This window comes from Eumetopias jubatus, unplaced genomic scaffold, assembly GCF_037043125.1.
Source record: "Eumetopias jubatus isolate StellerSeaLion01/CBP00866 unplaced genomic scaffold, mEumJub1_p1.0 scaffold_22, whole genome shotgun sequence".
NCBI classification, from domain to species: Eukaryota; Metazoa; Chordata; class Mammalia; order Carnivora; family Otariidae; genus Eumetopias; species Eumetopias jubatus.
Genome location: NW_028274828.1, coordinates 2220497 through 2364675, shown reverse-complemented (window position 1 = coordinate 2364675; position 144179 = coordinate 2220497).

Sequence of the window (144179 nt, the reverse complement as noted above, 5' to 3'; positions counted from 1 at the left end):
ATCCAAATGGCCAACAGGCACATGAAAAAGTGCTCAACACGGCTCGGCATCAGGGAAATCCAAATCAAATCCTCAATGAGACACCACCTCACACCCGTCAGAAGGGCTAAAATTAACATGTCAGGGAACGACAGATGTTGGCGGGGATGTGGAGAAAGGGGAACCCTCCTACAGTGTTCGTGGGAATGCAAGCTGGCGCAACCCCTCTGGAAAACAGTATGGAGGTTCCTCAAACAGTTGAAATTAGAGCTACCATTCGATCCAGCAATGGCAATCCTGGGTATTTACCCGAAAGATACAAAGGTAGGGACCCGAAGCGGTACGTGCACCCCATTGTTTATAGCAGCAATGTCCACAATAGCCAAACTGTGGAAAGAGCCAAGATGTCCATCGACAGAGGAATGGATAAAGAAGAGGTGGTATACAGATACACAATGGAATATTATGCAGCCATCCAAAGGAATGAGATCTTGCCATGTGCAACGACGTGGATGGAACAGGAGGGTCCGATGATTAGTGAAATACGTCAATCAGAGAAAGACATGTATCATATGACCTCACTGACATGAGGAATTCTTAATGTCAGGAACAAACTGAGGGTTGCTGGAGTGGTCGGGGGTGGGAGGGATGGGGTGGCTGGGTGATAGACATTGGGGAGGGTATGAGCTACGGTGAGCGCTGTGAATTGTGTAAGACTGTTGAATCACAGATCTGTACTTCTGAAACAAATAACGCAACATATTTTAAGAATAAAGAAAAAGGAGAAGATAGCAGGAGAGGAAGAATGAAGGGGAGTTAGTCAGAGGGGGAGACGAACCAGGAGAGATGATGGACTCTGAAAAACAAACTGAGGTTTCAAGACGGGAGGTGGGTAGGGGGATGGGTTAGCCTGGTGATGGGTATTAAAGAGGGCACATTCCGCATGGAGCACTGTGTGTTAGGAACAAACAATGAATCAAGGAACACTACACCAAAACAAATGATGTAGTACATGGTGATTAACAAAGCAATAAAAAACAAAGACTGTAATAGGAGATGAAGAAGGACACTATGTCCTACTTAAAGGGTCTTTCCAACAAGAAGATCTAACAATTGTAAATATCTATGCCCCGAACATGGGAGCATCCAATTATATAAGGCAATTATGAAAAAAAGGAAAGAAACACATTGACAACAATACAATAATAGTGGGGCACTTTAACACCCCCCTGACTGAAATGGCCAGATCATCTAAGGAAAAGATCAACAAGGAAATAAAGACTTGCAATGACACACTGGAGCAAATGGACTTCACAGACATATGCAGAACGTTCCATCCCAAAGCAACGGAATACACTTTCTTCTCTAGTGCCCATGGAACATTCTCCAGAATGGATCACATCCTAGGTCCCAAATCAGGTCTCAACCGGTACCAAAAGATTGGGATCATTCCCTGCACATTTTCAGACCACAATGCTTTAAAACTAGAACTCAATCACAAGAGGAAAGTCGGAAAGACCTCAAATACATGGAGGCTAAAGAGCCTCCTACTAAGGAATGAATGGGTCAACCAGAAAATTAAAGAAGATTTTAAAAAACTCATGGAAACCAATGAAAATGAAAACACAACTGCCCAAAATCGTTGGGATACACCCACGGCAGTCCTGCGAGGAAAGTAGATAGCAATACAAGCCTTTGTCAAGAAACAAGAAAGGTCTCAAATACACAACCTAACCCTACACCTAAAGGAGCTGGAGAAAGAACGGTAAAGAAAGCCTAAACCCAGCAGGAGAAGAGAAATCATGAAGATCAGAGCAGAAATCAATGAACTAGAACCCAAAAGAACAGGAGAACAGATCAACGGAACTAGGAGCTGGTTCTTTGAAAGAATTCACAAGGTTGATAAACCCCTGGCCAGGCTGATCAAAAAGAAAAGAGAAATGACCCAAATCAACAAAATCAGGAATAAAAGAGGAGAGATCACAACCAACACCAAAGAAATACAAACAATGATAAGAACATAATATGAGCAACCCTATGGCAGCAAATTAGATAACCTGGAAGAAATGGGTGCCTTCCTAGAGATGTGTCAACTACCAAAACTGACCCAGGAAGAAATAGAAAACCTAAAGTGTCCTATAACCACGAAGGCAATTGAAGCAGTCATCAAAAATCTCCCAAGAAACCAAAGCCCAGGGCCAGGTGGCTTCCCAGGGGAATTCTATCAGACATTTAAAGAAGAAATAATACCTAGTCTCCTGAAACGGTTCCCAAAGGTAGAAAGGCAAGGAAAACTTCCAAACTCATTTTACGAGGCCACCGTTACCTTGATCCCCAAACCAGACAAAGATCCCATCAAAAAGGAGAATTACAGACCCATATTCTTGATGAACATCGATGCAAAAATCCTCACCAAAATACTAGCCAAGTGGATCCAACAGTACATTAAAATGACTATTCACGACGACCAAATGGGATTTATCCCTGGGCCGCAAGGCTGGTTCAACATCCGCAAATCAATCAACGTGATAAAATACATTCACAAAAGAAAGAACAAGAATCATAGGATCCTCTCAATAGATGCAGAAAAAGCATTTGACAAAGTACAGCACCCTTTCTTGATCAAAACTCTTCAGAGTATAGGGACAGAGGGTACATACCTCAATAACATAAAAGCCATCTACGAAAAACCTACAGCGAATATCATTCTCAATGGGGAAAAGCTGAGAGCTTTTCCCCTAAGGTCAGGAACGCGGCAGGGAGAGCCACTCTCACCACTGCTACTCAACATAGAATTCGAAGTCCTAGCCACAGCAATCAGACAACAAAAAGAAATCAAAGGCATCCCAATCGGCAGAGAGGAAGTCAAACTCTCACTCTTTGCAGATGATATGATACATTATGTGGAAAACCCCAAAGACTCCACCCCAAAACTGCTAGAACTCACACAGGAATTCAGTCAAGGAGCAGGCTATAAAATCAATGCACAGAAATCAGTGGCATTCCTCTACACCAACAACAAGACAGAAGAGAGACAAATCAAGGAGTCGATCCCATTCACAATTGCACCCAAAACCATAAGATACCTAGGAATAAATTGAACCAAAGAGGCAAAGGATCTGTACTCAGAAATCTACAGAATAGTCAGGAATGAAATTGAAGAAGACACAAAGAAATGGAAAAACGTTCCATGCTCATGGATTGGGAGAACCAACATTGTGAAGAGGTCAATGCTCCCTAGAGCAATCTACACATTCAATGCAATCCCCATCAAAATACCATCCACTTTTTTCAAAGGAATGGAACAAATAATCCTAAATTTTGAATGGAACCAGAAGAGACCCCGAATAGCCAGAGGAATATTGAAAAAGAAGAGCAAAGCGGGCGGCATCAGAATTCTGGACTTCGAGCGCTATGACAAAGCTGTCCTCGTCAAGACAGTATGGTACTGGCACAAAAACAGACACATAGATCCATGGAACAGAACCGAGAGCCCAGAAATGGACCCTCAACTCTATGGTCAACTTACCTTTGACAAAGCAGGAAAGAATGTCCAATGGCAAAAAGACAGCCTCTTCAACAACGGGTGTTGGGAAAATTGGACAGCCACATGCAGAAGAATGACACTGGACCATTTCCATACACCACACACAAAAATAGACTCCAAATGCGTGAAAGACCTCACTGTGAGACAGGAGTCCATCAAAATCCTAAAGGAGAACACAGGTAGCAAGCTCTTCGACGTCAGCCGCAGCAACTTCTTCCTAGAAACATCACCAAAGGCACGGGAAGCCAGGGCCAAAATGAACAATTGGGATTTCATCAAGATAAAAAGCTTTGGCACAGCAAAAGAAACAGTCCACAAAACCAAAAGACACCCGACACAATGGGAGAAAATATTTGCAAATGACATATCAGATAAAGGGCTACTATCCAAAATCTATAAAGAACTTATCGAACTCAACAGCCAAATAACAAATAACCCAATCAACAAATGGGCAGAAGCCATGAACAGACATTTTTCCAAAGAAGACATCCAAATGGCCAACAGGCACATGAAAAAGTGCTCAACACGGCTCGGCATCAGGGAATTCCAAATCAAATCCTCAATGAGATATCACCTCACACCCGTCAGAAGGGCTAAAATTAACAAGTCAGGGAACGACAGATGTTGGCGGGGATGTGGAGAAAGGGGAACCCTCCTACAGTGTTGGTGGGAATGCAAGCTGGCGCAACCCCTCTGGAAAACAGTATGGAGGTTCCTCAAACAGTTGAAATTAGAGCTACCATTCGATCCAGCAATGGCACTCCTGGGTATTTACCCGAAAGATACAAAGGTAGGGACCCGAAGCGGTACGTGCACCCCATTGTTTATAGCAGCAATGTCCACAGTAGCCAAACTGTGGAAAGAGCCAAGATGTCCATCGACAGAGGAATGGATAAAGAAGAGGTGGTATACATATACACAATGGAATATTATGCAGCCATCCAAAGGAATGAGATCTTGCCATGTGCAACGACGTGGATGGAACAGGAGGGTCCGATGATTAGTGAAATACGTCAATCAGAGAAAGACATGTATCATATGACCTCACTGACATGAGGAATTCTTAATGTCAGGAACAAACTGAGGGTTGCTGGAGTGGTCGGGGGTGGGAGGGATGGGGTGGCTGGGTGATAGACATTGGGGAGGGTATGAGCTACGGTGAGCGCTGTGAATTGTGTAAGACTGTTGAATCACAGATCTGTACTTCTGAAACAAATAACGCAACATATTTTAAGAATAAAGAAAAAGGAGAAGATAGCAGGAGAGGAAGAATGAAGGGGAGTTAGTCAGAGGGGGAGACGAACCAGGAGAGATGATGGACTCTGAAAAACAAACTGAGGTTTCAAGACGGGAGGTGGGTAGGGGGATGGGTTAGCCTGGTGATGGGTATTAAAGAGGGCACATTCCGCATGGAGCACCGTGTGTTAGGAACAAACAATGAATCATGGAACACTACACCAAAACAAATGATGTAGTACATGGTGATTAACAAAGCAATAAAAAACAAAGACTGTAATAAGAGATGAAGAAGGACACTATGTCCTACTTAAAGGGTCTATCCAACAAGAAGATCTAACAATTGTAAATATCTATGCCCCGAACATGGGAGCATCCAATTATATAAGGCAATTAATAAGAAAAGCAAAGAAACACATTGACAACCATACAATAATAGTGGGGCACTTTTACACCCCCCTGACTGAAATGGCCAGATCATCTAAGCAAAAGATCAACAAGGAAATAAAGACTTGCAATGACACACTGGAGCAAATGGACTTCACAGACATATGCAGAACGTTCCATCCCAAAGCAACGGAATACACTTTCTTCTCTAGTGCCCATGGAACATTCTCCAGAATGGATCACATCCTAGGTCCCAAATCAGGTCTCAACCGGTACCAAAAGATTGGCATCATTCCCTGCACATTTTCAGACCACAATGCTTTGAAACTAGAACTCAATCACAAGAGGAAAGTCGGAAAGACCTCAAATACATGGAGGCTAAAGAGCCTCCTACTAAAGAATGAATGGGTCAACCAGGAAATTAAAGAAGATTTTAAAAAACTCATGGAAACCAATGAAAATGAAAACACAACTGCCCAAAATCGTTGGGATACACCCACGGCAGTCCTGCGAGGAAAGTACATATCAATACAAGGCTTTGTCAAGAAACAAGAAAGGTCTCAAATACACAACCTAACCCTACACCTAAAGGAGCTGGAGAAAGAACGGCAAAGAAAGCCTAAACCCAGCAGGAGAAGAGAAATCATGAAGATCAGAGCAGAAATCAATGAACTAGAACCCAAAAGAACAGGAGAAGAGATCAACGGAACTAGGAGCTGGTTCTTTGAAAGAATTCACAAGGTTGATAAACCCCTGGCCAGGCTGATCAAAAAGAAAAGAGAAATGACCCAAATCAACAAAATCAGGAATGAAAGAGGAGAGATCACAACCAACACCAAAGAAATACAAACAATGATAAGAACATAATATGAGCAACCCTATGGCAGCAAATTAGATTACCTGGAAGAAATGGGTGCCTTCCTAGAGATGTGTCAACTACCAAAACTGACCCAGGAAGAAATAGAAAACCTAAAGTGTCCTATAACCACGAAGGCAATTGAAGCAGTCATCAAAAATCTCCCAAGAAACCAAAGCCCAGGGCCAGGTGGCTTCCCAGGGGAATTCTATCAGACATTTAAAGAAGAAATAATACCTAGTCTCCTGAAACGGTTCCCAAAGGTAGAAAGGCAAGGAAAACTTCCAAACTCATTTTACGAGGCCACCGTTACCTTGATCCCCAAACCAGACAAAGATCCCATCAAAAAGGAGAATTACAGACCCATATCCTTGAAGAACATCGATGCAAAAATCCTCACCAAAATACTAGCCAAGAGGATCCAACAGTACATTAAAAGGACTATTCACCACGACCAAGTGGGATTTATCCCTGGGCCGCAAGGCTGGTTCAACATCCGCAAATCAATCAACGTGATAAAATACATTCACAAAAGAAAGAACAAGAATCATAAGATCCTCTCAATAGATGCAGAAAAAGCATTTGACAAAGTACAGCACCCTTTCTTGATCAAAACTCTTCAGAGTATAGGGACAGAGGGTACATACCTCAATATCATAAAAGCCATCTACGAAAAACCTACAGCGAATACCATTCTCAATGGGGAAAAGCTGAGAGCTTTTCCCCTAAGGTCAGGAACGCGGCAGGGAGAGCCACTCTCACCACTGCTACTCAACATAGTATTCGAAGTCCTAGCCACAGCAATCAGACAACAAAAAGAAATCAAAGGCATCCCAATCGGCAGAGAGGAAGTCAAACTCTCACTCTTTGCAGATGATATGATACTTTATGTGGAAAACCCAAAAGACTCCACCCCAAAACTGCTAGAACTCACACAGGAATTCAGTCAAAGAGCAGGCTATAAAATCAATGCACAGAAATCAGTGGCATTCCTCTACACCAACAACAAGACAGAAGAGAGACAAATCAAGGAGTCGATCCCATTCACAATTGCACCCAAAACCAGAAGATACCTAGGAATAAATTGAACCAAAGAGGCAAAGGATCTGTACTCAGAAATCTACAGAATACTCAGGGATGAAATTGAAGAAGACACAAAGAAATGGAAAAACGTTCCATGCTCATGGATTGGGAGAACCAACATTGTGAAGAGGTCAATGCTCCCTAGAACAATCTACACATTCAATGCAATCCCCATCAAAATACCATCCACTTTTTTCAAAGGAATGGAACAAATAATCCTAAATTTTGAATGGAACCAGAAGAGACCCCGAATAGCCAGAGGAGTATTGAAAAAGAAGAGCAAAGCGGGCGGCATCACAATTCTGGACTTCGAGCGCTATTACAAAGCTGTCCTCATCAAGACAGTATGGTACTGGCACAAAAACAGACACATAGATCCATGGAACAGAATCGAGAGCCCAGAAATGGACCCTCAACTCTATGGTCAACTTACCTTTGACAAAGCGGGAAAGAATGTCCAATGGCAAAAAGACAGCCTCTTCAACAACGGGTGTTGGGAAAATTGGACAGCCACATGCAGAAGAATGACACTGGACCATTTCCATACACCACACACAAAAATAGACTCCAAATGCGTGAAAGACCTCACTGTGAGACAGGATTCCATCAAAATCCTAAAGGAGAACACAGGTAGCAAGCTCTTCGACGTCAGCCGCAGCAACTTCTTCCTAGAAACATCACCAAAGGCACGGGAAGCCAGGGCCAAAATGAACTATTGGGATTTCATCAAGATAAAAAGCTTTGGCACAGCAAAAGAAACAGTCCACAAAACCAAAAGACACCCGACACAATGGGAGGAAATATTTGCAAATGACATATCAGATAAAGGGCTACTATCCAAAATCTATAAAGAACTAATCGAACTCAACAGCCAAAGAACAAATAATCCAATCAAGAAATGGGCAGAAGCCATGAACAGACATTTTTCCAAAGAAGACATCCAAATGGCCAACAGGCACATGAAAAAGTGCTCAACACGGCTCGGCATCAGGGAAATCCAAATCAAAACCTCAATGAGACACCACCTCACACCCGTCAGAAGGGCTAAAATTAACAAGTCAGGCAACGACAGATGTTGGCGGGGATGTGGAGAAAGGGGAACCCTCCTACAGTGTTGGTGGGAATGCAAGCTGGCGCAACCCCTCTGGAAAACAGCATGGAGGTTCCTCAAACAGTTGAAATTAGAGCTACCATTCGATCCAGCAATGGCACTCCTGGGTATTTACCCCAAAGATACAAAGGTAGGGACCCGAAGCGGTACGTGCACCCCATTGTTTATAGCAGCAATGTCCACAATAGCCAAACTGTGGAAAGAGCCAAGATGTCCATCGACAGAGGAATGGATAAAGAAGAGGTGGTATACATATACACAATGGAATATTATGCAGCCATCCAAAGGAATGAGATCTTGCCATGTGCAACGACGTGGATGGAACAGGAGGGTCCGATGATTAGTGAAATACGTCAATCAGAGAAAGACATGTATCATATGACCTCACTGATATGAGGAATTCTTAATGTCAGGAACAAACTGAGGGTTGCTGGAGGGGTCGGGGGTGGGAGGGATGGGGTGGCTGGGTGATAGACATTGGGGAGGGTATGAGCTACGGTGAGCGCTGTGAATTGTGTAAGACTGTTGAATCACAGATCTGTACTTCTGAAACAAATAACGCAACATATTTTAAGAATAAAGAAAAAGGAGAACATAGCAGGAGAGGAAGAATGAAGGGGAGATAGTCAGACGGGGAGACGAACCAGGAGAGATGATGGACTCTGAAAAACAAACTGAGGTTTCAAGACGGGAGGTGGGTAGGGGGATGGGTTAGCCTGGTGATGGGTATTAAAGAGGGCACATTCCGCATGGAGCACCGTGTGTTAGGAACAAACAATGAATCATGGAACACTACACCAAAACAAATGATGTAGTACATGGTGATTAACAAAGCAATAAAAAACAAAGACTGTAATAAGAGATGAAGAAGGACACTATGTCCTACTTAAAGGGTCTATCCAACAAGAAGATCTAACAATTGTAAATATCTATGCCCCGAACATGGGAGCATCCAATTATATAAGGCAATTAATAAGAAAAGCAAAGAAACACATTGACAACAATACAATAATAGTGGGGCACTTTAACACCCCCCTGACTGAAATGGCCAGATCATCTAAGCAAAAGATCAACAAGGAAATAAAGACTTGAAATGACACACTGGAGCAAATGGACTTCACAGACATATGCAGAACGTTCCATCCCAAAGCAACGGAATACACTTTCTTCTCTAGTGCCCATGGAACATTCTCCAGAATGGATCACATCCTAGGTCCCAAATCAGGTCTCAACCGGTACCAAAAGATTGGGATCATTCCCTGCACATTTTCAGACCACAATGCTTTGAAACTAGAACTCAATCACAAGAGGAAAGTCGGAAAGAACTCAAATACATGGAGGCTAAAGAGCCTCCTACTAAAGAATGAATGGGTCAACCAGGAAATTAAAGAAGATTTTAAAAAACTCATGGAAACCAATGAAAATGAAAACACAACTGCCCAAAATCGTTGGGATACACCCACGGCAGTCCTCCGAGGAAAGTAGATAGCAATACAAGCCTTTGTCAAGAAACAAGAAAGGTCTCAAATACACAACCTAACCCTACAGCTAAAGGAGCTGGAGAAAGAACGGCAAAGAAAGCCTAAACCCAGCAGGAGAAGAGAAATCATGAAGATCAGAGCAGAAATCAATGAACTAGAACCCAAAAGAACAGGAGAACAGATCAACGGAACTAGGAGCTGGTTCTTTGAAAGAATTCACAAGGTTGATAAACCCCTGGCCAGGCTGATCAAAAAGAAAAGAGAAATGACCCAAATCAACAAAATCAGGAATGAAAGAGGAGAGATCACAACCAACACCAAAGAAACACAAACAATGATAAGAACATAATATGAGCAACGCTATGGCAGCAAATTAGATAACCTGGAAGAAATGGGGGCCTTCCTAGAGATGTGTCAACTACCAAAACTGACCCAGGAAGAAATAGAAAACCTAAAGAGTCCTATAACCACGAAGGCAATTGAAGCAGTCATCAACGATCTCCCAAGAAACCAAAGCCCAGGGCCAGGTGGTTTCCCAGGGGAATTCTATCAGACATTTAAAGAAGAAATAATACCTAGTCTCCTGAAACGGTTCCCAAAGTTAGAAAGGCAAGGAAAACTTCCAAACTCATTTTAGGAGGCCACCGTTACCTTGATCCGCAAACCAGACAGAGATCCCATCAAAAAGGAGAATTACAGACCCATATCCTTGATGAACATCGATGCAAAAATCCTCACCAAAATACTAGACAAGAGGATCCAACAGTACATTAAAAGGACTATTCACCACGACCAAGTGGGATTTATCCCTGGGCCGCAAGGCTGGTTCAACATCCGCAAATCAATCAACGTGATAAAATACATTCACAAAAGAAAGAACAAGAATCATAGGATCCTCTCAATAGATGCAGAAAAAGCATTTGACAAAGTACAGCACCCTTTCTTGATCAAAACTCTTCAGAGTATAGGGACAGAGGGTACATACCTCAATATCATAAAAGCCATCTACGAAAAACCTACAGCGAATATCATTCTCAATGGGGAAAAGCTGAGAGCTTTTCCCCTAAGGTCAGGAACGCGGCAGGGAGAGCCACTCTCACCACTGCTACTCAACATAGTATTCGAAGTCCTAGCCACAGCAATCAGACAACAAAAAGAAATCAAAGGCATCCCAATCGGCAGAGAGGAAGTCAAACTCTCACTCTTTGCAGATGATATGATACTTTATGTGGAAAACTCCAAAGACTCCACCCCAAAACTGCTAGAACTCACACAGGAATTCAGTCAAGGAGCAGGCTATAAAATCAATGCACAGAAATCAGTGGCATTCCTCTACACCAACAACAAGACAGAAGAGAGACAAATCAAGGAGTCGATCCCATTCCCAATTGCACCCAAAACCATAAGATACCTAGGAATAAATTGAACCAAAGAGGCAAAGGATCTGTACTCAGAATTCTACAGAATACTCAGGAATGAAATTGAAGAAGACACAAAGAAATGGAAAAACGTTCCATGCTCATGGATTGGGAGAACCAACATTGTGAAGAGGTCAATGCTCCCTAGAGCAATCTACACATTCAATGCAATCCCCATCAAAATACCATCCACTTTTTTCAAAGGAATGGAACAAATAATCCTAAATTTTGAATGGAACCAGAAGAGACCCCGAATAGCCAGAGGAATATTGAAAAAGAAGAGCAAAGCGGGCGGCATCAGAATTCTGGACTTCGAGCGCTATGACAAAGCTGTCCTCGTCAAGACAGTATGGTACTGGCACAAAAACAGACACATAGATCCATGGAACAGAACCGAGAGCCCAGAAATGGACCCTCAACTCTATGGTCAACTTACCTTTGACAAAGCAGGAAAGAATGTCCAATGGCAAAAAGACAGCCTCTTCAACAACGGGTGTTGGGAAAATTGGACAGCCACATGCAGAAGAATGACACTGGACCATTTCCATACACCACACACAAAAATAGACTCCAAATGCGTGAAAGACCTCACTGTGAGACAGGAGTCCATCAAAATCCTAAAGGAGAACACAGGTAGCAAGCTCTTCGACGTCAGCCGCAGCAACTTCTTCCTAGAAACATCACCAAAGGCACGGGAAGCCAGGGCCAAAAGGAACTATTGGGATTTCATCAAGATAAAAAGCTTTGGCACAGCAAAAGAAACAGTCCACAAAACCAAAAGACACCCGACACAATGGGAGAAAATATTTGCAAATGACATATCAGATAAAGGGCTACTATCCAAAATCTATAAAGAACTTATCGAACTCAACAGCCAAATAACAAATAACCCAATCAACAAATGGGCAGAAGCCATGAACAGACATTTTTCCAAAGAAGACATCCAAATGGCCAACAGGCACATGAAAAAGTGCTCAACACGGCTCGGCATCAGGGAATTCCAAATCAAATCCTCAATGAGATACCACCTCACACCCGTCAGAAGGGCTAAAATTAACAAGTCAGGGAACGACAGATGTTGGCGGAGACGTGGAGAAAGGGGAACCCTCCTACAGTTTTGGTGGGAATGCAAGCTGGCGCAACCCCTCTGGAAAACAGTATGGAGGTTCCTCAAACAGTTGAAATTAGAGCTACCATTCGATCCAGCAATGGCACTACTGGGTATTTACCCCAAAGATACAAAGGTAGGGACCCGAACCGGTACGTGCACCCCATTGTTTATAGCAGCAATGTCCACAGTAGCAAAACTGTGGAAAGAGCCAAGATGTCCATCGACAGAGGAATGGATAAAGAAGAGGTGGTATACATATACACAATGGAATATTATGCAGCCATCCAAAGGAATGAGATCTTGCCATGTGCAACGACGTGGATGGAACAGGAGGGTCCGATGATTAGTGAAATACGTCAATCAGAGAAAGACATGTATCATATGACCTCACTGACATGAGGAATTCTTCATGTCAGGAACAAACAGAGGGTTGCTGGAGTGGTCGGGGGTGGGAGGGATGGGGTGGCTGGGTGATAGACATTGGGGAGGGTATGAGCTACGGTGAGCGCTGTGAATTGTGTAAGACTGTTGAATCACAGATCTGTACTTCTGAAACAAATAACGCAACATATTTTAAGAATAAAGAAAAAGGAGAACATAGCAGGAGAGGAAGAATGAAGGGGAGATAGTCAGACGGGGAGACGAACCAGGAGAGATGATGGACTCTGAAAAACAAACTGAGGTTTCAAGACGGGAGGTGGGTAGGGGGATGGGTTAGCCTGGTGATGGGTATTAAAGAGGGCACATTCCGCATGGAGCACCGTGTGTTAGGAACAAACAATGAATCATGGAACACTACACCAAAACAAATGATGTAGTACATGGTGATTAACAAAGCAATAAAAAACAAAGACTGTAATAAGAGATGAAGAAGGACACTATGTCCTACTTAAAGGGTCTATCCAACAAGAAGATCTAACAATTGTAAATATCTATGCCCCGAACATGGGAGCATCCAATTATATAAGGCAATTAATAAGAAAAGCAAAGAAACACATTGACAACAATACAATAATAGTGGGGCACTTTAACACCCCCCTGACTGAAATGGCCAGATCATCTAAGCAAAAGATCAACAAGGAAATAAAGACTTGAAATGACACACTGGAGCAAATGGACTTCACAGACATATGCAGAACGTTCCATCCCAAAGCAACGGAATACACTTTCTTCTCTAGTGCCCATGGAACATTCTCCAGAATGGATCACATCCTAGGTCCCAAATCAGGTCTCAACCGGTACCAAAAGATTGGGATCATTCCCTGCACATTTTCAGACCACAATGCTTTGAAACTAGAACTCAATCACAAGAGGAAAGTCGGAAAGAACTCAAATACATGGAGGCTAAAGAGCCTCCTACTAAAGAATGAATGGGTCAACCAGGAAATTAAAGAAGATTTTAAAAAACTCATGGAAACCAATGAAAATGAAAACACAACTGCCCAAAATCGTTGGGATACACCCACGGCAGTCCTCCGAGGAAAGTAGATAGCAATACAAGCCTTTGTCAAGAAACAAGAAAGGTCTCAAATACACAACCTAACCCTACAGCTAAAGGAGCTGGAGAAAGAACGGCAAAGAAAGCCTAAACCCAGCAGGAGAAGAGAAATCATGAAGATCAGAGCAGAAATCAATGAACTAGAACCCAAAAGAACAGGAGAACAGATCAACGGAACTAGGAGCTGGTTCTTTGAAAGAATTCACAAGGTTGATAAACCCCTGGCCAGGCTGATCAAAAAGAAAAGAGAAATGACCCAAATCAACAAAATCAGGAATGAAAGAGGAGAGATCACAACCAACACCAAAGAAACACAAACAATGATAAGAACATAATATGAGCAACGCTATGGCAGCAAATTAGATAACCTGGAAGAAATGGGGGCCTTCCTAGAGATGTGTCAACTACCAAAACTGACCCAGGAAGAAATAGAAAACCTAAAGAGTCCTATAACCACGAAGGCAATTGAAGCAGTCATCAACGATCTCCCAAGAAACCAAAGCCCAGGGCCAGGTGGTTTCCCAGGGGAATTCTATCAGACATTTAAAGAAGAAATAATACCTAGTCTCCTGAAACGGTTCCCAAAGTTAGAAAGGCAAGGAAAACTTCCAAACTCATTTTAGGAGGCCACCGTTACCTTGATCCGCAAACCAGACAGAGATCCCATCAAAAAGGAGAATTACAGACCCATATCCTTGATGAACATCGATGCAAAAATCCTCACCAAAATACTAGACAAGAGGATCCAACAGTACATTAAAAGGACTATTCACCACGACCAAGTGGGATTTATCCCTGGGCCGCAAGGCTGGTTCAACATCCGCAAATCAATCAACGTGATAAAATACATTCACAAAAGAAAGAACAAGAATCATAGGATCCTCTCAATAGATGCAGAAAAAGCATTTGACAAAGTACAGCACCCTTTCTTGATCAAAACTCTTCAGAGTATAGGGACAGAGGGTACATACCTCAATATCATAAAAGCCATCTACGAAAAACCTACAGCGAATATCATTCTCAATGGGGAAAAGCTGAGAGCTTTTCCCCTAAGGTCAGGAACGCGGCAGGGAGAGCCACTCTCACCACTGCTACTCAACATAGTATTCGAAGTCCTAGCCACAGCAATCAGACAACAAAAAGAAATCAAAGGCATCCCAATCGGCAGAGAGGAAGTCAAACTCTCACTCTTTGCAGATGATATGATACTTTATGTGGAAAACTCCAAAGACTCCACCCCAAAACTGCTAGAACTCACACAGGAATTCAGTCAAGGAGCAGGCTATAAAATCAATGCACAGAAATCAGTGGCATTCCTCTACACCAACAACAAGACAGAAGAGAGACAAATCAAGGAGTCGATCCCATTCCCAATTGCACCCAAAACCATAAGATACCTAGGAATAAATTGAACCAAAGAGGCAAAGGATCTGTACTCAGAATTCTACAGAATACTCAGGAATGAAATTGAAGAAGACACAAAGAAATGGAAAAACGTTCCATGCTCATGGATTGGGAGAACCAACATTGTGAAGAGGTCAATGCTCCCTAGAGCAATCTACACATTCAATGCAATCCCCATCAAAATACCATCCACTTTTTTCAAAGGAATGGAACAAATAATCCTAAATTTTGAATGGAACCAGAAGAGACCCCGAATAGCCAGAGGAATATTGAAAAAGAAGAGCAAAGCGGGCGGCATCAGAATTCTGGACTTCGAGCGCTATGACAAAGCTGTCCTCGTCAAGACAGTATGGTACTGGCACAAAAACAGACACATAGATCCATGGAACAGAACCGAGAGCCCAGAAATGGACCCTCAACTCTATGGTCAACTTACCTTTGACAAAGCAGGAAAGAATGTCCAATGGCAAAAAGACAGCCTCTTCAACAACGGGTGTTGGGAAAATTGGACAGCCACATGCAGAAGAATGACACTGGACCATTTCCATACACCACACACAAAAATAGACTCCAAATGCGTGAAAGACCTCACTGTGAGACAGGAGTCCATCAAAATCCTAAAGGAGAACACAGGTAGCAAGCTCTTCGACGTCAGCCGCAGCAACTTCTTCCTAGAAACATCACCAAAGGCACGGGAAGCCAGGGCCAAAATGAACTATTGGGATTTCATCAAGATAAAAAGCTTTGGCACAGCAAAAGAAACAGTCCACAAAACCAAAAGACACCCGACACAATGGGAGAAAATATTTGCAAATGACATATCAGATAAAGGGCTACTATCCAAAATCTATAAAGAACTTATCGAACTCAACAGCCAAATAACAAATAACCCAATCAACAAATGGGCAGAAGCCATGAACAGACATTTTTCCAAAGAAGACATCCAAATGGCCAACAGGCACATGAAAAAGTGCTCAACACGGCTCGGCATCAGGGAATTCCAAATCAAATCCTCAATGAGATACCACCTCACACCCGTCAGAAGGGCTAAAATTAACAAGTCAGGGAACGACAGATGTTGGCGGAGACGTGGAGAAAGGGGAACCCTCCTACAGTTTTGGTGGGAATGCAAGCTGGCGCAACCCCTCTGGAAAACAGTATGGAGGTTCCTCAAACAGTTGAAATTAGAGCTACCATTCGATCCAGCAATGGCACTACTGGGTATTTACCCCAAAGATACAAAGGTAGGGACCCGAACCGGTACGTGCACCCCATTGTTTATAGCAGCAATGTCCACAGTAGCAAAACTGTGGAAAGAGCCAAGATGTCCATCGACAGAGGAATGGATAAAGAAGAGGTGGTATACATATACACAATGGAATATTATGCAGCCATCCAAAGGAATGAGATCTTGCCATGTGCAACGACGTGGATGGAACAGGAGGGTCCGATGATTAGTGAAATACGTCAATCAGAGAAAGACATGTATCATATGACCTCACTGACATGAGGAATTCTTCATGTCAGGAACAAACAGAGGGTTGCTGGAGTGGTCGGGGGTGGGAGGGATGGGGTGGCTGGGTGATAGACATTGGGGAGGGTATGAGCTACGGTGAGCGCTGTGAATTGTGTAAGACTGTTGAATCACAGATCTGTACTTCTGAAACAAATAACGCAACATATTTTAAGAATAAAGAAAAAGGAGAAGATAGCAGGAGAGGAAGAATGAAGGGGAGTTAGTCAGAGGGGGAGACGAACCAGGAGAGATGATGGACTCTGAAAAACAAACTGAGGTTTCAAGACGGGAGGTGGGTAGGGGGATGGGTTAGCCTGGTGATGGGTATTAAAGAGGGCACATTCCGCATGGAGCACTGTGTGTTAGGAACAAACAATGAATCATGGAACACTACACCAAAACAAATGATGTAGTACATGGTGATTAACAAAGCAATAAAAATCAAAGTCTGTAATAAGAGATGAAGAAGGACACTATGTCCTACTTAAAGGGTCTATCCAACAAGAAGATCTAACAATTGTAAATATCTATGCCCCGAACATGGGAGCATCCAATTATATAAGGCAATTAATAAGAAAAGCAAAGAAACACATTGACAACAATACAATAATAGTGGGGCACTTTAACACCCCCCTGACTGAAATGGCCAGATCATCTAAGCAAAAGATCAACAAGGAAATAAAGACTTGCAATGACACACTGGAGCAAATGGACCTCACAGACATATGCAGAACGTTCCATCCCAAAGCAACGGAATACACTTTCTTCTCTAGTGCCCATGGAACATTCTCCAGAATGGATCACATCCTAGGTCCCAAATCAGGTCTCAACCGGTACCAAAAGATTGGGATCATTCCCTGCACATTTTCAGACCACAATGCTTTGAAACTAGAACTCAATCACAAGAGGAAGGTCGGAAAGACCTCAAATACATGGAGGCTAAAGAGCCTCCTACTAAAGAATGAATGGGTCAACCAGGAAATTAAAGAAGATTTTAAAAAACTCATGGAAACCAATGAAAATGAAAACACAACTGGCAAAATCGTTGGGATACACCCACGGCAGTCCTGCGAGGAAAGTACATATCAATACAAGCCTTTGTCAAGAAACAAGAAAGGTCTCAAATACACAACCTAACCCTACACCTAAAGGAGCTGGAGAAAGAACGGTAAAGAAAGCCTAAACCCAGCAGGAGAAGAGAAATCATGAAGATCAGAGCAGAAATCAATGAACTAGAACCCAAAAGAACAGGAGAACAGATCAACGGAACTAGGAGCTGGTTCTTTGAAAGAATTCACAAGGTTGATAAACCCCTGGCCAGGCTGATCAAAAAGAAAAGAGAAATGACCCAAATCAACAAAATCAGGAATAAAAGAGGAGAGATCACAACCAACACCAAAGAAATACAAACAATGATAAGAACATAATATGAGCAACCCTATGGCAGCAAATTAGATAACCTGGAAGAAATGGGTGCCTTCCTAGAGATGTGTCAACTACCAAAACTGACCCAGGAAGAAATAGAAAACCTAAAGTGTCCTATAACCACGAAGGCAATTGAAGCAGTCATCAAAAATCTCCCAAGAAACCAAAGCCCAGGGCCAGGTGGCTTCCCAGGGGAATTCTATCAGACATTTAAAGAAGAAATAATACCTAGTCTCCTGAAACGGTTCCCAAAGGTAGAAAGGCAAGGAAAACTTCCAAACTCATTTTATGAGGCCACCGTTACCTTGATCCCCAAACCAGACAAAGATCCCATCAAAAAGGAGAATTACAGACCCATATCCTTGAAGAACATCGATGCAAAAATCCTCACCAAAATACTAGGCAAGAGGATCCAACAGTACATTAAAAGGACTATTCACCACGACCAAGTGGGATTTATCCCTGGGCCGCAAGGCTGGTTCAACATCCGCAAATCAATCAACGTGATAAAATACATTCACAAAAGAAAGAACAAGAATCATAGGATCCTCTCAATAGATGCAGAAAAAGCATTTGACAAAGTACAGCACCCTTTCTTGATCAAAACTCTTCAGAGTATAGGGACAGAGGGTACATACCTCAATATCATAAAAGCCATCTACGAAAAACCTACAGCGAATACCATTCTGAATGGGGAAAAGCTGAGAGCTTTTCCCCTAAGGTCAGGAACGCGGCAGGGAGAGCCACTCTCACCACTGCTACTCAACATAGTATTCGAAGTCCTAGCCACAGCAATCAGACAACAAAAAGAAATCAAAGGCATCCCAATCGGCAGAGAGGAAGTCAAACTCTCACTCTTTGCAGATGATATGATAATTTATGTGGAAAACCCAAAAGACTCCACCCCAAAACTTCTAGAACTCACACAGGTATTCAGTCAAAGAGCAGGCTATAAAATCAATGCACAGAAATCAGTGGCATTCCTCTACACCAACAACAAGACAGAAGAGAGACAAATCAAGGAGTCGATCCCATTCACAATTGCACCCAAAACCAGAAGATACCTAGGAATAAATTGAACCAAAGAGGCAAAGGATCTGTACTCAGAAATCTACAGAATACTCAGGAATGAAATTGAAGAAGACACAAAGAAATGGAAAAACGTTCCATGCTCATGGATTGGGAGAACCAACATTGTGAAGAGGTCAATGCTCCCTAGAGCAATCTACACATTCAATGCAATCCCCATCAAAATACCATCCACTTTTTTCAAAGGAATGGAACAAATAATCCTAAATTTTGAATGGAACCAGAAGAGACCCCGAATACCCAGAGGAGTATTGAAAAAGAAGAGCAAAGCGGGCGGCATCACAATTCTGGACTTCGAGCGCTATGACAAAGCTGTCCTCATCAAGACTGTATGGTACTGGCACAAAAACAGACACATAGATCCATGGAACAGAATCGAGAGCCCAGAAATGGACCCTCAACTCTATGGTCAACTTACCTTTGACAAAGCAGGAAAGAATGTCCAATGGCAAAAAGACAGCCTCTTCAACAACGGGTGTTGGGAAAATTGGACAGCCACATGCAGAAGAATGACACTGGACCATTTCCATACACCACACACAAAAATAGACTCCAAATGCGTGAAAGACCTCACTGTGAGACAGGAGTCCATCAAAATCCTAAAGGAGAACACAGGTAGCAAGCTCTTCGACGTCAGCCGCAGCAACTTCTTCCTAGAAACATCACCAAAGGCACGGGAAGCCAGGGCCAAAATGAACTATTGGGATTTCATCAAGATAAATAGCTTTGGCACAGCAAAAGAAACAGTCCACAAAACCAAAAGACACCCGACACAATGGGAGAAAATATTTGCAAATGACATATCAGATAAAGGGCTACTATCCAAAATCTATAAAGAACTAATCGAACTCAACAGCCAAACAACAAATAATCCAATCAAGAAATGGGCAGAAGCCATGAACAGACATTTTTCCAAAGAAGACATCCAAATGGCCAACAGGCACATGAAAAAGTGCTCAACACGGCTCGGCATCAGGGAAATCCAAATCAAAACCTCAATGAGACACCACCTCACACCCGTCAGAATGGCTAAAATTAACAAGTCAGGCAACGACAGATGTTGGCGGGGATGTGGAGAAAGGGGAACCCTCCTACAGTGTTCGTGGGAATGCAAGCTGGCGCAACCCCTCTGGAAAACAGTATGGAGGTTCCTCAAACAGTTGAAATTAGAGCTACCATTCGATCCAGCAATGGCACTCCTGGGTATTTACCCCAAAGATACAAAGGTAGGGACCCGAAGCGGTACGTGCACCCCATTGTTTATAGCAGCAATGTCCACAATAGCCAAACTGTGGAAAGAGCCAAGATGTCCATCGACAGAGGAATGGATAAAGAAGAGGTGGTATACATATACACAATGGAATATTATGCAGCCATCCAAAGGAATGAGATCTTGCCATGTGCAACGACGTGGATGGAACAGGAGGGTCCGATGATTAGTGAAATACGTCAATCAGAGAAAGACATGTATCATATGACCTCACTGATATGAGGAATTCTTAATGTCAGGAACAAACTGAGGGTTGCTGGAGTGGTCGGGGGTGGGAGGGATGGGGTGTCTGGGTGATAGACTTTGGGGAGGGTATGAGCTACGGTGAGCGCTGTGAATTGTGTAAGACTGTTGAATCACAGATCTGTACTTCTGAAACAAATAACGCAACATATTTTAAGAATAAAGAAAAAGGAGAAGATAGCAGGAGAGGAAGAATGAAGGGGAGATAGTCAGACGGGGAGACGAACCAGGAGAGATGATGGACTCTGAAAAACAAACTGAGGTTTCAAGACGGGAGGTGGGTAGGGGGATGGGTTAGCCTGGTGATGGGTATTAAAGAGGGCGCATTCCGCATGGAGCACCGTGTGTTAGGAACAAACAATGAATCATGGAACACTACACCAAAACAAATGATGTAGTACATGGTGATTAACAAAGCAATAAAAAACAAAGACTGTAATAAGAGATGAAGAAGGACACTATGTCCTACTTAAAGGGTCTATCCAACAAGAAGATCTAACAATTGTAAATATCTATGCCCCGAACATGGGAGCATCCAATTATATAAGGCAATTAATAAGAAAAGCAAAGAAACACATTGACAACAATACAATAATAGTGGGGCACTTTAACACCCCCCTGACTGAAATGGCCAGATCATCTAAGCAAAAGATCAACAAGGAAATAAAGACTTGAAATGACACACTGGAGCAAATGGACTTCACAGACATATGCAGAACGTTCCATCCCAAAGCAACGGAATACACTTTCTTCTTTAGTGCCCATGGAACATTCTCCAGAATGGATCACATCCTAGGTCCCAAATCAGGTCTCAACCGGTACCAAAAGATTGGGATCATTCCCTGCACATTTTCAGACCACAATGCTTTGAAACTAGAACTCAATCACAAGAGGAAAGTCGGAAAGAACTCAAATACATGGAGGCTAAAGAGCCTCCTACTAAAGAATGAATGGGTCAACCAGGAAATTAAAGAAGATTTTAAAAAACTCATGGAAACCAATGAAAATGAAAACACAACTGCCCAAAATCGTTGGGATACACCCACGGCAGTCCTCCGAGGAAAGTAGATAGCAATACAAGCCTTTGTCAAGAAACAAGAAAGGTCTCAAATACACAACCTAACCCTACAGCTAAAGGAGCTGGAGAAAGAACGGCAAAGAAAGCCTAAACCCAGCAGGAGAAGAGAAATCATGAAGATCAGAGCAGAAATCAATGAACTAGAACCCAAAAGAACAGGAGAACAGATCAACGGAACTAGGAGCTGGTTCTTTGAAAGAATTCACAAGGTTGATAAACCCCTGGCCAGGCTGATCAAAAAGAAAAGAGAAATGACCCAAATCAACAAAATCAGGAATGAAAGAGGAGAGATCACAACCAACACCAAAGAAACACAAACAATGATAAGAACATAATATGAGCAACCCTATGGCAGCAAATTAGATAACCTGGAAGAAATGGGGGCCTTCCTAGAGATGTGTCAACTACCAAAACTGACCCAGGAAGAAATAGAAAACCTAAAGAGTCCTATAACCACGAAGGCAATTGAAGCAGTCATCAACGATCTCCCAAGAAACCAAAGCCCAGGGCCAGGGGGCTTCCCAGGGGAATTCTATCAGACATTTAAAGAAGAAATAATACCTAGTCTCCTGAAACGGTTCCCAAAGGTAGAAAGGCAAGGAAAACTTCCAAACTCATTTTAGGAGGCCACCGTTACCTTGATCCCCAAACCAGACAAAGATCCCATCAAAAAGGAGAATTACAGACCCATATCCTTGATGAACATCGATGCAAAAATCCTCACCAAAATACTAGCCAAGAGGATCCAACAGTACATTAAAAGGACTATTCACCACGACCAAGTGGGATTTATCCCTGGGCCGCAAGGCTGGTTCAACATCCGCAAATCAATCAACGTGATAAAATACATTCACAAAAGAAAGAACAAGAATCATAGGATCCTCTCAATAGATGCAGAAAAAGCATTTGACAAAGTACAGCACCCTTTCTTGATCAAAACTCTTCAGAGTATAGGGACAGAGGGTACATACCTCAATATCATAAAAGCCATCTACGAAAAACCTACAGCGAATATCATTCTCAATGGGGAAAAGCTGAGAGCTTTTCCCCTAAGGTCAGGAACGCGGCAGGGAGAGCCACTCTCACCACTGCTACTCAACATAGTATTCGAAGTCCTAGCCACAGCAATCAGACAACAAAAAGAAATCAAAGGCATCCCAATCGGCAGAGAGGAAGTCAAACTCTCACTCTTTGCAGATGATATGATACTTTATGTGGAAAACCCCAAAGACTCCACCCCAAAACTGCTAGAACTCACACAGGAATTCAGTCAAGGAGCAGGCTATAAAATCAATGCACAGAAATCAGTGGCATTCCTCTACACCAACAACAAGACAGAAGAGAGACAAATCAAGGAGTCGATCCCATTCACAATTGCACCCAAAACCAGAAGATACCTAGGAATAAATTGAACCAAAGAGGCAAAGGATCAGTACTCAGAAATCTACAGAATACTCAGGAATGAAATTGAAGAAGACACAAAGAAATGGAAAAACGTTCCATGCTCATGGATTGGGAGAACCAACATTGTGAAGAGGTCAATGCTCCCTAGAGCAATCTACACATTCAATGCAATCCCCATCAAAACACCATCCACTTTTTTCAAAGGAATGGAACAAATAATCCTAAATTTTGAATGGAACCAGAAGAGACCCCGAAGAGCCAGAGGAATATTGAAAAAGAAGAGCAAAGCGGGCGGCATCACAATTCTGGACTTCGAGCGCTATGACAAAGCTGTCCTCATCAAGACAGTATGGTACTGGCACAAAAACAGACACATAGATCCATGGAACAGAATCGAGAGCCCAGAAATGGACCCTCAACTCTATGGTCAACTTACCTTTGACAAAGCAGGAAAGAATGTCCAATGGCAAAAACACAGCCTCTTCAACAACGGGTGTTGGGAAAATTGGACAGCCACATGCAGAAGAATGACACTGGACCACTTCCATACACCACACACAAAAATAGGCTCCAAATGCGTGAAAGACCTCACTGTGAGACAGGAGTCCATCAAAATCCTAAAGGAGAACACAGGTAGCAAGCTCTTCGACGTCAGCCGCAGCAACTTCTTCCTAGACACATCACCAAAGGCACGGGAAGCCAGGGCCAAAATGAACTATTGGGATTTCATCAAGATAAAAAGCTTTGGCACAGCAAAAGAAACAGTCCACAAAACCAAAAGACACCCGACACAATGGGAGAAAATATTTGCAAATGACATATCAGATAAAGGGCTACTATCCAAAATCTATAAAGAACTTATCGAACTCAACAGCCAAAGAACAAATAACCCAATCAACAAATGGGCAGAAGCCATGAACAGACATTTTTCCAAAGAAGACATCCAAATGGCCAACAGGCACATGAAAAAGTGCTCAACACGGCTCGGCATCAGGGAAATCCAAAACAAATCCTCAATGAGACACCACCTCACACCCGTCAGAAGGGCTAAAATTAACATGTCAGGGAACGACAGATGTTGGCGGGGATGTGGAGAAAGGGGAACCCTCCTACAGTGTTGGTGGGAATGCAAGCTGGCGCAACCCCTCTGGAAAACAGTATGGAGGTTCCTCAAACAGTTGAAATTAGAGCTACCATTCGATCCAGCAATGGCACTCCTGGGTATTTACCCCAAAGATACAAAGGTAGGGACCCGAAGCGGTACGTGCACCCCATTGTTTATAGCAGCAATGTCCACAATAGCCAAACTGTGGAAAGAGCCAAGATGTCCATCGACAGAGGAATGGATAAAGAAGAGGTGGTATACAGATACACAATGGAATATTATGCAGCCATCAAAAGGAATGAGATCTTGCCATGTGCAACGACGTGGATGGAACAGGAGGGTCCGATGATTAGTGAAATACGTCAATCAGAGAAAGACATGTATCATATGACCTCACTGACATGAGGAATTCTTCATGTCAGGAACAAACTGAGGGTTGCTGGAGTGGTCGGGGGTGGGAGGGATGGGGTGGCTGGGTGATAGACATTGGGGAGGGTATGAGCTACGGTGAGCGCTGTGAATTGTGTAAGACTGTTGAATCACAGATCTGTACTTCTGAAACAAATAACGCAACATATTTTAAGAATAAAGAAAAAGGAGAAGATAGCAGGAGAGGAAGAATGAAGGGGAGTTAGTCAGAGGGGGAGACGAACCAGGAGAGATGATGGACTCTGAAAAACAAACTGAGGTTTCAAGACGGGAGGTGGGTAGGGGGATGGGTTAGCCTGGTGATGGGTATTAAAGAGGGCACATTCCGCATGGAGCACTGTGTGTTAGGAACAAACAATGAATCAAGGAACACTACACCAAAACAAATGATGTAGTACATGGTGATTAACAAAGCAATAAAAAACAAAGACTGTAATAGGAGATGAAGAAGGACACTATGTCCTACTTAAAGGGTCTATCCAACAAGAAGATCTAACAATTGTAAATATCTATGCCCCGAACATGGGAGCATCCAATTATATAAGGCAATTAATAAGAAAAGGAAAGAAACACATTGACAACAATACAATAATAGTGGGGCACTTTAACACCCCCCTGACTGAAATGGCCAGATCATCTAAGCAAAAGATCAACAAGGAAATAAAGACTTGCAATGACACACTGGAGCAAATGGACTTCACAGACATATGCAGAACGTTCCATCCCAAAACAACGGAATACACTTTCTTCTCTAGTGCCCATGGAACATTCTCCAGAATGGATCACATCCTAGGTCCCAAATCAGGTCTCAACCGGTACCAAAAGATTGGGATCATTCCCTGCACATTTTCAGACCACAATGCTTTGAAACTAGAACTCAATCACAAGAGGAAAGTCGCAAAGAACTCAAATACATGGAGGCTAAAGAGCCTCCTACTAAAGAATGAATGGGTCAACCAGGAAATTAAAGAAGATTTTAAAAAACTCATGGAAACCAATGAAAATGAAAACACAACTGCCCAAAATCGTTGGGATACACCCAAGGCAGTCCTCCGAGGAAAGTAGATAGCAATACAAGCCTTTGTCAAGAAACAAGAAAGGTCTCAAATACACAACCTAACCCTACAGCTAAAGGAGCTGGAGAAAGAACGGCAAAGAAAGCCTAAACCCAGCAGGAGAAGAGAAATCATGAAGATCAGAGCAGAAATCAATGAACCAGAACCCAAAAGAACAGGAGAACAGATCAACGGAACTAGGAGCTGGTTCTTTGAAAGAATTCACAAGGTTGATAAACCCCTGGCCAGGCTGATCAAAAAGAAAAGAGAAATGACCCAAATCAACAAAATCAGGAATGAAAGAGGAGAGATCACAACCAACACCAAAGAAACACAAACAATGATAAGAACATAATATGAGCAACCCTATGGCAGCAAATTAGATAACCTGGAAGAAATGGGGGCCTTCCTAGAGATGTGTCAACTACCAAAACTGACCCAGGAAGAAATAGAAAACCTAAAGAGTCCTATAACCACGAAGGCAATTGAAGCAGTCATCAACGATCTCCCAAGAAACCAAAGCCCAGGGCCAGGGGGCTTCCCAGGGGAATTCTATCAGACATTTAAAGAAGAAATAATACCTAGTCTCCTGAAATGGTTCCCAAAGGTAGAAAGGCAAGGAAAACTTCCAAACTCATTTTAGGAGGCCACCGTTACCTTGATCCCCAAACCAGACAAAGATCCCATCAAAAAGGAGAATTACAGACCCATATCCTTGATGAACATCGATGCAAAAATCCTCACCAAAATACTAGCCAAGAGGATCCAACAATACATTAAAAGGACTATTCACCACGACCAAGTGGGATTTATCCCTGGGCCGCAAGGCTGGTTCAACATCCGCAAATCAATCAACGTGATAAAATACATTCACAAAAGAAAGAACAAGAATCATAGGATCCTCTCAATAGATGCAGAAAAAGCTTTTGACAAAGTACAGCACCCTTTCTTGATCAAAACTCTTCAGAGTATAGGGACAGAGGGTACATACCTCAATATCATAAAAGCCATCTACGAAAAACCTACAGCGAATATCATTCTCAATGGGGAAAAGCTGAGAGCTTTTCCCCTAAGGTCAGGAACGCGGCAGGGAGAGCCACTCTCACCACTGCTACTCAACATAGTATTCGAAGTCCTAGCCACAGCAATCAGACAACAAAAAGAAATCAAAGGCATCCCAATCGGCAGAGAGGAAGTCAAACTCTCACTCTTTGCAGATGATATGATACTTTATGTGGAAAACCCCAAAGACTCCACCCCAAAACTGCTAGAACTCACACAGGAATTCAGTCAAGGAGCAGGCTATAAAATCAATGCACAGAAATCAGTGGCATTCCTCTACACCAACAACAAGACAGAAGAGAGACAAATCAAGGAGTCGATCCCATTCACAATTGCACCCAAAACCAAAAGATACCTAGGAATAAATTGAACCAAAGAGGCAAAGGATCAGTACTCAGAAATCTACAGAATACTCAGGAATGAAATTGAAGAAGACACAAAGAAATGGAAAAACGTTCCATGCTCATGGATTGGGAGAACCAACATTGTGAAGAGGTCAATGCTCCCTAGAGCAATCTACACATTCAATGCAATCCCCATCAAAACACCATCCACTTTTTTCAAAGGAATGGAACAAATAATCCTAAATTTTGAATGGAACCAGAAGAGACCCCGAAGAGCCAGAGGAATATTGAAAAAGAAGAGCAAAGCGGGCGGCATCACAATTCTGGACTTCGAGCGCTATGACAAAGCTGTCCTCATCAAGACAGTATGGTACTGGCACAAAAACAGACACATAGATCCATGGAACAGAATCGAGAGCCCAGAAATGGACCCTCAACTCTATGGTCAACTTACCTTTGACAAAGCAGGAAAGAATGTCCAATGGCAAAAAGACAGCCTCTTCAACAACGGGTGTTGGGAAAATTGGACAGCCACATGCAGAAGAATGACACTGGACCATTTCCATACACCACACACAAAAATAGGCTCCAAATGCGTGAAAGACCTCACTGTGAGACAGGAGTCCATCAAAATCCTAAAGGAGAACACAGGTAGCAAGCTCTTCGACGTCAGCCGCAGCAACTTCTTCCTAGACACATCACCAAAGGCACGGGAAGCCAGGGCCAAAATGAACTATTGGGATTTCATCAAGATAAAAAGCTTTGGCACAGCAAAAGAAACAGTCCACAAAACCAAAAGACACCCGACACAATGGGAGAAAATATTTGCAAATGACATATCAGATAAAGGGCTACTATCCAAAATCTATAAAGAACTTATCGAACTCAACAGCCAAAGAACAAATAACCCAATCAACAAATGGGCAGAAGCCATGAACAGACATTTTTCCAAAGAAGACATCCAAATGGCCAACAGGCACATGAAAAAGTGCTCAACACGGCTCGGCATCAGGGAAATCCAAATCAAATCCTCAATGAGACACCACCTCACACCCGTCAGAAGGGCTAAAATTAACATGTCAGGGAACGACAGATGTTGGCGGGGATGTGGAGAAAGGGGAACCCTCCTACAGTGTTCGTGGGAATGCAAGCTGGCGCAACCCCTCTGGAAAACAGTATGGAGGTTCCTCAAACAGTTGAAATTAGAGCTACCATTCGATCCAGCAATGGCACTCCTGGGTATTTACCCCAAAGATACAAAGGTAGGGACCCGAAGCGGTACGTGCACCCCATTGTTTATAGCAGCAATGTCCACAATAGCCAAACTGTGGAAAGAGCCAAGATGTCCATCGACAGAGGAATGGATAAAGAAGAGGTGGTATACAGATACACAATGGAATATTATGCAGCCATCAAAAGGAATGAGATCTTGCCATGTGCAACGACGTGGATGGAACAGGAGGGTCCGATGATTAGTGAAATACGTCAATCAGAGAAAGACATGTATCATATGACCTCACTGACATGAGGAATTCTTCATGTCAGGAACAAACTGAGGGTTGCTGGAGTGGTCGGGGGTGGGAGGGATGGGGTGGCTGGGTGATAGACATTGGGGAGGGTATGAGCTACGGTGAGCGCTGTGAATTGTGTAAGAGTGTTGAATCACAGATCTGTACTTCTGAAACAAATAACGCAACATATTTTAAGAATAAAGAAAAAGGAGAAGATAGCAGGAGAGGAAGAATGAAGGGGAGTTAGTCAGAGGGGGAGACGAACCAGGAGAGATGATGGACTCTGAAAAACAAACTGAGGTTTCAAGACGGGAGGTGGGTAGGGGGATGGGTTAGCCTGGTGATGGGTATTAAAGAGGGCACATTCCGCATGGAGCACTGTGTGTTAGGAACAAACAATGAATCAAGGAACACTACACCAAAACAAATGATGTAGTACATGGTGATTAACAAAGCAATAAAAAACAAAGACTGTAATAGGAGATGAAGAAGGACACTATGTCCTACTTAAAGGGTCTATCCAACAAGAAGATCTAACAATTGTAAATATCTATGCCCCGAACATGGGAGCATCCAATTATATAAGGCAATTAATAAGAAAAGGAAAGAAACACATTGACAACAATACAATAATAGTGGGGCACTTTAACACCCCCCTGACTGAAATGGCCAGATCATCTAAGCAAAAGATCAACAAGGAAATAAAGACTTGCAATGACACACTGGAGCAAATGGACTTCACAGACATATGCAGAACGTTCCATCCCAAAGCAACGGAATACACTTTCTTCTCTAGTGCCCATGGAACATTCTCCAGAATGGATCACATCCTAGGTCCCAAATCAGGTCTCAACCGGTACCAAAAGATTGGGATCATTCCCTGCACATTTTCTGACCACAATGCTTTGAAACTAGAACTCAATCACAAGAGGAAAGTCGGAAAGACCTCAAATACATGGAGGCTAAAGAGCCTCCTACTAAGGAATGAATGGGTCAACCAGGAAATTAAAGAAGATTATAAAAAACTCATGGAAACCAATGAAAATGAAAACACAACTGCCCAAAATCGTTGGGATACACCCACGGCAGTCCTGCGAGGAAAGTAGATAGCAATACAAGCCTTTGTCAAGAAACAAGAAAGGTCTCAAATACACAACCTAACCCTACAACTAAAGGAGCTGGAGAAAGAACGGTAAAGAAAGCCTAAACCCAGCAGGAGAAGAGAAATCATGAAGATCAGAGCAGAAATCAATGAACTAGAACCCAAAAGAACAGGAGAACAGATCAACGGAACTAGGAGCTGGTTCTTTGAAAGAATTCACAAGGTTGATAAACCCCTGGCCAGGCTGATCAAAAAGAAAAGAGAAATGACCCAAATCAACAAAATCAGGAATGAAAGAGGAGAGATCACAACCAACACCAAAGAAATACAAACAATGATAAGAACATAATATGAGCAACCCTATGGCAGCAAATTAGATAACCTGGAAGAAATGGGTGCCTTCCTAGAGATGTGTCAACTACCAAAACTGACCCAGGAAGAAATAGAAAACCTAAAGTGTCCTATAACCACGAAGGCAATTGAAGCAGTCATCAAAAATCTCCCAAGAAACCAAAGCCCAGGGCCAGGTGGCTTCCCAGGGGAATTCTATCAGACATTTAAAGAAGAAATAATACCTAGTCTCCTGAAACGGTTCCCAAAGGTAGAAAGGCAAGGAAAACTTCCAAACTCATTTTAGGAGGCCACCGTTACCTTGATCCCCAAACCAGACAAAGATCCCATCAAAAAGGAAAATTACAGACCCATATCCTTGATGAACATCGATGCAAAAATCCTCACCAAAATACTAGCCAAGAGGATCCAACAGTACATTAAAAGGACTATTCACCACGACCAAGTGGGATTTATCCCTGGGCCGCAAGGCTGGTTCAACATCCGCACATCAATCAACGTGATAAAATACATTCACAAAAGAAAGAACAAGAATCATAGGATCCTCTCAATAGATGCAGAAAAAGCATTTGACAAAGTACAGCACCCTTTCTTGATCAAAACTCTTCAGAGTATAGGGACAGAGGGTACATACCTCAATATCATAAAAGCCATCTACGAAAAACCTACAGCGAATATCATTCTCAATGGGGAAAAGCTGAGAGCTTTTCCCCTAAGGTCAGGAACGCGGCAGGGAGAGCCACTCTCACCACTGCTACTCAACATAGTATTCGAAGTCCTAGCCACAGCAATCAGACAACAAAAAGAAATCAAAGGCATCCCAATCGGCAGAGAGGAAGTCAAACTCTCACTCTTTGCAGATGATATGATACTTTATGTGGAAAACCCCAAAGACTCCACCCCAAAACTGCTAGAACTCACACAGGAATTCAGTCAAGGAGCAGGCTATAAAATCAATGCACAGAAATCAGTGGCATTCCTCTACACCAACAACAAGACAGAAGAGAGACAAATCAAGGAGTCGATCCCATTCACAATTGCACCCAAAACCAGAAGATACCTAGGAATAAATTGAACCAAAGAGGCAAAGGATCTGTACTCAGAAATCTACAGAATACTCAGGAATGAAATTGAAGAAGACACAAAGAAATGGAAAAACGTTCCATGCTCATGGATTGGGAGAACCAACATTGTGAAGAGGTCAATGCTCCCTAGAGCAATCTACACATTCAATGCAATCCCCATCAAAATACCATCCACTTTTTTCAAAGGAATGGAACAAATAATCCTAAATTTTGAATGGAACCAGAAGAGACCCCGAATAGCCAGAGGAGTATTGAAAAAGAAGAGCAAAGCGGGCGGCATCACAATTCTGGACTTCGAGCGCTATGACAAAGCTGTCCTCGTCAAGACAGTATGGTACTGGCACAAAAACAGACACATAGATCCATGGAACAGAACCGAGAGCCCAGAAATGGACCCTCAACTCTATGGTCAACTTACCTTTGACACAGCAGGAAAGAATGTCCAATGGCAAAAAGACAGCCTCTTCAACAACGGGTGTTGGGAAAATTGGACAGCCACATGCAGAAGAATGACACTGGACCATTTCCATACACCACACACAAAAATAGACTCCAAATGCGTGAAAGACCTCACTGTGAGACAGGAGTCCATCAAAATCCTAAAGGAGAACACAGGTAGCAAGCTCTTCGACGTCAGCCGCAGCAACTTCTTCCTAGAAACATCACCAAAGGCACGGGAAGCCAGGGCCAAAATGAACTATTGGGATTTCATCAAGATAAAAAGCTTTGGCACAGCAAAAGAAACAGTCCACAAAACCAAAAGACACCCGACACAATGGGAGAAAATATTTGCAAATGACATATCAGATAAAGGGCTACTATCCAAAATCTATAAAGAACTAATCGAACTCAACAGCCAAACAACAAATAATCCAATCAAGAAATGGGCAGAAGCCATGAACAGACATTTTTCCAAAGAAGACATCCAAATGGCCAACAGGCACATGAAAAAGTGCTCAACACGGCTCGGCATCAGGGAAATCCAAATCAAAACCTCAATGAGACACCACCTCACACCCGTCAGAATGGCTAAAATTAACAAGTCAGGCAACGACAGATGTTGGCGGGGATGTGGAGAAAGGGGAACCCTCCTACAGTGTTGGTGGGAATGCAAGCTGGCGCAACCACTCTGGAAAACAGTATGGAGGTTCCTCAAACAGTTGAAATTAGAGCTACCATTCGATCCAGCAATGGCACTCCTGGGTATTTACCCCAAAGATACAAAGCTAGGGACCCGAAGCGGTACGTGCACCCCATTGTTTATAGCAGCATTGTCCACAATAGCCAAACTGTGGAAAGAGCCAAGATGTCCATCGACAGAGGAATGGATAAAGAAGAGGTGGTATACATATACACAATGGAATATTATGCAGCCATCCAAAGGAATGAGATCTTGCCATGTGCAACGACGTGGATGGAACAGGAGGGTCCGATGATTAGTGAAATACGTCAATCAGAGAAAGACATGTATCATATGACCTCACTGATATGAGGAATTCTTAATGTCAGGAACAAACTGAGGGTTGCTGGAGTGGTCGGGGGTGGGAGGGATGGGGTGGCTGGGTGATAGACATTGGGGAGGGTATGAGCTACGGTGAGCGCTGTGAATTGTGTAAGACTGTTGAATCACAGATCTGTACTTCTGAAACAAATAACGCAACATATTTTAAGAATAAAGAAAAAGGAGAAGATAGCAGGAGAGGAAGAATGAAGGGGAGTTAGAGGGGGAGACGAACCAGGAGAGATGATGGACTCTGAAAAACAAACTGAGGTTTCAAGACGGGAGGTGGGTAGGGGGTGGGTTAGCCTGGTGATGGGTATTAAAGAGGGCACATTCCGCATGGAGCACTGTGTGTTAGGAACAAACAATGAATCATGGAACACTACACCAAAACAAATGATGTAGTACATGGTGATTAACAAAGCAATAAAAATCAAAGACTGTAATAAGAGATGAAGAAGGACACTATGTCCTACTTAAAGGGTCTATCCAACAAGAAGATCTAACAATTGTAAATATCTATGCCCCGAACATGGGAGCATCCAATTATATAAGGCAATGAATAAGAAAAGCAAAGAAACACATTGACAACCATACAATAATAGTGGGGCACTTTAACACCCCCCTGACTGAAATGGCCAGATCATCTAAGCAAAAGATCAACAAGGAAATAAAGACTTGCAATGACACACTGGAGCAAATGGACTTCACAGACATATGCAGAACGTTCCATCCCAAAGCAACGGAATACACTTTCTTCTCTAGTGCCCATGGAACATTCTCCAGAATGGATCACATCCTAGGTCCCAAATCAGGTCTCAACCGGTACCAAAAGATTGGCATCATTCCCTGCACATTTTCAGACCACAATGGTTTGAAACTAGAACTCAATCACAAGAGGAAAGTCGGAAAGACCTCAAATACATGGAGGCTAAAGAGCCTCCTACTAAAGAATGAATGGGTCAACCAGGAAATTAAAGATGATTTTAAAAAACTCATGGAAACCAATGAAAATGAAAACACAACTGCCCAAAATCGTTGGGATACACCCACGGCAGTCCTGCGAGGAAATTACATATCAATACAAGGTTTGTCAAGAAACAAGAAAGGTCTCAAATACACAACCTAACCCTACACCTAAAGGAGCTGGAGAAAGAACGGCAAAGAAAGCCTAAACCCAGCAGGAGAAGAGAAATCATGAAGATCAGAGCAGAAATCAATGAACTAGAACCCAAAAGAACAGGAGAACAGATCAACGGAACTAGGAGCTGGTTCTTTGAAAGAATTCACAAGGTTGATAAACCCCTGGCCAGGCTGATCAAAAAGAAAAGAGAAATGACCCAAATCAACAAAATCAGGAATGAAAGAGGAGAGATCACAACCAACACCAAAGAAATACAAACAATGATAAGAACATAATTTGAGCAACCCTATGGCAGCAAATTAGATAACCTGGAAGAAATGGGTGCCTTCCTAGAGATGTGTCAACTACCAAAACTGACCCAGGAAGAAATAGAAAACCTAAAGAGTCCTATAACCACGAAGGCAATTGAAGCAGTCATCAAAGATTTCCCAAGAAACCAAAGCCCAGGGCCAGGTGGCTTCCCAGGGGAATTCTATCAGACATTTAAAGAAGAAATAATACCTAGTCTCCTGAAACGGTTCCCAAAGGTAGAAAGGCAAGGAAAACTTCCAAACTCATTTTATGAGGCCACCGTTACCTTGATCCCCAAACCAGACAAAGATCCCATCAAAAAGGAGAATTACAGACCCATATCCTTGATGAACATCGATGCAAAAATCCTCACCAAAATACTAGCCAAGAGGATCCAACAGTACATTAAAAGGACTATTCACCACGACCAAGTGGGATTTATCCCTGGGCCGCAAGGCTGGTTCAACATCCGCAAATCAATCAACGTGATAAAATACATTCACAAAAGAAAGAACAAGAATCATAGGATCCTCTCAATAGATGCAGAAAAAGCATTTGACAAAGTACAGCACCCTTTCTTGATCAAAACTCTTCAGAGTATAGGGACAGAGGGTACATACCTCAATATCATAAAAGCCATCTACGAAAAACCTACAGCGAATATCATTCTCAATGGGGAAAAGCTGAGAGCTTTTCCCCTAAGGTCAGGAACGCGGCAGGGAGAGCCACTCTCACCACTGCTACTCAACATAGTACTCGAAGTCCTAGCCACAGCAATCAGACAACAAAAAGAAATCAAAGGCATCCCAATCGGCAGAGAGGAAGTCAAACTCTCACTCTTTGCAGATGATATGATACTTTATGTGGAAAACCCCAAAGACTCCACCCCAAAATTGCTAGAACTCACACAGGAAATCAGTCAAGGAGCAGGCTATAAAATCAATGCACAGAAATCAGTGGCATTCCTCTACACCAACAACAAGACAGAAGAGAGACAAATCAAGGAGTCGATCCCATTCACAATTGCACCCAAAACCATAAGATACCTAGGAATAAATTGAACCAAGGAGGCAAAGGATCTGTACTCAGAAATCTACAGAATACTCATGAATGAAATTGAAGAAGACACAAAGAAATGGAAAAACGTTCCATGCTCATGGATTGGGAGAACCAACATTGTGAAGAGGTCAATGCTCCCTAGAGCAATCTACACATTCAATGCAATCCCCATCAAAATACCATCCACTTTTTTCAAAGGAATGGAACAAATAATCCTAAATTTTGAATGGAACCAGAAGAGACCCCGAATAGCCAGAGGAATATTGAAAAAGAAGAGCAAAGCGGGCGGCATCAGAATTCTGGACTTCGAGCGCTATGACAAAGCTGTCCTCGTCAAGACAGTATGGTACTGGCACAAAAACAGACACATAGATCCATGGAACAGAACCGAGAGCCCAGAAATTGACCCTCAACTCTATGGTCAACTTACCTTTGACAAAGCAGGAAAGAATGTCCAATGGCAAAAAGACAGCCTCTTCAACAACGGGTGTTGGGAAAATTGGACAGCCACATGCAGAAGAATGACACTGGACCATTTCCATACACCACACACAAAAATAGACTCCAAATGCGTGAAAGACCTCACTGTGAGACAGGAGTCCATCAAAATCCTAAAGGAGAACACAGGTAGCAAGCTCTTCGACGTCAGCCGCAGCAACTTCTTCCTAGAAACATCACCAAAGGCACGGGAAGCCAGGGCCAAAATGAACTATTGGGATTTCATCAAGATAAAAAGCTTTGGCACAGCAAAAGAAACAGTCCACAAAACCAAAAGACACCCGACACAATGGGAGAAAATATTTGCAAATGACATATCAGATAAAGGGCTACTATCCAAAATCTATAAAGAACTTATCGAACTCAACAGCCAAAGAACAAATAACCCAATCAACAAATGGGCAGAAGCCATGAACAGACATTTTTCCAAAGAAGACATCCAAATGGCCAACAGGCACATGAAAAAGTGCTCAACACGGCTCGGCATCAGGGAATTCCAAATCAAATCCTCAATGAGATACCACCTCACACCCGTCAGAAGGGCTAAAATTAACAAGTCAGGGAACGACAGATGTTGGCGGGGACGTGGAGAAAGGGGAACCCTCCTACAGTTTTGGTGGGAATGCAAGCTGGCGCAACCCCTCTGGAAAACAGTATGGAGGTTCATCAAACAGTTGAAATTAGAGCTACCATTCGATCCAGCAATGGCACTCCTGGGTATTTACCCCAAAGATACAAAGGTAGGGACCCGAAGCGGTACGTGCACCCCATTGTTTATAGCAGCAATGTCCACAGTAGCCAAACTGTGGAAAGAGCCAAGATGTCCATCGACAGAGGAATGGATAAAGAAGAGGTGGTATACATATACACAATGGAATATTATGCAGCCATCCAAAGGAATGAGATCTTGCCATGTGCAACGACGTGGATGGAACAGGAGGGTCCGATGATTAGTGAAATACGTCAATCAGAGAAAGACATGTATCATATGACCTCACTGACATGAGGAATTCTTCATGTCAGGAACAAACTGAGGGTTGCTGGAGTGGTCGGGGGTGGGAGGGATGGGGTGGCTGGGTGATAGACATTGGGGAGGGTATGAGCTACGGTGAGCGCTGTGAATTGTGTAAGACTGTTGAATCACAGATCTGTACTTCTGAAACAAATAACGCAACATATTTTAAGAATAAAGAAAAAGGAGAAGATAGCAGGAGAGGAAGAATGAAGGGGAGTTAGTCAGAGGGTGAGACGAACCAGGAGAGATGATGGACTCTGAAAAACAAACTGAGGTTTCAAGACGGGAGGTGGGTAGGGGGATGGGTTAGCCTGGTGATGGGTATTAAAGAGGGCACATTCCGCATGGAGCACTGTGTGTTAGGAACAAACAATGAATCATGGAACACTACACCAAAACAAATGATGTAGTACATGGTGATTAACAAAGCAATAAAAATCAAAGTCTGTAATAAGAGATGAAAAAGGACACTATGTCCTACTTAAAGGGTCTATCCAACAAGAAGATCTAACAATTGTAAATATCTATGCCCCGAACATGGGAGCATCCATTTATATAAGGCAATTAATAAGAAAAGCAAAGAAACACATTGACAACAATACAATAATAGTGGGGCACTTTAACACCCCCCTGACTGAAATGGCCAGATCATCTAAGCAAAAGATCAACAAGGAAATAAAGACTTGCAATGACACACTGGAGCAAATGGACCTCACAGACATATGCAGAACGTTCCATCCCAAAGCAACGGAATACACTTTCTTCTCTAGTGCCCATGGAACATTCTCCAGAATGGATCACATCCTAGGTCCCAAATCAGGTCTCAACCGGTACCAAAAGTTTGGGATCATTCCCTGCACATTTTCAGACCACAATGCTTTGAAACTAGAACTCAATCACAAGAGGAAAGTCGGAAAGACCTCAAATACATGGAGGCTAAAGAGCCTCCTACTAAAGAATGAATGGGTCAACCAGGAAATTAAAGAAGATTTTAAAAAACTCATGGAAACCAATGAAAATGAAAACACAACTGCCCAAAATCGTTGGGATACACCCACGGCAGTCCTGCGAGGAATGTACATATCAATACAAGCCTTTGTCAAGAAACAAGAAAGGTCTCAAATACACAACCTAACCCTACACCTAAAGGAGCTGGAGAAAGAACGGTAAAGAGAGCCTAAACCCAGCAGGAGAAGAGAAATCATGAAGATCAGAGCAGAAATCAATGAACTAGAACCCAAAAGAACAGGAGAACAGATCAACGGAACTAGGAGCTGGTTCTTTGAAAGAATTCACAAGGTTGATAAACCCCTGGCCAGGCTGATCAAAAAGAAAAGAGAAATGACCCAAATCAACAAAATCAGGAATAAAAGAGGAGAGATCACAACCAACACCAAAGAAATACAAACAATGATAAGAACATAATATGAGCAACCCTATGGCAGCAAATTAGATAACCTGGAAGAAATGGGTGCCTTCCTAGAGATGTGTCAACTACCAAAACTGACCCAGGAAGAAATAGAAAACCTAAAGTGTCCTATAACCACGAAGGCAATTGAAGCAGTCATCAAAAATCTCCCAAGAAACCAAAGCCCAGGGCCAGGTGGCTTCCCAGGGGAATTCTATCAGACATTTAAAGAAGAAATAATACCTAGTCTCCTGAAACGGTTCCCAAAGGTAGAAAGGAAAGGAAAACTTCCAAACTCATTTTACGAGGCCACCGTTACCTTGATCCCCAAACCAGACAAAGATCCCATCAAAAAGGAGAATTACAGACCCATATCCTTGATGAACATCGATGCAAAAATCCTCACCAAAATACTAGCCAAGAGGATCCAACAGTACATTAAAAGGACTATTCACCACGACCAAGTGGGATTTATCCCTGGGCCGCAAGGCTGGTTCAACATCCGCAAATCAATCAACGTGATAAAATACATTCACAAAAGAAAGAACAAGAATCATAGGATCCTCTCAATAGATGCAGAAAAAGCATTTGACAAAGTACAGCACCCTTTCTTGATCAAAACTCTTCAGAGTATAGGGACAGAGGGTACATACCTCAATATCATAAAAGCCATCTACGAAAAACCTACAGCGAATATCATTCTCAATGGGGAAAAGCTGAGAGCTTTTCCCCTAAGGTCAGGAACGCGGCAGGGAGAGCCACTCTCACCACTGCTACTCAACATAGTACTCGAAGTCCTAGCCACAGCAATCAGACAACAAAAAGAAATCAAAGGCATCCCAATCGGCAGAGAGGAAGTCAAACTCTCACTCTTTGCAGACGATATGATACTTTATGTGGAAAACCCCAAAGACTCCACCCCAAAACTGCTAGAACTCACACAGGAATTCAGTCAAGGAGCAGGCTATAAAATCAATGCACAGAAATCAGTGGCATTCCTCTACACCAACAACAAGACAGAAGAGAGACAAACCAAGGAGTCGATCCCATTCACAATTGCACCCAAAACCAGAAGATACCTAGGAATAAATTGAACCAAAGAGGCAAAGGATCAGTACTCAGAAATCTACAGAATACTCAGGAATGAAATTGAAGAAGACACAAAGAAATGGAAAAACGTTCCATGCTCATGGATTGGGAGAACCAACATTGTGAAGAGGTCAATGCTCCCTAGAGCAATCTACACATTCAATGCAATCCCCATCAAAACACCATCCACTTTTTTCAAAGGAATGGAACAAATAATCCTAAATTTTGAATGGAACCAGAAGAGACCCCGAAGAGCCAGAGGAATATTGAAAAAGAAGAGCAAAGCGGGCGGCATCACAATTCTGGACTTCGAGCGCTATGACAAAGCTGTCCTCATCAAGACAGTATGGTACTGGCACAAAAACAGACACATAGATCCATGGAACAGAATCGAGAGCCCAGAAATGGACCCTCAACTCTATGGTCAACTTACCTTTGACAAAGCAGGAAAGAATGTCCAATGGCAAAAAGACAGCCTCTTCAACAACGGGTGTTGGGAAAATTGGACAGCCACATGCAGAAGAATGACACTGGACCACTTCCATACACCACACACAAAAATAGGCTCCAAATGCGTGAAAGACCTCACTGTGAGACAGGAGTCCATCAAAATCCTAAAGGAGAACACAGGTAGCAAGCTCTTCGACGTCAGCCGCAGCAACTTCTTCCTAGACACATCACCAAAGGCACGGGAAGCCAGGGCCAAAATGAACTATTGGGATTTCATCAAAATAAAAAGCTTTGGCACAGCAAAAGAAACAGTCCACAAAACCAAAAGACACCCGACACAATGGGAGAAAATATTTGCAAATGACATATCAGATAAAGGGCTACTATCCAAAATCTATAAAGAACTTATCGAACTCAACAGCCAAAGAACAAATAACCCAATCAACAAATGGGCAGAAGCCATGAACAGACATTTTTCCAAAGAAGACATCCAAATGGCCAACAGGCACATGAAAAAGTGCTCAACACGGCTCGGCATCAGGGAAATCCAAATCAAATCCTCAATGAGACACCACCTCACACCCGTCAGAAGGGCTAAAATTAACATGTCAGGGAACGACAGATGTTGGCGGGGATGTGGAGAAAGGGGAACCCTCCTACAGTGTTCGTGGGAATGCAAGCTGGCGCAACCCCTCTGGAAAACAGTATGGAGGTTCCTCAAACAGTTGAAATTAGAGCTACCATTCGATCCAGCAATGGCACTCCTGGGTATTTACCCCAAAGATACAAAGGTAGGGACCCGAACCGGTACGTGCACCCCATTGTTTATAGCAGCAATGTCCACAATAGCCAAACTGTGGAAAGAGCCAAGATGTCCATCGACAGAGGAATGGATAAAGAAGAGGTGGTATACAGATACACAATGGAATATTATGCAGCCATCAAAAGGAATGAGATCTTGCCATGTGCAACAACGTGGATGGAACAGGAGGGTCCGATGATTAGTGAAATACGTCAATCAGAGAAAGACATGTATCATATGACCTCACTGACATGAGGAATTCTTCATGTCAGGAACAAACTGAGGGTTGCTGGAGTGGTCGGGGGTGGGAGGGATGGGGTGGCTGGGTGATAGACATTGGGGAGGGTATGAGCTACGGTGAGCGCTGTGAATTGTGTAAGACTGTTGAATCACAGATCTGTACTTCTGAAACAAATAACGCAACATATTTTAAGAATAAAGAAAAAGGAGAAGATAGCAGGAGAGGAAGAATGAAGGGGAGTTAGTCAGAGGGGGAGACGAACCAGGAGAGATGATGGACTCTGAAAAACAAACTGAGGTTTCAAGACGGGAGGTGGGTAGGGGGATGGGTTAGCCTGGTGATGGGTATTAAAGAGGGCACATTCCGCATGGAGCACTGTGTGTTAGGAACAAACAATGAATCAAGGAACACTACACCAAAACAAATGATGTAGTACATGGTGATTAACAAAGCAATAAAAAACAAAGACTGTAATAGGAGATGAAGAAGGACACTATGTCCTACTTAAAGGGTCTATCCAACAAGAAGATCTAACAATTGTAAATATCTATGCCCCGAACATGGGAGCATCCAATTATATAAGGCAATTAATAAGAAAAGCAAAGAAACACATTGACAACAATACAATAATAGTGGGGCACTTTAACACCCCCCTGACTGAAATGGCCAGATCATCTAAGCAAAAGATCAACAAGGAAATAAAGACTTGCAATGACACACTGGAGCAAATGGACTTCACAGACATATGCAGAACGTTCCATCCCAAAGCAACGGAATACACTTTCTTCTCTAGTGCCCATGGAACATTCTCCAGAATGGATCACATCCTAGGTCCCAAATCAGGTCTCAACCGGTACCAAAAGATTGGGATCATTCCCTGCACATTTTCAGACCACAATGCTTTGAAACTAGAACTCAATCACAAGAGGAAAGTCGGAAAGACCTCAAATACATGGAGGCTAAAGAGCCTCCTACTAAGGAATGAATGGGTCAACCAGGAAATTAAAGAAGATTTTAAAAAACTCATGGAAACCAATGAAAATGAAAACACAACTGCCCAAAATCGTTGGGATACACCCACGGCAGTCCTCCGAGGAAAGTAGATAGCAATACAAGCCTTTGTCAAGAAACAAGAAAGGTCTCCAATACACAACCTAACCCTACAGCTAAAGGAGCTGGAGAAAGAACGGTAAAGAAAGCCTAAACCCAGCAGGAGAAGAGAAATCATGAAGATCAGAGCAGAAATCAATGAACTAGAACCCAAAAGAACAGGAGAACAGATCAACGGAACTAGGAGCTGGTTCTTTGAAAGAATTCACAAGGTTGATAAACCCCTGGCCAGGCTGATCAAAAAGAAAAGAGAAATGACCCAAATCAACAAAATCAGGAATAAAAGAGGAGAGATCACAACCAACACCAAAGAAATACAAACAATGATAAGAACATAATATGAGCAACCCTATGGCAGCAAATTAGATAACCTGGAAGAAATGGGTGCCTTCCTAGAGATGTGTCAACTACCAAAACTGACCCAGGAAGAAATAGAAAACCTAAAGTGTCCTATAACCACGAAGGCAATTGAAGCAGTCATCAAAAATCTCCCAAGAAACCAAAGCCCAGGGCCAGGTGGCTTCCCAGGGGAATTCTATCAGACATTTAAAGAAGAAATAATACCTAGTCTCCTGAAACGGTTCCCAAAGGTAGAAAGGAAAGGAAAACTTCCAAACTCATTTTACGAGGCCACCGTTACCTTGATCCCCAAACCAGACAAAGATCCCATCAAAAAGGAGAATTACAGACCCATATCCTTGATGAACATCGATGCAAAAATCCTCACCAAAATACTAGCCAAGAGGATCCAACAGTACATTAAAAGGACTATTCACCACGACCAAGTGGGATTTATCCCTGGGCCGCAAGGCTGGTTCAACATCCGCAAATCAATCAACGTGATAAAATACATTCACAAAAGAAAGAACAAGAATCATAGGATCCTCTCAATAGATGCAGAAAAAGCATTTGACAAAGTACAGCACCCTTTCTTGATCAAAACTCTTCAGAGTATAGGGACAGAGGGTACATACCTCAATATCATAAAAGCCATCTACGAAAAACCTACAGCGAATATCATTCTCAATGGGGAAAAGCTGAGAGCTTTTCCCCTAAGGTCAGGAACGCGGCAGGGAGAGCCACTCTCACCACTGCTACTCAACATAGTACTCGAAGTCCTAGCCACAGCAATCAGACAACAAAAAGAAATCAAAGGCATCCCAATCGGCAGAGAGGAAGTCAAACTCTCACTCTTTGCAGATGATATGATACTTTATGTGGAAAACCCCAAAGACTCCACCCCAAAACTGCTAGAACTCACACAGGAATTCAGTCAAGGAGCAGGCTATAAAATCAATGCACAGAAATCAGTGGCATTCCTCTACACCAACAACAAGACAGAAGAGAGACAAACCAAGGAGTCGATCCCATTCACAATTGCACCCAAAAGCAGAAGATACCTAGGAATAAATTGAACCAAAGAGGCAAAGGATCAGTACTCAGAAATCTACAGAATACTCAGGAATGAAATTGAAGAAGACACAAAGAAATGGAAAAACGTTCCATGCTCATGGATTGGGAGAACCAACATTGTGAAGAGGTCAATGCTCCCTAGAGCAATCTACACATTCAATGCAATCCCCATCAAAACACCATCCACTTTTTTCAAAGGAATGGAACAAATAATCCTAAATTTTGAATGGAACCAGAAGAGACCCCGAAGAGCCAGAGGAATATTGAAAAAGAAGAGCAAAGCGGGCGGCATCACAATTCTGGACTTCGAGCGCTATGACAAAGCTGTCCTCATCAAGACAGTATGGTACTGGCACAAAAACAGACACATAGATCCATGGAACAGAATCGAGAGCCCAGAAATGGACCCTCAACTCTATGGTCAACTTACCTTTGACAAAGCAGGAAAGAATGTCCAATGGCAAAAAGACAGCCTCTTCAACAACGGGTGTTGGGAAAATTGGACAGCCACATGCAGAAGAATGACACTGGACCACTTCCATACACCACACACAAAAATAGGCTCCAAATGCGTGAAAGACCTCACTGTGAGACAGGAGTCCATCAAAATCCTAAAGGAGAACACAGGTAGCAAGCTCTTCGACGTCAGCCGCAGCAACTTCTTCCTAGACACATCACCAAAGGCACGGGAAGCCAGGGCCAAAATGAACTATTGGGATTTCATCAAAATAAAAAGCTTTGGCACAGCAAAAGAAACAGTCCACAAAACCAAAAGACACCCGACACAATGGGAGAAAATATTTGCAAATGACATATCAGATAAAGGGCTACTATCCAAAATCTATAAAGAACTTATCGAACTCAACAGCCAAAGAACAAATAACCCAATCAACAAATGGGCAGAAGCCATGAACAGACATTTTTCCAAAGAAGACATCCAAATGGCCAACAGGCACATGAAAAAGTGCTCAACACGGCTCGGCATCAGGGAAATCCAAATCAAATCCTCAATGAGACACCACCTCACACCCGTCAGAAGGGCTAAAATTAACATGTCAGGGAACGACAGATGTTGGCGGGGATGTGGAGAAAGGGGAACCCTCCTACAGTGTTCGTGGGAATGCAAGCTGGCGCAACCCCTCTGGAAAACAGTATGGAGGTTCCTCAAACAGTTGAAATTAGAGCTACCATTCGATCCAGCAATGGCACTCCTGGGTATTTACCCCAAAGATACAAAGGTAGGGACCCGAACCGGTACGTGCACCCCATTGTTTATAGCAGCAATGTCCACAATAGCCAAACTGTGGAAAGAGCCAAGATGTCCATCGACAGAGGAATGGATAAAGAAGAGGTGGTATACAGATACACAATGGAATATTATGCAGCCATCAAAAGGAATGAGATCTTGCCATGTGCAACAACGTGGATGGAACAGGAGGGTCCGATGATTAGTGAAATACGTCAATCAGAGAAAGACATGTATCATATGACCTCACTGACATGAGGAATTCTTCATGTCAGGAACAAACTGAGGGTTGCTGGAGTGGTCGGGGGTGGGAGGGATGGGGTGGCTGGGTGATAGACATTGGGGAGGGTATGAGCTACGGTGAGCGCTGTGAATTGTGTAAGACTGTTGAATCACAGATCTGTACTTCTGAAACAAATAACGCAACATATTTTAAGAATAAAGAAAAAGGAGAAGATAGCAGGAGAGGAAGAATGAAGGGGAGTTAGTCAGAGGGGGAGACGAACCAGGAGAGATGATGGACTCTGAAAAACAAACTGAGGTTTCAAGACGGGAGGTGGGTAGGGGGATGGGTTAGCCTGGTGATGGGTATTAAAGAGGGCACATTCCGCATGGAGCACTGTGTGTTAGGAACAAACAATGAATCAAGGAACACTACACCAAAACAAATGATGTAGTACATGGTGATTAACAAAGCAATAAAAAACAAAGACTGTAATAGGAGATGAAGAAGGACACTATGTCCTACTTAAAGGGTCTATCCAACAAGAAGATCTAACAATTGTAAATATCTATGCCCCGAACATGGGAGCATCCAATTATATAAGGCAATTAATAAGAAAAGCAAAGAAACACATTGACAACAATACAATAATAGTGGGGCACTTTAACACCCCCCTGACTGAAATGGCCAGATCATCTAAGCAAAAGATCAACAAGGAAATAAAGACTTGCAATGACACACTGGAGCAAATGGACTTCACAGACATATGCAGAACGTTCCATCCCAAAGCAACGGAATACACTTTCTTCTCTAGTGCCCATGGAACATTCTCCAGAATGGATCACATCCTAGGTCCCAAATCAGGTCTCAACCGGTACCAAAAGATTGGGATCATTCCCTGCACATTTTCAGACCACAATGCTTTGAAACTAGAACTCAATCACAAGAGGAAAGTCGGAAAGACCTCAAATACATGGAGGCTAAAGAGCCTCCTACTAAGGAATGAATGGGTCAACCAGGAAATTAAAGAAGATTTTAAAAAACTCATGGAAACCAATGAAAATGAAAACACAACTGCCCAAAATCGTTGGGATACACCCACGGCAGTCCTCCGAGGAAAGTAGATAGCAATACAAGCCTTTGTCAAGAAACAAGAAAGGTCTCCAATACACAACCTAACCCTACAGCTAAAGGAGCTGGAGAAAGAACGGTAAAGAAAGCCTAAACCCAGCAGGAGAAGAGAAATCATGAAGATCAGAGCAGAAATCAATGAACTAGAACCCAAAAGAACAGGAGAACAGATCAACGGAACTAGGAGCTGGTTCTTTGAAAGAATTCACAAGGTTGATAAACCCCTGGCCAGGCTGATCAAAAAGAAAAGAGAAATGACCCAAATCAACAAAATCAGGAATAAAAGAGGAGAGATCACAACCAACACCAAAGAAATACAAACAATGATAAGAACATAATATGAGCAACCCTATGGCAGCAAATTAGATAACCTGGAAGAAATGGGTGCCTTCCTAGAGATGTGTCAACTACCAAAACTGACCCAGGAAGAAATAGAAAACCTAAAGTGTCCTATAACCACGAAGGCAATTGAAGCAGTCATCAAAAATCTCCCAAGAAACCAAAGCCCAGGGCCAGGTGGCTTCCCAGGGGAATTCTATCAGACATTTAAAGAAGAAATAATACCTAGTCTCCTGAAACGGTTCCCAAAGGTAGAAAGGAAAGGAAAACTTCCAAACTCATTTTACGAGGCCACCGTTACCTTGATCCCCAAACCAGACAAAGATCCCATCAAAAAGGAGAATTACAGACCCATATCCTTGATGAACATCGATGCAAAAATCCTCACCAAAATACTAGCCAAGAGGATCCAACAGTACATTAAAAGGACTATTCACCACGACCAAGTGGGATTTATCCCTGGGCCGCAAGGCTGGTTCAACATCCGCAAATCAATCAACGTGATAAAATACATTCACAAAAGAAAGAACAAGAATCATAGGATCCTCTCAATAGATGCAGAAAAAGCATTTGACAAAGTACAGCACCCTTTCTTGATCAAAACTCTTCAGAGTATAGGGACAGAGGGTACATACCTCAATATCATAAAAGCCATCTACGAAAAACCTACAGCGAATATCATTCTCAATGGGGAAAAGCTGAGAGCTTTTCCCCTAAGGTCAGGAACGCGGCAGGGAGAGCCACTCTCACCACTGCTACTCAACATAGTACTCGAAGTCCTAGCCACAGCAATCAGACAACAAAAAGAAATCAAAGGCATCCCAATCGGCAGAGAGGAAGTCAAACTCTCACTCTTTGCAGATGATATGATACTTTATGTGGAAAACCCCAAAGACTCCACCCCAAAACTGCTAGAACTCACACAGGAATTCAGTCAAGGAGCAGGCTATAAAATCAATGCACAGAAATCAGTGGCATTCCTCTACACCAACAACAAGACAGAAGAGAGACAAACCAAGGAGTCGATCCCATTCACAATTGCACCCAAAACCAGAAGATACCTAGGAATAAATTGAACCAAAGAGGCAAAGGATCAGTACTCAGAAATCTACAGAATACTCAGGAATGAAATTGAAGAAGACACAAAGAAATGGAAAAACGTTCCATGCTCATGGATTGGGAGAACCAACATTGTGAAGAGGTCAATGCTCCCTAGAGCAATCTACACATTCAATGCAATCCCCATCAAAACACCATCCACTTTTTTCAAAGGAATGGAACAAATAATCCTAAATTTTGAATGGAACCAGAAGAGACCCCGAAGAGCCAGAGGAATATTGAAAAAGAAGAGCAAAGCGGGCGGCATCACAATTCTGGACTTCGAGCGCTATGACAAAGCTGTCCTCATCAAGACAGTATGGTACTGGCACAAAAACAGACACATAGATCCATGGAACAGAATCGAGAGCCCAGAAATGGACCCTCAACTCTATGGTCAACTTACCTTTGACAAAGCAGGAAAGAATGTCCAATGGCAAAAAGACAGCCTCTTCAACAACGGGTGTTGGGAAAATTGGACAGCCACATGCAGAAGAATGACACTGGACCACTTCCATACACCACACACAAAAATAGGCTCCAAATGCGTGAAAGACCTCACTGTGAGACAGGAGTCCATCAAAATCCTAAAGGAGAACACAGGTAGCAAGCTCTTCGACGTCAGCCGCAGCAACTTCTTCCTAGACACATCACCAAAGGCACGGGAAGCCAGGGCCAAAATGAACTATTGGGATTTCATCAAAATAAAAAGCTTTGGCACAGCAAAAGAAACAGTCCACAAAACCAAAAGACACCCGACACAATGGGAGAAAATATTTGCAAATGACATATCAGATAAAGGGCTACTATCCAAAATCTATAAAGAACTTATCGAACTCAACAGCCAAAGAACAAATAACCCAATCAACAAATGGGCAGAAGCCATGAACAGACATTTTTCCAAAGAAGACATCCAAATGGCCAACAGGCACATGAAAAAGTGCTCAACACGGCTCGGCATCAGGGAAATCCAAATCAAATCCTCAATGAGACACCACCTCACACCCGTCAGAAGGGCTAAAATTAACATGTCAGGGAACGACAGATGTTGGCGGGGATGTGGAGAAAGGGGAACCCTCCTACAGTGTTCGTGGGAATGCAAGCTGGCGCAACCCCTCTGGAAAACAGTATGGAGGTTCCTCAAACAGTTGAAATTAGAGCTACCATTCGATCCAGCAATGGCACTCCTGGGTATTTACCCCAAAGATACAAAGGTAGGGACCCGAACCGGTACGTGCACCCCATTGTTTATAGCAGCAATGTCCACAATAGCCAAACTGTGGAAAGAGCCAAGATGTCCATCGACAGAGGAATGGATAAAGAAGAGGTGGTATACAGATACACAATGGAATATTATGCAGCCATCAAAAGGAATGAGATCTTGCCATGTGCAACAACGTGGATGGAACAGGAGGGTCCGATGATTAGTGAAATACGTCAATCAGAGAAAGACATGTATCATATGACCTCACTGACATGAGGAATTCTTCATGTCAGGAACAAACTGAGGGTTGCTGGAGTGGTCGGGGGTGGGAGGGATGGGGTGGCTGGGTGATAGACATTGGGGAGGGTATGAGCTACGGTGAGCGCTGTGAATTGTGTAAGACTGTTGAATCACAGATCTGTACTTCTGAAACAAATAACGCAACATATTTTAAGAATAAAGAAAAAGGAGAAGATAGCAGGAGAGGAAGAATGAAGGGGAGTTAGTCAGAGGGGGAGACGAACCAGGAGAGATGATGGACTCTGAAAAACAAACTGAGGTTTCAAGACGGGAGGTGGGTAGGGGGATGGGTTAGCCTGGTGATGGGTATTAAAGAGGGCACATTCCGCATGGAGCACTGTGTGTTAGGAACAAACAATGAATCAAGGAACACTACACCAAAACAAATGATGTAGTACATGGTGATTAACAAAGCAATAAAAAACAAAGACTGTAATAGGAGATGAAGAAGGACACTATGTCCTACTTAAAGGGTCTATCCAACAAGAAGATCTAACAATTGTAAATATCTATGCCCCGAACATGGGAGCATCCAATTATATAAGGCAATTAATAAGAAAAGCAAAGAAACACATTGACAACAATACAATAATAGTGGGGCACTTTAACACCCCCCTGACTGAAATGGCCAGATTATCTAAGCAAAAGGTCAACAAGGAAATAAAGACTTGCAATGACACACTGGAGCAAATGGACTTCACAGACATATGCAGAACGTTCCATCCCAAAGCAACGGAATACACTTTCTTCTCTAGTGCCCATGGAACATTCTCCAGAATGGATCACATCCTAGGTCCCAAATCAGGTCTCAACCGGTACCAAAAGATTGGGATCATTCCCTGCACATTTTCAGACCACAATGCTTTGAAACTAGAACTCAATCACAAGAGGAAAGTCGGAAAGACCTCAAATACATGGAGGCTAAAGAGCCTCCTACTAAGGAATGAATGGGTCAACCAGGAAATTAAAGAAGATTATAAAAAACTCATGGAAACCAATGAAAATGAAAACACAACTGCCCAAAATCGTTGGGATACACCCACGGCAGTCCTGCGAGGAAAGTAGATAGCAATACAAGCCTTTGTCAAGAAACAAGAAAGGTCTCCAATACACAACCTAACTCTACACCTAAAGGAGCTGGAGAAAGAACGGTAAAGAAAGCCTAAACCCAGCAGGAGAAGAGAAATCATGAAGATCAGAGCAGAAATCAATGAACTAGAACCCAAAAGAACAGGAGAACAGATCAACGGAACTAGGAGATGGTTCTTTGAAAGAATTCACAAGGTTGATAAACCCCTGGCCAGGCTGATCAAAAAGAAAAGAGAAATGACCCAAATCAACAAAATCAGGAATAAAAGAGGAGAGATCACAACCAACACCAAAGAAATACAAACAATGATAAGAACATAATATGAGCAACCCTATGGCAGCAAATTAGATAACCTGGAAGAAATGGGTGCCTTCCTAGAGATGTGTCAACTACCAAAACTGACCCAGGAAGAAATAGAAAACCTAAAGTGTCCTATAACCACGAAGGCAATTGAAGCAGTCATCAAAAATCTCCCAAGAAACCAAAGCCCAGGGCCAGGTGGCTTCCCAGGGGAATTCTATCAGACATTTAAAGAAGAAATAATACCTAGTCTCCTGAAACGGTTCCCAAAGGTAGAAAGGCAAGGAAAACTTCCAAACTCATTTTAGGAGGCCACCGTTACCTTGATCCCCAAACCAGACAAAGATCCCATCAAAAAGGAGAATTACAGACCCATATCCTTGATGAACATCGATGCAAAAATCCTCACCAAAATACTAGCCAAGAGGATCCAACAGTACATTAAAAGGACTATTCACCACGACCAAGTGGGATTTAACCCTGGGCCGCAAGGCTGGTTCAACATCCGCAAATCAATCAACGTGATAAAATACATTCACAAAAGAAAGAACAAGAATCATAGGATCCTCTCAATAGATGCAGAAAAAGCATTTGACAAAGTACAGCACCCTTTCTTGATCAAAACTCTTCAGAGTATAGGGACAGAGGGGACATACCTCAATATCATAAAAGCCATCTACGAAAAACCTACAGCGAATATCATTCTCAATGGGGAAAAGCTGAGAGCTTTTCCCCTAAGGTCAGGAACGCGGCAGGGAGAGCCACTCTCACCACTGCTACTCAACATAGTATTCGAAGTCCTAGCCACAGCAATCAGACAACAAAGAGAAATCAAAGGCATCCCAATCGGCAGAGAGGAAGTCAAACTCTCACTCTTTGCAGATGATATGATACTTTATGTGGAAAACCCCAAAGACTCCACCCCAAAACTGCTAGAACTCACACAGGAATTCAGTCAAGGAGCAGGCTATAAAATCAATGCACAGAAATCAGTGGCATTCCTCTACACCAACAACAAGACAGAAGAGAGACAAATGAAGGAGTCGATCCCATTCACAATTGCACCCAAAACCATAAGATACCTAGGAATAAATTGAACCAAGGAGGCAAAGGATCTGTACTCAGAAATCTACAGAATACTCAGGAATGAAATTGAAGAAGACACAAAGAAATGGAAAAACGTTCCATGCTCATGGATTGGGAGAACCAACATTGTGAAGAGGTCAATGCTCCCTAGAGCAATCTACACATTCAATGCAATCCCCATCAAAATACCATCCACTTTTTTCAAAGGAATGGAACAAATAATCCTAAATTTTGAATGGAACCAGAAGAGACCCCGAAGAGCCAGAGGAATATTGAAAAAGAAGAGCAAAGCGGGCGGCATCAGAATTCTGGACTTCGAGCGCTATGACAAAGCTGTCCTCGTCAAGACAGTATGGTACTGGCACAAAAACAGACACATAGATCCATGGAACAGAACCGAGAGCCCAGAAATGGACCCTCAACTCTATGGTCAACTTACCTTTGACAAAGCAGGAAAGAATGTCCAATGGCAAAAAGACAGCCTCTTCAACAACGGGTGTTGGGAAAATTGGACAGCCACATGCAGAAGAATGACACTGGACCATTTCCATACACCACACACAAAAATAGACTCCAAATGCGTGAAAGACCTCACTGTGAGACAGGAGTCCATCAAAATCCTAAAGGAGAACACAGGTAGCAAGCTCTTCGACGTCAGCCGCAGCAACTTCTTCCTAGAAACATCACCAAAGGCACGGGAAGCCAGGGCCAAAATGAACTATTGGGATTTCATCAAGATAAAAAGCTTTGGCACAGCAAAAGAAACAGTCCACAAAACCAAAAGACACCCGACACAATGGGAGAAAATATTTGCAAATGACATATCAGATAAAGGGCTACTATCAAAAATCTATAAAGAACTTATCGAACTCAACAGCCAAGGAACAAATAACCCAATCAACAAATGGGCAGAAACCATGAACAGACATTTTTCCAAAGAAGACATCCAAAAGGCCAACAGGCACATGAAAAAGTGCTCAACACGGCTCGGCATCAGGGAATTCCAAATCAAATCCTCAATGAGATACCACCTCACACCCGTCAGAAGGGCTAAAATTAACAAGTCAGGGAACGACAGATGTTGGCGGGGATGTGGAGAAAGGGGAACCCTCCTACAGTGTTGGTGGGAATGCAAGCTGGCGCAACCCCTCTGGAAAACAGTATGGAGGTTCCTCAAACAGTTGAAATTAGAGCTACCATTCGATCCAGCAATGGCACTCCTGGGTATTTACCCGAAAGATACAAAGGTAGGGACCCGAAGCGGTACGTGCACCCCATTGTTTATAGCAGCAATGTCCACAATAGCCAAACTGTGGAAAGAGCCAAGATGTCCATCGACAGAGGAATGGATAAAGAAGAGGTGGTATACATATACACAATGGAATATTATGCAGCCATCCAAAGGAATGAGATCTTGCCATGTGCAACGACGTGGATGGAACAGGAGGGTCCGATGATTAGTGAAATACGTCAATCAGAGAAAGACATGTATCATATGACCTCACTGACATGAGGAATTCTTAATGTCAGGAACAAACTGAGGGTTGCTGGAGTGGTCGGGGGTGGGAGGGATGGGGTGGCTGGGTGATAGACATTGGGGAGGGTATGAGCTACGGTGAGCGCTGTGAATTGTGTAAGACTGTTGAATCACAGATCTGTACTTCTGAAACAAATAACGCAACATATTTTAAGAATAAAGAAAAAGGAGAAGATAGCAGGAGAGGAAGAATGAAGGGGAGTTAGTCAGAGGGGGAGACGAACCAGGAGAGATGATGGACTCTGAAAAACAAACTGAGGTTTCAAGACGGGAGGTGGGTAGGGGGATGGGTTAGCCTGGTGATGGGTATTAAAGAGGGCACATTCCGCATGGAGCACTGTGTGTTAGGAACAAACAATGAATCATGGAACACTACACCAAAACAAATGATGTAGTACATGGTGATTAACAAAGCAATAAAAATCAAAGACTGTAATAAGAGATGAAGAAGGACACTATGTCCTACTTAAAGGGTCTATCCAACAAGAAGATCTAACAATTGTAAATATCTATGCCCCGAACATGGGAGCATTCAATTATATAAGGCAATTAATAAGAAAAGCAAAGAAACACATTGACAACCATACAATAATAGTGGGGCACTTTAACACCCCCCTGACTGAAATGGCCAGATCATCTAAGCAAAAGATCAACAAGGAAATAAAGACTTGCAATGACACACTGGAGCAAATGGACTTCACAGACATATGCAGAACGTTCCATCCCAAAGCAACGGATTACACTTTCTTCTCTAGTGCCCATGGAACATTCTCCAGAATGGATCACATCCTAGGTCCCAAATCAGGTCTCAACCGGTACCAAAAGATTGGCATAATTCCCTGCACATTTTCAGACCACAATGGTTTGAAACTAGAACTCAATCACAAGAGGAAAGTCGGAAAGACCTCAAATACATGGAGGCTAAAGAGCCTCCTACTAAAGAATGAATGGGTCAACCAGGAAATTAAAGAAGATTTTAAAAAACTCATGGAAACCAATGAAAATGAAAACACAACTGCCCAAAATCGTTGGGATACACCCACGGCAGTCCTGCGAGGAAATTACATATCAATACAAGGTTTGTCAAGAAACAAGAAAGGTCTCAAATACACAACCTAACCCTACAGCTAAAGGAGCTGGAGAAAGAACGGCAAAGAAAGCCTAAACCCAGCAGGAGAAGAGAAATCATGAAGATCAGAGCAGAAATCAATGAACTAGAACCCAAAAGAACAGGAGAAGAGATCAACGGAACTAGGAGCTGGTTCTTTGAAAGAATTCACAAGGTTGATAAACCCCTGGCCAGGCTGATCAAAAAGAAAAGAGAAATGACCCAAATCAACAAAATCAGGAATGAAAGAGGAGAGATCACAACCAACACCAAAGAAACACAAACAATGATAAGAACATAATATGAGCAACGCTATGGCAGCAAATTAGATAATCTGGAAGAAATGGGGGCCTTCCTAGAGATGTGTCAACTACCAAAACTGACCCAGGAAGAAATAGAAAACCTAAAGAGTCCTATAACCACGAAGGCAATTGAAGCAGTCATCAACGATCTCCCAAGAAACCAAAGCCCAGGGCCAGGTGGCTTCCCAGGGGAATTCTATCAGACATTTAAAGAAGAAATAATACCTAGTCTCCTGAAACGGTTCCCAAAGGTAGAAAGGAAAGGAAAACTTCCAAACTCATTTTACGAGGCCACCGTTACCTTGATCCCCAAACCAGACAAAGATCCCATCAAAAAGGAGAATTACAGACCCATATCCTTGATGAACATCGATGCAAAAATCCTCACCAAAATACTAGCCAAGAGGATCCAACAGTACATTAAAAGGACTATTCACCACGACCAAGTGGGATTTATCCCTGGGCCGCAAGGCTGGTTCAACATCCGCAAATCAATCAACGTGATAAAATACATTCACAAAAGAAAGAACAAGAATCATAGGATCCTCTCAATAGATGCAGAAAAAGCATTTGACAAAGTACAGCACCCTTTCTTGATCAAAACTCTTCAGAGTATAGGGACAGAGGGGACATACCTCAATATCATAAAAGCCATCTACGAAAAACCTACAGCGAATATCATTCTCAATGGGGAAAAGCTGAGAGCTTTTCCCCTAAGGTCAGGAACGCGGCAGGGAGAGCCACTCTCACCACTGCTACTCAACATAGTATTCGAAGTCCTAGCCACAGCAATCAGACAACAAAGAGAAATCAAAGGCATCCCAATCGGCAGAGAGGAAGTCAAACTCTCACTCTTTGCAGATGATATGATACTTTATGTGGAAAACCCCAAAGACTCCACCCCAAAACTGCTAGAACTCACACAGGAATTCAGTCAAGGAGCAGGCTATAAAATCAATGCACAGAAATCAGTGGCATTCCTCTACACCAACAACAAGACAGAAGAGAGACAAATGAAGGAGTCGATCCCATTCACAATTGCACCCAAAACCATAAGATACCTAGGAATAAATTGAACCAAGGAGGCAAAGGATCTGTACTCAGAAATCTACAGAATACTCAGGAATGAAATTGAAGAAGACACAAAGAAATGGAAAAACGTTCCATGCTCATGGATTGGGAGAACCAACATTGTGAAGAGGTCAATGCTCCCTAGAGCAATCTACACATTCAATGCAATCCCCATCAAAATACCATCCACTTTTTTCAAAGGAATGGAACAAATAATCCTAAATTTTGAATGGAACCAGAAGAGACCCCGAAGAGCCAGAGGAATATTGAAAAAGAAGAGCAAAGCGGGCGGCATCAGAATTCTGGACTTCGAGCGCTATGACAAAGCTGTCCTCGTCAAGACAGTATGGTACTGGCACAAAAACAGACACATAGATCCATGGAACAGAACCGAGAGCCCAGAAATGGACCCTCAACTCTATGGTCAACTTACCTTTGACAAAGCAGGAAAGAATGTCCAATGGCAAAAAGACAGCCTCTTCAACAACGGGTGTTGGGAAAATTGGACAGCCACATGCAGAAGAATGACACTGGACCATTTCCATACACCACACACAAAAATAGACTCCAAATGCGTGAAAGACCTCACTGTGAGACAGGAGTCCATCAAAATCCTAAAGGAGAACACAGGTAGCAAGCTCTTCGACGTCAGCCGCAGCAACTTCTTCCTAGAAACATCACCAAAGGCACGGGAAGCCAGGGCCAAAATGAACTATTGGGATTTCATCAAGATAAAAAGCTTTGGCACAGCAAAAGAAACAGTCCACAAAACCAAAAGACACCCGACACAATGGGAGAAAATATTTGCAAATGACATATCAGATAAAGGGCTACTATCAAAAATCTATAAAGAACTTATCGAACTCAACAGCCAAGGAACAAATAACCCAATCAACAAATGGGCAGAAACCATGAACAGACATTTTTCCAAAGAAGACATCCAAAAGGCCAACAGGCACATGAAAAAGTGCTCAACACGGCTCGGCATCAGGGAATTCCAAATCAAATCCTCAATGAGATACCACCTCACACCCGTCAGAAGGGCTAAAATTAACAAGTCAGGGAACGACAGATGTTGGCGGGGATGTGGAGAAAGGGGAACCCTCCTACAGTGTTGGTGGGAATGCAAGCTGGCGCAACCCCTCTGGAAAACAGTATGGAGGTTCCTCAAACAGTTGAAATTAGAGCTACCATTCGATCCAGCAATGGCACTCCTGGGTATTTACCCGAAAGATACAAAGGTAGGGACCCGAAGCGGTACGTGCACCCCATTGTTTATAGCAGCAATGTCCACAATAGCCAAACTGTGGAAAGAGCCAAGATGTCCATCGACAGAGGAATGGATAAAGAAGAGGTGGTATACATATACACAATGGAATATTATGCAGCCATCCAAAGGAATGAGATCTTGCCATGTGCAACGACGTGGATGGAACAGGAGGGTCCGATGATTAGTGAAATACGTCAATCAGAGAAAGACATGTATCATATGACCTCACTGACATGAGGAATTCTTAATGTCAGGAACAAACTGAGGGTTGCTGGAGTGGTCGGGGGTGGGAGGGATGGGGTGGCTGGGTGATAGACATTGGGGAGGGTATGAGCTACGGTGAGCGCTGTGAATTGTGTAAGACTGTTGAATCACAGATCTGTACTTCTGAAACAAATAACGCAACATATTTTAAGAATAAAGAAAAAGGAGAAGATAGCAGGAGAGGAAGAATGAAGGGGAGTTAGTCAGAGGGGGAGACGAACCAGGAGAGATGATGGACTCTGAAAAACAAACTGAGGTTTCAAGACGGGAGGTGGGTAGGGGGATGGGTTAGCCTGGTGATGGGTATTAAAGAGGGCACATTCCGCATGGAGCACTGTGTGTTAGGAACAAACAATGAATCATGGAACACTACACCAAAACAAATGATGTAGTACATGGTGATTAACAAAGCAATAAAAATCAAAGACTGTAATAAGAGATGAAGAAGGACACTATGTCCTACTTAAAGGGTCTATCCAACAAGAAGATCTAACAATTGTAAATATCTATGCCCCGAACATGGGAGCATTCAATTATATAAGGCAATTAATAAGAAAAGCAAAGAAACACATTGACAACCATACAATAATAGTGGGGCACTTTAACACCCCCCTGACTGAAATGGCCAGATCATCTAAGCAAAAGATCAACAAGGAAATAAAGACTTGCAATGACACACTGGAGCAAATGGACTTCACAGACATATGCAGAACGTTCCATCCCAAAGCAACGGATTACACTTTCTTCTCTAGTGCCCATGGAACATTCTCCAGAATGGATCACATCCTAGGTCCCAAATCAGGTCTCAACCGGTACCAAAAGATTGGCATAATTCCCTGCACATTTTCAGACCACAATGGTTTGAAACTAGAACTCAATCACAAGAGGAAAGTCGGAAAGACCTCAAATACATGGAGGCTAAAGAGCCTCCTACTAAAGAATGAATGGGTCAACCAGGAAATTAAAGAAGATTTTAAAAAACTCATGGAAACCAATGAAAATGAAAACACAACTGCCCAAAATCGTTGGGATACACCCACGGCAGTCCTGCGAGGAAATTACATATCAATACAAGGTTTGTCAAGAAACAAGAAAGGTCTCAAATACACAACCTAACCCTACAGCTAAAGGAGCTGGAGAAAGAACGGCAAAGAAAGCCTAAACCCAGCAGGAGAAGAGAAATCATGAAGATCAGAGCAGAAATCAATGAACTAGAACCCAAAAGAACAGGAGAAGAGATCAACGGAACTAGGAGCTGGTTCTTTGAAAGAATTCACAAGGTTGATAAACCCCTGGCCAGGCTGATCAAAAAGAAAAGAGAAATGACCCAAATCAACAAAATCAGGAATGAAAGAGGAGAGATCACAACCAACACCAAAGAAACACAAACAATGATAAGAACATAATATGAGCAACGCTATGGCAGCAAATTAGATAATCTGGAAGAAATGGGGGCCTTCCTAGAGATGTGTCAACTACCAAAACTGACCCAGGAAGAAATAGAAAACCTAAAGAGTCCTATAACCACGAAGGCAATTGAAGCAGTCATCAACGATCTCCCAAGAAACCAAAGCCCAGGGCCAGGTGGCTTCCCAGGGGAATTCTATCAGACATTTAAAGAAGAAATAATACCTAGTCTCCTGAAACGGTTCCCAAAGGTAGAAAGGAAAGGAAAACTTCCAAACTCATTTTACGAGGCCACCGTTACCTTGATCCCCAAACCAGACAAAGATCCCATCAAAAAGGAGAATTACAGACCCATATCCTTGATGAACATCGATGCAAAAATCCTCACCAAAATACTAGCCAAGAGGATCCAACAGTACATTAAAAGGACTATTCACCACGACCAAGTGGGATTTATCCCTGGGCCGCAAGGCTGGTTCAACATCCGCAAATCAATCAACGTGATAAAATACATTCACAAAAGAAAGAACAAGAATCATAGGATCCTCTCAATAGATGCAGAAAAAGCATTTGACAAAGTACAGCACCCTTTCTTGATCAAAACTCTTCAGAGTATAGGGACAGAGGGGACATACCTCAATATCATAAAAGCCATCTACGAAAAACCTACAGCGAATATCATTCTCAATGGGGAAAAGCTGAGAGCTTTTCCCCTAAGGTCAGGAACGCGGCAGGGAGAGCCACTCTCACCACTGCTACTCAACATAGTATTCGAAGTCCTAGCCACAGCAATCAGACAACAAAGAGAAATCAAAGGCATCCCAATCGGCAGAGAGGAAGTCAAACTCTCACTCTTTGCAGATGATATGATACTTTATGTGGAAAACCCCAAAGACTCCACCCCAAAACTGCTAGAACTCACACAGGAATTCAGTCAAGGAGCAGGCTATAAAATCAATGCACAGAAATCAGTGGCATTCCTCTACACCAACAACAAGACAGAAGAGAGACAAATGAAGGAGTCGATCCCATTCACAATTGCACCCAAAACCATAAGATACCTAGGAATAAATTGAACCAAGGAGGCAAAGGATCTGTACTCAGAAATCTACAGAATACTCAGGAATGAAATTGAAGAAGACACAAAGAAATGGAAAAACGTTCCATGCTCATGGATTGGGAGAACCAACATTGTGAAGAGGTCAATGCTCCCTAGAGCAATCTACACATTCAATGCAATCCCCATCAAAATACCATCCACTTTTTTCAAAGGAATGGAACAAATAATCCTAAATTTTGAATGGAACCAGAAGAGACCCCGAAGAGCCAGAGGAATATTGAAAAAGAAGAGCAAAGCGGGCGGCATCAGAATTCTGGACTTCGAGCGCTATGACAAAGCTGTCCTCGTCAAGACAGTATGGTACTGGCACAAAAACAGACACATAGATCCATGGAACAGAACCGAGAGCCCAGAAATGGACCCTCAACTCTATGGTCAACTTACCTTTGACAAAGCAGGAAAGAATGTCCAATGGCAAAAAGACAGCCTCTTCAACAACGGGTGTTGGGAAAATTGGACAGCCACATGCAGAAGAATGACACTGGACCATTTCCATACACCACACACAAAAATAGACTCCAAATGCGTGAAAGACCTCACTGTGAGACAGGAGTCCATCAAAATCCTAAAGGAGAACACAGGTAGCAAGCTCTTCGACGTCAGCCGCAGCAACTTCTTCCTAGAAACATCACCAAAGGCACGGGAAGCCAGGGCCAAAATGAACTATTGGGATTTCATCAAGATAAAAAGCTTTGGCACAGCAAAAGAAACAGTCCACAAAACCAAAAGACACCCGACACAATGGGAGAAAATATTTGCAAATGACATATCAGATAAAGGGCTACTATCAAAAATCTATAAAGAACTTATCGAACTCAACAGCCAAGGAACAAATAACCCAATCAACAAATGGGCAGAAACCATGAACAGACATTTTTCCAAAGAAGACATCCAAAAGGCCAACAGGCACATGAAAAAGTGCTCAACACGGCTCGGCATCAGGGAATTCCAAATCAAATCCTCAATGAGATACCACCTCACACCCGTCAGAAGGGCTAAAATTAACAAGTCAGGGAACGACAGATGTTGGCGGGGATGTGGAGAAAGGGGAACCCTCCTACAGTGTTGGTGGGAATGCAAGCTGGCGCAACCCCTCTGGAAAACAGTATGGAGGTTCCTCAAACAGTTGAAATTAGAGCTACCATTCGATCCAGCAATGGCACTCCTGGGTATTTACCCGAAAGATACAAAGGTAGGGACCCGAAGCGGTACGTGCACCCCATTGTTTATAGCAGCAATGTCCACAATAGCCAAACTGTGGAAAGAGCCAAGATGTCCATCGACAGAGGAATGGATAAAGAAGAGGTGGTATACATATACACAATGGAATATTATGCAGCCATCCAAAGGAATGAGATCTTGCCATGTGCAACGACGTGGATGGAACAGGAGGGTCCGATGATTAGTGAAATACGTCAATCAGAGAAAGACATGTATCATATGACCTCACTGACATGAGGAATTCTTAATGTCAGGAACAAACTGAGGGTTGCTGGAGTGGTCGGGGGTGGGAGGGATGGGGTGGCTGGGTGATAGACATTGGGGAGGGTATGAGCTACGGTGAGCGCTGTGAATTGTGTAAGACTGTTGAATCACAGATCTGTACTTCTGAAACAAATAACGCAACATATTTTAAGAATAAAGAAAAAGGAGAAGATAGCAGGAGAGGAAGAATGAAGGGGAGTTAGTCAGAGGGGGAGACGAACCAGGAGAGATGATGGACTCTGAAAAACAAACTGAGGTTTCAAGACGGGAGGTGGGTAGGGGGATGGGTTAGCCTGGTGATGGGTATTAAAGAGGGCACATTCCGCATGGAGCACTGTGTGTTAGGAACAAACAATGAATCATGGAACACTACACCAAAACAAATGATGTAGTACATGGTGATTAACAAAGCAATAAAAATCAAAGACTGTAATAAGAGATGAAGAAGGACACTATGTCCTACTTAAAGGGTCTATCCAACAAGAAGATCTAACAATTGTAAATATCTATGCCCCGAACATGGGAGCATCCAATTATATAAGGCAATTAATAAGAAAAGCAAAGAAACACATTGACAACCATACAATAATAGTGGGGCACTTTAACACCCCCCTGACTGAAATGGCCAGATCATCTAAGCAAAAGATCAACAAGGAAATAAAGACTTGCAATGACACACTGGAGCAAATGGACTTCACAGACATATGCAGAACGTTCCATCCCAAAGCAACGGATTACACTTTCTTCTCTAGTGCCCATGGAACATTCTCCAGAATGGATCACATCCTAGGTCCCAAATCAGGTCTCAACCGGTACCAAAAGATTGGCATAATTCCCTGCACATTTTCAGACCACAATGGTTTGAAACTAGAACTCAATCACAAGAGGAAAGTCGGAAAGACCTCAAATACATGGAGGCTAAAGAGCCTCCTACTAAAGAATGAATGGGTCAACCAGGAAATTAAAGAAGATTTTAAAAAACTCATGGAAACCAATGAAAATGAAAACACAACTGCCCAAAATCGTTGGGATACACCCACGGCAGTCCTGCGAGGAAATTACATATCAATACAAGGTTTGTCAAGAAACAAGAAAGGTCTCAAATACACAACCTAACCCTACAGCTAAAGGAGCTGGAGAAAGAACGGCAAAGAAAGCCTAAACCCAGCAGGAGAAGAGAAATCATGAAGATCAGAGCAGAAATCAATGAACTAGAACCCAAAAGAACAGGAGAACAGATCAACGGAACTAGGAGCTGGTTCTTTGAAAGAATTCACAAGGTTGATAAACCCCTGGCCAGGCTGATCAAAAAGAAAAGAGAAATGACCCAAATCAACAAAATCAGGAATGAAAGAGGAGAGATCACAACCAACACCAAAGAAATACAAACAATGATAAGAACATAATTTGAGCAACCCTATGGCAGCAAATTAGATAAACTGGAAGAAATGGGTGCCTTCCTAGAGATGTGTCAACTACCAAAACTGACCCAGGAAGAAATAGAAAACCTAAAGAGTCCTATAACCAAGAAGGCAATTGAAGCAGTCATCAAAGATCTCCCAAGAAACCAAAGCCCAGGGCCAGGTGGCTTCCCAGGGGAATTCTATCAGACATTTAAAGAAGAAATAATACCTAGTCTCCTGAAACGGTTCCCAAAGGTAGAAAGGCAAGGAAAACTTCCAAACTCATTTTATGAGGCCACCGTTACCTTGATCCCCAAACCAGACAAAGATCCCATCAAAAAGGAGAATTACAGACCCATATCCTTGATGAACATCGATGCAAAAATCCTCACCAAAATACTAGCCAAGAGGATCCAACAGTACATTAAAAGGACTATTCACCACGACCAAGTGGGATTTATCCCTGGGCCGCAAGGCTGGTTCAACATCCGCAAATCAATCAACGTGATAAAATACATTCACAAAAGAAAGAACAAGAATCATAGGATCCTCTCAATAGATGCAGAAAAAGCATTTGACAAAGTACAGCACCCTTTCTTGATCAAAACTCTTCAGAGTATAGGGACAGAGGGTACATACCTCAATATCATAAAAGCCATCTACGAAAAACCTACAGCGAATATCATTCTCAATGGGGAAAAGCTGAGAGCTTTTCCCCTAAGGTCAGGAACGCGGCAGGGAGAGCCACTCTCACCACTGCTACTCAACATAGTACTCGAAGTCCTAGCCACAGCAATCAGACAACAAAAAGAAATCAAAGGCATCCCAATCGGCAGAGAGGAAGTCAAACTCTCACTCTTTGCAGATGATATGATACTTTATGTGGAAAACCCCAAAGACTCCACCCCAAAACTGCTAGAACTCACACAGGAATTCAGTCAAGGAGCAGGCTATAAAATCAATGCACAGAAATCAGTGGCATTCCTCTACACCAACAACAAGACAGAAGAGAGACAAACCAAGGAGTCGATCCCATTCACAATTGCACCCAAAACCAGAAGATACCTAGGAATAAATTGAACCAAAGAGGCAAAGGATCAGTACTCAGAAATCTACAGAATACTCAGGAATGAAATTGAAGAAGACACAAAGAAATGGAAAAACGTTCCATGCTCATGGATTGGGAGAACCAACATTGTGAAGAGGTCAATGCTCCCTAGAGCAATCTACACATTCAATGCAATCCCCATCAAAACACCATCCACTTTTTTCAAAGGAATGGAACAAATAATCCTAAATTTTGAATGGAACCAGAAGAGACCCCGAAGAGCCAGAGGAATATTGAAAAAGAAGAGCAAAGCGGGCGGCATCACAATTCTGGACTTCGAGCGCTATGACAAAGCTGTCCTCATCAAGACAGTATGGTACTGGCACAAAAACAGACACATAGATCCATGGAACAGAATCGAGAGCCCAGAAATGGACCCTCAACTCTATGGTCAACTTACCTTTGACAAAGCAGGAAAGAATGTCCAATGGCAAAAAGACAGCCTCTTCAACAACGGGTGTTGGGAAAATTGGACAGCCACATGCAGAAGAATGACACTGGACCACTTCCATACACCACACACAAAAATAGGCTCCAAATGCGTGAAAGACCTCACTGTGAGACAGGAGTCCATCAAAATCCTAAAGGAGAACACAGGTAGCAAGCTCTTCGACGTCAGCCGCAGCAACTTCTTCCTAGACACATCACCAAAGGCACGGGAAGCCAGGGCCAAAATGAACTATTGGGATTTCATCAAGATAAAAAGCTTTGGCACAGCAAAAGAAACAGTCCACAAAACCAAAAGACACCCGACACAATGGGAGAAAATATTTGCAAATGACATATCAGATAAAGGGCTACTATCCAAAATCTATAAAGAACTTATCGAACTCAACAGCCAAAGAAAAAATAACCCAATCAACAAATGGGCAGAAGCCATGAACAGACATTTTTCCAAAGAAGACATCCAAATGGCCAACAGGCACATGAAAAAGTGCTCAACACGGCTCGGCATCAGGGAAATCCAAATCAAATCCTCAATGAGACACCACCTCACACCCGTCAGAAGGGCTAAAATTAACATGTCAGGGAACGACAGATGTTGGCGGGGATGTGGAGAAAGGGGAACCCTCCTACAGTGTTCGAGGGAATGCAAGCTGGCGCAACCCCTCTGGAAAACAGTATGGAGGTTCCTCAAACAGCTGAAATTAGAGCTACCATTCGATCCAGCAATGGCACTCCTGGGTATTTACCCCAAAGATACAAAGGTAGGGACCCGAAGCGGTACGTGCACCCCATTGTTTATAGCAGCAATGTCCACAATAGCCAAACTGTGGAAAGAGCCAAGATGTCCATCGACAGAGGAATGGATAAAGAAGAGGTGGTATACAGATACACAATGGAATATTATGCAGCCATCAAAAGGAATGAGATCTTGCCATGTGCAACGACGTGGATGGAACAGGAGGGTCCGATGATTAGTGAAATACGTCAATCAGAGAAAGACATGTATCATATGACCTCACTGACATGAGGAATTCTTCATGTCAGGAACAAACTGAGGGTTGCTGGAGTGGTCGGGGGTGGGAGGGATGGGGTGGCTGGGTGATAGACATTGGGGAGGGTATGAGCTACGGTGAGCGCTGTGAATTGTGTAAGACTGTTGAATCACAGATCTGTACTTCTGAAACAAATAACGCAACATATTTTAAGAATAAAGAAAAAGGAGAAGATAGCAGGAGAGGAAGAATGAAGGGGAGTTAGTCAGAGGGGGAGACGAACCAGGAGAGATGATGGACTCTGAAAAACAAACTGAGGTTTCAAGACGGGAGGTGGGTAGGGGGATGGGTTAGCCTGGTGATGGGTATTAAAGAGGGCACATTCCGCATGGAGCACTGTGTGTTAGGAACAAACAATGAATCAAGGAACACTACACCAAAACAAATGATGTAGTACATGGTGATTAACAAAGCAATAAAAAACAAAGACTGTAATAGGAGATGAAGAAGGACACTATGTCCTACTTAAAGGGTCTATCCAACAAGAAGATCTAACAATTGTAAATATCTATGCCCCGAACATGGGAGCATCCAATTATATAAGGCAATTAATAAGAAAAGCAAAGAAACACATTGACAACAATACAATAATAGTGGGGCACTTTAACACCCCCCTGACTGAAATGGCCAGATCATCTAAGCAAAAGATCAACAAGGAAATAAAGACTTGCAATGACACACTGGAGCAAATGGACTTCACAGACATATGCAGAACGTTCCATCCCAAAGCAACGGAATACACTTTCTTCTCTAGTGCCCATGGAACATTCTCCAGAATGGATCACATCCTAGGTCCCAAATCAGGTCTCAACCGGTACCAAAAGATTGGGATCATTCCCTGCACATTTTCAGACCACAATGCTTTGAAACTAGAACTCAATCACAAGAGGAAAGTCGGAAAGACCTCAAATACATGGAGGCTAAAGAGCCTCCTACTAAGGAATGAATGGGTCAACCAGGAAATTAAAGAAGATTTTAAAAAACTCATGGAAACCAATGAAAATGAAAACACAACTGCCCAAAATCGTTGGGATACACCCACGGCAGTCCTGCGAGGAAAGTAGATAGCAATACAAGCCTTTGTCAAGAAACAAGAAAGGTCTCAAATACACAACCTAACCCTACACCTAAAGGAGCTGGAGAAAGAACGGTAAAGAAAGCCTAAACCCAGCAGGAGAAGAGAAATCATGAAGATCAGAGCAGAAATCAATGAACTAGAACCCAAAAGAACAGGAGAACAGATCAACGGAACTAGGAGCTGGTTCTTTGAAAGAATTCACAAGGTTGATAAACCCCTGGCCAGGCTGATCAAAAAGAAAAGAGAAATGACCCAAATCAACAAAATCAGGAATAAAAGAGGAGAGATCACAACCAACACCAAAGAAATACAAACAATGATAAGAACATAATATGAGCAACCCTATGGCAGCAAATTAGATAACCTGGAAGAAATGGGTGCCTTCCTAGAGATGTGTCAACTACCAAAACTGACCCAGGAAGAAATAGAAAACCTAAAGAGTCCTATAACCACGAAGGCAATTGAAGCAGTCATCAAAGATCTCCCAAGAAACCAAAGCCCAGGGCCAGGTGGCTTCCCAGGGGAATTCTATCAGACATTTAAAGAAGAAATAATACCTAGTCTCCTGAAACGGTTCCCAAAGGTAGAAAGGCAAGGAAAACTTCCAAACTCATTTTATGAGGCCACCGTTACCTTGATCCCCAAACCAGACAAAGATCCCATCAAAAAGGAGAATTACAGACCCATATCCTTGATGAACATCGATGCAAAAATCCTCACCAAAATACTAGCCAAGAGGATCCAACAGTACATTAAAAGGACTATTCACCACGACCAAGTGGGATTTATCCCTGGGCCGCAAGGCTGGTTCAACATCCGCAAATCAATCAACGTGATAAAATACATTCACAAAAGAAAGAACAAGAATCATAGGATCCTCTCAATAGATGCAGAAAAAGCCTTTGACAAAGTACAGCACCCTTTCTTGATCAAAACTCTTCAGAGTATAGGGACAGAGGGTACATACCTCAATATCATAAAAGCCATCTACGAAAAACCTACAGCGAATATCATTCTCAATGGGGAAAAGCTGAGAGCTTTTCCCCTAAGGTCAGGAACGCGGCAGGGAGAGCCACTCTCACCACTGCTACTCAACATAGTATTCGAAGTCCTAGCCACAGCAATCAGACAACAAAAAGAAATCAAAGGCATCCCAATCGGCAGAGAGGAAGTCAAACTCTCACTCTTTGCAGATGATATGATACTTTATGTGGAAAACCCCAAAGACTCCACCCCAAAACTGCTAGAACTCACACAGGGATTCAGTCAAGGAGCAGGCTATAAAATCAATGCACAGAAATAAGTGGCATTCCTCTACACCAACAACAAGACAGAAGAGAGACAAATCAAGGAGTCGATCCCATTCACAATTGCACCCAAAACCAGAAGATACCTAGGAATAAATTGAACCAAAGAGGCAAAGGATCTGTACTCAGAAATCTACAGAATACTCAGGAATGAAATTGAAGAAGACACAAAGAAATGGAAAAACGTTCCATGCTCATGGATTGGGAGAACCAACATTGTGAAGAGGTCAATGCTCCCTAGAGCAATCTACACATTCAATGCAATCCCCATCAAAATACCATCCACTTTTTTCAAAGGAATGGAACAAATAATCCTAAATTTTGAATGGAACCAGAAGAGACCCCGAATAGCCAGAGGAATATTGAAAAAGAAGAGCAAAGCGGGCGGCATCAGAATTCTGGACTTCGAGCGCTATGACAAAGCTGTCCTCGTCAAGACAGTATGGTACTGGCACAAAAACAGACACATAGATCCATGGAACAGAACCGAGAGCCCAGAAATGGACCCTCAACTCTATGGTCAACTTACCTTTGACAAAGCGGGAAAGAATGTCCAATGGCAAAAAGACAGCCTCTTCAACAACGGGTGTTGGGAAAATTGGACAGCCACATGCAGAAGAATGACACTGGACCATTTCCATACACCACACACAAAAATAGACTCCAAATGCGTGAAAGACCTCACTGTGAGACAGGAGTCCATCAAAATCCTAAAGGAGAACACAGGTAGCAACCTCTTCGACGTCAGCCGCAGCAACTTCTTCCTAGAAACATCACCAAAGGCACGGGAAGCAAGGGCCAAAATGAACTATTGGGATTTCATCAAGATAAAAAGCTTTGGCACAGCAAAAGAAACAGTCCACAAAACCAAAAGACACCCGACACAATGGGAGAAAATATTTGCAAATGACATATCAGATAAAGGGCTACTATCCAAAATCTATAAAGAACTTATCGAACTCAACAGCCAAAGAACAAATAACCCAATCAACAAATGGGCAGAAGCCATGAACAGACATTTTTCCAAAGAAGACATCCAAAAGGCCAACAGGCACATGAAAAAGTGCTCAACACGGCTCGGCATCAGGGAATTCCAAATCAAATCCTCAATGAGATACCACCTCACACCCGTCAGAAGGGCTAAAATTAACAAGTCAGGGAACGACAGATGTTGGCGGGGATGTGGAGAAAGGGGAACCCTCCTACAGTGTTGGTGGAAATGCAAGCTGGCGCAACCCCTCTGGAAAACAGTATGGAGGTTCCTCAAACAGTTGAAATTAGAGCTACCATTCGATCCAGCAATGGCACTCCTGGGTATTTACCCCAAAGATACAAAGGTAGGGACCCGAAGCGGTACGTGCACCCCATTGTTTATAGCAGCAATGTCCACAATAGCCAAACTGTGGAAAGAGCCAAGATGTCCATCGACAGAGGAATGGATAAAGAAGAGGTGGTATACATATACACAATGGAATATTATGCAGCCATCCAAAGGAATGAGATCTTGCCATGTGCAACGACGTGGATGGAACAGGAGGGTCCGATGATTAGTGAAATACGTCAATCAGAGAAAGACATGTATCATATGACCTCACTGACATGAGGAATTCTTAATGTCAGGAACAAACTGAGGGTTGCTGGAGTGGTCGGGGGTGGGAGGGATGGGGTGGCTGGGTAATAGACATTGGGGAGGGTATGAGCTACGGTGAGCGCTGTGAATTGTGTAAGACTGTTGAATCACAGATCTGTACTTCTGAAACAAATAACGCAACATATTTTAAGAATAAAGAAAAAGGAGAAGATAGCAGGAGAGGAAGAATGAAGGGGAGTTAGTCAGAGGGGGAGACGAACCAGGAGAGATGATGGACTCTGAAAAACAAACTGAGGTTTCAAGACGGGAGGTGGGTAGGGGGATGGGTTAGCCTGGTGAAGGGTATTAAAGAGGGCACATTCCGCATGGAGCACTGTGTGTTAGGAACAAACAATGAATCATGGAACACTACACCAAAACAAATGATGTAGTACATGGTGATTAACAAAGCAATAAAAATCAAAGACTGTAATAAGAGATGAAGAAGGACACTATGTCCTACTTAAAGGGTCTATCCAACAAGAATATCTAACAATTGTAAATATCTATGCCCCGAACATGGGAGCATCCAATTATATAAGGCAATTAATAAGAAAAGCAAAGAAACACATTGACAACCATACAATAATAGTGGGGCACTTTAACACCCCCCTGACTGAAATGGCCAGATCATCTAAGCAAAAGATCAACAAGGAAATAAAGACTTGCAATGACACACTGGAGCAAATGGACCTCACAGACATATGCAGAACGTTCCATCCCAAAGCAACGGAATACACTTTCTTCTCTAGTGCCCATGGAACATTCTCCAGAATGGATCACATCCTAGGTCCCAAATCAGGTCTCAACCGGTACCAAAAGATTGGGATCATTCCCTGCACATTTTCAGACCACAATGCTTTGAAACTAGAACTCAATCACAAGAGGAAAGTCGGAAAGACCTCAAATACATGGAGGCTAAAGAGCCTCCTACTAAGGAATGAATGGGTCAACCAGGAAATTAAAGAAGATTTTAAAAAACTCATGGAAACCAATGAAAATGAAAACACAACTGCCCAAAATCGTTGGGATACACCCACGGCAGTCCTGCGAGGAAAGTACATATCAATACAAGCCTTTGTCAAGAAACAAGAAAGGTCTCAAATACACAACCTAACCCTACACCTAAAGGAGCTGGAGAAAGAACGGCAAAGAAAGCCTAAACCCAGCAGGAGAAGAGAAATCATGAAGGTCAGAGCAGAAATCAATGAACTAGAACCCAAAAGAACAGGAGAACAGATCAACGGAACTAGGAGCTGGTTCTTTGAAAGAATTCACAAGGTTGATAAACCCCTGGCCAGGCTGATCAAAAAGAAAAGAGAAATGACCCAAATCAACAAAATCAGGAATGAAAGAGGAGAGATCACAACCAACACCAAAGAAATACAAACAATGATAAGAACATAATATGAGCAACCCTATGGCAGCAAATTAGATAACCTGGAAGAAATGGGTGCCTTCCTAGAGATGTGTCAACTACCAAAACTGACCCAGGAAGAAATAGAAAACCTAAAGAGTCCTATAACCACGAAGGCAATTGAAGCAGTCATCAAAGATCTCCCAAGAAACCAAAGCCCAGGGCCAGGTGGCTTCCCAGGGGAATTCTATCAGACATTTAAAGAAGAAATAATACCTAGTCTCCTGAAACGGTTCCCAAAGGTAGAAAGGCAAGGAAAACTTCCAAACTCATTTTATGAGGCCACCGTTACCTTGATCCCCAAACCAGACAAAGATCCCATCAAAAAGGAGAATTACAGACCCATATCCTTGATGAACATCGATGCAAAAATCCTCACCAAAATACTAGCCAAGAGGATCCAACAGTACATTAAAAGGACTATTCACCACGACCAAGTGGGATTTATCCCAGGGCCGCAAGGCTGGTTCAACATCCGCAAATCAATCAACGTGATAAAATACATTCACAAAAGAAAGAACAAGAATCATAGGATCCTCTCAATAGATGCAGAAAAAGCATTTGACAAAGTACAGCACCCTTTCTTGATCAAAACTCTTCAGAGTATAGGGACAGAGGGTACATACCTCAATATCATAAAAGCCATCTACGAAAAACCTACAGCGAATATCATTCTCAATGGGGAAAAGCTGAGAGCTTTTCCCCTAAGGTCAGGAACGCGGCAGGGAGAGCCACTCTCACCACTGCTACTCAACATAGTATTCGAAGTCCTAGCCACAGCAATCAGACAACAAAAAGAAATCAAAGGCATCCCAATCGGCAGAGAGGAAGTCAAACACTCACTCTTTGCAGATGATATGATACTTTATGTGGAAAACCCCAAAGACTCCACCCCAAAACTGCTAGAACTCACACAGGAATTCAGTCAAGGAGCAGGCTATAAAATCAATGCACAGAAATCAGTGGCATTCCTCTACACCAACAACAAGACAGAAGAGAGACAAACCAAGGAGTCGATCCCATTCACAATTTCACCCAAAACCAGAAGATACCTAGGAATAAATTGAACCAAAGAGGCAAAGGATCAGTACTCAGAAATCTACAGAATACTCAGGAATGAAATTGAAGAAGACACAAAGAAATGGAAAAACGTTCCATGCTCATGGATTGGGAGAACCAACATTGTGAAGAGGTCAATGCTCCCTAGAGCAATCTACACATTCAATGCAATCCCCATTAAATACCATCCACTTTTTTCAATGGAATGGAACGAATAATCCTAAATTTTGAATGGAACCAGAAGAGACCCCGAATAGCCAGAGGAATATTGAAAAAGAAGAGCAAAGCGGGCGGCATCACAATTCTGGACTTCGAGCGCTATGACAAAGCTGTCCTCGTCAAGACAGTATGGTACTGGCACAAAAACAGACACATAGATCCATGGAACAGAATCGAGAGCCCAGAAATGGACCCTCAACTCTATGGTCAACTTACCTTTGACAAAGCAGGAAAGAATGTCCAATGGCAAAAAGACAGCCTCTTCAACAACGGGTGTTGGGAAAATTGGACAGCCACATGCAGAAGAATGACACTGGACCATTTCCATACACCACACACAGAAATAGGCTCCAAATGCGTGAAAGACCTCACTGTGAGACAGGAGTCCATCAAAATCCTAAAGGAGAACACAGGTAGCAAGCTCTTCGACGTCAGCCGCAGCAACTTCTTCCTAGAAACATCACCAAAGGCACGGGAAGCCAGGGCCAAAAGGAACTATTGGGATTTCATCAAGATAAAAAGCTTTGGCACAGCAAAAGAAACAGTCCACAAAACCAAAAGACACCCGACACAATGGGAGAAAATATTTGCAAATGTCATATCAGATAAAGGGCTACTATCCAAAATCTATAAAGAACTTATCGAACTCAACAGCCAAAGAACAAATAACCCAATCAACAAATGGGCAGAAGCCATGAACAGACATTTTTCCAAAGAAGACATCCAAATGGCCAACAGGCACATGAAAAAGTGCTCAACACTGCTCGGCGTCAGGGAAATCGAAATCAAATCCTCAATGAGATACCACCTCACACCCGTCAAAAGGGCTAAAATTAAGAAGTCAGGGAACGACAGAGGTTGGCGGGGATGTGGAGAAAGGGGAACCCTCCTACAGTGTTGGTGGGAATGCAAGCTGGCGCAACCCCTCTGGAAAACAGTATGGAGGTTCCTCAAACAGTTGAAATTAGAGCTACCATTCGATCCAGCAATGGCACTCCTGGGTATTTACCCCAAAGATACAAAGGTAGGGACCCGAAGAGGTACGTGCACCCCATTGTTTATAGCAGCAATGTCCACAATAGCCAAACTGTGGAAAGAGCCAAGATGTCCATCGACAGAGGAATGGATAAAGAAGAGGTGGTATACATATACACAATGGAATATTATGCAGCCATCAAAAGGAATGAGATCTTGCCATGTGCAACGAAGTGGATGGAACAGGAGGGTCCGATGATTAGTGAAATACGTCAATCAGAGAAAGACATGTATCATATGACCTCACTGACATGAGGAACTCTTAATGTCAGGAACAAACTGAGGGTTGCTGGAGTGGTCGGGGGTGGGAGGGATGGGGTGGCTGGGTGATAGACATTGGGGAGGGTATGAGCTACGGTGAGCGCTGTGAATTGTGTAAGACTGTTGAATCACAGATCTGTACTTCTGAAACAAATAACGCAACATATTTTAAGAATAAAGAAAAAGGAGAAGATAGCAGGAGAGGAAGAATGAAGGGGAGTTAGTCAGAGGGGGAGACGAACCAGGAGAGATGATGGACTCTGAAAAACAAACTGAGGTTTCAAGACGGGAGGTGGGTAGGGGGATGGGTTAGCCTGGTGATGGGTATTAAAGAGGGCACATTCCGCATGGAGCACTGTGTGTTAGGAACAAACAATGAATCAAGGAACACTACACCAAAACAAATGATGTAGTACATGGTGATTAACAAAGCAATAAAAATCAAAGACTGTAATAGGAGATGAAGAAGGACACTATGTCCTACTTAAAGGGTCTATCCAACAAGAAGATCTAACAATTGTAAATATCTATGCCCCGAACATGGGAGCATCCAATTATATAAGGCAATTAATAAGAAAAGCAAAGAAACACATTGACAACAATACAATAATAGTGGGGCACTTTAACACCCCCCTGACTGAAATGGCCAGATCATCTAAGCAAAAGATCAACAAGGAAATAAAGACTTGCAATGACACACTGGAGCAAATGGACTTCACAGACATATGCAGAACGTTCCATCCCAAAGCAACGGAATACACTTTCTTCTCTACTGCCCATGGAACATTCTCCAGAATGGATCACATCCTAGGTCCCAAATCAGGTCTCAACCGGTACCAAAAGATTGGGATCATTCCCTGCACATTTTCAGACCACAATGCTTTGAAACTAGAACTCAATCACAAGAGGAAAGTCGGAAAGACCTCAAATACATGGAGGCTAAAGAGCCTCCTACTAAGGAATGAATGGGTCAACCAGGAAATTAAAGAAGATTTTAAAAAACTCATGGAAACCAATGAAAATGAAAACACAACTGCCCAAAATCGTTGGGATACACCCACGGCAGTCCTGCGAGGAAAGTACATATCAATACAAGCCTTTGTCAAGAAACAAGAAAGGTCTCAAATACACAACCTAACCCTACACCTAAAGGAGCTGGAGAAAGAACGGCAAAGAAAGCCTAAACCCAGCAGGAGAAGAGAAATCATGAAGATCAGAGCAGAAATCAATGAACTAGAACCCAAAAGAACAGGAGAACAGATCAACGGAACTAGGAGCTGGTTCTTTGAAAGAATTCACAAGGTTGATAAACCCCTGGCCAGGCTGATCAAAAAGAAAAGAGAAATGACCCAAATCAACAAAATCAGGAATGAAAGAGGAGAGATCACAACCAACACCAAAGAAATACAAACAATGATAAGAACATAATATGAGCAACCCTATGGCAGCAAATTAGATAACCTGGAAGAAATGGGTGCCTTCCTAGAGATGTGTCAACTACCAAAACTGACCCAGGAAGAAATAGAAAACCTAAAGAGTCCTATAACCACGAAGGCAATTGAAGCAGTCATCAAAAATCTCCCAAGAAACCAAAGCCCAGGGCGAGGTGGCTTCCCAGGGGAATTCTATCAAACATTTAAGGAAGAAATAATACCTAGTCTCCTGAAACGGTTCCCAAAGGTAGAAAGGCAAGGAAAACTTCCAAACTCATTTTACGAGGCCACCGTTACCTTGATCCGCAAACCAGACAAAGATCCCATCAAAAAGGAGAATTACAGACCCATATCCTTGATGAACATCGATGCAAAAATCCTCACCAAAATACTAGCCAAGAGGATCCAACAGTACATTAAAAGGACTATTCACCACGACCAAGTGGGATTTATCCCTGGGCCGCAAGCCTGGTTCAACATCCGCAAATCAATCAACGTGATAAAATACATTCACAAAAGAAAGAACAAGAATCATAGGATCCTCTCAATAGATGCAGAAAAAGCATTTGACAAAGTACAGCACCCTTTCTTGATCAAAACTCTTCAGAGTATAGGGACAGAGGGTACATACCTCAATATCATAAAAGCCATCTAAGAAAAACCTACAGCGAATACCATTCTCAATGGGGAAAAGCTGAGAGCTTTTCCCCTAAGGTCAGGAACGCGGCAGGGAGAGCCACTCTCACCACTGCTACTCAACATAGTATTCGAAGTCCTAGCCACAGCAATCAGACAACAAAAAGAAATCAAAGGCATCCCAATCGGCAGAGAGGAAGTCAAACTCTCACTCTTTGCAGATGATATGATACTTTATGTGGAAAACCCCAAAGACTCCACCCCAAAACTGCTAGAACTCACACAGGGATTCAGTCAAGGAGCAGGCTATAAAATCAATGCACAGAAATCAGTGGCATTCCTCTACACCAACAACAAGACAGAAGAGAGACAAATCAAGGAGTCGATCCCATTCACAATTGCACCCAAAACCAGAAGATACCTAGGAATAAATTGAACCAAAGAGGCAAAGGATCTGTACTCAGAAATCTACAGAATACTCAGGAATGAAATTGAAGAAGACACAAAGAAATGGAAAAACGTTCCATGCTCATGGATTGGGAGAACCAACATTGTGAAGAGGTCAGTGCTCCCTAGAGCAATCTACACATTCAATGCAATCCCCATCAAAATACCATCCACTTTTTTCAAAGGAATGGAACAAATAATCCTAAATTTTGAATGGAACCAGAAGAGACCCCGAATAGCCAGAGGAGTATTGAAAAAGAAGAGCAAAGCGGGCGGCATCACAATTCTGGACTTCGAGCGCTATGACAAAGCTGTCCTCGTCAAGACAGTATGGTACTGGCACAAAAACAGACACATAGATCCATGGAACAGAACCGAGAGCCCAGAAATGGACCCTCAACTCTATGGTCAACTTACCTTTGACAAAGCGGGAAAGAATGTCCAATGGCAAAAAGACAGCCTCTTCAACAACGGGTGTTGGGAAAATTGGACAGCCACATGCAGAAGAATGACACTGGAACATTTCCATACACCACACACAAAAATAGACTCCAAATGCGTGAAAGACCTCACTGTGAGACAGGAGTCCATCAAAATCCTAAAGGAGAACACAGGTAGCAAGCTCTTCGACGTCAGCCGCAGCAACTTCTTCCTAGAAACATCACCAAAGGCACGGGAAGCCAGGGCCAAAATGAACTATTGTGATTTCATCAAGATAAAAAGCTTTGGCACAGCAAAAGAAACAGTCCACAAAACCAAAAGACACCCGACACAATGGGAGAAAATATTTGCAAATGACATATCAGATAAAGGGCTACTATCCAAAATCTATAAAGAACTTATAGAACTCAACAGCCAAAGAACAAATAACCCAATCAACAAATGGGCAGAAGCCATGAACAGACATTTTTCCAAAGAAGACATCCAAATGGCCAACAGGCACATGAAAAAGTGCTCAACACGGCTCGGCATCAGGGAAATCCAAATCAAATCCTCAATGAGATACCACCTCACACCCGTCAGAAGGGCTAAAATTAAATAGTCAGGGAACGACAGATGTTGGCGGGGATGTGGAGAAAGGGGAACCCTCCTACAGTGTTGGTGGGAATGCAAGCTGGCGCAACCCCTCTGGAAAACAGTATGGAGGTTCCTCAAACAGTTGAAATTAGAGCTACCATTCGATCCAGCAATGGCACTCTTGGGTATTTACCCGAAAGATACAAAGGTAGGGACCCGAAGCGGTACGTGCACCCCATTGTTTATAGCAGCAATGTCCACAATAGCCAAACTGTGGAAAGAGCCAAGATGTCCATCGACAGAGGAATGGATAAAGAAGAGGTGGTATACATATACACAATGGAATATTATGCAGCCATCCAAAGGAATGAGATCTTGCCATGTGCAACGACGTGGATGGAACAGGAGGGTCCGATGATTAGTGAAATACGTCAATCAGAGAAAGACATGTATCATATGACCTCACTGACATGAGGAATTCTTAATGTCAGGAACAAACTGAGGGTTGCTGGAGTGGTCGGGGGTGGGAGGGATGGGGTGGCTGGGTGATAGACATTGGGGAGGGTATGAGCTACGGTGAGCGCTGTGAATTGTGTAAGACTGTTGAATCACAGATCTGTACTTCTGAAACAAATAACGCAACATATTTTAAGAATAAAGAAAAAGGAGAAGAGAGCAGGAGACGAAGAATGAAGGGGAGTTAGTCAGAGGGGGAGACGAACCAGGAGAGATGATGGACTCTGAAAAACAAACTGAGGTTTCAAGACGGGAGGTGGGTAGGGGGATGGGTTAGCCTGGTGATGGGTATTAAAGAGGGCACATTCCGCATGGAGCACTGTGTGTTAGGAACAAACAATGAATCATGGAACACTACACCAAAACAAATGATGTAGTACATGGTGATTAACAAAGCAATAAAAATCAAAGTCTGTAATTAGAGATGAAGAAGGACACTATGTCCTACTTAAAGGGTCTATCCAACAAGAAGATCTAACAATTGTAAATATCTATGCCCCGAACATGGGAGCATCCAATTATATAAGGCAATTAATAAGAAAAGCAAAGAAACACATTGACAACAATACAATAATAGTGGGGCACTTTAACACCCCCCTGACTGAAATGGCCAGATCATCTAAGCAAAAGATCAACAAGGAAATAAAGACTTGCAATGACACACTGGAGCAAATGGACTTCACAGACATATGCAGAACGTTCCATCCCAAAGCAACGGAATACACTTTCTTCTCTAGTGCCCATGGAACATTCTCCAGAATGGATCACATCCTAGGACCCAAATCAGGTCTCAATCGGTACCAGAAGATTGGGATCATTCCCTGCACATTTTCAGACCACAATGCTTTGAAACTAGCACTCAATCACAAGAGGAAAGTCGGAAAGACCTCAAATACATGGAGGCTAAAGAGCCTCCTACTAAAGAATGAATGGGTCAACCAGGAAATTAAAGAAGATTTTAAAAAACTCATGGAAACCAATGAAAATGAAAACACAACTGCCCAAAATCGTTGGGATAAACCCACGGCAGTCCTGCGAGGAAAGTACATATCAATACAAGCCTTTGTCAAGAAACAAGAAAGGTCTCAAATACACAACCTAACCCTACAGCTAAAGGAGCTGTAGAAAGAACGGCAAAGAAAGCCTAAACCCAGCAGGAGAAGAGAAATCATGAAGATCAGAGCAGAAATCAATGAACTAGAACCCAAAAGAACAGGAGAAGAGATCAACGGAACTAGGAGCTGGTTCTTTGAAAGAATTCACAAGGTTGATAAACCCCTGGCCAGGCTGATCAAAAAGAAAAGAGAAATGACCCAAATCAACAAAATCAGGAATGAAAGAGGAGAGATCACAACCAACACCAAAGAAATACAAACAATGATAAGAACATAATATGAGCAACCCTATGGCAGCAAATTAGATAACCTGGAAGAAATGGGTGCCTTCCTAGAGATGTGTCAACTACCAAAACTGACCCAGGAAGAAATAGAAAACCTAAAGAGTCCTATAACCACGAAGGCAATTGAAGCAGTCATCAAAAATCTCCCAAGAAACCAAAGCCCAGGGCGAGGTGGCTTCCCAGGGGAATTCTATCAGACATTTAAAGAAGAAATAATACCTAGTCTCCTGAAACGGTTCCCAAAGGTAGAAAGGCAAGGAAAACTTCCAAACTCATTTTACGAGGCCACCGTTACCTTGATCCCCAAACCAGACAAAGATCCCATCAAAAAGGAGAATTACAGACCCATATCCTTGATGAACATCGATGCAAAAATCCTCACCAAAATACTAGCCAAGAGGATCCAACAGTACATTAAAAGGACTATTCACCACGACCAAGTGGGATTTATCCCTGGGCCGCAAGGCTGGTTCAACATCCGCAAATCAATCAACGTGATAAAATACATTCACAAAAGAAAGAACAAGAATCATAGGATCCTCTCAATAGATGCAGAAAAAGCATTTGACAAAGTACAGCACCCTTTCTTGATCAAAACTCTTCAGAGTATAGGGACAGAGGGTACATACCTCAATATCATAAAAGCCATCTACGAAAAACCTACAGCGAATATCATTCTCAATGGGGAAAAGCTGAGAGCTTTTCCCCTAAGGTCAGGAACGCGGCAGGGAGAGCCACTCTCACCACTGCTACTCAACATAGTATTCGAAGTCCTAGCCACAGCAATCAGACAACAAAAAGAAATCAAAGGCATCCCAATCGGCAGAGAGGAAGTCAAACTCTCACTCTTTGCAGATGATATGATACTTTATGTGGAAAACCCAAAAGACTCCACCCCAAAACTGCTAGAACTCACACAGGAATTCAGTCAAGGAGCAGGCTATAAAATCAATGCACAGAAATCAGTGGCATTCCTCTACACCAACAACAAGACAGAACAGAGACAAACCAAGGAGTCGATCCCATTCACAATTGCACCCAAAACCATAAGATACCTAGGAATAAATTGAACCAAAGAGGCAAAGGATCTGTACTCAGAAATCTACAGAATACTCAGGAATGAAATTGAAGAAGACACAAAGAAATGGAAAAACGTTCCATGCTCATGGATTGGGAGAACCAACATTGTGAAGAGGTCAATGCTCCCTAGAGCAATCTACACATTCAATGCAATCCCCATCAAAATACCATCCACTTTTTTCAAAGGAATGGAACAAATAATCCTAAATTTTGAATGGAACCAGAAGAGACCCCGAATAGCCAGAGGAGTATTGAAAAAGAAGAGCAAAGCGGGCGGCATCACAATTCTGGACTTCGAGCGCTATGACAAAGGTGTCTTCATCAAGACAGTATGGTACTGGCACAAAACCAGACACATAGATCCTTGGAACAGAACCGAGAGCCCAGAAATGGACCCTCAACTCTATGGTCAACTTACCTTTGACAAAGCAGGAAAGAATGTCCAATGGCAAAAAGTCAGCCTCTTCAACAACGGGTGTTGGGAAAATTGGACAGCCACATGCAGAAGAATGACACTGGACCATTTCCATACACCACACACAAAAATAGACTCCAAATGCGTGAAAGACCTCACTGTGAGACAGGAGTCCATCAAAATCCTAAAGGAGAACACGTAGCAAGCTCTTCGACGTCAGCCGCAGCAACTTCTTCCTAGAAACATCACCAAAGGCACGGGAAGCCAGGGCCAAAATGAACTATTGGGATTTCATCCAGAAAAAATCTTTGGCACAGCAAAAGAAACAGTCCACAAAACCAAAAGACACCCGACACAATGGGAGAAAATATTTGCAAATGACATATCAGATAAAGGGCTACTATCCAAAATCTATAAAGAACTAATCGAACTCAACAGCCAAAGAACAAATAACCCAATCAACAAATGGGCAGAAGCCATGAACAGACATTTTTCCAAAGAAGACATCCAAATGGCCAACAGGCACATAAAAAAGTGCTCAACACGGCTCGGCAACAGGGAAATCCAAATCAAATCCTCAATGAGATACCACCTCACACCCGTCAGAAGGGCTAAAATTAACACGTCAGGGAACGACAGATGTTGGCGGCGATGTGGAGAAAGGGGAACCCTCCTACAGTGTTGGTGGGAATGCAAGCTGGCGCAACCCCTCTGGAAAACAGTATGGAGGTTCCTCAAACAGTTGAAATTAGAGCTACCATTCGATCCAGCAATGGCACTCCTGGGTATTTACCCCAAAGATACAAAGGTAGGGACCCGAAGCGGTACGTGCACCCCATTGTTTATAGCAGCAATGTCCACAGTAGCCAAACTGTGGAAAGAGCCAAGATGTCCATCGACAGAGGAATGGATAAAGAAGAGGTGGTATACATATACACAATGGAATATTATGCAGCCATCCAAAGGAATGAGATCTTGCCATGTGCAACGACGTGGATGGAACAGGAGGGTCCGATGATTAGTGAAATACGTCAATCAGAGAAAGACATGTATCATATGACCTCACTGACATGAGGAATTCTTAATGTCAGGAACAAACTGAGGGTTGCTGGAGTGGTCGGGGGTGGGAGGGATGGGGTGGCTGGGTGATAGACATTGGGGAGGGTATGAGCTACGGTGAGCGCTGTGAATTGTGTAAGACTGTTGAATCACAGATCTGTACTTCTGAAACAAATAACGCAACATATTTTAAGAATAAAGAAAAAGGAGAAGATAGCAGGAGAGGAAGAATGAAGGGGAGTTAGTCAGAGGGGGAGACGAACCAGGAGAGATGATGGACTCTGAAAAACAAACTGAGGTTTCAAGACGGGAGGTGGGTAGGGGGATGGGTTAGCCTGGTGATGGGTATTAAAGAGGGCACATTCCGCATGGAGCACTGTGTGTTAGGAACACACAATGAATCATGGAACACTACACCAAAACAAATGATGTAGTACATGGTGATTAACAAAGCAATAAAAATCAAAATCTGTAATAAGAGATGAAGAAGGACACTATGTCCTACTTAAAGGGTCTATCAAACAAGAAGATCTAACAATTGTAAATATCTATGCCCCGAACATGGGAGCATCCAATTATATAAGGCAATTAATAAGAAAATCAAAGAAACACATTGACAACAATACAAAAATAGTGGGGCACTTTAACACCCCCCTGACGGAAATGGCCAGATCATCTAAGCAAAAGATCAACAAGGAAATAAAGACTTGCAATGACACACTGGAGCAAATGGACCTCACCTACATATGCAGAACGTTCCATCCCAAAGCAACGGAATACACTTTCTTCTCTAGTGCCCATGGAACATTCTCCAGAATGGATCACATCCTAGGTCCCAAATCAGGTCTCAACCGGTACCAAAAGATTGGGATCATTCCCTGCACATTTTCAGACCACAATGCTTTGAAACTAGAACTCAATCACAAGAGGAAAGTCGGAAAGACCTCAAATACATGGAGGCTAAAGAGCCTCCTACTAAAGAATGAATGGGTCAACCAGGAAATTAAAGAAGATTTTAAAAAACTCATGGAAACCAATGAAAATGAAAACACAACTGCCCAAAATCGTTGGGATACACCCACGGCAGTCCTGCGAGGAAAGTACATATCAATACAAGCCTTTGTCAAGAAACAAGAAAGGTCTCAAATACACAACCTAACCCTACACCTAAAGGAGCTGGAGAAAGAACGGTAAAGAAAGCCTAAACGCAGCAGGAGAAGAGAAATCATGAAGATCAGAGCAGAAATCAATGAACTAGAACCCAAAAGAACAGGAGAACAGATCAACGGAACTAGGAGCTGGTTCTTTGAAACAATTCACAAGGTTGATAAACCCCTGGCCAGGCTGATCAAAAAGAAAAGAGAAATGACCCAAATCAACAAAATCAGGAATAAAAGAGGAGAGATCACAACCAACACCAAAGAAATACAAACAATGATAAGAACATAATATGAGCAACCCTATGGCAGCAAATTAGATAACCTGGAAGAAATGGGTGCCTTCCTAGAGATGTGTCAACTACCAAAACTGACCCAGGAAGAAATAGAAAACCTAAAGTGTCCTATAACCAGGAAGGCAATTGAAGCAGTCATCAAAAATCTCCCAAGAAACCAAAGCCCAGGGCCAGGTGGCTTCCCAGGGGAATTCTATCAGACATTTAAAGAAGAAATAATACCTAGTCTCCTGAAACGGTTCCCAAAGGTAGAAAGGCAAGGAAAACTTCCAAACTCATTTTACGAGGCCACCGTTACCTTGATCCCCAAACCAGACAAAGATCCCATCAAAAAGGAGAATTACAGACCAATATCCTTGATGAACATCGATGCAAAAATCCTCACCAAAATACTAGCCAAGAGGATCCAACAGTACATTAAAAGGACTATTCACCACGACCAAGTGGGATTTATCCCTGGGCCGCAAGGCTGGTTCAACATCCGCAAATCAATCAACGTGATAAAATACATTCACAAAAGAAAGAACAAGAATCATAGGATCCTCTCAATAGATGCAGAAAAAGCATTTGACAAAGTACAGCACCCTTTCTTGATCAAAACTCTTCAGAGTATAGGGACAGAGGGTACATACCTCAATATCATAAAAGCCATCTACGAAAAACCTACAGCGAATATCATTCTCAATGGGGAAAAGCTGAGAGCTGTTCCCCTAAGGTCAGGAACGCGGCAGGGAGAGCCACTCTCACCACTGCTACTCAACATAGTATTCGAAGTCCTAGCCACAGCAATCAGACAACAAAAAAATGCAAAGGCATCTCAATCGGCAGAGAGGAAGTCAAACTCTCACTCTTTGCAGATGATATGATACTTTATGTGGAAAACCCCAAAGACTCCACCCCAAAACTGCTAGAACTCACACAGGAGTTCAGTCAAGGAGCAGGCTATAAAATCAATGCACAGAAATCAGTGGCATTCCTCTACACCAACAACAAGACAGAAGAGAGACAAACCAAGGAGTCGATCCCATTCACAATTGCACCCAAAACCAGAAGATACCTAGGAATAAATTGAACCAAAGAGGCAAAGGATCAGTACTCAGAAATCTACAGAATACTCAGGAATGAAATTGAAGAAGACACAAAGAAATGGAAAAACGTTCCATGCTCATGGATTGGGAGAACCAACATTGTGAAGAGGTCAATGCTCCCTAGAGCAATCTACACATTCAATGCAATCCCCATTAAATACCATCCACTTTTTTCAAAGGAATGGAACGAATAATCCTAAATTTTGAATGGAACCAGAAGAGACCCCTAATAGCCAGAGGATTATTGAAAAAGAAGAGCAAAGCGGGCGGCATCACAATTCTGGACTTCGAGCGCTATGACAAAGCTGTCCTCGTCAAGACAGTATGGTACTGGCACAAAAACAGACACATAGATCCATGGAACAGAATCGAGAGCCCAGAAATGGACCCTCAACTCTATGGTCAACTTACCTTTGACAAAGCAGGAAAGAATGTCCAAAGGCAAAAAGACAGCCTCTTCAACAACGGGTGTTGGGAAAATTGGACAGCCACATGCAGAAGAATGACACTGGACCATTTCCATACACCACACACAGAAATAGGCTCCAAATGCGTGAAAGACCTCACTGTGAGACAGGAGTCCATCAAAATCCTAAAGGAGAACACAGGTAGCAAGCTCTTCGACGTCAGCCGCAGCAACTTCTTCCTAGAAACATCACCAAAGGCACGGGAAGCCAGGGCCAAAATGAACTATTGGGATTTCATCAAGATAAAAAGCTTTGGCACAGCAAAAGAAACAGTCCACAAAACCAAAAGACACCCGACACAATGGGAGAAAATATTTGCAAATGACATATCAGATAAAGGGCTACTATCCAAAATCTATAAAGAACTTATCGAACTCAACAGCCAAAGAACAAATAACCCAATCAACAAATGGGCAGAAGCCATGAACAGACATTTTTCCAAAGAAGACATCCAAATGGCCAACAGGCACATGAAAAAGTGCTCAACACTGCTCGGCGTCAGGGAAATCGAAATCAAATCCTCAATGAGATACCACCTCACACCCGTCAAAAGGGCTAAAATTAAGAAGTCAGGGAACGACAGAGGTTGGCGGGGATGTGGAGAAAGGGGAACCCCCCTACAGTGTTGGTGGGAATGCAAGCTGGCGCAACCCCTCTGGAAAACAGTATGGAGGTTCCTCAAACAGTTGAAATTAGAGCTACCATTCGATCCAGCAATGGCACTCCTGGGTATTTACCCGAAAGATACAAAGGTAGGGACCCGAAGCGGTACGTGCACCCCATTGCTTATAGCAGCAATGTCCACAATAGCCAAACTGTGGAAAGAGCCAAGATGTCCATCGACAGAGGAATGGATAAAGAAGAGGTGGTATACATATACACAATGGAATATTATGCAGCCATCCAAAGGAATGAGATCTTGCCATGTGCAACGACGTGGATGGAACAGGAGGGTCCGATGATTAGTGAAATACGTCAATCAGAGAAAGACATGTATCATATGACCTCACTGACATGAGGAATTCTTAATGTCAGGAACAAACTGAGGGTTGCTGGAGTGGTCGGGGGTGGGAGGGATGGGGTGGATGGGTGATAGACATTGGGGAGGGTATGAGCTACGGTGAGCGCTGTGAATTGTGTAAGACTGTTGAATCACAGATCTGTACTTCTGAAACAAATAACGCAACATATTTTAAGAATAAAGAAAAAGGAGAAGATAGCAGGAGAGGAAGAATGAAGGGGAGTTAGTCAGAGGGGGAGACGAACCAGGAGAGATGATGGACTCTGAAAAACAAACTGAGGTTTCAAGACGGGAGGTGGGTAGGGGGATGGGTTAGCCTGGTGATGGGTATTAAAGAGGGCACATTCCGCATGGAGCACTGTGTGTTAGGAACAAACAATGAATCAAGGAACACTACACCAAAACAAATGATGTAGTACATGGTGATTAACAAAGCAATAAAAAACAAAGACTGTAATAGGAGATGAAGAAGGACACTGTGTCCTACTTAAAGGGTCTATCCAACAAGAAGATCTAACAATTGTAAATATCTATGCCCCGAACATGGGAGCATCCAATTATATAAGGCAATTAATAAGAAAAGCAAAGAAACACATTGACAACCATACAATAATAGTGGGGCACTTTAACACCCCCCTGACTGAAATGGCCAGATCATCTAAGCAAAAGATCAACAAGGAAATAAAGACTTGCAATGACACACTGGAGCAAATGGACTTCACAGACATATGCAGAACGTTCCATCCCAAAGCAACGGAATACACTTTCTTCTCTAGTGCCCATGGAACATTCTCCAGAATGGATCACATCCTAGGTCCCAAATCAGGTCTCAACCGGTACCAAAAGATTGGCATCATTCCCTGCACATTTTCAGACCACAATGCTTTGAAACTAGAACTCAATCACAAGAGGAAAGTCGGAAAGAACTCAAATACATGGAGGCTAAAGAGCCTCCTACTAAAGAATGAATGGGTCAACCAGGAAATTAAAGAAGATTTTATAAAACTCATGGAAACCAATGAAAATGAAAACACAACTGCCCAAAATCTTTGGGATACACCCACGGCAGTCCTGCGAGGAAAGTACATATCAATACAAGGCTTTGTCAAGAAACAAGAAAGGTCTCAAATACACAACCTAACCCTACACCTAAAGGAGCTGGAGAAAGAACGGCAAAGAAAGCCTAAACCCAGAAGGAGAAGAGAAATCATGAAGATCAGAGCAGAAATCAATGAACTAGAACCCAAAAGAACAGGAGAACAGATCAACGGAACTAGGAGCTGGTTCTTTGAAAGAATTCACAAGGTTGATAAACCCCTGGCCAGGCTGATCAAAAAGAAAAGAGAAATGACCCAAATCAACAAAATCAGGAATGAAAGAGGAGAGATCACAACCAACACCAAAGAAATACAAACAATGATAAGAACATAATATGAGCAACCCTATGGCAGCAAATTAGATTACCTGGAAGAAATGGGTGCCTTCCTAGAGATGTGTCAACTACCAAAACTGACCCAGGAAGAAATAGAAAACCTAAAGTGTCCTATAACCAGGAAGGCAATTGAAGCAGTCATCAAAAATCTCCCAAGAAACCAAAGCCCAGGGCCAGGTGGCTTCCCAGGGGAATTCTATCAGACATTTAAAGAAGAAATAATACCTAGTCTCCTGAAACGGTTCCCAAAGGTAGAAAGGCAAGGAAAACTTCCAAACTCATTTTACGAGGCCACCGTTACCTTGATCCCCAAACCAGACAAAGATCCCATCAAAAAGGAGAATTACAGACCAATATCCTTGAAGAACATCGATGCAAAAATCCTCACCAAAATACTAGCCAAGAGGATCCAACAGTACATTAAAAGGACTATTCACCACGACCAAGTGGGATTTATCCCTGGGCCGCAAGGCTGGTTCAACATCCGCAAATCAATCAACGTGATAAAATACATTCACAAAAGAAAGAACAAGAATCATAGGATCCTCTCAATAGATGCAGAAAAAGCATTTGACAAAGTACAGCACCCTTTCTTGATCAAAACTCTTCAGAGTATAGGGACAGAGGGTACATACCTCAATATCATAAAAGCCATCTACGAAAAACCTACAGCGAATACCATTCTCAATGGGGAAAAGCTGAGAGCTTTTCCCCTAAGGTCAGGAACGCGGCAGGGAGAGCCACTCTCACCACTGCTACTCAACATAGATTTCGAAGTCCTAGCCACAGCAATCAGACAACAAAAAGAAATCAAAGGCATCCCAATCGGCAGAGAGGAAGTCAAACTCTCACTCTTTGCAGATGATATGATACTTTATGTGGAAAACCCAAAAGACTCCACCCCAAAACTGCTAGAACTCACACAGGAATTCAGTCAAAGAGCAGGCTATAAAATCAATGCACAGAAATCAGTGGCATTCCTCTACACCAACAACAAGACAGAAGAGAGACAAATCAAGGAGTCGATCCCATTCACAATTGCACCCAAAACCAGAAGATACCTAGGAATAAATTGAACCAAAGAGGCAAAGGATCTGTACTCAGAAATCTACAGAATACTCAGGAATGAAATTGAAGAAGACACAAAGAAATGGAAAAACGTTCCATGCTCATGGATTGGGAGAACCAACATTGTGAAGAGGTCAATGCTCCCTAGAGCAATCTACACATTCAATGCAATCCCCATCAAAATACCATCCACTTTTTTCAAAGGAATGGAACAAATAATCCTAAATTTTGAATGGAACCAGAAGAGACCCCGAATAGCCAGAGGAGTATTGAAAAAGAAGAGCAAAACGGGCGGCATCACAATTCTGGACTTCGAGCGCTATGACAAAGCTGTCTTCATCAAGACAGTATGGTACTGGCACAAAAACAGACACATAGATCCTTGGAACAGAACCGAGAGCCCAGAAATGGACCCTCAACTCTATGGTCAACTTACCTTTGACGAAGCAGGAAAGAATGTCCAATGGCAAAAAGTCAGCCTCTTCAACAACGGGTGTTGGGAAAATTGGACAGCCACATGCAGAAGAATGACACTGGACCATTTCCATACACCACACACAAAAATAGACTCCAAATGCGTGAAAGACCTCACTGTGAGACAGGAGTCCATCAAAATCCTAAAGGAGAACACGTAGCAAGCTCTTCGACGTCAGCCGCAGCAACTTCTTCCTAGAAACATCACCAAAGGCACGGGAAGCCAGGGCCAAAATGAACTATTGGGATTTCATCAAGATAAAAAGCTTTGGCACAGCAAAAGAAACAGTCCACAAAACCAAAAGACACCCGACACAATGGGAGAAAATATTTGCAAATGACATATCAGTAAAGGGCTACTATCCAAAATGTATAAAGAACTTATCGAACTCAACAGCCAAAGAACAAATAACCCAATCAACAAATGGGCAGAAGCCATGAACAGACATTTTTTCCAAAGAAGACATCCAAATGGCCAACAGGCACATAAAAAAGTGCTCAATACGGCTCGGCAACAGGGAAATCCAAATCAAATCCTCAATGAGATACCACCTCACACCCGTCAGAAGGGCTACAATTAACACGTCAGGGAACGACAGATGTTGGCGGGGATGTGGAGAAAGGGGAACCCTCCTACAGTGTTGGTGGGAATGCAAGCTGAGCAACCCCTATGGAAAACAGTATGGAGGTTCCTCAAACAGTCGAAATTAGAGCTACCATTCGATCCAGCAATGGCACTCCTGGGTATTTACCCGAAAGATACAAAGGTAGGGACACGAAGCGGTACGTGCACGCCATTGTTTATAGCAGCAATGTCCACAGTAGCCAAACTGTGGAAAGAGCCAAGATGTCCATCGACAGAGGAATGGATAAAGAAGAGGTGGTATACATATACACAATGGAATATTATGCAGCCATCAAAAGGAATGAGATCTTGCCATGTGCAACGACGTGGATGGAACAGGAGGGTCCGATGATTAGTGAAAAACGTCAATCAGAGAAAGACATGTATCATATGACCTCACTGACATGAGGAATTCTTAAGGTCAGGAACAAACTGAGGGTTGCTGGAGTGGTCGGGGGTGGGAGGGATGGGGTGGCTGGGTGATAGACATTGGGGAGGGTATGAGCTACGGTGAGCGCTGTGAATTGTGTAAGACTGTTGAATCACAGATCTGTACTTCTGAAACAAATAACGCAACATATTTTAAGAATAAAAAAAAGAAGAAGAGAGCAGGAGAGGAAGAATGAAGGGGAGTTAGTCAGAGGGGGAGACGAACCAAGAGAGATGATGGACTCTGAAAAACAAACTGAGGTTTCAAGACGGGAGGTGGGTAGGGGGATGGGTTAGCCTGGTGATGGGTATTAAAGAGGGCACATTCCGCATGGAGCACTGTGTGTTAGGAACACACAATGAATCATGGAACACTACACCAAAACAAATGATGTAGTACATGGTGATTAACAAAGCAATAAAAATCAAAATCTGTAATAAGAGATGAAGAAGGACACTATGTCCTACTTAAAGGGTCTATCCAACAAGAAGATCTAACAATTGTAAATATCTATGCCCCGAACATGGGAGCATCCAATTATATAAGGCAATTAATAAGAAAAGCAAAGAAACACATTGACAACAATACAATAATAGTGGGGCACTTTAACACCCCCCTGACGGAAATGGCCAGATCATCTAAGCAAAAGATCAACAAGGAAATAAAGACTTGCAATGACACACTGGAGCAAATGGACTTCACAGACATATGCAGAACGTTCCATCCCAAAGCAACGGAATACACTTTCTTCTCTAGTGCCCATGGAACATTCTCCAGAATGGATCACATCCTAGGTCCCAAATCAGGTCTCAACCGGTACCAGAAGATTGGGAACATTCCCTGCAAATTTTCAGACCACAATGCTTTGAAACTAGAACTCAATCACAAGAGGAAAGTCGGAAAGACCTCAAATACATGGAGGCTAAAGAGCCTCCTACTAAAGAATGAATGGGTCAACCAGGAAATTAAAGAAGATTTTAAAAAACTCATGGAAACCAATGAAAATGAAAACACAACTGCCCAAAATCGTTGGGATACACCCACGGCAGTCCTGCGAGGAAAGTACATATCAATACAAGCCTTTGTCAAGAAACAAGAAAGGTCTCAAATACACAACCTAACCCTACACCTAAAGGAGCTGGAGAAAGAACGGCAAAGAAAGCCTAAACCCAGCAGGAGAAGAGAAATCATGAAGATCAGAGCAGAAATCAATGAACTAGAACCCAAAAGAACAGGAGAACAGATCAACGGAACTAGGAGCTGGTTCTTTGAAAGAATTCACAAGGTTGATAAACCCCTGGCAAGGCTGATCAAAAAGAAAAGAGAAATGACCCAAATCAACAAAATCAGGAATGAAAGAGGAGAGATCACAACCAACACCAAAGAAATACAAACAATGATAAGAACATAATATGAGCAACCCTATGGCAGCAAATTAGATAACCTGGAAGAAATGGGTGCCTTCCTAGAGATGTGTCAACTACCAAAGCTGACCCAGGAAGAAATAGAAAACCTAAAGAGTCTTATAACCACGAAGGCAATTGAAGCAGTCATCAAAAATCTCCCAAGAAACCAAAGCCCAGGGCCAGGTGGCTTCCCAGGGGAATTCTATCAGACATTTAAAGAAGAAATAATACCTAGTCTCCTGAAACGGTTCCCAAAGGTAGAAAGGCAAGGAAAACTTCCAAATTCATTTTACGAGGCCACCGTTACCTTGATCCCCAAACCAGACAAAGATCCCATCAAAAAGGAGAATTACAGACCCATATCCTTGATGAACATCGATGCAAAAATCCTCACCAAAATACTAGGCAAGAGGATCCAACAGTACATTAAAAGGACTATTCACCACGACCAAGTGGGATTTATCCCTGGGCCGCAAGGCTGGTTCAACATCCGCAAATCAATCAACGTGATAAAATACATTCACAAAAGAAAGAACAAGAATCATAGGATCCTCTCAATAGATGCAGAAAAAGCATTTGACAAAGTACAGCACCCTTTCTTGATCAAAACTCTTCAGAGTATAGGGACAGAGGGTACATACCTCAATATCATAAAAGCCATCTAAGAAAAACCTACAGCGAATACCATTCTCAATGGGGAAAAGCTGAGAGCTTTTCCCCTAAGGTCAGGAACGCGGCAGGGAGAGCCACTCTCACCACTGCTACTCAACATAGTATTCGAAGTCCTAGCCACAGCAATCAGACAACAAAAAGAAATCAAAGGCATCCCAATCGGCAGAGAGGAAGTCAAACTCTCACTCTTTGCAGATGATATGATACTTTATGTGGAAAACCCAAAAGACTCCACCCCAAAACTGCTAGAACTCACACAGGAATTCAGTCAAGGAGCAGGCTATAAAATCAATGCACAGAAATCAGTGGCATTCCTCTACACCAACAACAAGACAGAAGAGAGACAAATCAAGGAGTCGATCCCATTCACAATTGCACCCAAAACCATAAGATACCTAGGAATAAATTGAACCAAGGAGGCAAAGGATCTGTACTCAGAAATCTACAGAATACTCATGAATGAAATTGAAGAAGACACAAAGAAATGGAAAAACGTTCCATGCTCATGGATTGGGAGAACCAACACTGTGAAGAGGTCAATGCTCCCTAGACCAATCTACACATTCAATGCAATCCCCATCAAAATACCATCCACTTTTTTCAAAGGAATGGAACAAATAATCCTAAATTTTGAATGGAACCAGAAGAGACCCCGAATAGCCAGAGGAGTATTGAAAAAGAAGAGCAAAGCGGGCAGCATCAGAATTCTGGACTTCGAGCGCTATGACAAAGCTGTCCTCGTCAAGACAGTATGGTACTGGCACAAAAACAGACACATAGATCCATGGAACAGAACCGAGAGCCCAGAAATGGACCCTCAACTCTATGGTCAACTTACCTTTGACAAAGCAGGAAAGAATGTCCAATGGCAAAAAGACAGCCTCTTCAACAACGGGTGTTGGGAAAATTGGACAGCCACATGCAGAAGAATGACACTGGACCATTTCCATACACCACACACAAAAATAGACTCCAAATGCGTGAAAGACCTCACTGTGAGACAGGAGTCCATCAAAATCCTAAAGGAGAACACAGGTAGCAAGCTCTTCGACGTCAGCCGCAGCAACTTCTTCCTAGAAACATCACCAAAGGCACGGGAAGCCAGGGCCAAAATGAACTATTGGGATTTCATCAAGATAAAATCTTTGGCACAGCAAAAGAAACAGTCCACAAAACCAAAAGACACCCGACACAATGGGAGAAAATATTTGCAAATGACATATCAGATAAAGGGCTACTATCCAAAATCTATAAAGAACTTATCGAACTCAACAGCCAAAGAACAAATAACCCAATCAACAAATGGGCAGAAGCCATGAACAGACATTTTTCCAAAGAAGACATCCAAATGGCCAAGAGGCACATGAAAAAGTGCTCAACACGGCTCGGCATCAGGGAATTCCAAATCAAATCCTCAATGAGATACCACCTCACACCCGTCAGAAGGGCTAAAATTAACAAGTCAGGGAACGACAGATGTTGGCGGGGATGTGGAGAAAGGGGAACCCTCCTACAGTGTTGGTGGGAATGCAAGCTGGCGCAACCCCTCTGGAAAACAGTATGGAGGTTCCTCAAACAGTTGAAATTAGAGCTACCATTCGATCCAGCAATGGCACTCCTGGGTATTTACCCCAAAGATAAAAAGGTAGGGACCTGAAGCGGTACGTGCACCCCATTGTTTATAGCAGCAATGTCCACAGTAGCCAAACTGTGGAAAGAGCCAAGATGTCCATCGACAGAGGAATGGATAAAGAAGAGGTGGTATACATATACACAAAGGAATATTATGCAGCCATCAAAAGGAATGAGATCTTGCCATGTGCAACGACGTGGATGGAACAGGAGGGTCCGATGATTAGTGAAATACGTCAATCAGAGAAAGACATGTATCATATGACCTCACTGACATGAGGAATTCTTAAGGTCAGGAACAAACTGAGGGTTGCTGGAGTGGTCGGGGGTGGGAGGGATGGGGTGGCTGGGTGATAGACATTGGGGAGGGTATGAGCTACGGTGAGCGCTGTGAATTGTGTAAGACTGTTGAATCACAGATCTGTACTTCTGAAACAAATAACGCAACATATTTTAAGAATAAAGAAAAAGGAGAAGATAGCAGGAGAGGAAGAATGAAGGGGAGTTAGTCAGAGGGGGAGACGAACCAGGAGAGATGATGGACTCTGAAAAACAAACTGAGGTTTCAAGACGGGAGGTGGGTAGGGGGATGGGTTAGCTTGGTGATGGGTATTAAAGAGGGCACATTCCGCATGGAGCACTGTGTGTTAGGAACAAACAATGAATCATGGAACACTACACCAAAACAAAGGATGTAGTACATGGTGATTATCAAAGCAATAAAAATCAAAGACTGTAATAAGAGATGAAGAAGGACACGATGTCCTACTTAAAGGGTCTATCCAACAAGAAGATCTAACAATTGTAAATATCTATGCCCCGAACATGGGAGCATCCAATTATATAAGGCAATTAATAAGAAAAGCAAAGAAACACATTGACAACCATACAATAATAGTGGGGCACTTTAACACCCCCCTGACTGAAATGGCCAGATCATCTAAGCAAAAGATCAACAAGGAAATAAAGACTTGCAATGACACACTGGAGCAAATGGAGCTCACAGACATATGCAGAACGTTCCATCCCAAAGCAACGGAATACACTTTCTTCTCTAGTGCCCATGGAACATTCTCCAGAATGGATCACATCCTAGGTCCCAAATCAGGTCTCAACCGATACCAAAAGATTGGGATCATTCCCTGCACATTTGCAGACCACAATGCTTTGAAACTAGAACTCAATCACAAGAGGAAAGTCGGAAAGACCTCAAATACATGGAGGCTAAAGAGCCTCCTACTAAAGAATGAATGGGTCAACCAGGAAATTAAAGAAGATTTTAAAAAACTCATGGAAACCAATGAAAATGAAAACACAACTGCCCAAAATCGTTGGGATACACCCACGGCAGTCCTGCGACGAAAGTACATAACAATACAAGCCTTTGTCAAGAAACAAGAAAGGTCTCAAATACACAACCTAACCCTACACCTAAAGGAGCTGGAGAAAGAACGGTAAAGAAAGCCTAAACCCAGCAGGAGAAGAGAAATCATGAAGATCAGAGCAGAAATCAATGAACTAGAACCCAAAAGAACAGGAGAACAGATCAACGGAACTAGGAGCTGGTTCTTTGAAAGAATTCACAAGGTTGATAAACCCCTGGCCAGGCTGATCAAAAAGAAAAGAGAAATGACCCAAATCAACAAAATCAGGAATAAAAGAGGAGAGATCACAACCAACACCAAAGAAATACAAACAATGATAAGAACATAATATGAGCAACCCTATGGCAGCAAATTAGATAACCTGGAAGAAATGGGTGCCTTCCTAGAGATGTGTCAACTACCAAAACTGACCCAGGAAGAAATAGAAAACCTAAAGTGTCCTATAACCACGAAGGCAATTGAAGCAGTCATCAAAAATCCCCCAAGAAACCAAAGCCCAGGGCCAGGTGGCTTCCCAGGGGAATTCTATCAGACATTTAAAGAAGAAATAATACCTAGTCTCCTGAAACGGTTCCCAAAGGTAGAAAGGCAAGGAAAACTTCCAAACTCATTTTACGAGGCCACCGTTACCTTGATCCCCAAACCAGACAAAGATCCCAACAAAAAGGAGAATTACAGACCAATATCCTTGATGAACATCGATGCAAAAATCCTCACCAAAATACTAGCCAAGAGGATCCAACAGTACATTAAAAGGACTATTCACCACGACCAAGTGGGATTTATCCCTGGGCCGCAAGGCTGGTTCAACATCCGCAAATCAATCAACGTGATAAAATACATTCACAAAAGAAAGAACAAGAATCATAGGATCCTCTCAATAGATGCAGAAAAAGCTTTTGACAAAGTACAGCACCCTTTCTTGATCAAAACTCTTCAGAGTATAGGGACAGAGGGTACATACCTCAATATCATAAAAGCCATCTACGAAAAACCTACAGCGAATATCATTCTCAATGGGGAAAAGCTGAGAGCTTTTCCCCTAAGGTCAGGAACGCGGCAGGGAGAGCCACTCTCACCACTGCTACTCAACATAGTATTCGAAGTCCTAGCCACAGCAATCAGACAACAAAAAGAAATCAAAGGCATCCCAATCGGCAGAGAGGAAGTCAAACTCTCACTCTTTGCAGATGATATGATACTTTATGTGGAAAAACCCAAAGACTCCACCCCAAAACTGCTAGAACTCACACAGGAATTCAGTCAAGGAGCAGGCTATAAAATCAATGCACAGAAATCAGTGGCATTCCTCTACACCAACAACAAGACAGAAGAGAGACAAACCAAGGAGTCGATCCCATTCACTATTGCACCCAAAACCAGAAGATACCTAGGAATAAATTGAAACAAAGAGGCAAAGGATCAGTACTCAGAAATCTACAGAATACTCAGGAATGAAATTGAAGAAGACACAAAGAAATGGAAAAACGTTCCATGCTCATGGATTGGGAGAACCAACATTGTGAAGAGGTCAATGCTCCCTAGAGCAATCTACACATTCAATGCAATCCCCATCAAAATACCATCCACTTTTTTCAAAGGAATGGAACGAATAATCCTAAATTTTGAATGGAACCAGAAGAGACCCCGAATAGCCAGAGGAATATTGAAAAAGAAGAGCAAAGCGGGCGGCATCAGAATTCTGGACTTCGAGCGCTATGACAAAGCTGTCCTCGTCAAGACAGTATGGTACTGCACAAAAACAAACACATAGATCCATGGAACAGAATCGAGAGCCCAGAAATGGACCCTCAACTCTATGGTCAACTTACCTTTGACAAAGCAGGAAAGAATGTCCAATGGCAAAAAGACAGCCTCTTCAACAACGGGTGTTGGGAAAATTGGACAGCCACATGCAGAAGAATGACACTGGACCATTTCCATACACCACACACAGAAATAGGCTCCAAATGCGTGAAAGACCTCACTGTGAGACAGGAGTCCATCAAAATCCTAAAGGAGAACACAGGTAGCAACCTCTTCGACGTCAGCCGCAGCAACTTCTTCCTAGAAACATCACCAAAGGCACGGGAAGCAAGGGCCAAAATGAACTATTGGGATTTCATCAAGATAAAAATCTTTGGCACAGCAAAAGAAACAGTCCACAAAACCAAAAGACACCCGACACAATGGGAGAAAATATTTGCAAATGACATATCAGATAAAGGGCTACTATCCAAAATCTATAAAGAACTTATCGAACTCAACAGCCAAAGAACAAATAACCCAATCAACAAATGGGCAGAAGCCATGAACAGACATTTTTCCAAAGAAGACATCCAAAAGGCCAACAGGCACATGAAAAAGTGCTCAACACGGCTCGGCATCAGGGAATTCCAAATCAAATCCTCAATGAGATACCACCTCACACCCGTCAGAAGGGCTAAAATTAACAAGTCAGGGAACGACAGAGGTTGGCGGGGATGTGGAGAAAGGGGAACCCCCCTACAGTGTTGGTGGGAATGCAAGCTGGCGCAACCCCTCTGGAAAACAGTATGGAGGTTCCTCAAACAGTTGAAATTAGAGCTACCATTCGATCCAGCAATGGCACTCCTGGGTATTTACCCGAAAGATACAAAGGTAGGGACCCGAAGCGGTACGTGCACCCCATTGTTTATAGCAGCAATGTCCACAATAGCCAAACTGTGGAAAGAGCCAAGATGTCCATCGACAGAGGAATGGATAAAGAAGAGGTGGTATACATATACACAATGGAATATTATGCAGCCATCCAAAGGAATGAGATCTTGCCATGTGCAACGACGTGGATGGAACAGGAGGGTCCGATGATTAGTGAAATACGTCAATCAGAGAAAGACATGTATCATATGACCTCACTGACATGAGGAATTCTTAATGTCAGGAACAAACTGAGGGTTGCTGGAGTGGTCGGGGGTGGGAGGGATGGGGTGGCTGGGTGATAGACATTGGGGAGGGTATGAGCTACGGTGAGCGCTGTGAATTGTGTAAGACTGTTGAATCACAGATCTGTACTTCTGAAACAAATAACGCAACATATTTTAAGAATAAAGAAAAAGGAGAAGATAGCAGGAGAGGAAGAATGAAGGGGAGTTAGTCAGAGGGGGAGACGAACCAGGAGAGATGATGGACTCTGAAAAACAAACTGAGGTTTCAAGACGGGAGGTGGGTAGGGGGATGGGTTAGCCTGGTGATGGGTATTAAAGAGGGCACATTCCGCATGGAGCACTGTGTGTTAGGAACAAACAATGAATCAAGGAACACTACACCAAAACAAATGATGTAGTACATGGTGATTAACAAAGCAATAAAAATCAAAGACTGTAATAAGAGATGAAGAAGGACACTATGTCCTACTTAAAGGGTCTATCAAACAAGAAGATCTAACAATTGTAAATATCTATGCCCCGAACATGGGAGCATCCAATTATATAAGGCAATTAATAAGAAAAGCAAAGAAACACATTGACAACCATACAATAATAGTGGGGCACTTTAACACCCCCCTGACTGAAATGGCCAGATCATCTAAGCAAAAGATCAACAAGGAAATAAAGACTTGCTATGACACACTGGAGCAAATGGACTTCAGAGACATATGCAGAACATTCCATCCCAAAGCAACGGAATACACTTTCTTCTCTACTGCCCATGGAACATTCTCCAGAATGGATCACATCCTAGGTCCCAAATCAGGTCTCAACCGGTACCAAAAGATTGGGATCATTCCCTGCACATTTTCAGACCACAATGCTTTGAAACTAGAACTCAATCACAAGAGGAAAGTCGGAAAGAACTCAAATACATGGAGGATAAAGAGCGTGGAAACCAATGAAAATGAAAACACAACTGCCCAAAATCGTTGGGATACACCCACGGCAGTCCTGCGAGGAAAGTACATATCAATACAAGCCTTTGTCAAGAAACAAGCAAGGTCTCAAATACACAACCTAACCCTACACCTAAAGGAGCTGGAGAAAGAACGGCAAAGAAAGCCTAAACCCAGCAGGAGAAGAGAAATCATGAAGATCAGAGCAGAAATCAATGAACTAGAACCCAAAAGAACAGGAGAACAGATCAACGGAACTAGGAGCTGGTTCTTTGAAAGAATTCACAAGGTTGATAAACCCCTGGCCAGGCTGATCAAAAAGAAAAGAGAAATGACCCAAATCAACAAAATCAGGAATGAAAGAGGAGAGATCACAACCAACACCAAAGAAATACAAACAATGATAAGAACATAATTTGAGCAACCCTATGGCAGCAAATTAGATAACCTGGAAGAAATGGGTGCCTTCCTAGAGATGTGTCAACTACCAAAACTGACCCAGGAAGAAATAGAAAACCTAAAGAGTCCTATAACCACGAAGGCAATTGAAGCAGTCATCAAAGATCTCCCAAGAAACCAAAGCCCACGGCCAGGTGGCTTCCCAGGAGAATTCTATCAGACATTTAAAGAAGAAATAATACCTAGTGTCCTGAAACGGTTCCCAAAGGTAGAAAGGCAAGGAAAACTTCCAAACTCATTTTACGAGGCCACCGTTACCTTGATCCCCAAACCAGACAAAGATCCCATCAAAAAGGAGAATTACAGACCCATATCCTTGATGAACATGGATGCAAAAATCCTCACCAAAATACTAGCCAAGAGGATCCAACAGTACATTAAAAGGACTATTCACCACGACCAAGTGGGATTTATCCCTGGGCCGCAAGGCTGGTTCAAAATCCGCAAATCAATCAACGTGATAAAATACATTCACAAAAGAAAGAACAAGAATCATAGGATCCTCTCAATAGATGCAGAAAAAGCATTTGACAAAGTACAGCACCCTTTCTTGATCAAAACTCTTCAGAGTATAGGGACAGAGGGTACATACCTCAATATCATAAAAGCCATCTACGAAAAACCTACAGCGAATATCATTCTCAATGGGGAAAAGCTGAGAGCTTTTCCCCTAAGGTCAGGAACGCGGCAGGGAGAGCCACTCTCACCACTGCTACTCAACATAGTATTCGAAGTCCTAGCCACAGCAATCAGACAACAAAAAGAAATCAAAGGCATCCCAATCGGCAGAGAGGAAGTCAAACTCTCACTCTTTGCAGATGATATGATACTTTATGTGGAAAACCCAAAAGACTCCACCCCAAAACTGCTAGAACTCACACAGGAATTCAGTCAAGGAGCAGGCTATAAAATCAATGCACAGAAATCAGTGGCATTCCTCTACACCAACAACAAGACAGAAGAGAGACAAACCAAGGAGTCGATCCCATTCACAATTGCACCCAAAACCAGAAGATACCTAGGAATAAATTGAACCAAAGAGGCAAAGGATCTGTACTCAGAAATCTACAGAATACTCAGGAATGAAATTGAAGAAGACACAAAGAAATGGAAAAATGTTCCATGCTCATGGATTGGGAGAACCAACATTGTGAAGAGGTCAATGCTCCCTAGAGCAATCTACACATTCAATGCAATCCCCATCAAAATACCATCCACTTTTTTCAAAGGAATGGAACAAATAATCCTAAATTTTGAATGGAACCAGAAGAGACCCCGAATAGCCAGAGGAGTATTGAAAAAGAAGAGCAAAGCGGGCGGCATCACAATTCTGGACTTCGAGCGCTATGACAAAGGTGTCTTCATCAAGACAGTATGGTACTGGCACAAAACCAGACACATAGATCCTTGGAACAGAACCGAGAGCCCAGAAATGGACCCTCAACTCTATGGTCAACTTACCTTTGACAAAGCAGGAAAGAATGTCCAATGGCAAAAAGTCAGCCTCTTCAACAACGGGTGTTGGGAAAATTGGACAGCCACATGCAGAAGAATGACACTGGACCATTTCCATACACCACACACAAAAATAGACTCCAAATGCGTGAAAGACCTCACTGTGAGACAGGAGTCCATCAAAATCCTAAAGGAGAACACGTAGCAAGCTCTTCGACGTCAGCCGCAGCAACTTCTTCCTAGAAACATCACCAAAGGCACGGGAAGCCAGGGCCAAAATGAACTATTGGGATTTCATCAAGAAAAAATCTTTGGCACAGCAAAAGAAACAGTCCACAAAACCAAAAGACACCCGACACAATGGGAGAAAATATTTGCAAATGACATATCAGATAAAGGGCTACTATCCAAAATCTATAAAGAACTTATCGAACTCAACAGCCAAAGAACAAATAACCCAATCAACAAATGGGCAGAAGCCATGAACAGACATTTTTCCAAAGAAGACATCCAAATGGCCAACAGGCACATAAAAAAGTGCTCAACACGGCTCGGCAACAGGGAAATCCAAATCAAATCCTCAATGAGATACCACCTCACACCCGTCAGAAGGGCTAAAATTAACACGTCAGGGAACGACAGATGTTGGCGGGGATGTGGAGAAAGGGGAACCCTCCTACAGTGTTGGTGGGAATGCAAGCTGGCGCAACCCCTCTGGAAAACAGTATGGAGGTTCCTCAAACAGTTGAAATTAGAGCTACCATTCGATCCAGCAATGGCACTCCTGGGTATATACCCCAAAGATACAAAGGTAGGGACACGAAGCGGTACGTGCACGCCATTGTTTATAGCAGCAATGTCCACAGTGGCCAAACTGTGGAAAGAGCCAAGATGTCCATCGACAGAGGAATGGATAAAGAAGAGGTGGTATACATATACACAATGGAATATTATGCAGCCATCCAAAGGAATGAGATCTTGCCATGTGCAACGACGTGGATGGAACAGGAGGGTCAGATGATTAGTGAAATACGTCAATCAGAGAAAGACATGTATCATATGACCTCACTGACATGAGGAATTCTTAAGGTCAGGAACAAACTGAGGGTTGCTGGAGTGGTCGGGGGTGGGAGGGATGGGGTGGCTGGGTGATAGACATTGGGGAGGGTATGAGCTACGGTGAGCGCTGTGAATTGTGTAAGACTGTTGAATCACAGATCTGTACTTCTGAAACAAATAACGCAACATATTTTAAGAATAAAGAAAAAGGAAAGATAGCAGGAGAGGAAGAATGAAGGGGAGTTAGTCAGAGGGGGAGACGAACCAGGAGAGATGATGGACTCTGAAAAACAAACTGAGGTTTCAAGACGGGAGGTGGGTAGGGGGATGGGTTAGCCTGGTGATGGGTATTAAAGAGGGCACATTCCGCATGGAGCACTGTGTGTTAGGAACACACAATGAATCATGGAACACTACACCAAAACAAATGATGTAGTACATGGTGATTAACAAAGCAATAAAAATCAAAATCTGTAATAAGAGATGAAGAAGGACACTATGTCCTACTTAAAGGGTCTATCCAACAAGAAGATCTAACAATTGTAAATATCTATGCCCCGAACATGGGAGCATCCAATTATATAAGGCAATTAATAAGAAAATCAAAGAAACACATTGACAACAATACAATAATAGTGGGGCACTTTAACACCCCCCTGACGGAAATGGCCAGATCATCTAAGCAAAAGATCAACAAGGAAATAAAGACTTGCAATGACACACTGGAGCAAATGGACTTCACAGACATATGCAGAACGTTCCATCCCAAAGCAACGGAATACACTTTCTTCTCTAGTGCCCATGGAACATTCTCCAGAATGGATCACATCCTAGGTCCCAAATCAGGTCTCAACCGGTACCAAAAGATTGGGATCATTCCCTGCACATTTTCAGACCACAATGCTTTGAAACTAGAACTCAATCACAAGAGGAAAGTCGGAAAGACCTCAAATACATGGAGGCTAAAGAGCCTCCTACTAAAGAATGAATGGGTCAACCAGGAAATTAAAGAAGATTTTAAAAAACTCATGGAAACCAATGAAAATGAAAACACAACTGCCCAAAATCGTTGGGATACACCCACGGCAGTCCTGCGAGGAAAGTACATATCAATACAAGGCTTTGTCAAGAAACAAGAAAGGTCTCAAATACACAACCTAACCCTACACCTAAAGGAGCTGGAGAAAGAACGGCAAAGAAAGCCTAAACCAAGCAGGAGAAGAGAAATCATGAAGATCAGAGCAGAAATCAATGAACTAGAACCCAAAAGAACAGGAGAACAGATCAACGGAACTAGGAGCTGGTTCTTTGAAAGAATTCACAAGGTTGATAAACCCCTGGCCAGGCTGATCAAAAAGAAAAGAGAAATGACCCAAATCAACAAAATCAGGAATGAAAGAGGAGAGATCACAACCAACACCAAAGAAATACAAACAATGATAAGAACATAATATGAGCAACCCTATGGCAGCAAATTAGATAACCTGGAAGAAATGGGTGCCTTCCTAGAGGTGTGTCAACTACCAAAGCTGACCCAGGAAGAAATAGAAAACCTAAAGAGTCTTATAACCACGAAGGCAATTGAAGCAGTCATCAAAAATCTCCCAAGAAACCAAAGCCCAGGGCCAGGTGGCTTCCCAGGGGAATTCTATCAGACATTTAAAGAAGAAATAATACCTAGTCTCCTGAAACGGTTCCCAAAGGTAGAAAGGCAAGGAAAACTTCCAAACTCATTTTACGAGGCCACCGTTACCTTGATCCCCAAACCAGACAAAGATCCCATCAAAAAGGAGAATTACAGACCCATATCCTTGATGAACATCGATGCAAAAATCCTCACCAAAATACTAGGCAAGAGGATCCAACAGTACATTAAAAGGACTATTCACCACGACCAAGTGGGATTTATCCCTGGGCCGCAAGGCTGGTTCAACATCCGCAAATCAATCAACGTGATAAAATACATTCACAAAAGAAAGAACAAGAATCATAGGATCCTCTCAATAGATGCAGAAAAAGCATTTGACAAAGTACAGCACCCTTTCTTGATCAAAACTCTTCAGAGTATAGGGACAGAGGGTACATACCTCAATATCATAAAAGCCATCTAAGAAAAACCTACAGCGAATACCATTCTCAATGGGGAAAAGCTGAGAGCTTTTCCCCTAAGGTCAGGAACGCGGCAGGGAGAGCCACTCTCACCACTGCTACTCAACATAGTATTCGAAGTCCTAGCCACAGCAATCAGACAACAAAAAGAAATCAAAGGCATCCCAATCGGCAGAGAGGAAGTCAAACTCTCACTCTTTGCAGATGATATGATACTTTATGTGGAAAACCCCAAAGACTCCACCCCAAAACTGCTAGAACTCACACAGGAATTCAGTCAAGGAGCAGGCTATAAAATCAATGCACAGAAATCAGTGGCATTCCTCTACACCAACAACAAGACAGAAGAGAGACAAATCAAGGAGTCGATCCCATTCACAATTGCACCCAAAACCATAAGATACCTAGGAATAAATTGAACCAAGGAGGCAAAGGATCTGTACTCAGAAATCTACAGAATACTCATGAATGAAATTGAAGAAGACACAAAGAAATGGAAAAACGTTCCATGCTCATGGATTGGGAGAACCAACACTGTGAAGAGGTCAATGCTCCCTAGACCAATCTACACATTCAATGCAATCCCCATCAAAATACCATCCACTTTTTTCAAAGGAATGGAACAAATAATCCTAAATTTTGAATGGAACCAGAAGAGACCCCGAATAGCCAGAGGAATATTGAAAAAGAAGAGCAAAGCGGGCGGCATCAGAATTCTGGACTTCGAGCGCTATGACAAAGCTGTCCTCGTCAAGACAGTATGGTACTGGCACAAAAACAGACACATAGATCCATGGAACAGAACCGAGAGCCCAGAAATGGACCCTCAACTCTATGGTCAACTTACCTTTGACAAAGCAGGAAAGAATGTCCAATGGCAAAAAGACAGCCTCTTCAACAACGGGTGTTGGGAAAATTGGACAGCCACATGCAGAAGAATGACACTGGACCATTTCCATACACCACACACAAAAATAGACTCCAAATGCGTGAAAGACCTCACTGTGAGACAGGAGTCCATCAAAATCCTAAAGGAGAACACAGGTAGCAACCTCTTCGACGTCAGCCGCAGCAACTTCTTCCTAGAAACATCACCAAAGGCACGGGAAGCAAGGGCCAAAATGAACTATTGGGATTTCATCAAGATAAAAATCTTTGGCACAGCAAAAGAAACAGTCCACAAAACCAAAAGACACCCGACACAATGGGAGAAAATATTTGCAAATGACATATCAGATAAAGGGCTACTATCCAAAATCTATAAAGAACTTATCGAACTCAACAGCCAAAGAACAAATAACCCAATCAACAAATGGGCAGAAGCCATGAACAGACATTTTTCCAAAGAAGACATCCAAAAGGCCAACAGGCACATGAAAAAGTGCTCAACACGGCTCGGCATCAGGGAATTCCAAATCAAATCCTCAATGAGATACCACCTCACACCCGTCAGAAGGGCTAAAATTAACAAGTCAGGGAACGACAGATGTTGGCGGGGATGTGGAGAAAGGGGAACCCTCCTACAGTGTTGGTGGGAATGCAAGCTGGCGCAACCCCTCTGGAAAACAGTATGGAGGTTCCTCAAACAGTTGAAATTAGAGCTACCATTCGATCCAGCAATGGCACTCCTGGGTATTTACCCGAAAGATACAAAGGTAGGGACCCGAAGCGGTACGTGCACCCCATTGTTTATAGCAGCAATGTCCACAATAGCCAAACTGTGGAAAGAGCCAAGATGTCCATCGACAGAGGAATGGATAAAGAAGAGGTGGTATACATATACACAATGGAATATTATGCAGCCATCCAAAGGAATGAGATCTTGCCATGTGCAACGACGTGGATGGAACAGGAGGGTCCGATGATTAGTGAAATACGTCAATCAGAGAAAGACATGTATCATATGACCTCACTGACATGAGGAATTCTTAAGGTCAGGAACAAACTGAGGGTTGCTGGAGTGGTCGGGGGTGGGAGGGATGGGGTGGCTGGGTGATAGACATTGGGGAGGGTATGAGCTACGGTGAGCGCTGTGAATTGTGTAAGACTGTTGAATCACAGATCTGTACTTCTGAAACAAATAACGCAACATATTTTAAGAATAAAGAAAAAGGAGAAGATAGCAGGAGAGGAAGAATGAAGGGGAGTTAGTCAGAGGGGGAGACGAACCAGGAGAGATGATGGACTCTGAAAAACAAACTGAGGTTTCAAGACGGGAGGTGGGTAGGGGGATGGGTTAGCCTGGTGATGGGTATTAAAGAGGGCACATTCCGCATGGAGCACTGTGTGTTAGGAACAAACAATGAATCAAGGAACACTACACCAAAACAAATGATGTAGTACATGGTGATTAACAAAGCAATAAAAATCAAAGACTGTAATAAGAGATGAAGAAGGACACTATGTCCTACTTAAAGGGTCTATCCAACAAGAAGATCTAACAATTGTAAATATCTATGCCCCGAACATGGGAGCATCCAATTATATAAGGCAATTAATAAGAAAAGCAAAGAAACACATTGACAACCATACAATAATAGTGGGGCACTTTAACACCCCCCTGACTGAAATGGCCAGATCATCTAAGCAAAAGATCAACAAGGAAATAAAGACTTGCTATGACACACTGGAGCAAATGGACTTCACAGACATATGCAGAACGTTCCATCCCAAAGCAACGGAATACACTTTCTTCTCTAGTGCCCATGGAACATTCTCCAGAATGGATCACATCCTAGGTCCCAAATCAGGTCTCAACCGGTACCAAAAGATTGGGATCATTCCCTGCACATTTTCAGACCACAATGCTTTGAAACTAGAACTCAATCACAAGAGGAAAGTCGGAAAGAACTCAAATACATGGAGGATAAAGAGCGTGGAAACCAATGAAAATGAAAACACAACTGCCCAAAATCGTTGGGATACACCCACGGCAGTCCTGCGAGGAAAGTACATATCAATACAAGCCTTTGTCAAGAAACAAGAAAGGTCTCAAATACACAACCTAACCCTACACCTAAAGGAGCTGGAGAAAGAACGGCAAAGAAAGCCTAAACCCAGCAGGAGAAGAGAAATCATGAAGATCAGAGCAGAAATCAATGAACTAGAACCCAAAAGAACAGGAGAACAGATCAACGGAACTAGGAGCTGGTTCTTTGAAAGAATTCACAAGGTTGATAAACCCCTGGCCAGGCTGATCAAAAAGAAAAGAGAAATGACCCAAATCAACAAAATCAGGAATGAAAGAGGAGAGATCACAACCAACACCAAAGAAATACAAACAATGATAAGAACATAATTTGAGCAACCCTATGGCAGCAAATTAGATAACCTGGAAGAAATGGGTGCCTTCCTAGAGATGTGTCAACTACCAAAACTGACCCAGGAAGAAATAGAAAACCTAAAGAGTCCTATAACCACGAAGGCAATTGAAGCAGTCATCAAAGATCTCCCAAGAAACCAAAGCCCAGGGCCAGGTGGCTTCCCAGGGGAATTCTATCAGACATTTAAAGAAGAAATAATACCTAGTCTCCTGAAACGGTTCCCAAAGGTAGAAAGGCAAGGAAAACATCCAAACTCATTTTATGAGGCCACCGTTACCTTGATCCCCAAACCAGACAAAGATCCCATCAAAAAGGAGAATTACAGACCCATATCCTTGATGAACATCGATGCAAAAATCCTCACCAAAATACTAGCCAAGAGGATCCAACAGTACATTAAAAGGACTATTCACCACGACCAAGTGGGATTTATCCCTGGGCCGCAAGGCTGGTTCAAAATCCGCAAATCAATCAACGTGATAAAATACATTCACAAAAGAAAGAACAAGAATCATAGGATCCTCTCAATAGATGCAGAAAAAGCATTTGACAAAGTACAGCACCCTTTCTTGATCAAAACTCTTCAGAGTATAGGGACAGAGGGTACATACCTCAATATCATAAAAGCCATCTACGAAAAACCTACAGCGAATATCATTCTCAATGGGGAAAAGCTGAGAGCTTTTCCCCTAAGGTCAGGAACGCGGCAGGGAGAGCCACTCTCACCACTGCTACTCAACATAGTATTCGAAGTCCTAGCCACAGCAATCAGACAACAAAAAGAAATCAAAGGCATCCCAATCGGCAGAGAGGAAGTCAAACTCTCACTCTTTGCAGATGATATGATACTTTATGTGGAAAACCCAAAAGACTCCACCCCAAAACTGCTAGAACTCACACAGGAATTCAGTCAAGGAGCAGGCTATAAAATCAATGCACAGAAATCAGTGGCATTCCTCTACACCAACAACAAGACAGAAGAGAGACAAACCAAGGAGTCGATCCCATTCACAATTGCACCCAAAACCAGAAGATACCTAGGAATAAATTGAACCAAAGAGGCAAAGGATCTGTACTCAGAAATCTACAGAATACTCAGGAATGAAATTGAAGAAGACACAAAGAAATGGAAAAATGTTCCATGCTCATGGATTGGGAGAACCAACATTGTGAAGAGGTCAATGCTCCCTAGAGCAATCTACACATTCAATGCAATCCCCATCAAAATACCATCCACTTTTTTCAAAGGAATGGAACAAATAATCCTAAATTTTGAATGGAACCAGAAGAGACCCCGAATAGCCAGAGGAGTATTGAAAAAGAAGAGCAAAGCGGGCGGCATCACAATTCTGGACTTCGAGCGCTATGACAAAGGTGTCTTCATCAAGACAGTATGGTACTGGCACAAAACCAGACACATAGATCCTTGGAACAGAACCGAGAGCCCAGAAATGGACCCTCAACTCTATGGTCAACTTACCTTTGACAAAGCAGGAAAGAATGTCCAATGGCCAAAAGTCAGCCTCTTCAACAACGGGTGTTGGGAAAATTGGACAGCCACATGCAGAAGAATGACACTGGACCATTTCCATACACCACACACAAAAATAGACTCCAAATGCGTGAAAGACCTCACTGTGAGACAGGAGTCCATCAAAATCCTAAAGGAGAACACGTAGCAAGCTCTTCGACGTCAGCCGCAGCAACTTCTTCCTAGAAACATCACCAAAGGCACGGGAAGCCAGGGCCAAAATGAACTATTGGGATTTCATCAAGAAAAAATCTTTGGCACAGCAAAAGAAACAGTCCACAAAACCAAAAGACACCCGACACAATGGGAGAAAATATTTGCAAATGACATATCAGATAAAGGGCTACTATCCAAAATCTATAAAGAACTTATCGAACTCAACAGCCAAAGAACAAATAAACCAATCAACAAATGGGCAGAAGCCATGAACAGACATTTTTCCAAAGAAGACATCCAAATGGCCAACAGGCACATAAAAAAGTGCTCAACACGGCTCGGCAACAGGGAAATCCAAATCAAATCCTCAATGAGATACCACCTCACACCCGTCAGAAGGGCTAAAATTAACACGTCAGGGAACGACAGATGTTGGCGGGGATGTGGAGAAAGGGGAACCCTCCTACAGTGTTGGTGGGAATGCAAGCTGGCGCAACCCCTCTGGAAAACAGTATGGAGGTTCCTCAAACAGTTGAAATTAGAGCTACCATTCGATCCAGCAATGGCACTCCTGGGTATTTACCCCAAAGATACAAAGGTAGGGACACGAAGCGGTACGTGCACCCCATTGTTTATAGCAGCAATGTCCACAGTAGCCAAACTGTGGAAAGAGCCAAGATGTCCATCGACAGAGGAATGGATAAAGAAGAGGTGGTATACATATACACAATGGAATATTATGCAGCCATCCAAAGGAATGAGATCTTGCCATGTGCAACGACGTGGATGGAACAGGAGGGTCCGATGATTAGTGAAATACGTCAATCAGAGAAAGACATGTATCATATGACCTCACTGACATGAGGAATTCTTAAGGTCAGGAACAAACTGAGGGTTGCTGGAGTGGTCGGGGGTCGGAGGGATGGGGTGGCTGGGTGATAGACATTGGGGAGGGTATGAGCTACGGTGAGCGCTGTGAATTGTGTAAGACTGTTGAATCACAGATCTGTACTTCTGAAACAAATAACGCAATATATTTTAAGAATAAAGAAAAAGGAAAAGATAGCAGGAGAGGAAGAATGAAGGGGAGTTAGTCAGAGGGGGAGACGAACCAGGAGAGATGATGGACTCTGAAAAACAAACTGAGGTTTCAAGACGGGAGGTGGGTAGGGGGATGGGTTAGCCTGGTGATGGGTATTAAAGAGGGCACATTCCGCATGGAGCACTGTGTGTTAGGAACACACAATGAATCATGGAACACTACACCAAAACAAATGATGTAGTACATGGTGATTAACAAAGCAATAAAAATCAAAATCTGTAATAAGAGATGAAGAAGGACACTATGTCCTACTTAAAGGGTCTATCCAACAAGAAGATCTAACAATTGTAAATATCTATGCCCCGAACATGGGAGCATCCAATTATATAAGGCAATTAATAAGAAAAGCAAAGAAACACATTGACAACAATACAATAATAGTGGGGCACTTTAACACCCCCCTGACGGAAATGGCCAGATCATCTAAGCAAAAGATCAACAAGGAAATAAAGACTTGAAATGACACACTGGAGCAAATGGACTTCACAGACATATGCAGAACGTTCCATACCAAAGCAACGGAATACACTTTCTTCTCTAGTGCCCATGGAACATTCTCCAGAATGGATCACATCCTAGGTCCCAAATCAGGTCTCAACCGGTACCAAAAGATTGGGATCATTCCCTGCACATTTTCAGACCACAATGCTTTGAAACTAGAACTCAATCACAAGAGGAAAGTCGGAAAGACCTCAAATACATGGAGGCTAAAGAGCCTCCTACTAAAGAATGAATGGGTCAACCAGGAAATTAAAGAAGATTTTAAAAAACTCATGGAAACCAATGAAAATGAAAACACAACTGCCCAAAATCGTTGGGATACACCCACGGCAGTCCTGCGAGGAAAGTACATATCAATACAAGCCTTTGTCAAGAAACAAGAAAGGTCTCAAATACACAACCTAACCCTACACCTAAAGGAGCTGGAGAAAGAACGGCAAAGAAAGCCTAAACCCAGCAGGAGAAGAGAAATCATGAAGATCAGAGCAGAAATCAATGAACTAGAACCCAAAAGAACAGGAGAACAGATCAACGGAACTAGGAGCTGGTTCTTTGAAAGAATTCACAAGGTTGATAAACCCCTGGCCAGGCTGATCAAAAAGAAAAGAGAAATGACCCAAATCAACAAAATCAGGAATGAAAGAGGAGAGATCACAACCAACACCAAAGAAATACAAACAATGATAAGAACATAATATGAGCAACCCTATGGCAGCAAATTAGATAACCTGGAAGAAATGGGTGCCTTCCTAGAGGTGTGTCAACTACCAAAGCTGACCCAGGAAGAAATAGAAAACCTAAAGAGTCTTATAACCACGAAGGCAATTGAAGCAGTCATCAAAAATCTCCCAAGAAACCAAAGCCCAGGGCCAGGTGGCTTCCCAGGGGAATTCTATCAGACATTTAAAGAAGAAATAATACCTAGTCTCCTGAAACGGTTCCCAAAGGTAGAAAGGCAAGGAAAACTTCCAAACTCATTTTACGAGGCCACCGTTACCTTGATCCCCAAACCAGACAAAGATCCCATCAAAAAGGAGAATTACAGACCCATATCCTTGATGAACATCGATGCAAAAATCCTCACCAAAATACTAGGCAAGAGGATCCAACAGTACATTAAAAGGACTATTCACCACGACCAAGTGGGATTTATCCCTGGGCCGCAAGGCTGGTTCAACATCCGCAAATCAATCAACGTGATAAAATACATTCACAAAAGAAAGAACAAGAATCATAGGATCCTCTCAATAGATGCAGAAAAAGCATTTGACAAAGTACAGCACCCTTTCTTGATCAAAACTCTTCAGAGTATAGGGACAGAGGGTACATACCTCAATATCATAAAAGCCATCTAAGAAAAACCTACAGCGAATACCATTCTCAATGGGGAAAAGCTGAGAGCTTTTCCCCTAAGGTCAGGAACGCGGCAGGGAGAGCCACTCTCACCACTGCTACTCAACATAGTATTCGAAGTCCTAGCCACAGCAATCAGACAACAAAAAGAAATCAAAGGCATCCCAATCGGCAGAGAGGAAGTCAAACTCTCACTCTTTGCAGATGATATGATACTTTATGTGGAAAACCCCAAAGACTCCACCCCAAAACTGCTAGAACTCACACAGGAATTCAGTCAAGGAGCAGGCTATAAAATCAATGCACAGAAATCAGTGGCATTCCTCTACAACAACAACAAGACAGAAGAGAGACAAATCAAGGAGTCGATCCCATTCACAATTTCACCCAAAACCAGAAGATACCTAGGAATAAATTGAACCAAAGAGGCAAAGGATCTCTACTCAGAAAACTACAGAATACTCAGGAATGAAATTGAAGAAGACACAAAGAAATGGAAAAACGTTCCATGCTCATGGATTGGGAGAACCAACATTGTGAAGAGGTCAATGCTCCCTAGAGCAATCTACACATTCAATGCAATCCCCATCAAAATACCATCCACTTTTTTCAAAGGAATGGAACGAATAATCCTAAATTTTGAATGGAACCAGAAGAGACCCCGAATAGCCAGAGGAATATTGAAAAAGAAGAGCAAAGCGGGCGGCATCAGAATTCTGGACTTCGAGCGCTATGACAAAGCTGTCCTCGTCAAGACAGTATGGTACTGGCACAAAAACAAACACATAGATCCATGGAACAGAATCGAGAGCCCAGAAATGGACCCTCAACTCTATGGTCAACTTACCTTTGACAAAGCAGGAAAGAATGTCCAATGGCAAAAAGACAGCCTCTTCAACAACGGGTGTTGGGAAAATTGGACAGCCACATGCAGAAGAATGACACTGGACCATTTCCATACACCACACACAGAAATAGGCTCCAAATGCGTGAAAGACCTCACTGTGAGACAGGAGTCCATCAAAATCCTAAAGGAGAACACAGGTAGCAAGCTCTTCGACGTCAGCCGCAGCAACTTCTTCCTAGAAACATCACCAAAGGCACGGGAAGCCAGGGCCAAAATGAACTATTGGGATTTCATCAAGATAAAAAGCTTTGGCACAGCAAAAGAAACAGTCCACAAAACCAAAAGACACCCGACACAATGGGAGAAAATATTTGCAAATGACATATCAGATAAAGGGCTACTATCCAAAATGTATAAAGAACTTATCGAACTCAACAGCCAAAGAACAAATAACCCAATCAACAAATGGGCAGAAGCCATGAACAGACATTTTTCCAAAGAAGACATCCAAATGGCCAACAGGCACATGAAAAAGTGCTCAACACTGCTCGGCGTCAGGGAAATCGAAATCAAATCCTCAATGAGATACCACCTCACACCCGTCAAAAGGGCTAAAATTAAGAAGTCAGGGAACGACAGATGTTGGCGGGGATGTGGAGAAAGGGGAACCCTCCTACAGTGTTGGTGGGAATGCAAGCTGGCGCAACCCCTCTGGAAAACAGTATGGAGGTTCCTCAAACAGTTGAAATTAGAGCTACCATTCGATCCAGCAATGGCACTCCTGGGTATTTACCCCAAAGATACAAAGGTAGGGACCCGAAGCGGTACGTGCACCCCATTGTTTATAGCAGCAATGTCCACAATAGCCAAACTGTGGAAAGAGCCAAGATGTCCATCGACAGAGGAATGGATAAAGAAGAGGTGGTATACATATACACAATGGAATATTATGCAGCCATCAAAAGGAATGAGATCTTGCCATGTGCAACGAAGTGGATGGAACAGGAGGGTCCGATGATTAGTGAAATACGTCAATCAGAGAAAGACATGTATCATATGACCTCACTGACATGAGGAATTCTTAATGTCAGGAACAAACTGAGGGTTGCTGGAGTGGTCGGGGGTGGGAGGGATGGGGTGGCTGGGTGATAGACATTGGGGAGGGTATGAGCTACGGTGAGCGCTGTGAATTGTGTAAGACTGTTGAATCACAGATCTGTACTTCTGAAACAAATAACGCAACATATTTTAAGAATAAAGAAAAAGGAGAAGATAGCAGGAGAGGAAGAATGAAGGGGAGTTAGTCAGAGGGGGAGACGAACCAGGAGAGATGATGGACTCTGAAAAACAAACTGAGGTTTCAAGACGGGAGGTGGGTAGGGGGATGGGTTAGCCTGGTGATGGGTATTAAAGAGGGCACATTCCGCATGGAGCACTGTGTGTTAGGAACAAACAATGAATCAAGGAACACTACACCAAAACAAATGATGTAGTACATGGTGATTAACAAAGCAATAAAAAACAAAGACTGTAATAGGAGATGAAGAAGGACACTATGTCCTACTTAAAGGGTCTATCCAACAAGAAGATCTAACAATTGTAAATATCTATGCCCCGAAAATGGGAGCATCCAATTATATAAGGCAATTAATAAGAAAAGGAAAGAAACACATTGACAACAATACAATAATAGTGGGGCACTTTAACACCCCCCTGACTGAAATGGCCAGATCATCTAAGCAAAAGATCAACAAGGAAATAAAGACTTGCAATGACACACTGGAGCAAATGGACTTCACAGACATATGCAGAACATTCCATCCCAAAGCAACGGAATACACTTTCTTCTCTACTGCCCATGGAACATTCTCCAGAATGGATCACATCCTAGGTCCCAAATCAGGTCTCAACCGGTACCAAAAGATTGGGATCATTCCCTGCACATTTTCAGACCACAATGCTTTGAAACTAGAACTCAATCACAAGAGGAAAGTCGGAAAGACCTCAAATACATGGAGGCTAAAGAGCCTCCTACTAAGGAATGAATGGGTCAACCAGGAAATTAAAGAAGATTTTAAAAAACTCATGGAAACCAATGAAAATGAAAACACAACTGCCCAAAATCGTTGGGATACACCCACGGCAGTCCTGCGAGGAAAGTACATATCAATACAAGCCTTTGTCAAGAAACAAGAAAGGTCTCAAATACACAACCTAACCCTACACCTAAAGGAGCTGGAGAAAGAACGTCAAAGAAAGCCTAAACCCAGCAGGAGAAGAGAAATCATGAAGATCAGAGCAGAAATCAATGAACTAGAACCCAAAAGAACAGGAGAACAGATCAACGGAACTAGGAGCTGGTTCTTTGAAAGAATTCACAAGGTTGATAAACCCCTGGCCAGGCTGATCAAAAAGAAAAGAGAAATGACCCAAATCAACAAAATCAGGAATGAAAGAGGAGAGATCACAACCAACACCAAAGAAATACAAACAATGATAAGAACATAATATGAGCAACCCTATGGCAGCAAATTAGATAACCTGGAAGAAATGGGTGCCTTCCTAGAGATGTGTCAACTACCAAAACTGACCCAGGAAGAAATAGAAAACCTAAAGAGTCCTATAACCACGAAGGCAATTGAAGCAGTCATCAAAGATCTCCCAAGAAACCAAAGCCCAGGGCCAGGTGGCTTCCCAGGGGAATTCTATCAGACATTTAAAGAAGAAATAATACCTAGTCTCCTGAAACGGTTCCCAAAGGTAGAAAGGCAAGGAAAACTTCCAAACTCATTTTATGAGGCCACCGTTACCTTGATCCCCAAACCAGACATAGATCCCATCAAAAAGGAGAATTACAGACCCATATCCTTGATGAACATCGATGCAAAAATCCTCACCAAAATACTAGCCAAGAGGATCCAACAGTACATTAAAAGGACTATTCACCACGACCAAGTGGGATTTATCCCTGGGCCGCAAGGCTGGTTCAACATCCGCAAATCAATCAACGTGATAAAATACATTCACAAAAGAAAGAACAAGAATCATAGGATCCTCTCAATAGATGCAGAAAAAGCATTTGACAAAGTACAGCACCCTTTCTTGATCAAAACTCTTCAGAGTATAGGGACAGAGGGTACATACCTCAATATCATAAAAGCCATCTACGAAAAACCTACAGCGAATATCATTCTCAATGGGGAAAAGCTGAGAGCTTTTCCCCTAAGGTCAGGAACGCGGCAGGGAGAGCCACTCTCACCACTGCTACTCAACATAGTATTCGAAGTCCTAGCCACAGCAATCAGACAACAAAAAGAAATCAAAGGCATCCCAATCGGCAGAGAGGAAGTCAAACTCTCACTCTTTGCAGATGATATGATACTTTATGTGGAAAACCCCAAAGACTCCACCCCAAAACTGCTAGAACTCACACAGGAATTCAGTCAAGGAGCAGGCTATAAAATCAATGCACAGAAATCAGTGGCATTCCTCTACACCAACAACAAGACAGAAGAGAGACAAATCAAGGAGTCGATCCCATTCACAATTGCACCCAAAACCATAAGATACCTAGGAATAAATTGAACCAAAGAGGCAAAGGATCTGTACTCAGAAATCTACAGAATACTCATGAATGAAATTGAAGAAGACACAAAGAAATGGAAAAACGTTCCATGCTCATGGATTGGGAGAACCAACATTGTGAAGAGGTCAATGCTCCCTAGAGCAATCTACACATTCAATGCAATCCCCATCAAAATACCATCCACTTTTTTCAAAGGAATGGAACAAATAATCCTAAATTTTGAATGGAACCAGAAGAGACCCCGAATAGCCAGAGGAATATTGAAAAAGAAGAGCAAAGCGGGCGGCATCAGAATTCTGGACTTCGAGCGCTATGACAAAGCTGTCCTCGTCAAGACAGTATGGTACTGGCACAAAAACAGACACATAGATCCATGGAACAGAACCGAGAGCCCAGAAATGTACCCTCAACTCTATGGTCAACTTACCTTTGACAAAGCAGGAAAGAATGTCCAATGGCAAAAAGACAGCCTCTTCAACAACGGGTGTTGGGAAAATTGGACAGCCACATGCAGAAGAATGACACTGGACCATTTCCATACACCACACACAAAAATAGACTCCAAATGCGTGAAAGACCTCACTGTGAGACAGGAGTCCATCAAAATCCTAAAGGAGAACACAGGTAGCAACCTCTTCGACGTCAGCCGCAGCAACTTCTTCCTAGAAACATCACCAAAGGCACGGGAAGCAAGGGCCAAAATGAACTATTGGGATTTCATCAAGATAAAAATCTTTGGCACAGCAAAAGAAACAGTCCACAAAACCAAAAGACACCCGACACAATGGGAGAAAATATTTGCAAATGACATATCAGATAAAGGGCTACTATCCAAAATCTATAAAGAACTTATCGAATTCAACAGCCAAAGAACAAATAACCCAATCAACAAATGGGCAGAAGCCATGAACAGACATTTTTCCAAAGAAGACATCCAAAAGGCCAACAGGCACATGAAAAAGTGCTCAACACGGCTCGGCATCAGGGAATTCCAAATCAAATCCTCAATGAGATACCACCTCACACCCGTCAGAAGGGCTAAAATTAACAAGTCAGGGAACGACAGATGTTGGCGGGGATGTGGAGAAAGGGGAACCCTCCTACAGTGTTGGTGGGAATGCAAGCTGGCGCAACCCCTCTGGAAAACAGTATGGAGGTTCCTCAAACAGTTGAAATTAGAGCTACCATTCGATCCAGCAATGGCACTCCTGGGTATTTACCCGAAAGATACAAAGGTAGGGACCCGAAGCGGTACGTGCACCCCATTGTTTATAGCAGCAATGTCCACAATAGCCAAACTGTGGAAAGAGCCAAGATGTCCATCGACAGAGGAATGGATAAAGAAGAGGTGGTATACATATACACAATGGAATATTATGCAGCCATCCAAAGGAATGAGATCTTGCCATGTGCAACGACGTGGATGGAACAGGAGGGTCCGATGATTAGTGAAATACGTCAATCAGAGAAAGACATGTATCATATGACCTCACTGACATGAGGAATTCTTAATGTCAGGAACAAACTGAGGGTTGCTGGAGTGGTCGGGGGTGGGAGGGATGGGGTGGCTGGGTGATAGACATTGGGGAGGGTATGAGCTACGGTGAGCGCTGTGAATTGTGTAAGACTGTTGAATCACAGATCTGTACTTCTGAAACAAATAACGCAACATATTTTAAGAATAAAGAAAAAGGAGAAGATAGCAGGAGAGGAAGAATGAAGGGGAGTTAGTCAGAGGGGGAGACGAACCAGGAGAGATGATGGACTCTGAAAAACAAACTGAGGTTTCAAGACGGGAGGTGGGTAGGGGGATGGGTTAGCCTGGTGATGGGTATTAAAGAGGGCACATTCCGCATGGAGCACTGTGTGTTAGGAACAAACAATGAATCAAGGAACACTACACCAAAACAAATGATGTAGTACATGGTGATTAACAAAGCAATAAAAATCAAAGACTGTAATAAGAGATGAAGAAGGACACTATGTCCTACTTAAAGGGTCTATCAAACAAGAAGATCTAACAATTGTAAATATCTATGCCCCGAACATGGGAGCATCCAATTATATAAGGCAATTAATAAGAAAAGGAAAGAAACACATTGACAACCATACAATAATATTGGGGCACTTTAACACCCCCCTGACTGAAATGGACAGATCATCTAAGCAAAAGATCAACAAGGAAATAAAGACTTGCTATGACACACTGGAGCAAATGGACTTCACAGACATATGCAGAACGTTCCATCCCAAAGCAACGGAATACACTTTCTTCTCTAGTGCCCATGGAACATTCTCCAGAATGGATCACATCCTAGGTCCCAAATCAGGTCTCAACCGGTACCAAAAGATTGGGATCATTCCCTGCACATTTTCAGACCACAATGCTTTGAAACTAGAACTCAATCACAAGAGGAAAGTCGGAAAGAACTCAAATACATGGAGGATAAAGAGCGTGGAAACCAATGAAAATGAAAACACAACTGCCCAAAATCGTTGGGATACACCCACGGCAGTCCTGCGAGGAAAGTACATATCAATACAAGCCTTTGTCAAGAAACAAGAAAGGTCTCAAATACACAACCTAACCCTACACCTAAAGGAGCTGGAGAAAGAACGGCAAAGAAAGCCTAAACCCAGCAGGAGAAGAGAAATCATGAAGATCAGAGCAGAAATCAATGAACTAGAACCCAAAAGAACAGGAGAACAGATCAACGGAACTAGGAGCTGGTTCTTTGAAAGAATTCACAAGGTTGATAAACCCCTGGCCAGGCTGATCAAAAAGAAAAGAGAAATGACCCAAATCAACAAAATCAGGAATGAAAGAGGAGAGATCACAACCAACACCAAAGAAATACAAAAAATGATAAGAACATAATTTGAGCAACCCTATGGCAGCAAATTAGATAACCTGGAAGAAATGGGTGCCTTCCTAGAGATGTGTCAACTACCAAAACTGACCCAGGAAGAAATAGAAAACCTAAAGAGTCCTATAACCACGAAGGCAATTGAAGCAGTCATCAAAGATCTCCCAAGAAACCAAAGCCCAGGGCCAGGTGGCTTCCCAGGGGAATTCTATCAGACATTTAAAGAAGAAATAATACCTAGTCTCCTGAAACGTTTCCCAAAGGTAGAAAGGCAAGGAAAACTTCCAAACTCATTTTATGAGGCCACCGTTACCTTGATCCCCAAACCAGACAAAGATCCCATCAAAAAGGAGAATTACAGACCCATATCCTTGATGAACATCGATGCAAAAATCCTCACCAAAATACTAGCCAAGAGGATCCAACAGTACATTAAAAGGACTATTCACCACGACCAAGTGGGATTTATCCCTGGGCCGCAAGGCTGGTTCAAAATCCGCAAATCAATCAACGTGATAAAATACATTCACAAAAGAAAGAACAAGAATCATAGGATCCTCTCAATAGATGCAGAAAAAGCATTTGACAAAGTACAGCACCCTTTCTTGATCAAAACTCTTCAGAGTATAGGGACAGAGGGTACATACCTCAATATCATAAAAGCCATCTACGAAAAACCTACAGCGAATATCATTCTCAATGGGGAAAAGCTGAGAGCTTTTCCCCTAAGGTCAGGAACGCGGCAGGGAGAGCCACTCTCACCACTGCTACTCAACATAGTATTCGAAGTCCTAGCCACAGCAATCAGACAACAAAAAGAAATCAAAGGCATCCCAATCGGCAGAGAGGAAGTCAAACTCTCACTCTTTGCAGATGATATGATACTTTATGTGGAAAACCCAAAAGACTCCACCCCAAAACTGCTAGAACTCACACAGGAATTCAGTCAAGGAGCAGGCTATAAAATCAATGCACAGAAATCAGTGGCATTCCTCTACACCAACAACAAGACAGAAGAGAGACAAACCAAGGAGTCGATCCCATTCACAATTGCACCCAAAACCAGAAGATACCTAGGAATAAATTGAACCAAAGAGGCAAAGGATCTGTACTCAGAAATCTACAGAATACTCAGGAATGAAATTGAAGAAGACACAAAGAAATGGAAAAATGTTCCATGCTCATGGATTGGGAGAACCAACATTGTGAAGAGGTCAATGCTCCCTAGAGCAATCTACACATTCAATGCAATCCCCATCAAAATACCATCCACTTTTTTCAAAGGAATGGAACAAATAATCCTAAATTTTGAATGGAACCAGAAGAGACCCCGAATAGCCAGAGGAGTATTGAAAAAGAAGAGCAAAGCGGGCGGCATCACAATTCTGGACTTCGAGCGCTATGACAAAGGTGTCTTCATCAAGACAGTATGGTACTGGCACAAAACCAGACACATAGATCCTTGGAACAGAACCGAGAGCCCAGAAATGGACCCTCAACTCTATGGTCAACTTACCTTTGACAAAGCAGGAAAGAATGTCCAATGGCCAAAAGTCAGCCTCTTCAACAACGGGTGTTGGGAAAATTGGACAGCCACATGCAGAAGAATGACACTGGACCATTTCCATACACCACACACAAAAATAGACTCCAAATGCGTGAAAGACCTCACTGTGAGACAGGAGTCCATCAAAATCCTAAAGGAGAACACGTAGGAAGCTCTTCGACGTCAGCCGCAGCAACTTCTTCCTAGAAACATCACCAAAGGCACGGGAAGCCAGGGCCAAAATGAACTATTGGGATTTCATCAAGAAAAAATCTTTGGCACAGCAAAAGAAACAGTCCACAAAACCAAAAGACACCCGACACAATGGGAGAAAATATTTGCAAATGACATATCAGATAAAGGGCTACTATCCAAAATCTATAAAGAAATTATCGAACTCAACAGCCAAAGAACAAATAAACCAATCAACAAATGGGCAGAAGCCATGAACAGACATTTTTCCAAAGAAGACATCCAAATGGCCAACAGGCACATAAAAAAGTGCTCAACACGGCTCGGCAACAGGGAAATCCAAATCAAATCCTCAATGAGATACCACCTCACACCCGTCAGAAGGGCTAAAATTAACACGTCAGGGAACGACAGATGTTGGCGGGGATGTGGAGAAAGGGGAACCCTCCTACAGTGTTGGTGGGAATGCAAGCTGGCGCAACCCCTCTGGAAAACAGTATGGAGGTTCCTCAAACAGTTGAAATTAGAGCTACCATTCGATCCAGCAATGGCACTCCTGGGTATTTACCCCAAAGATACAAAGGTAGGGACACGAAGCAGTACGTGCACCCCATTGTTTATAGCAGCAATGTCCACAGTAGCCAAACTGTGGAAAGAGCCAAGATGTCCATCGACAGAGGAATGGATAAAGAAGAGGTGGTATACATATACACAATGGAATATTATGCAGCCATCCAAAGGAATGAGATCTTGCCATGTGCAACGACGTGGATGGAACAGGAGGGTCCGATGATTAGTGAAATACGTCAATCAGAGAAAGACATGTATCATATGACCTCACTGACATGAGGAATTCTTAATGTCAGGAACAAACTGAGGGTTGCTGGAGTGGTCGGGGGTGGGAGGGATGGGGTGGCTGGGTGATAGACATTGGGGAGGGTATGAGCTACGGTGAGCGCTGTGAATTGTGTAAGACTGTTGAATCACAGATCTGTACTTCTGAAACAAATAACGCAACATATTTTAAGAATAAAGAAAAAGGAGAAGATAGCAGGAGAGGAAGAATGAAGGGGAGTTAGTCAGAGGGGGAGACGAACCAGGAGAGATGATGGACTCTGAAAAACAAACTGAGGTTTCAAGACGGGAGGTGGGTAGGGGGATGGGTTAGCCTGGTGATGGGTATTAAAGAGGGCACATTCCGCATGGAGCACTGTGTGTTAGGAACAAACAATGAATCAAGGAACACTACACCAAAACAAATGATGTAGTACATGGTGATTAACAAAGCAATAAAAATCAAAGACTGTAATAAGAGATGAAGAAGGACACTATGTCCTACTTAAAGGGTCTATCCAACAAGAAGATCTAACAATTGTAAATATCTATGCCCCGAACATGGGAGCATCCAATTATATAAGGCAATTAATAAGAAAAGCAAAGAAACACATTGACAACCATACAATAATAGTGGGGCACTTTAACACCCCCCTGACTGAAATGGCCAGATCATCTAAGCAAAAGATCAACAAGGAAATAAAGACTTGCTATGACACACTGGAGCAAATGGACTTCACAGACATATGCAGAACGTTCCATCCCAAAGCAACGGAATACACTTTCTTCTCTAGTGCCCATGGAACATTCTCCAGAATGGATCACATCCTAGGTCCCAAATCAGGTCTCAACCGGTACCAAAAGATTGGGATCATTCCCTGCACATTTTCAGACCACAATGCTTTGAAACTAGAACTCAATCACAAGAGGAAAGTCGGAAAGAACTCAAATACATGGAGGATAAAGAGCGTGGAAACCAATGAAAATGAAAACACAACTGCCCAAAATCGTTGGGATACACCCACGGCAGTCCTGCGAGGAAAGTACATATCAATACAAGCCTTTGTCAAGAAACAAGAAAGGTCTCAAATACACAACCTAACCCTACACCTAAAGGAGCTGGAGAAAGAACGGCAAAGAAAGCCTAAACCCAGCAGGAGAAGAGAAATCATGAAGATCAGAGCAGAAATCAATGAACTAGAACCCAAAAGAACAGGAGAACAGATCAACGGAACTAGGAGCTGGTTCTTTGAAAGAATTCACAAGGTTGATAAACCCCTGGCCAGGCTGATCAAAAAGAAAAGAGAAATGACCCAAATCAACAAAATCAGGAATGAAAGAGGAGAGATCACAACCAACACCAAAGAAATACAAACAATGATAAGAACATAATTTGAGCAACCCTATGGCAGCAAATTAGATAACCTGGAAGAAATGGGTGCCTTCCTAGAGATGTGTCAACTACCAAAACTGACCCAGGAAGAAATAGAAAACCTAAAGAGTCCTATAACCACGAAGGCAATTGAAGCAGTCATCAAAGATCTCCCAAGAAACCAAAGCCCAGGGCCAGGTGGCTTCCCAGGGGAATTCTATCAGACATTTAAAGAAGAAATAATACCTAGTCTCCTGAAACGTTTCCCAAAGGTAGAAAGGCAAGGAAAACTTCCAAACTCATTTTATGAGGCCACCGTTACCTTGATCCCCAAACCAGACAAAGATCCCATCAAAAAGGAGAATTACAGACCCATATCCTTGATGAACATCGATGCAAAAATCCTCACCAAAATACTAGCCAAGAGGATCCAACAGTACATTAAAAGGACTATTCACCACGACCAAGTGGGATTTATCCCTGGGCCGCAAGGCTGGTTCAAAATCCGCAAATCAATCAACGTGATAAAATACATTCACAAAAGAAAGAACAAGAATCATAGGATCCTCTCAATAGATGCAGAAAAAGCATTTGACAAAGTACAGCACCCTTTCTTGATCAAAACTCTTCAGAGTATAGGGACAGAGGGTACATACCTCAATATCATAAAAGCCATCTACGAAAAACCTACAGCGAATATCATTCTCAATGGGGAAAAGCTGAGAGCTTTTCCCCTAAGGTCAGGAACGCGGCAGGGAGAGCCACTCTCACCACTGCTACTCAACATAGTATTCGAAGTCCTAGCCACAGCAATCAGACAACAAAAAGAAATCAAAGGCATCCCAATCGGCAGAGAGGAAGTCAAACTCTCACTCTTTGCAGATGATATGATACTTTATGTGGAAAACCCAAAAGACTCCACCCCAAAACTGCTAGAACTCACACAGGAATTCAGTCAAGGAGCAGGCTATAAAATCAATGCACAGAAATCAGTGGCATTCCTCTACACCAACAACAAGACAGAAGAGAGACAAACCAAGGAGTCGATCCCATTCACAATTGCACCCAAAACCAGAAGATACCTAGGAATAAATTGAACCAAAGAGGCAAAGGATCTGTACTCAGAAATCTACAGAATACTCAGGAATGAAATTGAAGAAGACACAAAGAAATGGAAAAATGTTCCATGCTCATGGATTGGGAGAACCAACATTGTGAAGAGGTCAATGCTCCCTAGAGCAATCTACACATTCAATGCAATCCCCATCAAAATACCATCCACTTTTTTCAAAGGAATGGAACAAATAATCCTAAATTTTGAATGGAACCAGAAGAGACCCCGAATAGCCAGAGGAGTATTGAAAAAGAAGAGCAAAGCGGGCGGCATCACAATTCTGGACTTCGAGCGCTATGACAAAGGTGTCTTCATCAAGACAGTATGGTACTGGCACAAAACCAGACACATAGATCCTTGGAACAGAACCGAGAGCCCAGAAATGGACCCTCAACTCTATGGTCAACTTACCTTTGACAAAGCAGGAAAGAATGTCCAATGGCAAAAAGTCAGCCTCTTCAACAACGGGTGTTGGGAAAATTGGACAGCCACATGCAGAAGAATGACACTGGACCATTTCCATACACCACACACAAAAATAGACTCCAAATGCGTGAAAGACCTCACTGTGAGACAGGAGTCCATCAAAATCCTAAAGGAGAACACGTAGCAAGCTCTTCGACGTCAGCCGCAGCAACTTCTTCCTAGAAACATCACCAAAGGCACGGGAAGCCAGGGCCAAAATGAACTATTGGGATTTCATCAAGAAAAAATCTTTGGCACAGCAAAAGAAACAGTCCACAAAACCAAAAGACACCCGACACAATGGGAGAAAATATTTGCAAATGACATATCAGATAAAGGGCTACTATCCAAAATCTATAAAGAACTTATCGAACTCAACAGCCAAAGAACAAATAAACCAATCAACAAATGGGCAGAAGCCATGAACAGACATTTTTCCAAAGAAGACATCCAAATGGCCAACAGGCACATAAAAAAGTGCTCAACACGGCTCGGCAACAGGGAAATCCAAATCAAATCCTCAATGAGATACCACCTCACACCCGTCAGAAGGGCTAAAATTGACACGTCAGGGAACGACAGATGTTGGCGGGGATGTGGAGAAAGGGGAACCCTCCTACAGTGTTGGTGGGAATGCAAGCTGGCGCAACCCCTCTGGAAAACAGTATGGAGGTTCCTCAAACAGTTGAAATTAGAGCTACCATTCGATCCAGCAATGGCACTCCTGGGTATTTACCCCAAAGATACAAATGTAGGGACACGAAGCGGTACGTGCACCCCATTGTTTATAGCAGCAATGTCCACAGTAGCCAAACTGTGGAAAGAGCCAAGATGTCCATCGACAGAGGAATGGATAAAGAAGAGGTGGTATACATATACACAATGGAATATTATGCAGCCATCCAAAGGAATGAGATCTTGCCATGTGCAACGACGTGGATGGAACAGGAGGGTCCGATGATTAGTGAAATACGTCAATCAGAGAAAGACATGTATCATATGACCTCACTGACATGAGGAATTCTTAAGGTCAGGAACAAACTGAGGGTTGCTGGAGTGGTCGGGGGTGGGAGGGATGGGGTGGCTGGGTGATAGACATTGGGGAGGGTATGAGCTACGGTGAGCGCTGTGAATTGTGTAAGACTGTTGAATCACAGATCTGTACTTCTGAAACAAATAACGCAATATATTTTAAGAATAAAGAAAAAGGAAAAGATAGCAGGAGAGGAAAAATGAAGGGGAGTTAGTCAGAGGGGGAGACGAACCAGGAGAGATGATGGACTCTGAAAAACAAACTGAGGTTTCAAGACGGGAGGTGGGTAGGGGGATGGGTTAGCCTGGTGATGGGTATTAAAGAGGGCACATTCCGCATGGAGCACTGTGTGTTAGGAACACACAATGAATCATGGAACACTACACCAAAACAAATGATGTAGTACATGGAGATTAACAAAGCAATAAAAATCAAAATCTGTAATAAGAGATGAAGAAGGACACTATGTCCTACTTAAAGGGTCTATCCAACAAGAAGATCTAACAATTGTAAATATCTATGCCCCGAACATGGGAGCATCCAATTATATAAGGCAATTAATAAGAAAAGCAAAGAAACACATTGAGAACAATACAATAATAGTGGGGCACTTTAACACCCCCCTGACTGAAATGGCCAGATCATCTAAGCAAAAGATCAACAAGGAAATAAAGACTTGCAATGACACACTGGAGCAAATGGACCTCACCTACATATGCAGAACGTTCCATCCCAAAGCAACGGAATACACTTTCTTCTCTAGTGCCCATGGACCATTCTCCAGAATGGATCACATCCTAGGTCCCAAATCAGGTCTCAACCGGTACCAAAAGATTGGGATCATTCCCTGCACATTTTCAGACCACAATGCTTTGAAACTAGAACTCAATCACAAGAGGAAAGTCGGAAAGACCTCAAATACATGGAGGCTAAAGAGCCTCCTACTAAAGAATGAATGGGTCAACCAGGAAATTAAAGAAGATTTTAAAAAACTCATGGAAACCAATGAAAATGAAAACACAACTGCCCAAAATCGTTGGGATACAACCACGGCAGTCCTGCGAGGAAAGTACATATCAATACAAGCCTTTGTCAAGAAACAAGAAAGGTCTCAAATACACAACCTAACCCTACACCTAAAGGAGCTGGAGAAAGAACGGTAAAGAAAGCCTAAACACAGCAGGAGAAGAGAAATCATGAAGATCAGAGCAGAAATCAATGAACTAGAACCCAAAAGAACAGGAGAACAGATCAACGGAACTAGGAGCTGGTTCTTTGAAAGAATTCACAAGGTTGATAAACCCCTGGCCAGGCTGATCAAAAAGAAAAGAGAAATGACCCAAATCAACAAAATCAGGAATAAAAGAGGAGAGATCACAACCAACACCAAAGAAATACAAACAATGATAAGAACATAATATGAGCAACCCTATGGCAGCAAATTAGATAACCTGGAAGAAATGGGTGCCTTCCTAGAGATGTGTCAACTACCAAAACTGACCCAGGAAGAAATAGAAAACCTAAAGTGTCCTATAACCACGAAGGCAATTGAAGCAGTCATCAAAGATCTCCCAAGAAACCAAAGCCCAGGGCCAGGTGGCTTCCCAGGGGAATTCTATCAGACATTTAAAGAAGAAATAATACCTAGTCTCCTGAAACGGTTCCCAAAGGTAGAAAGGCAAGGAAAACTTCCAAACTCATTTTATGAGGCCACCGTTACCTTGATCCCCAAACCAGACAAAGATCCCATCAAAAAGGAGAATTACAGACCCATATCCTTGATGAACATCGATGCAAAAATCCTCACCAAAATACTAGCCAAGAGGATCCAACAGTACATTAAAAGGACTATTCACCACGACCAAGTGGGTTTTATCCCTGGGCCGCAAGGCTGGTTCAACATCCGCAAATCAATCAACGTGATAAAATACATTCACAAAAGAAAGAACAAGAATCATAGGATCCTCTCAATAGATGCAGAAAAAGCATTTGACAAAGTACAGCACCCTTTCTTGATCAAAACTCTTCAGAGTATAGGGACAGAGGGTACATACCTCAATATCATAAAAGCCATCTACGAAAAACCTACAGCGAATATCATTCTCAATGGGGAAAAGCTGAGAGCTTTTCCCCTAAGGTCAGGAAAGCGGCAGGGAGAGCCACTCTCACCACTGCTACTCAACATAATATTCGAAGTCCTAGCCACAGCAATCAGACAACAAAAAGAAATCAAAGGCATCCCAATCGGCAGAGAGGAAGTCAAACTCTCACTCTTTGCAGATGATATGATACTTTATGTGGAAAACCCCAAAGACTCCACCCCAAAACTGCTAGAACTCACACAGGAATTCAGTCAAGGAGCAGGCTATAAAATCAATGCACAGAAATCAGTGGCATTCCTCTACACCAACAACAAGACAGAAGAGAGACAAATCAAGGAGTCGATCCCATTCACAATTGCACCCAAAACCAGAAGATACCTAGGAATAAATTGAACCAAAGAGGCAAAGGATCTGTACTCAGAAATCTACAGAATACTCAGGAATGAAATTGAAGAAGACACAAATAAATGGAAAAACGTTCCATGCTCATGGATTGGGAGAACCAACATTGTGAAGAGGTCAATGCTCCCTAGAGCAATCTACACATTCAATGCAATCCCCATCAAAATACCATCCACTTTTTTCAAAGGAATGGAACAAATAATCCTAAATTTTGAATGGAACCAGAAGAGACCCCGAATAGCCAGAGGAGTATTGAAAAAGAAGAGCAAAGCGGGCGGCATCACAATTCTGGACTTCGAGCGCTATGACAAAGCTGTCCTCGTCAAGACAGTATGGTACTGGCACAAAAACAGACACATAGATCCATGGAACATAATCGAGAGCCCAGAAATGGACCCTCAACTCTATGGTCAACTTACCTTTGACGAAGCAGGAAAGAATGTCCAATGGCAAAAAGACAGCCTCTTCAACAACGGGTGTTGGGAAAACTGGACAGCCACATGCAGAAGAATGACACTGGACCATTTCCATACACCACACACAAAAATAGACTCCAAATGCGTGAAAGACCTCACTGTGAGACAGGAGTCCATCAAAATCCTAAAGGAGAACACAGGTAGCAAGCTCTTCGACGTCAGCCGCAGCAACTTCTTCCTAGAAACATCACCAAAGGCACGGGAAGCCAGGGCCAAAATGAACTATTGGGATTTCATCAAGATAAAAAGCTTTGGCACAGCAAAAGAAACAGTCCACAAAACCAAAAGACACCCGACACAATGGGAGAAAATATTTGCAAATGCCATATCAGATAAAGGGCTACTATCCAAAATCTATAAAGAACTTATCGAACTCAACAGCCAAAGAACAAATAACCCAATCAACAAATGGGCAGAAGCCATGAACAGACATTTTTCCAAAGAAGACATCCAAATGGCCAACAGGCACATGAAAAAGTGCTCAACACGGCTCGGCGTCAGGGAAATCGAAATCAAATCCTCAATGAGATACCACCTCACACCCGTCAAAAGGGCTAAAATTAAGAAGTCAGGGAACGACAGATGTTGGCGGGGATGTGGAGAAAGGGGAACCCTCCTACAGTGTTGGTGGGAATGCAAGGTGGCGCAACCCCTCTGGAAAACAGTATGGAGGTTCCTCAAACAGTTGAAATTAGAGCTACCATTCGATCCAGCAATGGCACTCCTGGGTATTTACCCCAAAGATACAAAGGTAGGGACCCGAAGCGGTACGTGCACCCCATTGTTTATAGCAGCAATGTCCACAATAGCCAAACTGTGGAAAGAGCCAAGATGTCCATCGACAGAGGAATGGATAAAGAAGAGGTGGTATACATATACACAATGGAATATTATGCAGCCATCAAAAGGAATGAGATCTTGCCATGTGCAACGACGTGGATGGAACAGGAGGGTCCGATGATTAGTGAAATACGTCAATCAGAGAAAGACATGTATCATATGACCTCACTGACATGAGGAATTCTTAATGTCAGGAACAAACTGAGGGTTGCTGGAGTGGTCGGGGGTGGGAGGGATGGGGTGGCTGGGTGATAGACATTCGGGAGGGTATGAGCTACGGTGAGCGCTGTGAATTGTGTAAGACTGTTGAATCACAGATCTGTACTTCTGAAACAAATAACGCAACATATTTTAAGAATAAAGAAAAAGGAGAAGATAGCAGGAGAGGAAGAATGAAGGGGAGTTAGTCAGAGGGGGAGACGAACCAGGAGAGATGATGGACTCTGAAAAACAAACTGAGGTTTCAAGACGGGAGGTGGGTAGGGGGATGGGTTAGCCTGGTGATGGGTATTAACGAGGGCACATTCCGCATGGAGCACTGTGTGTTAGGAACAAACAATGAATCAAGGAACACTACACCAAAACAAATGATGTAGTACATGGTGATTAACAAAGCAATAAAAAACAAAGACTGTAATAGGAGATGAAGAAGGACACTATGTCCTACTTAAAGGGTCTATCCAACAAGAAGATCTAACAATTGTAAATATCTATGCCCCGAACATGGGAGCATCCAATTATATAAGGCAATTAATAAGAAAAGCAAAGAAACACATTGACAACAATACAATAATAGTGGGGCACTTTAACACCCCCCTGACTGAAATGGCCAGATCATCTAAGCAAAAGATCAACAAGGAAATAAAGACTTGCAATGACACACTGGAGCAAATGGACCTCACAGACATATGCAGAACGTTCCATCCCAAAGCAACGGAATACACTTTCTTCTCTAGTGCCCATGGAACATTCTCCAGAATGGATCACATCCTAGGTCCCAAATCAGGTCTCAACCGGTACCAAAAGATTGGGATCATTCCCTGCACATTTTCAGACCACAATGCTTTGAAACTAGAACTCAATCACAAGAGGAAAGTCGGAAAGACCTCAAATACATGGAGGCTAAAGAGCCTCCTACTAAGGAATGAATGGGTCAACCAGGAAATTAAAGAAGATTTTAAAAAACTCATGGAAACCAATGAAAATGAAAACACAACTGCCCAAAATCGTTGGGATACACCCACGGCAGTCCTGCGAGGAAAGTACATATCAATACAAGCCTTTGTCAAGAAACAAGAAAGGTCTCAAATACACAACCTAACCCTACACCTAAAGGAGCTGGAGAAAGAACGGCAAAGAAAGCCTAAACCCAGCAGGAGAAGAGAAATCATGAAGATCAGAGCAGAAATCAATGAACTAGAACCCAAAAGAACAGGAGAACAGATCAACGGAACTAGGAGCTGGTTCTTTGAAAGAATTCACAAGGTTGATAAACCCCTGGCCAGGCTGATCAAAAAGAAAAGAGAAATGACCCAAATCAACAAAATCAGGAATGAAAGAGGAGAGATCACAACCAACACCAAAGAAATACAAACAATGATAAGAACATAATATGAGCAACCCTATGGCAGCAAATTAGATAACCTGGAAGAAATGGGTGCCTTCCTAGAGATGTGTCAACTACCAAAACTGACCCAGGAAGAAATAGAAAACCTAAAGAGTCCTATAACCACGAAGGCAATTGAAGCAGTCATCAAAGATCTCCCAAGAAACCAAAGCCCAGGGCCAGGTGGCTTCCCAGGGGAATTCTATCAGACATTTAAAGAAGAAATAATACCTAGTCTCCTGAAACGGTTCCCAAAGGTAGAAAGGCAAGGAAAACTTCCAAACTCATTTTATGAGGCCACCGTTACCTTGATCCCCAAACCAGACAAAGATCCCATCAAAAAGGAGAATTACAGACCCATATCCTTGATGAACATCGATGCAAAAATCCTCACCAAAATACTAGCCAAGAGGATCCAACAGTACATTAAAAGGACTATTCACCACGACCAAGTGGGATTTATCCCTGGGCCGCAAGGCTGGTTCAACATCCGCAAATCAATCAACGTGATAAAATACATTCACAAAAGAAAGAACAAGAATCATAGGATCCTCTCAATAGATGCAGAAAAAGCATTTGACAAAGTACAGCACCCTTTCTTGATCAAAACTCTTCAGAGTATAGGGACAGAGGGTACATACCTCAATATCATAAAAGCCATCTACGAAAAACCTACAGCGAATATCATTCTCAATGGGGAAAAGCTGAGAGCTTTTCCCCTAAGGTCAGGAACGCGGCAGGGAGAGCCACTCTCACCACTGCTACTCAACATAGTATTCGAAGTCCTAGCCACAGCAATCAGACAACAAAAAGAAATCAAAGGCATCCCAATCGGCAGAGAGGAAGTCAAACTCTCACTCTTTGCAGATGATATGATACTTTATGTGGAAAACCCCAAAGACTCCACCCCAAAACTGCTAGAACTCACACAGGAATTCAGTCAAGGAGCAGGCTATAAAATCAATGCACAGAAATCAGTGGCATTCCTCTACACCAACAACAAGACAGAAGAGAGACAAATCAAGGAGTCGATCCCATTCACAATTGCACCCAAAACCATAAGATACCTAGGAATAAATTGAACCAAGGAGGCAAAGGATCTGTACTCAGAAATCTACAGAATACTCATGAATGAAATTGAAGAAGACACAAAGAAATGGAAAAACGTTCCATGCTCATGGATTGGGAGAACCAACATTGTGAAGAGGTCAATGCTCCCTAGAGCAATCTACACATTCAATGCAATCCCCATCAAAATACCATCCACTTTTTTCAAAGGAATGGAACAAATAATCCTAAATTTTGAATGGAACCAGAAGAGACCCCGAATAGCCAGAGGAATATTGAAAAAGAAGAGCAAAGCGGGCGGCATCAGAATTCTGGACTTCGAGCGCTATGACAAAGCTGTCCTCGTCAAGACAGTATGGTACTGGCACAAAAACAGACACATAGATCCATGGAACAGAACCGAGAGCCCAGAAATGGACCCTCAACTCTATGGTCAACTTACCTTTGACAAAGCAGGAAAGAATGTCCAATGGCAAAAAGACAGCCTCTTCAACAACGGGTGTTGGGAAAATTGGACAGCCACATGCAGGAGAATGACACTGGACCATTTCCATACACCACACACAAAAATAGACTCCAAATGCGTGAAAGACCTCACTGTGAGACAGGAGTCCATCAAAATCCTAAAGGAGAACACAGGTAGCAAGCTCTTCGACGTCAGCCGCAGCAACTTCTTCCTAGAAACATCACCAAAGGCACGGGAAGCCAGGGCCAAAATGAACAATTGGGATTTCATCAAGATAAAAAGCTTTGGCACAGCAAAAGAAACAGTCCACAAAACCAAAAGACACCCGACACAATGGGAGAAAATATTTGCAAATGACATATCAGATAAAGGGCTACTATCCAAAATCTATAAAGAACTTATCGAACTCTACAGCCAAAGAACAAATAACCCAATCAACAAATGGGCAGAAGCCATGAACAGACATTTTTCCAAAGAAGACATCCAAATGGCCAACAGGCACATGAAAAAGTGCTCAACACGGCTCGGCATCAGGGAATTCCAAATCAAATCCTCAATGAGATACCACCTCACACCCGTCAGAAGGGCTAAAATTAACAAGTCAGGGAACGACAGATGTTGGCGGGGATGTGGAGAAAGGGGAACCCTCCTACAGTGTTGGTGGGAATGCAAGCTGGCGCAACCCCTCTGGAAAACAGTATGGAGGTTCCTCAAACAGTTGAAATTAGAGCTACCATTCGATCCAGCAATGGCACTCCTGGGTATTTACCCGAAAGATACAAAGGTAGGGACCCGAACCGGTACGTGCACCCCATTGTTTATAGCAGCAATGTCCACAGTACCCAAACTGTGGAAAGAGCCAAGATGTCCATCGACAGAGGAATGGATAAAGAAGAGGTGGTATACAGATACACAATGGAATATTATGCAGCCATCCAAAGGAATGAGATCTTGCCATGTGCAACGACGTGGATGGAACAGGAGGGTCCGATGATTAGTGAAATACGTCAATCAGAGAAAGACATGTATCATATGACCTCACTGACATGAGGAATTCTTAATGTCAGGAACAAACTGAGGGTTGCTGGAGTGGTCGGGGGTGGGAGGGATGGGGTGGCTGGGTGATAGACATTGGGGAGGGTATGAGCTACGGTGAGCGCTGTGAATTGTGTAAGACTGTTGAATCACAGATCTGTACTTCTGAAACAAATAACGCAACATATTTTAAGAGTAAAGAAAAAGGAGAAGATAGCAGGAGAGGAAGAATGAAGGGGAGTTAGTCAGAGGGGGAGACGAACCAGGAGAGATGATGGACTCTGAAAAACAAACTGAGGTTTCAAGACGGGAGGTGGGTAGGGGGATGGGTTAGCCTGGTGATGGGTATTAAAGAGGGCACATTCCGCATGGAGCACTGTGTGTTAGGAACAAACAATGAATCATGGAACACTACACCAAAACAAATGATGTAGTACATGGTGATTAACAAAGCAATAAAAATCAAAGACTGTAATAAGAGATGAAGAAGGACACTATGCCCTACTTAAAGGGTCTATCCAACAAGAAGATCTAACAATTGTAAATATCTATGCCCCGAACATGGGAGCATCCAATTATATAAGGCAATTAATAAGAAAAGCAAAGAAACACATTGACAACCATACAATAATAGTGGGGCACTTTAACACCCCCCTGACTGAAATGGCCAGATCATCTAAGCAAAAGATCAACAAGGAAATAAAGACTTGCAATGACACACTGGAGCAAATGGACCTCACAGACATATGCAGAACGTTCCATCCCAAAGCAACGGAATACACTTTCTTCTCTAGTGCCCATGGAACATTCTCCAGAATGGATCACATCCTAGGTCCCAAATCAGGTCTCATCCGGTACCAAAAGATTGGGATCATTCCCTGCACATTTTCAGACCACAATGCTTTGAAACTAGAACTCAATCACAAGAGGAAAGTCGGAAAGACCTCAAATACATGGAGGCTAAAGAGCCTCCTACTAAGGAATGAATGGGTCAACCAGGAAATTAAAGAAGATTTTAAAAAACTCATGGAAACCAATGAAAATGAAAACACAACTGCCCAAAATCGTTGGGATACACCCACGGCAGTCCTGCGAGGAAAGTACATATCAATACAAGCCTTTGTCAAGAAACAAGAAAGGTCTCAAATACACAACCTAACCCTACACCTAAAGGAGCTGGAGAAAGAACGGCAAAGAAAGCCTAAACCCAGCAGGAGAAGAGAAATCATGAAGATCAGAGCAGAAATCAATGAACTAGAACCCAAAAGAACAGGAGAACAGATCAACGGAACTAGGAGCTGGTTCTTTGAAAGAATTCACAAGGTTGATAAACCCCTGGCCAGGCTGATCAAAAAGAAAAGAGAAATGACCCAAATCAACAAAATCAGGAATGAAAGAGGAGAGATCACAACCAACACCAAAGAAATACAAACAATGATAAGAACATAATATGAGCAACCCTATGGCAGCAAATTAGATAACCTGGAAGAAATGGGTGCCTTCCTAGAGATGTGTCAACTACCAAAACTGACCCAGGAAGAAATAGAAAACCTAAAGAGTCCTATAACCACGAAGGCAATTGAAGCAGTCATCAAAGATCTCCCAAGAAACCAAAGCCCAGGGCCAGGTGGCTTCCCAGGGGAATTCTATCAGACATTTAAAGAAGAAATAATACCTAGTCTCCTGAAACGGTTCCCAAAGGTAGAAAGGCAAGGAAAACTTCCAAACTCATTTTATGAGGCCACCGTTACCTTGATCCCCAAACCAGACAAAGATCCCATCAAAAAGGAGAATTACAGACCCATATCCTTGATGAACATCGATGCAAAAATCCTCACCAAAATACTAGCCAAGAGGATCCAACAGTACATTAAAAGGACTATTCACCACGACCAAGTGGGATTTATCCCTGGGCCGCAAGGCTGGTTCAACATCCGCAAATCAATCAACGTGATAAAATACATTCACAAAAGAAAGAACAAGAATCATAGGATCCTCTCAATAGATGCAGAAAAAGCATTTGACAAAGTACAGCACCCTTTCTTGATCAAAACTCTTCAGAGTATAGGGACAGAGGGTACATACCTCAATATCATAAAAGCCATCTACGAAAAACCTACAGCGAATATCATTCTCAATGGGGAAAAGCTGAGAGCTTTTCCCCTAAGGTCAGGAACGCGGCAGGGAGAGCCACTCTCACCACTGCTACTCAACATAGTATTCGAAGTCCTAGCCACAGCAATCAGACAACAAAAAGAAATCAAAGGCATCCCAATCGGCAGAGAGGAAGTCAAACTCTCACTCTTTGCAGATGATATGATACTTTATGTGGAAAACCCCAAAGACTCCACCCCAAAACTGCTAGAACACACACAGGAATTCAGTCAAGGAGCAGGCTATAAAATCAATGCACAGAAATCAGTGGCATTCCTCTACACCAACAACAAGACAGAAGAGAGACAAATCAAGGAGTCGATCCCATTCACAATTGCACCCAAAACCATAAGATACCTAGGAATAAATTGAACCAAAGAGGCAAAGGATCTGTACTCAGAAATCTACAGAATACTCATGAATGAAATTGAAGAAGACACAAAGAAATGGAAAAACGTTCCATGCTCATGGATTGGGAGAACCAACATTGTGAAGAGGTCAATGCTCCCTAGAGCAATCTACACATTCAATACAATCCCCATCAAAATACCATCCACTTTTTTCAAAGGAATGGAACAAATAATCCTAAATTTTGAATGGAACCAGAAGAGACCCCGAATAGCCAGAGGAATATTGAAAAAGAAGAGCAAAGCGGGCGGCATCAGAATTCTGGACTTCGGGCGCTATGACAAAGCTGTCCTCGTCAAGAAAGTATGGTACTGGCACAAAAACAGACACATAGATCCATGGAACAGAACCGAGAGCCCAGAAATGGACCCTCAACTCTATGGTCAACTTACCTTTGACAAAGCAGGAAAGAATGTCCAATGGCAAAAAGACAGCCTCTTCAACAACGGGTGTTGGGAAAATTGGACAGCCACATGCAGAAGAATGACACTGGACCATTTCCATACACCACACACAAAAATAGACTCCAAATGCGTGAAAGACCTCACTGTGAGACAGGAGTCCATCAAAATCCTAAAGGAGAACACAGGTAGCAACCTCTTCGACGTCAGCCGCAGCAACTTCTTCCTAGAAACATCACCAAAGGCACGGGAAGCAAGGGCCAAAATGAACTATTGGGATTTCATCAAGATAAAAAGCTTTGGCACAGCAAAAGAAACAATCCACAAAACCAAAAGACACCCGACACAATGGGAGAAAATATTTGCAAATGACATATCAGATAAAGGGCTACTATCCAAAATCTATAAAGAACGTATCGAACTCAACAGCCAAAGAACAAATAACCCAATCAACAAATGGGCAGAAGCCATGAACAGACATTTTTCCAAAGAAGACATCCAAAAGGCCAACAGGCACATGAAAAATTGCTCAACACGGCTCGGCATCAGGGAATTCCAAATCAAATCCTCAATGAGATACCACCTCACACCCGTCAGAAGGGCTAAAATTAACAAGTCAGGGAACGACAGATGTTGGCGGGGATGTGGAGAAAGGGGAACCCTCCTACAGTGTTGGTGGGAATGCAAGCTGGCGCAACCCCTCTGGAAAACAGTATGGAGGTTCCTCAAACAGTTGAAATTAGAGCTACCATTCGATCCAGCAATGGCACTCCTGGGTATTTACCCGAAAGATACAAAGGTAGGGACCCGAAGCGGTACGTGCACCCCATTGTTTATAGCAGCAATGTCCACAATAGCCAAACTGTGGAAAGAGCCAAGATGTCCATCGACAGAGGAATGGATAAAGAAGAGGTGGTATACATATACACAATGGAATATTATGCAGCCATCCAAAGGAATGAGATCTTGCCATGTGCAACGACGTGGATGGAACAGGAGGGTCCGATGATTAGTGAAATACGTCAATCAGAGAAAGACATGTATCATATGACCTCACTGACATGAGGAATTCTTAATGTCAGGAACAAACTGAGGGTTGCTGGAGTGGTCGGGGGTGGGAGGGATGGGGTGGCTGGGTGATAGACATTGGGGAGGGTATGAGCTACGGTGAGCGCTGTGAATTGTGTAAGACTGTTGAATCACAGATCTGTACTTCTGAAACAAATAACGCAACATATTTTAAGAATAAAGAAAAAGGAGAAGATAGCAGGAGAGGAAGAATGAAGGGGAGTTAGTCAGAGGGGGAGACGAACCAGGAGAGATGATGGACTCTGAAAAACAAACTGAGGTTTCAAGACGGGAGGTGGGTAGGGGGATGGGTTAGCCTGGTGATGGGTATTAAAGAGGGCACATTCCGCATGGAGCACTGTGTGTTAGGAACAAACAATGAATCATGGAACACTACACCAAAACAAATGATGTAGTACATGGTGATTAACAAAGCAATAAAAATCAAAGACTGTAATAAGAGATGAAGAAGGACACTATGTCCTACTTAAAGGGTCTATCCAACAAGAAGATCTAACAATTGTAAATATCTATGCCCCGAACATGGGAGCATCCAATTATATAAGGCAATTAATAAGAAAAGCAAAGAAACACATTGACAACCATACAATAATAGTGGGGCACTTTAACACCCCCCTGACTGAAATGGCCAGATCATCTAAGCAAAAGATCAACAAGGAAATAAAGACTTGCAATGACACACTGGAGCAAATGGACTTCACAGACATATGCAGAACGTTCCATCCCAAAGCAACGGAATACACTTTCTTCTCTAGTGCCCATGGAACATTCTCCAGAATGGATCACATCCTAGGTCCCAAATCAGGTCTCAACCGGTACCAAAAGATTGGCATCATTCCCTGCACATTTTCAGACCACAATGGTTTGAAACTAGAACTCAATCACAAGAGGAAAGTCGGAAAGACCTCAAATACATGGAGGCTAAAGAGCCTCCTACTAAAGAATGAATGGGTCAACCAGGAAATTAAAGAAGATTTTAAAAAACTCATGGAAACCAATGAAAATGAAAACACAACTGCCCAAAATCGTTGGGATACACCCACGGCAGTCCTGCGAGGAAAGTACATATCAATACAAGGCTTGTCAAGAAACAAGAAAGGTCTCAAATACACAACCTAACCCTACACCTAAAGGAGCTGGAGAAAGAACGGCAAAGAAAGCCTAAACCCAGCAGGAGAAGAGAAATCATGAAGATCAGAGCAGAAATCAATGAACTAGAACCCAAAAGAACAGGAGAAGAGATCAACGGAACTAGGAGCTGGTTCTTTGAAAGAATTCACAAGGTTGATAAACCCCTGGCCAGGCTGATCAAAAAGAAAAGAGAAATGACCCAAATCAACAAAATCAGGAATGAAAGAGGAGAGATCACAACCAACACCAAAGAAATACAAACAATGATAAGAACATAATTTGAGCAACCCTATGGCAGCAAATTAGATAACCTGGAAGAAATGGGTGCCTTCCTAGAGATGTGTCAACTACCAAAACTGACCCAGGAAGAAATAGAAAACCTAAAGAGTCCTATAACCACGAAGGCAATTGAAGCAGTCATCAAAGATCTCCCAAGAAACCAAAGCCCAGGGCCAGGTGGCTTCCCAGGGGAATTCTATCAGACATTTAAAGAAGAAATAATACCTAGTCTCCTGAAACGGTTCCCAAAGGTAGAAAGGCAAGGAAAACTTCCAAACTCATTTTAGGAGGCCACCGTTACCTTGATCCCCAAACCAGACAAAGATCCCATCAAAAAGGAGAATTACAGACCCATATCCTTGATGAACATCGATGCAAAAATCCTCACCAAAATACTAGCCAAGAGGATCCAACAGTACATTAAAAGGACTATTCACCACGACCAAGTGGGATTTATCCCTGGGCCGCAAGGCTGGTTCAACATCCGCAAATCAATCAACGTGATAAAATACATTCACAAAAGAAAGAACAAGAATCATAGGATCCTCTCAATAGATGCAGAAAAAGCATTTGACAAAGTACAGCACCCTTTCTTGATCAAAACTCTTCAGAGTATAGGGACAGAGGGTACATACCTCAATATCATAAAAGCCATCTACGAAAAACCTACAGCGAATATCATTCTCAATGGGGAAAAGCTGAGAGCTTTTCCCCTAAGGTCAGGAACGCGGCAGGGAGAGCCACTCTCACCACTGCTACTCAACATAGTATTCGAAGTCCTAGCCACAGCAATCAGACAACAAAAAGAAATCAAAGGCATCCCAATCGGCAGAGAGGAAGTCAAACTCTCACTCTTTGCAGATGATATGGTACTTTATGTGGAAAACCCAAAAGACTCCACCCCAAAACTGCTAGAACTCACACAGGAATTCAGTCAAGGAGCAGGCTATAAAATCAATGCACAGAAATCAGTGGCATTCCTCTACACCAACAACAAGACAGAAGAGAGACAAACCAAGGAGTCGATCCCATTCACAATTGCACCCAAAACCAGAAGATACCTAGGAATAAATTGAACCAAAGAGGCAAAGGATCAGTACTCAGAAATCTACAGAATACTCAGGAATGAAATTGAAGAAGACACAAAGAAATGGAAAAACGTTCCATGCTCATGGATTGGGAGAACCAACATTGTGAAGAGGTCAATGCTCCCTAGAGCAATCTACACATTCAATGCAATCCCCATCAAAATACCATCCACTTTTTTCAAAGGAATGGAACAAATAATCCTAAATTTTGAATGGAACCAGAAGAGACCCCGAAGAGCCAGAGGAATATTGAAAAAGAAGGGCAAAGCGGGCGGCATCACAATTCTGGACTTCGAGCGCTATGACAAAGCTGTCCTCATCAAGACAGTATGGTACTGGCACAAAAACAGACACATAGATCCATGGAACAGAATCGAGAGCCCAGAAATGGACCCTCAACTCTATGGTCAACTTACCTTTGACAAAGCAGGAAAGAATGTCCAATGGCAAAAAGACAGCCTCTTCAACAACGGGTGTTGGGAAAATTGGACAGCCACATGCAGAAGAATGACACTGGACCATTTCCATACACCACACACAAAAATAGGCTCCAAATGCGTGAAAGACCTCACTGTGAGACAGGAGTCCATCAAAATCCTAAAGGAGAACACAGGTAGCAAGCTCTTCGACGTCAGCCGCAGCAACTTCTTCCTAGACACATCACCAAAAGCACGGGAAGCCAGGGCCAAAATGAACTATTGGGATTTCATCAAGATAAAAAGCTTTGGCACAGCAAAAGAAACAGTCCACAAAACCAAAAGACACCCGACACAATGGGAGAAAATATTTGCAAATGACATATCAGATAAAGGGCTACTATCCAAAATCTATAAAGAACTTATCGAACTCAACAGCCAAAGAACAAATAACCCAATCAACAAATGGGCAGAAGCCATGAACAGACATTTTTCCAAAGAAGACATCCAAATGGCCAACAGGCACATGAAAAAGTGCTCAACACGGCTCGGCATCAGGGAAATCCAAATCAAATCCTCAATGAGACACCACCTCACACCCGTCAGAAGGGCTAAAATTAACATGTCAGGGAACGACAGATGTTGGCGGGGATGTGGAGAAAGGGGAACCCTCCTACAGTGTTGGTGGGAATGCAAGCTGGCGCAACCCCTCGGGAAAACAGTATGGAGGTTCCTCAAACAGTTGAAATTAGAGCTACCATTCGATCCAGCAATGGCACTCCTGGGTATTTACCCCAAAGATACAAAGGTAGGGACCCGAAGCGGTACGTGCACCCCATTGTTTATAGCAGCAATGTCCACAATAGCCAAACTGTGGAAAGAGCCAAGATGTCCATCGACAGAGGAATGGATAAAGAAGAGGTGGTATACAGATACACAATGGAATATTATGCAGCCATCATAAGGAATGAGATCTTGCCATGTGCAACGACGTGGTTGGAACAGGAGGGTCCGATGATTAGTGAAATACGTCAATCAGAGAAAGACATGTATCATATGACCTCACTGACATGAGGAATTCTTAATGTCAGGAACAAACTGAGGGTTGCTGGAGTGGTCGGGGGTGGGAGGGATGGGGTGGCTGGGTGATAGACATTGGGGAGGGTATGAGCTACGGTGAGCGCTGTGAATTGTGTAAGACTGTTGAATCACAGATCTGTACTTCTGAAACAAATAACGCAACATATTTTAAGAATAAAGGAAAAGGAGAAGATAGCAGGAGAGGAAGAATGAAGGGGAGTTAGTCAGAGGGGGAGACGAACCAGGAGAGATGATGGACTCTGAAAAACAAACTGAGGTTTCAAGACGGGAGGTGGGTAGGGGGATGGGTTAGCCTGGTGATGGGTATTAAAGAGGGCACATTCCGCATGGAGCACTGTGTGTTAGGAACAAACAATGAATCAAGGAACACTACACCAAAACAAATGATGTAGTACATGGTGATTAACAAAGCAATAAAAAACAAAGACTGTAATAGGAGATGAAGAAGGACACTATGTCCTACTTAAAGGGTCTATCCAACAAGAAGATCTAACAATTGTAAATATCTATGCCCCGAACATGGGAGCATCCAATTATATAAGGCAATTAATAAGAAAAGGAAAGAAACACATTGACAACAATACAATAATAGTGGGGCACTTTAACACCCCCCTGACTGAAATGGCCAGATCATCTAAGCAAAAGATCAACAAGGAAATAAAGACTTGCAATGACACACTGGAGCAAATGGACTTCACAGACATATGCAGAACGTTCCATCCCAAAGCAACGGAATACACTTTCTTCTCTAGAGCCCATGGAACATTCTCCAGAATGGATCACATCCTAGGTCCCAAATCAGGTCTCAACCGGTACCAAAAGATTGGCATCATTCCCTGCACATTTTCAGACCACAATGCTTTGAAACTAGAACTCAATCACAAGAGGAAAGTCGGAAAGACCTCAAATACATGGAGGCTAAAGAGCCTCCTACTAAGGAATGAATGGGTCAACCAGGAAATTAAAGAAGATTTTAAAAAACTCATGGAAACCAATGAAAATGAAAACACAACTGCCCAAAATCGTTGGGATACACCCACGGCAGTCCTGCGAGGAAAGTAGATAGCAATACAAGCCTTTGTCAAGAAACAAGAAAGGTCTCAAATACACAACCTAACCCTACACCTAAAGGAGATGGAGAAAGAACGGTAAAGAAAGCCTAAACCCAGCAGGAGAAGAGAAATCATGAAGATCAGAGCAGAAATCAATGAACTAGAACCCAAAAGAACAGGAGAACAGATCAACGGAACTAGGAGCTCGTTCTTTGAAAGAATTCACAAGGTTGATAAACCCCTGGCCAGGCTGATCAAAAAGAAAAGAGAAATGACCCAAATCAACAAAATCAGGAATAAAAGAGGAGAGATCACAACCAACACCAAAGAAATACAAACAATGATAAGAACATAATATGAGCAACCCTATGGCAGCAAATTAGATAACCTGGAAGAAATGGGTGCCTTCCTAGCGATGTGTCAACTACCAAAACTGACCCAGGAAGAAATAGAAAACCTAAAGTGTCCTATAACCACGAAGGCAATTGAAGCAGTCATCAAAAATCTCCCAAGAAACCAAAGCCCAGGGCCAGGTGGCTTCCCAGGGGAATTCTATCAGACATTTAAAGAAGAAATAATACCTAGTCTCCTGAAACGGTTGCCAAAGGTAGAAAGGCAAGGAAAACTTCCAAACTCATTTTACGAGGCCACCGTTACCTTGATCCCCAAACCAGACAAAGATCCCATCAAAAAGGAGAATTACAGACCCATATCCTTGATGAACATCGATGCAAAAATCCTCACCAAAATTCTAGCCAAGAGGATCCAACAGTACATTAAAAGGACTATTCACCACGACGAAGTGGGATTTATCCCTGGGCCGCAAGGCTGGTTCAACATCCGCAAATCAATCAACGTGATAAAATACATTCACAAAAGAAAGAACAAGAATCATAGGATCCTCTCAATAGATGCAGAAAAAGCATTTGACAAAGTACAGCACCCTTTCTTGATCAAAACTCTTCAGAGTATAGGGACAGAGGGTACATACCTCAATATCATAAAAGCCATCTACGAAAAACCTACAGCGAATATCATTCTCAATGGGGAAAAGCTGAGAGCTTTTCCCCTAAGGTCAGGAACGCGGCAGGGAGAGCCACTCTCACCACTGCTACTCAACATAGTATTCGAAGTCCTAGCCACAGCAATCAGACAACAAAAAGAAATCAAAGGCATCCCAATCGGCAGAGAGGAAGTCAAACTCTCACTCTTTGCAGATGATATGATACTTTATGTGGAAAACCCCAAAGACTCCACCCCAAAACTGCTAGAACTCACACAGGAATTCAGTCAAGGAGCAGGCTATAAAATCAATGCACAGAAATCAGTGGCATTCCTCTACACCAACAACAAGACAGAAGAGAGACAAACCAAGGAGTCGATCCCATTCACAATTGCACCCAACACCAGAAGATACCTAGGAATAAATTGAACCAAAGAGGCAAAGGATCAGTACTCAGAAATCTACAGAATACTCAGGAATGAAATTGAAGAAGACACAAAGAAATGGAAAAACGTTCCATGCTCATGGATTGGGAGAACCAACATTGTGAAGAGGTCAATGCTCCCTAGAGCAATCTACACATTCAATGCAATCCCCATTAAATACCATCCACTTTTTTCAAAGGAATGGAACGAATAATCCTAAATTTTGAATGGAACCAGAAGAGACCCCGAATAGCCAGAGGAATATTGAAAAAGAAGAGCAAAGCGGGCGGCATCACAATTCTGGACTTCGAGCGCTATGACAAAGCTGTCCTCGTCAAGACAGTATGGTACTGGCACAAAAACAGACACATAGATCCATGGAACAGAATCGAGAGCCCAGAAATGGACCCTCAACTCTATGGTAAACTTACCTTTGACAAAGCAGGAAAGAATGTCCAATGGCAAAAAGACAGCCTCTTCAACAACGGGTGTTGGGAAAATTGGACAGCCACATGCAGAAGAATGACACTGGACCATTTCCATACACCACACACAGAAATAGGCTCCAAATGCGTGAAAGACCTCACTGTGAGACAGGAGTCCATCAAAATCCTAAAGGAGAACACAGGTAGCAAGCTCTTCGACGTCAGCCGCAGCAACTTCTTCCTAGAAACATCACCAAAGGCACGGGAAGCCAGGGCCAAAATGAACTATTGGGATTTCATCAAGATAAAAAGCTTTGGCACAGCAAAAGAAACAGTCCACAAAACCAAAAGACACCCGACCCAATGGGAGAAAATATTTGCAAATGACATATCAGATAAAGGGCTACTATCCAAAATCTATAAAGAACTTATCGAACTCAAAAGCCAAAGAACAAATAACCCAATCAACAAATGGGCAGAATCCATG